General features: G+C 48.6%; 9 protein-coding genes across 9 annotated transcripts; all 9 read left to right on the plus strand.

Annotated features, from left to right (window-relative positions):
• Window positions 1-54,784: 54,784 nt before the first annotated feature.
• Window positions 54,785-58,330, plus strand: LOC146758903 (uncharacterized). Its single transcript, XM_085511920.1, has one exon. The coding sequence runs from the start codon at window positions 54,785-54,787 to the stop codon at window positions 58,328-58,330; it is 3,546 nt and encodes a 1,181-aa protein (XP_085368046.1).
• A 4,814-nt stretch (window positions 58,331-63,144) lies between these two features.
• On the plus strand, window positions 63,145-64,947 carry LOC146758904 (uncharacterized). The gene is given in 7 exon segments (XM_085511921.1): window positions 63,145-63,159; window positions 63,161-63,295; window positions 63,297-63,367; window positions 63,369-63,410; window positions 63,412-63,643; window positions 63,645-64,082; window positions 64,783-64,947. Coding segments are annotated over 7 exon segments (1,098 nt in total).
• Window positions 64,948-65,288: 341 nt separating this feature from the next.
• On the plus strand, window positions 65,289-70,147 carry LOC146758905 (uncharacterized). Its single transcript, XM_085511922.1, has 4 exons — window positions 65,289-68,889; window positions 69,054-69,174; window positions 69,627-69,727; window positions 70,038-70,147. The coding sequence occupies exons 1-4, from the start codon at window positions 65,688-65,690 to the stop codon at window positions 70,145-70,147; spliced, it is 3,534 nt and encodes a 1,177-aa protein (XP_085368048.1). The 5' UTR covers window positions 65,289-65,687.
• Window positions 70,148-76,190: 6,043 nt separating this feature from the next.
• Window positions 76,191-86,750, plus strand: LOC146758906 (uncharacterized). The gene is made up of 9 exons (XM_085511924.1): window positions 76,191-79,791; window positions 79,956-80,076; window positions 80,530-80,632; window positions 81,499-81,558; window positions 84,360-84,508; window positions 84,588-84,680; window positions 84,850-84,937; window positions 85,199-85,885; window positions 86,586-86,750. Exons 1-9 carry the CDS (start codon window positions 76,590-76,592, stop codon window positions 86,748-86,750), a joined length of 4,668 nt encoding a protein of 1,555 aa, XP_085368050.1. The 5' UTR covers window positions 76,191-76,589.
• Window positions 86,751-87,714: 964 nt separating this feature from the next.
• On the plus strand, window positions 87,715-90,552 carry LOC146758907 (uncharacterized). Its single transcript, XM_085511909.1, has 3 exons — window positions 87,715-89,527; window positions 89,792-89,861; window positions 90,026-90,552. Exons 1-3 carry the CDS (start codon window positions 88,028-88,030, stop codon window positions 90,190-90,192), a joined length of 1,737 nt encoding a protein of 578 aa, XP_085368035.1. The 5' UTR covers window positions 87,715-88,027; the 3' UTR covers window positions 90,193-90,552.
• A 3,579-nt stretch (window positions 90,553-94,131) lies between these two features.
• Window positions 94,132-97,398, plus strand: LOC146758908 (uncharacterized). The gene is made up of 3 exons (XM_085511925.1): window positions 94,132-96,330; window positions 96,604-96,673; window positions 96,867-97,398. The coding sequence occupies exons 1-3, from the start codon at window positions 94,132-94,134 to the stop codon at window positions 97,037-97,039; spliced, it is 2,442 nt and encodes an 813-aa protein (XP_085368051.1). The 3' UTR covers window positions 97,040-97,398.
• A 6,608-nt stretch (window positions 97,399-104,006) lies between these two features.
• LOC146758909 (uncharacterized) lies at window positions 104,007-107,467 on the plus strand. The gene has a single exon (XM_085511972.1). It carries the CDS (start codon window positions 104,406-104,408, stop codon window positions 107,118-107,120), a length of 2,715 nt encoding a protein of 904 aa, XP_085368098.1. The 5' UTR covers window positions 104,007-104,405; the 3' UTR covers window positions 107,121-107,467.
• A 3,579-nt stretch (window positions 107,468-111,046) lies between these two features.
• On the plus strand, window positions 111,047-118,514 carry LOC146758910 (uncharacterized). Its single transcript, XM_085511926.1, has 6 exons — window positions 111,047-113,245; window positions 113,519-113,722; window positions 113,782-113,861; window positions 114,361-114,463; window positions 118,190-118,338; window positions 118,418-118,514. Exons 1-6 carry the CDS (start codon window positions 111,047-111,049, stop codon window positions 118,512-118,514), a joined length of 2,832 nt encoding a protein of 943 aa, XP_085368052.1.
• Window positions 118,383-120,580, plus strand: LOC146758911 (uncharacterized). The gene is given in 7 exon segments (XM_085511927.1): window positions 118,383-118,792; window positions 118,794-118,928; window positions 118,930-119,000; window positions 119,002-119,043; window positions 119,045-119,276; window positions 119,278-119,715; window positions 120,416-120,580. Coding segments are annotated over 7 exon segments (1,098 nt in total). The 5' UTR covers window positions 118,383-118,777.
• Window positions 120,581-121,320: the final 740 nt, after the last annotated feature.

The following is a 121,320-nucleotide window of genomic DNA, read 5'->3' on the forward strand; positions in this document are numbered from 1 at the left end:
GCTAAGCATTTTTAATTCCAACCAGATGTATTATTTCCATGCGTTAATATGAACGTTGTAATGTAATATATACATACCTAGCAGTTCAGAAATAATTGTTATTGTCAGCTGTCTCCAGTTATTGCGTGTTTCATCTGCCCCTTGTGTATGTGGGTGGATGGCCATGGCTGTTTGTCACAGCAGATTTAGATACCTGGTGTCTGAAATAATTGCAGCTATCCAGCCCAAAAACATTGTGCCCTTCAAAATGAGGCCATCATTTCCTACCCTAATGCTTTTGTCATTTTGCAGAATTAACTGTAAGTTTTTGCTAGATCCAAATCAACACAATACTTCTTTTCACTTTTAAATATTCCCATGAAAATACCAACAGTAGCATTGATTTATCTTAATTGTTTGGCTCTCTGTGAGATGTGCCACCTTCCCAGAGGGCATCTTGGCATTCTGAAAAGAAGAAAACTTAGGATCTGAGAAGCCTGAAAACAAGAAGTATCATTATCAGTCACAAAAGAATTTTATGGTTCTTTAATTTCAGCCATTTCTGGGGCTGGATAACCATTCCTGAGCCGGGCTGGAAAGTTGTACCAGAAATTTGTTTAATAACCAAATATTGCTGGATCTTAGCAGAGCACACACACACAAAGAATATGTAAAATAATTGAGGAAAAGGAATGTACAAATGCCTTTAAAAATTGTCAGTGGAGGATGCAAGTGGTAAGAATTTTTGAAAATGATAAATAGCAAACATGAACAAGGGATAAGTTAAAAAATATATATAATAAAAGTCTTTGTGTCCATTCACAAAGCAAATATTCTGTGGAAGCAACAATTTTCAAGAACGACCATGATCTTAAAGTAGAAGATCAGCTGGTGGGGATTTCAAGATTTAATAGTTAACCATTTTCCTTGGAGATAATTACTTTAACTCTCTCAGCTTGGAAGGTGAAAGTCGGTGCAGCAGAAGTGGCAGAACTGGCTGGTGGCATGGAACAAATCAGGCAGCTCCCACCTGAAGCAAGAGAAGAGTTCAAGGGGAAGAAAATGAGATTTGCTGAAAGAATGGGACAGACTCACCCAGTATCTCAGTTTCCCATCCAGGATCTCACTACCACTTACTCATTTCTGGGGCTCATCACTGCAGGACCCTGTGCCAGCAGCCCCCTCTTATTTTTGGGCCTTCTTGGGTTGTGGAAATTGAAGGACAAAAGCAGCAGAAGCAGTAGCCATGCTCACAGCCTTCCCCTTTGGATTGCTTGTAGGCCTTGCTGGAGGCAGACCAGATGGAGATACATGCAGGCCTCTTACAGGCTTGCATCTGACAGGAGAGCCACACAGGAGTAGACTTAAGAGATACATGCTCTCTGTGGGGGAAAATATACCTGTCACTAGATTTACTCAGCAGAATGGAGGAAGGGAAACCAGTGAATAACATGAATAACTCTTTGCCTCAATGCGTCATCGTCCTAATGCCACTTCCTGCTGTGGGCACACAGCTAGAACGACTCTTCCTTGGGCCTGGCATTACAGGGATACTGAGACAAGTAAGAACTTAATAAGGGTTTTGCTCAGCACTTTTTGCTCAGGCAAAATCCCACAAACAGCCCACCATGTGCACAATAGAGAGCTAATATATTTATAATAAAATGTGCTTTTTCATTTGGCCGCATTAAGAACAGTCATTCAGAGAAAACTATTGAATTGTATTTGGCTACAACTAACCTGAGAGGAAACACTTCAATATATCAGATCCTCAAAGGGATACCCTCCTCATTCACAGTAAGTCAAAATGTATTGTTAGAGCCAACCTAATAGCAAGATAGATATTTTAGGTGGTTTTGGGGGATTCTTTGCTCAGAAATATTAAAATTATTGAGCATGGGGAATAGAAAGGAAAAATGCTGCACTGTTTTGACCTGACATCTCTGTGTCCTTATGGCCATTATGTTTTTGCAGCTGTCAATTACAGAAAACAGTCTGATCTGAAAACGGTAACAACAAAAGAGGACAGCTCCCCTGCATCCTGTGGTTACTCTATTCACTAGCCATGTATACAGAGTATTTGATGTTTTTTTCTGTATTAGCTTAAATCTCTCAATATAGACAGAGAAAAAAAAAACAACAAAAAACATGTTAATAAAAAAAAAAGACATCAGAGAGCATGTAATCTAGAGAAAAAATGTACTCTGTGGACTAGTAGCAGGCAGAACTGGAGGCATTTTACACGCAATTGAAAGATTGCTTTGTGTCACATATCACCTGTCATACCTCTCTGACACTGTTTACTGAAATGGGAGCAAGATCAGAGCCACTGAATTGACAAAAAATAAACATGAAGGAAGGTGGAAACATAGTTCTGGCAAACATTTGGTTCCCAGCAGTAACTACAAGAGGTGATACTCTTGTAACTCCAACTAAACCTCCTTTTCAATATAGCCACTGCTGTGACGGGAAAGACTGTTAAAAATTACTGTATTTTAAACAATGATCTGATGTGTTAATGAGCCTGTAGAAAACAGATTTCATCGTGACACTTAAAACAAGTAAGAGAAATGACATATTAGTTTCAACCGAAACCTTATATATATGCAAACCATGTACAGAATAATTAAACGGTACTTTTGAAGGGCTAATGCAGCAATTTACCTTGCCTTAAAATTTTAATTTAGATAATTGTACAGAATTTTCTAGCTTACTAAGCTGTCTACAACATTTGCCACAAGTATTTTGTGAGGTTTACTGTGCCCCTGCAATGCTTACCCTAATGTGTAAAATGTCTCCAACTAACATGCAGAAAACAGCCTTATAATGTTGTTATCTCAGTACTGCGTAGTCTCTCAAGTCTGCAGAAAGAGAATTATTGACTTTGGACATTAAATGTCTCTTCAGGTCAATGGAGTGCCTATGCTGTGGCCATTGCTATTAACAGTACCTCAAGTTGTACCAGAATGATCATCTTTCTGATCATAATGGAAAGCAGAAATAATATTTTTCTTTTTTTTTTTCTTTTTCTTTTTTTTTTTCCAAAAGCACTTTGCCATTTTTTATTATGGATATTTTGATGCCTTAGACTGTATGGTTTCTTTTTTGTTTGTTTGTTTTATGTTATTTAAAAAAAAAAAAAAAAAAAAAAAAAAGAAGAAAGAAAAAAAGTGATATTTAGAATGAAACAACAAAGTCTTAAAGCAAAAAGTTTTTCAGTGCTTGATACCAGTATTAACGAGTACCTTCTAGAAATTAGGCACTGTTACTGTAGTATAATGTACTGTTGCTTTTCATTAGCAACTTGGTGCATCCTGATATTTGCCTTGATGTTACTGTACAGAATTTAGAATACCTGACTTACCCTGCTAGGGAGGAAGGTGACAGAGGTCCTACATTGGAGGCTATTATCATACAGTAAGCAAGTGAATGTGTATCTATTTTTAAATTTTTAATTGGATCTGCAAAGTGCGAAAGTTTCCATTAGAGCTCTAGTGCTTTGTTGTAAGTCAAATATCATCATGCCAGCTGGATCTTAAGAATTGAAAGTCACAGACATTCCTGTTTCAACTTTAACATGTGTCCCTGCAATAAAGAAAGGAATACTCCCACTAGAGTCTATGTCTATGTATTAAGCTTTTCATTTCTGCTGCAGGTCCCTCAGATTCCTGTTCTTCGCTTAGCTACTGCCGTAAATGAAACAAAAATGTTTTCCAAAGCCAACCCTTAAGGCACATGAATCAGAATGTATGATCTTTCTTTCTGGTAATACTAATAGACACTCTGAAGCTGGTATAGGCATGCAATAATAATAACCCAAGTGCAAAGGCGAGCAGATGAGAGGACAGTGGGTCACAGTTTGTAAACCACTGCAGTCCTAGCTTAAGCAGCTGATGCTGGTGTTATATTCAGGGTGAAAAAGGAAAATGGGGTACTGTGTTGATGCCCTGAAATCTACAGTAGCCGTTCTAGTCCCTGAGATTAGCCAAGAATGTAAGTAAGAAGCTAGGGATTGTAGATCATGTTACCATTTTGATCAGCTGTCATTTTTTGCCCCATTTACTATATATCTCTGAACAGGCAACAAGAATGTGGAGATGTTGTTTCAGTGGTGAGAGAAATCTTCATATGTTTTCCCATTTATCTTCTACGTGTGTTTCTGTGGCAGGTGAAAAAAGAATGCCAAAACTAAGGACATTAATAGTAGATTAATAATACCTACTGGTAAAACAGTATTCACAGATAACATGGTGTATCTTCTGAAGGAGCTTCTGAAGGATCTTGCTTGGGGGAACTACTAAGGACAAAGAATCTACAGTGCAGGAAATCACAGCGATTGCTGCAGATCCAGGCCCTGTGCTGAAGCATGGGTAAAGTGACAAAAATGGACTGATTACCTTCAGGAATGCCCTTTCATGCCAAAGACAAGGATGTCAGCTCTTGACCCACGTAAAGGTGTCTCAAGATGCTAGGCAGAAAGCAAAGCTTAAGGGAGGAGAGTGCAAGAGCTAGAAAGTTTCAGATACCAGACTTCTGTCTGTCTTGTAATACTTTTCTCTTGCAGATTCTTTGATCATGTAAAAATAACAACTGATTCTTAATTTGAAGGGATCAACTTTGTTACATTTATCCTATTAGAAAAATAAATACATAACTTTTAAAAATATTAAGCATAAAAATATTAACCTGACCTCACTGAGCTGTGATTCTTTTGCTTTTTCTTCTCAATTATCATCTCTATGGTTAGTTATTCCAGTAGCTGCTTTCTACCATGTCACAAATAAAAAGTTATTGTTTTTAGAAATTCGTGTTTATTTTTAACCAGGCATTAGTGCTGGCATCAATGTCATTTGCTGATCTCTAACATTTACATCCTCTTGCCAAACAATCAATTAATTTCCATACGACTAAAGAAATGGAGCAGTTTTATTAATAGCTAAAAACATCACAGGAACACTGAAGAGATGGCATAATATTTATGGATTTATCATTGTAAAGTAATTTAGGTAAGTGATAGTTAGAAAAAAAGAACCAGTTTACAAAGCACACGTTATAAATTAATGATTGATCTTACCTGACATAATCGCCTAAGGAAATTTTTATGTTGGCCCATAAAGAGCCAAGCAAAATAATGGAGCTGTTAAATCTCGATGGAATAAAATATGTCTTACCTATCTTCCTCTTTATTGTCTGTTTTTCTGTTTGTGAGTGGAGGCATAATTAGTTGTTCCAGGTTTTTATTAATTCTCTAAGTTTTTTCAGTGGTATGCACTAAAGTTTATGGGCCTTGTCCTTCTGTCATATTTGTGTGGCAATTAATTCATGATATGTAATACACAGCACTGAGAAGGGCTGGCATTCTTATGGTGTCAAGGTAAAGGACATAATTCACAGCTGTGTTTTGTACAATCACTGACTTCTGAAGCCTTCTAGAATTACAATAGCTGGCAAGTAATATAATTGACCTCATCCCCTTCACAGAAAAATAAGTCCCTGTAAGATCTATGGGCTTAAACCAGTCTGGGATACAACTTCTTCCAGTGGTATTATGGGATAGTTGCAGTACAAGAGCTCAGGTAATCCAGGTGATAATACAGTTTCAATAATCCAGCCTGGGCTCTAGTAAAACAACATTACCTATATGTAAATGTGTTTGTGTTTAGTATGCTAGGACCCAGTCCCTCAGTATATGGCTCTAGTGTTGCTGTGACATAATAACTGAGTAGCTGGCAGTAGTTCTGCAAAGTGTATTTCTAATGAGATTGAGACTGTTATTTTCCCTTATTGATAGCTCAGGCTGGCAGTGGTGAAGTCACTGAAAGAAGCCTGAGGGCTATTAAAAGGGACTTCAGAGGACTAGGGCAGTTAATTGACGATGCAAGAGTACAGGTGGTGGTTTCATCTACCCCTTCAGTGCCAGGGAAGGATACAAGTGGCTAAGAAGCTGATGCTATGGCAGAAATTTTGTCTTTTTCAGCTGTGGGGAAGTTTACTCAGTGCCTGGCCTGATGGCTGACTGCTCATAGAGTTCATTTGGGTCAAAGGGAGGAAAGAATTCTGGCCCAGGAGCTTTCTGGGCACAATGACAGGGTTTTAAACTAGGTTTTAAGGGGCAAGGGAATAACAGTGATCCTGCCCACCACAAGGTGTGGGATAGCATAATTAAGTTAAAGGGACAAGGTGCTAGCGAGTGACCTCAACCTGCTTCATATTATGATGGCAACAGGGAGACTAAAGGTAAACACTTCAAAGGAATTAAGGGGAAGTCCTCCAAGAAGGTTACAAGATCAACTGCAGGGCTGAAGTGACTCTACATGAACACACACAGCTTGGGAAACAGGAGTTGAAAGCCACTGTGCTACTGGGAGACTCAGAGATGTCATCACAGAAACCTGGTGGAATGATTCCTGTGGCTGGAATGTGGCTACTGAAGCTACAAGCTGTTCAGAAGGGACAGTTGTGGAAGGAGGGGAGAACTACCGACCCGTTAGCCTCACCTCTGTGCTGGGGAAGATCATGGAGCAGATGATCCTGGAAGCTATGCTAAGGTACATGGAAGACAGGGATGTGATACAGGACAACCAGAATGGCTTTGCTAAGGGCCAGCCCTGCCTGATTTACCCTCTGCATTAGAGGACAAGAGAAGAGCCACTAATGCCATTTATCTGGACTGCAATAAGGCCTTTATTAAACTCCCACATAAAATCCTTCTCTCCAAATCAGACTGATATGGATGGGTGGGCTATTCAATGTGTGAGAAACTGGTAGTGAGAGTGTACCTAGAAAGTGGTGGTTGATGGCTCGGTGTCTGGGTAAAGATCAATGATGAGTGGTATTCCTCAGTGGTCACTACTGGGACTGGTGCTATTTAACATCTTCATCAATGACCTCGACAGTGGAGTACATCTTCAGTAAGTTTGTGAATGACATCAAACTCTATGGCAGGCAACATGATCAAGGAATGGGATGCCATTCAGAGAGACCTATACAGGCTGAGCGGTGGATGCAGGTGAACCTCACAAGGTTCAGTAAATCCAACTGAAAGGTCTTGATCCTGGGTCAAGTCACCTCCCTCTATCAGTATGAGCTGTGGAATGTAAAGATGGAGCACAGCTGCACCAAAAAGGACCTGGATGTACTGGTGGATGGCAGCTGGATGTGAGGCAGCAATGTGCTCTTGCAGTCCAGAAAGCCAACCATATCCTGAGCTGCACCAAAAAAGTGTGGTCAGAGGGCCAAGGGAAATGATCTTGCCCATCTGCTCTGCACTGGTGAGGTCTCAGCTGGAGTAGAGTCCTCAGTACAAGAAAGATGTGGACTTCTTAGTGCTTGCCCAGAAGAGGACCACAGATATGTTCCAAGGGGTGGATTAGTGTTACGTTTTGTTTTTGTGTGACAGATGGCAGCAGAGGGGCAGTCTGACAGAATGGCTTCTGAAATGGAAGTGCATAAGAAACAAAGATGTAAAAGTGAAAAAAATGGTGCCCATTGGCATTCATCAACACTTGTGAATGTTTATGGTGACCAAACAGTGGATATGAGCACAGTGAGGTCGCGGGTGCTGCATTTCAGCAGGGATGACGGTGACAGTGTGTCACCCCCATAGGAACAGATTTTTACGAGAGCAGCATGCAGGCTCTTGCTGATAGCTGAAAAAAAAAAAGCATGGCTAATGCTGGTAACTGAGTTGAAAAATAGTATTTTGTAGCTGAGAACAGTATTACTGTGCTCCTTGTGTCTATGGTAGTTTCCATGGAAATAAATAGGAGGCATTACTTTCAGAGTGATCTGCATATTTAATTATTTCTTTTCCTGTACTTGGGGTACATTGTTAATCTTTATTCCTGGAGTCTATCTTGCTGACAGAAGCTGATGAATTTCAGCCTGAGCTCTGGCTTGCTCTGTGGCTGTACTGCTCCACACAGCCATGCAGTTCAAGGCTGCCTGCAAAGCATACATAAGGAGCTGAATTAATGAAAAAGCCACTAGCCTGTACTGAGCTGCTGGCAGCTGTGGTGGCGCTGCTATCTATCACTGCCATACCTAGCTGAAAGGGAGCAGGAACATGTCTGTATGCACTACAGCAGCTACCTCTCCAATGCAGGCCAATATTGCACATTGCAAAGTTATTTTTGGAGTGATCTGAGTTGGTGAACAACTGTTAAGGGAAACAAAGAAGTGAAGAAACAAAACAAATGGATGTGATGCAAAAAGATTTTCCTTTAGGGATGTGTTCAGTGATCTTCACCTGTAAAAACTTGTGTCTGCCACACTGACTTGCTAAGGGACATTTACTGTGGCACTGCCAGGCAAAGGCACCTATGCTAAAAACAGCTCCTGGCTTCCTATCCTGCTCATAGCCACACATTGATGAACATACCAGAAAGCAGACTTTTCAGTTTGTCATGCAGACAATATGTATGACAGTGCACATTGTTAGCAACTTCTGTGCTATATCCAGAGAGGTGGTATCTATTTGACAAGATCACCAAACACATGGCTGAATGGAGGAAAACTGTAGTTGGAAAGTGCCTGGTCAGCACATGCAGGGAATGGGTTCTGATTAACCTTTACAGTAGGAATGAACTTAGGAACATTTCTGAATACAGAGAAAGGAAAGTTGTATTCCTGAGGTGTCCTTCTCTTTACTACTTTATTTGCACTTCTTAATTGCTTGTGACCTTAACACTGTAATATATGAAACTGACAGCCAGTAATTCTGAGATAAAAATATCTGTAAGCTCTGAGATTAGAAGGATCCCCTTCTAGACCTTGCTACATGTCCTAGATCCATGTTTTCTCTGCTGACAAGAAAGCACATTCCTCTCTAATCCCATGTTCTCCCTTTAAGCAGTAGCAAAATTCTTGTCAGGTGTCTCCTTAGGGAATCTGCTGGCTTTCCTGTCTTTCCATGTCTTTATCCATTGCTTTTATGCAGCACATTACCCGCAAAGATTTTTTTCTTATAGAACTATCTGCAAAACCAGTATCAGCATGTCATATATGTCAGAGGTTCATTTTGCAACACTACCATAGGGCTTATTTACATGCACAAAATTGTTTTAATGGGGCTATAGTGATACAGTGGCATCACAATATCAATACATATTCCTACGTAGGCACTATTTTCCACAGATTTTTTTTCAATTTGCTGAGAAACAGCACAAGTAGTATCAGAAAATAAGTCTTAGAGATGCACTTGATGGGAAATTTTACTAGCACAGCTAAACCTGTGTAGCTTCACTTCAGCAGCTAATAAGATTTTGCTGTCTCTCAGTACCCATTCTCCAATTATGAAGTGTAGATAACACCCTGATATGCACAGTGTAAGGGTATAGTCAATTGATTTTGGGAAATCCTGTGCAGCAAGAATGGTTGCTGTGTGAGGGAAGGGGAGATGAGGACAAGCATCTGAGCTTAATAGCAGGCTGCAGAGGAAGTTTTCCGTGAGAATTTACTCAGAAACACATCGAAACTTACCCCAGTGACTGTAGCAGCAAGAAAATCATTGAAAATCTTTGATCTTTTGGTGATGATGGAAAAGATGCGGCAGGATATATATTTGTCCCTGTGGGAAACGCTGACAAATTGTAGTGGAAATATCAACTATTTTCTCTTTGGGCCTTTTCCCATAATAGCTCACCCTTTAAGTGTGTCCTCTGTTTTATTTATTCTCATCTCTTGGCTGCTGCTCATCTGAGTATGTTAATCAGAGAGGAGAGCTGGGGATGTGTGTGAACTCACACCAGAAAACACAGAGCAAAGGAGGGGGGAGCTGGGGGTGAGGGAGTGCTTTGCCCAGCAGTGAATTGCAAGCTGCCTCTGCCTGGAGCTACCCTGATGATGCAGAACTGTTGTGAATCCAACATGTTCAGCCTGCTTGATGCACATCTGGCATGATCCAAGACAAAGAAAGCAGAAGCACAATTGAAACTTACCCTAAAAGCTAGAATTATCTGATACTAGTCTCTTCCTAACAGCTGGGTAAGGTCTTCCAGTAGTATACTGGGTTTGTGTGTGCATCTGAATGCCTCCATGCAAGAAACCAAGCACCTTCTCAGAGAAATGTCAAGGTCAATTGAAAAACACAGAATGGCAATATTTCATATTGAGAGGTGTGAATGTCATGATTGTTTTGAAATCTTACAGTGATTATCATGGTTCTGGGAGGAGAGGAATTAGGGAAATCAGACTTGAAAATCCATTTCATCTAAACCTACCAAACAAAATCTGAGTTATGGTAATTTGGAGTTGGGGGAAGGAGGCATTAAATTCTTGTTTGCGTTTCTCACTACTCTTTAACACTTAAGTCTCCTTTGGTGACCCATAAGGATTTGTTTAGGAAGCCTATTTCCTCTCCTCTCCTCTCCTCTCCTCTCCTCTCCTCTCCTCTCCTCTCCTCTCCTCTCCTCTCCTCTCCTCTCCTCTCCTCTCCTCTCCTCTCCTCTCCTCTCCTCTCCTCTCCTCTCCTCTCCTCTCCTCTCCTCTCCTCTCCTCTCCTCTCCTCTCCTCTCCTCTCCTCTCCTCTCCTCTCCTCTCCTCTCCTCTCCTCTCCTCTCCTCTCCTCTCCTCTCCTCTCCTCTCCCCTCCTCTCCCCTCCTCTCCCCTCCTCTCCCCTCCCCTCCCCTCCTCTCCCCTCCTCTCCCCTCCCCTCCACTCCCCTCCCCTCCCCTCCCCTCCCCTCCCCTCCCCTCCCCTCCCCTCCCCTCCCCTCTGCTCTCCTCTCCTCTTTTATGTCATGGAAATGTCCAGTTTATCTCCCCAAGTCTTCCTGCCACTGTGCCATGACTCCTTTGCAACCAGTCTCATGATGAGCCCATAAGGGATCTCAAGCTCCCATAGCCATTTTAACTCAATTGCTCATTTCCTGGCATGTTATGCTGTAACTGTGCTAGAGTCTGCATAGTGCCTCCCAAAGTCAGCTGGTAGAACTGAGCTAGCTGAAGAAACTTGCCAGGCTTTTTGGTGTTATATCTTGGCTCATTTGAGTGAAGTGATATAATTGGGTGTCTAGTCATGACTCCCTACCCTCTATCTCTATCCACTCTATCTACCTACCCTCTTTCTCTATCAAGGCATTTCTTGCATGGAATCAGGCAGCACATCTTATCCTTCCAGATTAAAAAAAATAATAATGTCCAATAGAAAAGTACAGCATTTAGAAAGGAAGTTTCAGTTCATAATTGAACTTCTAAATTGCACTTCTTTTTGTGACTTTTGGTTTGTTTGTTAGTTTTTCCAGCATGATTTTGTACATGCTTGTCTGCAACAAATAGGCTGGTAATTTAAAAATACTTCACGGTGTAATTGTCTAATGCTGTAGTACAGTACAGAACAGCTATGCATAACATCAATTAAGTTGCACTACAGATGAAATAAACATGTTTTCTAACTCATTCTGAAGGGCTTATGAAAAACAAAGCTGTTTTCGTTCATAGAAAGGACTCCAGAAAATTCATGGTATTTCTTTTACTGTGAAAACACTATGTTTAAAAGGATCCTAAATGTCAGTTTAAAACCCACATAGAATATAAATTCCTGCTTCTTCATGATCCCAGAAGATGTATTTTGATGTTTGCTTGATGGAGGACTGAAGAGCTAGCTGGGTTCTCAGCTGCACGTATTTGAAAGCATTTTTAGGCTGGAGGCAAGATGTAGATGAAAGGTATTACTGTTGCCTGAATGTTACAGTTGAGGGTTTGTGCTCTGTCCATGCACAAAACAACTACATGAAAGCTCATCTTCTAAATGTCTGTTTTTCTTGCTCAGCATGTCCTATCATAGTCGGATTGTTCTGGCTTGCATTGCCTTGTTAACTGGTACTTTTGAGGTGTTTTATATCCCTAAAATCTCAAATCAAATTTTTTGCATCAGAAGACATGAAGTCACTGCTTTTTCAAAATGTGACACCAGAGCTGACTGCAAAACCCTCCCTGCCTCTGAGACTTATGTTTCTTTCAGAAGAAATAGTATTAAAGTGAATACTGGATGTCCTTCCTACTGACCAACACTTTCAAGAAAGAGTCCTTCCTAATGTTAAGCTCTTTCATTGTAGTTAATTTATTAATTTAATCTATGCATGAAGTATGTATTATCAGTTGAGAGTATAGTTTATCTTGTGAAGAACTAGAGAGAGATGAGATTCATGGCTGGTGCTTAACTATGGCCTGTAAACCATTCAGAAAGAGAAGGACCTTGACAATTGGAGCATCTGTCTAAGACTAAAGAAGAAATTTCAGAAAATGAACAGCTGTAATTTAAGACAGGAATAAAATTAAGCAAGATTATTTTACTTATTTTTTAATGACAAAGAGCAAGTCAGACCTCAAACACTGGCTCAGATTAGTGAAAGAAACAATCATAGAATCATAGAACAGTAGAATCAGACAATGGCTTGGGATGAAAGGGTCTTAAAGATTGCCTGCTTCCTACCACGGCCATGGAGAGAGGTACCAACCACTAAATCATGATCACAAAGGCCCCACAGAACTTGGCCTTGAATGTTTCCAGGGATGGGGCATCCACAACTGGCAGCCTGTTTCAATGCCTCAGCAATCTCTGAGTGAAAAAATTTCCCCTAAAATCTAATCTAAATCTCTCATCTTTTAGTTTAAAGCAATTACTACTTGTCTTATCACCATCTGCCCATGTAATAAATTGACCTCCCTCCTGCTTACCAGCTCCTTCTGAAGTACTGGAAGGCCCTAATGAGATCTTCTTGTCACCTTTACTTCTTCAGGCAGAATAATGAAATGAAATCTATGAAAAGGCAGAATAAGCCCAGCTTTCTCAGCCTGCTTTCATGAGGGATTTGCTCCAGCCCTCTGAACATCTTCATGGTCCTCCTCTGGACCTATTCCATCAGCTCCATACTCCATATCCTTTTTGTGCTGAAGAGATCCAGGCCTGGATGCAGTACTGCAGACTGGGCCTCATAAAGCCAGAGTAGAGGGGAACAACCACTTCCATCTCCTTCCTGCCACCCCTCTTTTGATGCAACCCAGGATACAGTTGGCCTTCCAGGCTGCAAGAACACACTGATGGCTTATATTATTTTTTTCATCCATCAGGGTCTCTAAGTCCTCCTCCACAGGGCTACTCTCAATAAGTTCTTCACCCAGTCTGTACACATACCTGGGACTACTCTAACCAAAATTCAATACCTTGCACTTTGCCCTGTTGGACATCATTAGTTTCTCATGGGCCAACTTTTCAAGCTCATTCAGGCCCCTGTGGATAACAATCCCTTCCTTCAATTGCACCACTCAACTTAGTGCCATCTGCTAACTTGCTAAGGGTATAATTGTTCCCACTGTCTAAGTCATTGATAAAGTTAAATGTTTAAGACCACTGATCCCAAGACGTACCCCTAGGGGCACTGCTCATCAGTGGCCTATATCTCATCATAGAGCTGCTGACCACAACCCTCTCGCTCCAACCATCCAACCAATTCTTTTTCCATCAAATAGTATGCCCTTCAAATACATACATCACCAATTTAGAGATAATGATGTGGTGTGGGAACATGTCAGCAGTCTTGAAAGTCCAGGTAGGTGAAATCAGTTGACCTACTTTTGTCCATTGATGTCATCACTCTATTGTAGAAGGCTACCAGATTGATGAAGTATGATCTGCCCTTGATGAAGACACGCTGGCTATCTTGAATCACCTCTTCTTCTTGCAGGTGACTTCACATACCTTTCAGAAGGATCTGCTCCATGATTTTCCCTGGCACACTGTTGACACTCATTGGTCTGCAGTTCCCTGGGTGTTCCTAGCTCCCTTTCTTGAAAATGAGAGTGATATTTCCCTTTTCCCAGCCACCAGGGACTTTGCCTGACAGCCATGTCTTTTCAAATATGATGGAGTGTGTCTTGGAAACTACATCAGCCAGTTCCTTCAAAGCACTGAGATCCATGTCTCCCACAAGGACAGGCTGAGAGAGCTGGGGCTATACTTCCCAAAGAAGAGAAGGCTCCAAGGTGATCTGATAGCAGCCTTTCAATATTTTAAGAGAAGATACAGAAAATAAGGGTTTCTTTATCAGGGTCTGTGATGATAGAACAAAGAGAAATAGTTTCAAGTTTAGATAGAGTAGATTTATGTTGGATATAAGGAAAAGGTCTATTACAGTGAGGGTGGTGAGGCCCTGGAACAAGCTGCCTGGTATTGTAGTTGATGCCCCATCCCTGGAAACATTCAAGGATAGGCTGGATCAGGCTCTGGGCAACCTGATCTAGCTGAGGATGTCCATGTTCATTGCAGGGGAGTTTGACTAGTTGACTATTAAAGATTCCTTCCAGCTCTAAGGATTCTACAATTCTGTGACCCTATGTCATCTGACTTGTATGTATTCAATCTTGTGAGGTTGTCTTGATCTTGTTTTTCTCTTACAGATGTAGGGACTCTGCTTCTCCAAAGCCCATCCAAATTTTCAGGTACATGAGAGATGTAGAAAGCCTGACTGACAGTAAAGACTGAGGCAAAGAGCTGTCTGAGTACTTGAACCTGCTCAGTGTCAGTTGCAGCTTTGTGCAACTTCTACAATGCTTTTATAACTTTTAGAAAATCAATATTGAAGCCAAAATGTTATGTTTATCCACTTTGGGAAATAATTTCTAACCTTTTCATTCTGCTTCTGTTCTAAATTGGAGATATCAAAGCATACCATGTTGCTGATTTTAGACTGCTGGCCTTTTGGGATTGCAGATGGCTAAAGTAGGTATGAGAAAGAAGCAGTGTATTGCATTTCCTCAGTGGAAGGAGAGAAGGGGAATAGTTGTTTAGCTGAACAAGAGAAGACCTTTCATTGGAAATGGGCTGAATCCTTTACCGAGTATACTCAGTGTTAACTACAGTGAATTTGGGGGAACACAGCAGAAATTTCAAATCTATTACAAATGGCAAGTTGGGATGGCTCTGACGGATTTAGAAAATTTGATGGTCATATTTTAAGGTGTAGAACATTAAAAAAAAATGAGTTTTTTGATGTCAGTTTTTTTGTTTGTTTTTCTTTTTTCATTTTTCCCCTGCCTTGCTTGAAGTAGATTTATTTTATTAAAGAAAATCTCAGTACACCTGTGGATTAATGTAAGATATAAAAAATATATATATAAATTAACACCCCAACCAAGTATGTGCATTTATCTCCCAGCTAGAAAAGACACTGCACTTGTAAACACGGGGGTAGCAATGCCTCTGAAGGACCCTGTCAGTAACACTGCACAATGGGTTCTTGAATATACCTCTATAGGAAAAGCTTTGTGCCTAAAATACTTTGACCCAGTCTTCTTCAAAATACCTACTGATGTCCTAGGAGTGTCCACTTAAAACATAGGATATTGAAATGAAAAAATCACAGATAGAAATGTACTGCATTTCATAATAATATGCTTCTCTATTATGGCTTGTTGTTTTGTTTGTCAGTGAGCTGATACTGTGTATTTTAATTAAAACACACAAAATAAAGAAAGAGAAGGAATTATTTATTGTGATTTGCCATAGATCCTTCCTGTGTATAGCATTAGTAACACATGATTAATATCCTTGGCAAAGGTCATCAAAATGATCCTACAGGGCACAAGCAGAAGCATCAGGATACTGTGTGAATAACTATAAGCATTTGTTAATTGGGTTTGTGGTGATGGAGTTTTTTTATTCCTTTCATAGAAGATTCACAGCTAACAGGTTTTTGCAACTCGTGAGTTGTTCAAAAGCAATGCTCTGCCAGTATCTTGCAAACATCAGCAAATTACTTGCTACATTTGGGGACTGAAAGGATGTGATAATCCTCAATTAACGAGGGAAACGGGCTTTAGAAGCTGCAGGTTAGTGCTGGAATGTCTTTTTTTGGCTGTATTTAATGAAACTGGGCTGACTTTATCTGAAATATAACTCTGTTATACTAATTAAGTTGATGGAATAAGTTTCCATTTAGATGTCAAAGCTCAGTAAGCAATTTGTATGGCCCAGTCAACTATTTCTATTTTTATTTATTATCCCCCATGGAGAATGTAGAAGGTATTTATTCCTGTCTTGTGCAGTTCAATCCTTCTGTGATAAGATCCTGCTTGAATGGATAGTATTAAATCAGAGGAAGTACAGAAAGAAGCTAAACAATAGCATAGGTAACACTCCAGAGAAAAAGAGGTTCAAAGGACTTACTATTTGAAATGGAGCTATCTGTCTGGTCATGTCTGGGATAGAATGCCTTATTCATCCCAAGGTTACTCTTGGGGAAAAATAAGGAAGATGCTAAACTATCAGTTTTCTGCACTTGAAGTGAGAGGGAATTCACTGGGAAGTGGATGCCTATGCATTAGCACAGGGTACTGAGTGAAACTGAAAACTTGCATTAAAAAATCCCTAAAAAACTGCCTGCTTTGCATGATGTGAATATGCATCCAGCTGGCCTCAACTGAGATGTGTCTAGAGACATAAAAGGTTAGGTCAAAAATGTATTTCTTAGCATTTATTGATTTTTACCCTTTGTGCTTGTGTGCATACATGCTCTGCAATAGTATATGGGAAAATAAATCTTTTAAGGTGGTATTTGTTATATTTTAATTAGCTTAATATTTAGATATCTCTAACCTACCAGGGCAGACAGATTTTTGCTTTCATAAGAAAAGGAAGAAGAATGATTTGAGAAAATACAGACCAGACAGCTTTACCTCAGTTTCTGGGAAAAACATAGAACAACAGCTTCACAAAATACTGCCAAGCCCACGAAAAACAATTCAGGTTTGGCAAGAATCAGAGTGAATTTTCCAGGGAAAATCACACCCATCTGACATGACTGCTTTCTGTGAGAGGCCTGGCTGTGTAGGCAAGAAGAGGGCAATGACTGTTGTTTATCTTAGCTTTAGTAAAGTCTTTTGTATGAAATTCTACGGCATGGATGAATGGTGAGATATGGGCTGCATAAGTAGAGGGCTGAGTAGGTCTAAAACTGCCTCAGTTTTTGGGCTTGAAGGGTAGTAGTAGAAATCTCAGCTGGCAGCCTGGTATTAATGGCATCCCCTGAGAAATGACAGCAGTGACAATTCAACTTAACATCTTTCTTAATTTGGATGATGGGGGAAAGTGTACTCTGAGCAAGTCTGTGGGCAGTACCAGGCTGGGGGAAATGGCTGGTGCCTTGTATGGCAAATGCTGGCATTCAGAGGGGCCTCAGCAGGCCTAAGACACGAGTTACCAAAGGCCTCATGATGTTCAAATAAACCAAATGTGAAGTCCTGCCCCTGAAACTGAACAGCTATGCAGCCTGGGTACTAACTGGCTGGAAGGCAACTGCAGGAGACCTGAGTCCTAGTGGACAAGAAACTGGGTACCCTTACAGTGTACATGATCAGCCCCAGAGTGAATTGTGTTGGTGTAGCCAAAGCGATGCTTCTACTCGCCTCTTCTATGATCATAACAGGAGTACTCTGACAAGGTTTGGTTATTTCAGTATAGGAGGATATAAACACAAGTCTAGCAGAAGCCAAGGTTTTCAGAGGCTGGAGCACAGAACAAAGATACTGGGAGAGATGGAAATGATTAGCCTGAAGAAGTCTCATGAAGGACTTGATTGCTGCTCAGAGCTGCCTAATGAAGGTACACAGTGGAGTCAGACTCTTCTTGAAGGTATACAGAGGTTGGATGAAAGACACCAGATATAAGCCAGAACAGAGAAAATTCTACTTATTTGAATATATAAGAGTAGAACTTTACCAAGAGGTGCTCAAACACTGTTGTAAGTTTCTCAGAAAGGCTATGAATTTTAGAATCATAGAATCAACAGGGTTGGAAAAGACCTCCACTATCATCTATCCTAACTGTCCACCTACCACCAATATTTCTGCACTAAACCATGTCCCTTAGCATCACATTTAAATGTTTCTTGAACACCTCCAGGCACAGCAATTCCACTACATCCCTGGGCAGCCCGTTCCCATGCCTGACCATGAACATGAAATCTTCGGACATATACAAAATATTACCAACATGACTCCAAGTAAATTGTGGCAAATGTACCTTCTTTGAGCAGAAGGATGGACAAGAGGCTTTAGTATGCTTCCTTCCACTTTCATAATTCTAGGTCTATCCCTATGATGATATATTTAGTTAAAGTTTCTTTACAGTAGAATGGGGTAAATCACCTTTTGAAAACGGTTCAACAGTGTGTTTGTTTTATACAGCTAAATATGTATCATGTTTGTCACTGTATTGAAACACAGAAAGTAGTACACACTGATGTGTTAATTGGAAAAAGAAGAAAATATTTTTGAAGTTTGCAAAATAGCTGCATAAGGGACATAAGTAGGCTAAGTAGTGATGTGTCTCAGGGCACTTGCTGCCTTTAACTTCACAGTGACTGATTCACAATCTACCCTACTAAACACTTTATTACAGAACGTTGATTTCTAAAGAAAATAAAGTCAACATGAGTTTATTACCCTGAGATAATGGTTTTACTGTTGCATTCTTCTGACTAACCTTACTATCATAACACAGTGTTTAAAAAATACTGCACTGTATTGCAGCAGCTAGCATACCTAATGTGTGAGAGACTTCACATATAAGCTTCACTAAAAAACAGTTAAAGAATCCAAAATTGAAAAACAGTTTGAAAATGTGAACATCCTTTACTCTTGCCTGCAGATAAATAACAGAGAAATAGCTATTAGAATAGCTGGAAGAGAGCTTCCTAGAGACTAAAAGGGAAAACAGCCCAAATCCAGAAATATTTACTTCTTCCACTGTAGTAATCTCTTTTCTATTGCCACAATTCACTAATTCTTGACTAAAATCTATTGCTGTCCTTGTGACTGAATGTAGAGACCATTTCTAGTATCGCAAGATATCTTTACTACAAGAAAGTTGTATTTGTAGTGGTCATACTAAAGCTCTTTTGCACAGTTTATCTTGAAACATGGAAGAAATACGCATCTGAACATGACAGCAAACAGATACAAATAAATAAGCGGTGGGACAGGCTCTTCCATTAACCTTGCCTTAAGATCAAAAGCAACAATACTTGGATCAGCTCAGAGTGAACCTTTTCCCAGACTACTTTCAAATGTCAGTAGCCTCTGCTGCAAACACAGGCAGGTTCAGATAAATTATGTAGGCACTTACTTATATATTTTTGTTGGTGTAGTTCTGAGCCACACTTTAGAAACATTCTGTTCAGTTATTCCTTACTGTGCAGACGCGGAAGCTGGCGTGGAATAAGTACCAAAATATCCCAAAGCAATCCCATGCAAAATTAAAAATTAACATATATTGCTAGCTAATCTGCTGGTCAAAATAAAAATGACTGTTGAAAACAGCATGTTTTATTCATAGCGGGGTATTTAAAAGTATATTGTTGAAGATCTTTTAGAAAATATTCCTATAAAAGACAAACACAACACTTGAGCATTCTGCATATGTGATCACCTCACTAACAAATACAGACCAGAGTCAAAATAAGAAGCAGGAATCCACTCAGTCCAACCCTATGTTGAGAATTTGCATTGGCTCTTCAGCTTTACGGGTGTCAAGGTTCAAAACAAACATTTCCTCCCAACATTTTTTTTTCCTTTTTAGTTAGCAGCATTGGTATGACGTGCCAGTCTTAACAAGTGTTTTCCTAGGACAGATTTGGCATGGAAAATCCTGGTGACAGAACTAACAACTAAAACATTGAAGGTAATATTATAGATCAATTCATGCCCACTCAGTGCCCTGCCATAAAACAATTAAGAATAGTTTTCATGATTAATAAATCTTTTTGCTACTCAGTGCTTTTCTTTTGCAATTGTAGAATTAGTGTAAGAATTTGTAACTGTTACCTAAAAGAATTTTCTGTTCCTGGTTTCCGTTCTTTGCATGAATTTATTCTTGCATGGCATCTGTAATTGTTCCTGTCAGGAAAATGGAAACCCTGCACATATTCAATAACGTGCCTTGGAGAGCATGTAACCTTGGAGATATGTGTGATGTGCCTTTGGATAATGAAAATTTGGTAGGTAGCTCCTAAAATACTTCTTTCTTTCTCAGGAAAGCTGAATTCTTTCCAGAGGTAATGTTTGCCCTTGGCAAAACAAATTTTGATACAGTAATGCTTATTACAACAAAGAAACTTTGATAAGTACCCAAGCAAATGAAGTAAAATGTGTTCTTTTATTGTTTATATTTGCATATGGAAATTGATGTCTTTTTCTGGAATTGCAATGTCTCATCTCATTCTGCACCTTTCAGATTTGTAATGAAAGAAAATGCACTTCTTGTAACAAACCTAAAGAGAAAATTTTCCATGTCAGAGCATTTCCAAAGGCTGCACCAATTTGAGGTCAAATCAAGTAAAGTATATTTTTATTAAAGTCGGTGCAGATTCATTTTCCTCCTTATATCTTCCTAAACACGTGTTTAAAACTGCAGCTTCCATGAACTCAGAACTACCTGGAATAGCAAACACCATTCATGTAACTTTCAAGAAATCTCTCATCATTCACAAAAACTTTGTGTGCAACTTAATTTTGTTGACCACATCAATTTTCTCATTCTTTTTTTTTTTTTTTTTTTTCTTCCTGTAATAGATTTAATTATTGTGGGGTTTTATGTTTTTGCGTTTTTTGTTTTTTTGTTTTTTGGGTTTTTTTTTTGCTTAGTCCCTAATCAGTAATTGTTTATTTGAATGGGTAGTTTCCTGATTACATTATCAGTATCTACTTATGAATTAACAAGGTAAGCTGGATTCCTAATAGTTACTTAAATAATTGTTTTTAATTTTCAGAAGTAAAATCATTTGAAAATATTTCTTAATATCTTAGGTGGCAACCTTAAGAAACAGTGTGTTACATGGGGATAAATGAGGAATTTCATGAGGGCAGCACTAAGCTGTGCTTTCAGTTGACAGCCACAGGGCTCAAGGGAACGGCATGGAGTTGCCTCATGGGAGGGTCAGGTGGGAGTTAGGGAAAGGATCAGTACTGGAGGGTGATGGGCATGCAGCCTTCACATCAGTCCAATCGAGTGTTAATATATTGTTTTCAAGATGACAAGTATTAAAGCTTTGCTTTCAGAAGTGAAGTAATATCAGTGAACATGGCTGTTGTAGTTTGTTCACAGTTTGGAATCTGCTCTCTCTGCCAGTATATAAGAATTCATCTCTGATGCACATACCGTTATTTAGCATTTCATGGATCTGCTGAAGAAAACAAGCAAGCACAATTTTTGGCCCAAAATCTTTGGTTACACCACATCCTTAAAAAGCATGCCACAGCATCCAGTGCCTGTCTTGCTGAGCAGCTCAGGTGCTAAATCAGCTGCTACCACCTCCATTTAGGGATGCATTCATTCACTTGTTGAAGCTTATGAGAAGAGTTAGAGAACAGGGATTTATCTGCTTATCCTCCATTTCTTTCAGTAGATTCACCAAAATGAAGCCCTATTCGAAAACATTTTGATTAGCATCTCATGTTCTCAGACAGCTCGATTCAGCTGATACACTCACAGTTACCTATTAATGTCTGAGGTTACCTAATGTGTACATTTGAAAGCAAGCTATTTGACAGTAGACTGAAAAAGTGTGCAGTAATGCTCAGAGCTGGCACATACTGAATTTGGGAAGGGAAGAGAAGAGGAAATAGAAGTTTTACAATGAGGCAATGAATGCAAGATTGGCCTAAGCATCATTTCTAACCATCTGGCTTAAATAAACTCCTCCTCAGGTGTAGAGTATCTTATGGTGGCTCTAAGTATCTACTAGTCGTGTAACCTGACAGTCTCTCTCTGTTTGAAGCCTTGGATTGTCTGCCAGCACTCTCGTTTTTGCTTCTCTGAAAAGTGTCTGCTTCCTGGTTGGGAAAAGCCTGATAACCACATGGCTGTTGGATATGCAAGAACTAAATCTACACCACCATCAAAGGGACTGTAGCAAGTATGATCAACCGTGCTTTGTAACAGCTTGAAATAGTTGAGGGGATGAGTTCTGTTTGTTAATTAGCTGCATGCTGCAGACTGTGGTCATCTGTGATGAAAATTCTGCAAAAGAATGCACCTTCTCCCCCCCAGGCTTGTCATTCTAGTAAGATAAAGCAGATTCTGAAAATTATGTGCAGCCAGGCCCAAATGTCCTCTTTTTTCCATGTTACCAGGCTTTAATGAATTTCATTATTCTTTTTTAATTTACACACTTTTGCAGAATAAAGGTCCCCAAATCATTAACTAATTTGATATGTCTGAACTACCAATTCAATTCTCTGGTCTCTCGAGAATCTTAGCCATCTTGTTCAAACACCTCTTAACTTAGTTTCATAATTAGATACACCTTGATTGATGTTTTTTTGTATAGCACTTGCAGAGTGAAGGAAATCAACTTAATTGTTATCACAATTTAGCTAGTTTAAGAATAAAATTTAACTAAATCACTGTTTTTCAGGAAACAAAGCTTTGCTGTGATGTAGGGCAAGGTGAGGAAGGTCTTCCAGGGAACGACTTCAATAATGAATTACTTCGTGAGGAAGCGGTTGATTTAGCAATTACTAAGAAATTTATTTTCATGCCACCTGAATAAATATAAATTGTAACCATATTTATACAAAAAGGGTGTTTTTACTTCTTATTATTAATAACTAAAATAGGGAAAATAAATATTGGGGGAAAAAAAATCAGAACTGGAAGAAAAGAAAGTACATGAGTTTTCTAAAATAAATTCTTTCTTTTTAGAAAATCTACTACCTGATCTCCTTTTAAAAAGTCAGTTTGGAAGCCACGTTGGATCCAAGACTTTCATATCTGCTCACATGACTGAGCTATCCTTACTTGTTAGAGCACGAAGCATGGTCAGACTCAAGGTTAGGTACTATGGTTAGGCTGTGGTTGGACTTGATGATCTTTGAGATATTTTCAAACCTGAGTAATTCTATGATTCTGTGATTTTTTTGTGCTTGCTGCTGAGGAAGTACTCAAGGCTTTGTATTATAATGCATTTAAACAAAACTTGGGCAGATTTGTTTTCTGATACTATTTTATTACTATTTATATGTGTTATGAACTCAGTGTACAGATGTGAGTCACAGCGTGTTTAGGCACATAGCCATGATTATGGCTGTGGAAAAGCAGAGGGATTTGAATTTACAAGTTGCTGAAATGGGTATTAGGAAATAATTTTCTTTTGGTTTGAGGGGTTTGAGAATAAATGTATCTTGATCATTAAATCAGCTAGAAAAGTTATATTCTACATATTTCTTCACCTTTTCCTCTGTGTGAGAGTCTTAATGTTTAAGAATTATTCAAGGTATTAAAAGTATCAGTGTTTATATTTATACTATGTGTGGATACTACTGAAGAAACTGAATTATGAATCATTTGTTTGCAGCAATATTTTTCTTCTCTTTCTTCTGTAACTTCAAAAAATTCTATTAACTTTTTGATTAGTAGTAACTAGTAATAGTTGTCTGTAGTTAGCTGCCTACCCTTTTTTTCTCAGGAAGTGAGGTTGTGATGGAAACCAGTTGACATCATCATAGTCATAGACTCCTTGGAAGCTTCCATCTAATAGCTGTAGAGTGGCAATCTGGCAGTTGCTTCCTATAAATGGTTATTTGCTTTTGTTTGTCTTAGGTTTTTCACTTTAACATAACATAATTTGACTTTGCAGAATGCTTAGAACAAATTTCATTCTGTAGTATCTATAGATGTCTCATGCCAGTTATAGACATGTCTCAAGCAGAATCCAAATGGCTAGTGGGTTACTAGCCATTCTGGGATTTTGCTATAATGATGGGGAGAAGGAAGGAAAATCTGTAGGATTATGAGACTTTGGACCCAGATAAATGCTTTAACTTTCATAGATACATAAATCTGAAATCTCGGTTTTCATAAGTCAGTATTTCCAGACAGTCTATTAATAGATAATAAGCAAGTTGTTTACATGGAAACCCACATTTGCTTTGGTAGTTAACTGTCTCTGAATGCTCATAATATAGTGATTGACAACAGTTCTAAAGCTGATAAGGTTTGTCATCAGCTAATAAAGCAAAGTAGGGGAAATCCCTAGGAGAAATCAAGAAGCTATAAACTGAAGTAGATCGACCTTTACGGCTGTATTAATTTGAGCATTAATTTCTACAGAATGGTTATTTGCTGAGTAGGAAAGCCAGTGGATGATAGAATAAGAACCATAGAGAGATGTTTATCATCTCTCCAGAAAGAGATCATATTTCACTGTCGCTGATGGTTTGTATAAGTATAGTTTATAGACTATATAAAGTCTATAGTCTATATATATATAGATTATATATATATATAGTTCTCAGTAAGAGCTGAAGTGGAAACATCTTGTCAAGGTCCTAATTCCTACAGTGACTGAGTACTAAAAAGCAAACAGTCTCTGTGTGGAAGACCCATACAAATGACAAAAGCAGAGACTGACGAATTGAGTAGAAATGTTAAATATAGCTCTCCAATATGTTATCTGGACACACTGAAAGCTGGACCATTAATGTTTTTCAAACAGCAACCTCTAAAAAAGAATACTTTTTGCAACAAAACAAATTATGTGTTCTCACCATCTCTAGTTCTTCTTGTTGGTTTTTTTGTTGTTGTTGTTTTGTTTTTGTCTCTTGTGTACTAAAACTCTGCAAAATAACAACAACAACAACAACAACAATAACAACAACAACAACTTGACAGAATCCAGAGCTCAAACACATATTTTGTATCCTGTTAGGTTTTTTGGCATATATCCTAATGCTTTGAAATACAACTTTCAAACTATGTAAAATGATGCTATGTGATTTCCATGTGTCATATCATGAATTAACATAAACTCCTTAATAATAAGACACAATGAGCAGCCTTTAAGAATGTTCCTGCCATGGCAAACAACAGTAAACACACCCAATCCATTACGCACTGGAAATTCTAATGCATGGTCCAAATAGACATAAAATCTCATTTGTTTTTGAATGTCTATTAACATACTTATTTTTGTCTGGCAATGATGCATGTGTGATACCTCTCACTTATCATAGTGTCACAGATTTACAAATATATGTTATAGTTAAGAATTAGAAATGCCACAGAGAACATTCTGTAACAGTTTTATTATATGCCTCTCATACTCATCTCCAGCCTGGACAAAATTAATTTCTATTAATAAAATACAGCCTGTTTTTATTAATGAGGTCTGTCGAGGGCGTATGTCTAAACCATTGGAGTGTGACTCAGATAATTTCCTACTTTCTTCTGTGACCTTGGCAAGTAGTTCAATTTCTCTGTCTGGCATTTTATAAGAGTCCTAGGATTTAAGAAGGATGGGGAAGATTCTTCCCTTCTCCAAGCTGAACAACCCCAGCTCCCTTAGCCTGTCTTCATGAAAAAGGTGCTTCCAGCCCTCTGATCACCTTTGTGGCCCTCTTCCAGACCTGCTCCAACAGGTCCAGTACTCCAGGTGGGGCCTCACAAGGGCAGAATAGGAGGGGGGCAATGACCTCCCCCTCCCTGCTGTCCACCCCTCTTCTTATGTACCCAGAGCACCATAGGCCTTCTGTGCTGCAAGAGCACGCTGCAGGCTCATGTAGATGTTTTTCACCCAGTCTGTACACATACCTGGGAGATGAAAAGTCGCATGTTTCTGCCTTTGTCTTTTTATATTAATTCTGGGAAATTTTTGAAGCAAATATTTGACCTGTATAAAAATTAGAGTATAATTAGAATTCTTTGATTCTTCCTAGAACAAGCAATTTGAATGAACTCCTGAGCTTCAACTTCGAATTTCACTGCTTCCTGAATTTAAGAACTATTTTTTAAGAGGTATTTACAATTAGAGATGACTAAATAAAAATATTTTACCTTATTATTGATTATTCTGTTTGTTTTTTTTTAAAGTTTTTAATGGCAGTGACTGTGATAGTATGCACATCTACTGCATTTTTAAAACAGGTTTTATATTTTATGGGCTTTCAAGGCATTTGTGTAATACAACTAAATTTATAGAATAATTTTGTCTCATGCTTATGCCGTCCTTGTGTGTTAGGTGAAAAAGGAAGGAGGTGAGGACGAAATGATTTGCTGTCAGATAAACTTACAAATAAATACATAATGAAATGAATTTATTTTATAATCTCAAGTTAAGTTGAATAAGACATTAGAAAAACTGGTAGCTTATTTGACCTAAGCAGGAATAAAAGAACCAAGAAGTGCAGATCATGAACTACAAAGCTCTTCAGTTGCAGTGACTGAGGCCTGTGGCTCCCGGAATGCCACTACCATTCATCAGCACACACAGCATGGATGATCTGAGGATTCAGGATACAACCAGGGTGAGATTTTCACACTGTGAATTCAAATTTAATGCTTGTCTTATATATTTTGAATAACAAAAAGGGCAAGAGGGAAGAACCAGAAAACTACATTCAGTCTCACCAACATCCTTAAAAAGGTGATAGAACAACTTATTCTTTATGCCATCTCCAAGCAACTGGAAGAAAATTATGTTGTGTAGTCAACATGGATTCACCAAGAGGAAATCATGCTTGACCAATGCTGTAGCCTTCCATGATATAATCACTTTCTGGGTAGGTGAGGGTGGAGCAATAGAATTTTTTTATCTTGACTTCAGCAAAGCTTTTGACAACATCTCTCATAACATCCATGTGAGAAAGCTCAGGAGGTGTGGAATAGGTGAGTGTCAATCCACTGATGTGGATTGACAATTGGCTGACTAGCAGAGCTGGTTATGATCAACAGCAAAGAGTGTAATTGGAGGCCTGTAACTAGTGGTATTCCTCAGGGTCTGGTACATGGTCTGGTCTTGTTCAACATCTTCATCAGTGACCTGGATGAAGGGATAGATTCTACCTTCAGCAAGTTTGCTGATGATACAAAGCTGGAAAGAGCGGCTGGCACACCAGAATTCTGCCATTCTAAAAGATCTGGACAGGCTGGACAGTTGAGATGAGAAGAACCTGACAAACTTCAACAAGGGCAAGTGTAAAATCCTACACCTGGGGAGGAATAATTGTGTGTACAGGTTAGGGGCTGATTTGCTGGAGAGGAGCTCTGCAGAGAAAGACCTATGTGTCCTGACAGACAACAGGTCAGCCATGGGGCAGCAATGGGCCCTTGTGGGTCAAGGAAGGTGATCCTGCCATTCTATTCTGCCCTTGTGAGGCCACATCTGGAGTACTGTGTCCAGTTCTGGGTCCTTCAGTTCAAGAAAGACAGGGAACAGGTGGGGAGAGTCTAGAAGAGGGCTACAAAGATGAGTAGGAACCCTAGGAAAGGGTAAGAGACCTGGGTGTCATGGTTTTGTGTTCAAGGAGAGTTTGGACAATAGTCTGTGATACAGGACTTTAATTTTAGATGGTTCTGTGTAGAGCTAGGATTTGAACATGATGATCCTTTAGAGTACTTTGCAGCTCAGGATACTCTATGACTCTGCTGATTCTCTTTTCACACCTGAAAAATAATTCTCCGGATCTACCAAAATCAGTTAAAAACAGATGCCCCCCATCTTACATTCATTTCCTTTTTTTGTGGAAACTCCATGAGATATAAGGAAAGAAAACTCTGAGGGACATATCTCTGATAGAAGAATATGCTATCCTTTTTAGCATGATCTCTGTTGGGAAAACTGTTGCTGATTAGATTCCTCCACTGAGACAAAGAGGATGCTTTTCAGACATCTGTTTTCTTGCTTTTTAACTGGTTCCAGGCTCTGTTGATTAACATACTTGAATTTTCAAAACATTGTGTGTTTTATAATCATGAATGTATGTTGTCTTTATCAACTGGCAAGATTTTTTCTATGTAATCTATCTTTTGTGGTTACTTTTGTATCTTTCCATGTATTGCTGTTGCTGTTGCTGTTCACGACAAATATTTGTTTGGTTGTTTTTGAATTGTATAAATATGGATCATTTGCGAGCACAGAACTTGGTGAAAATGATTATATACCCCATTTATTTTCTTGCTATATCTACTAGATGGAAAGTCAGTTTCGCAGGGATGAATGGAATCTTTCAGAGCCAAACTCAGAGTTCATAAGGAAACAGATCTTAACTTTCCAGACCTCCTCAAAATACATTAAGAGTTTTGACTTAACTTACTAAATTTTCTCTAAAGAGAAGATTATGTTGTCTTTTATCATTCAGAATCCAGCTTCCAACTACAGCGGATATTGTGAAGGTAATTAAATAAATAGCACTACTCCTTTGGCCCACTGCAACAATTTCCTTCCTTCCCTCCTTTCTTTTCCTTCCCCTTTCCTTCCCTTTCCTTCCCTTCCCCTTCCCTTCCCCTTCCCCTTCCCTTCCCCTTCCCCTTCCCCTCCCCTTCCCCTTCCCTTCCCTCCCCTTCCCTTCCCTCCCCTTCCCCTCCCCTCCCCTTCCCTCCCCTTCCCCTTCCCTCCCCTTCCCCTTCCCCCTTCCCTCCCTTCCCCTTCCCCTTCCCTTCCTCCCTTTCCCCTTCCCCTTCCCCTTCCCCTTCCTCCTTCCCCTTCCCTCCCCTTCCCCTTCCCTCCCCTTCCCCTTCCCTCCCCTTCCCCTTCCCCTTCCCTTCCCCTTCCCCTTCCCCTTCCCCTTCCCCTTCCCCTTCCCCTTCCCCTTCCCCTTCCCCTTCCCCTTCCCCTTCCCCTTCCCCTTCCCCTTCCCCTTCCCCTTCCCCTTCCCCTTCCCTTCCCTTCCTTCTTTCTTCTTTCTTTCTTTCTTTCTTTCTTTCTTTCTTTCTTTCTTTCTTTCTCTTTCTTTCTTTCTTTCTTTCTTTCTTTCTTTCTTTCTTTCTTTCTTTCTTTCTTTCTTTCTTTCTTTCTTTCTTTCTTTCTTTCTTTCTTTCTTTCTTTCTTTCTTTCTTTCTTTCTTTCTTCTTTCTTTCTTTCTTTCTTCCTTTTAAGATGAAAAAATGACATTGTGGCCTGAGACTGCGGTTGGGGGAGGGGGGGAGGGGGGGGGGTTCCAGCCCCTATGAAATCCATTTTGCTCAATGAAGAACTGCATTTACTAATAATTACTTTCAGCCAAACATGAATGTATCTCCTTGACAAAATTGAAGCTACCCTCAAAACTCAGGACTAGACAATCAGCATGCAAGCAATGACAAGAGGCATTGCAAGATGGTCAATAAAATGATTTTGCAGGGGTTTCCCATGGACAGTGGTTTACTTTTTGCTAGTGGAAAATCAACACAAATGTCTGAAACGGCCAGTAAGAAATATTTAAACAGCACATGCAGTTAATAAATCACTTCACGTTTGCAGCAAGGGTGAAATACGGTAGAGGTCTTTGGTTTGGAAAGTAGCATAAAATTCTCTGGGGAAAATGTAGATTGGTCTTTGTTTTAACCTTTCTACAACTATAGACACGGTTTACAGATAAGTCATGTCAAAGGTCCAATATAACACCTCAACATGTCTTACTATTGTCAGAGAGACTATAAATTGGATTGCACCAATTATCTTGGCTCCAGGGAGAATAATACTGTAGTAAATAAAAGTCTCCAGGGGTTTGTTGCAGGCATGTAGTGGCTCAGTAAATGCCACGGTCATCTGTAAAGATTCGGCTGAACTGGAACACTTTTACGTCAGTAGAAACTGATCTTCAGCTTTCCCAGGAGTTGCTGTTGTTGTAGATCCCAGCCAGCCTTCTGCCTCCTCAGTACTTAGTGTACTGTTGACATAAATTTAGTGGTAACGTAGTTTCCTCCTCTGCTCAAATCACACATTAAACTCTTGTCAGTACATAGCCAGGTAGTGTGCAGGGCTAACACGTATTATGCACGTTACCGGCAGCAGCTTAAAGCCACCTGAGAATACAGCTGTTGAGATTCAATACACAACCAAGGCTATGGTGGCAGTCACAGTCCTCATTTTGTAGTGTTTCTGTAACTAAGCAAGTTTACCGGAAATCAGTAAGGAGATAGAACTTCCTTGCATGTTTCTGTCTATAAAACTCCTATAATGAGGCAGTGATTATGGAAGAAAGTAGTCCCAGCACCCATGGATAGCCAGGGTGATGTGTGCTGGGGTGGGGGTATGGTGATGGCACAATGGTGGCAATTCTTGCCATGATCCACTTGGGGATCACATGGGGTGCCGAAGTTTCGAAATGGCAGAAAACTGCTCTAGAGGCTTCTCATCTGCTTGGGTGTCTGCACTAAAGGGCTCACCAGGGTATTCAAACAGGTCTGACATAATCAAAATTGTCATGGTTTAATAATTTTGTAATTTTGCTATCAGTATTCCACATCATAACATCACATAAAGCATGAATAATTTTACTGAATATGCAACTTATAGAAGAAAACTACATCTCCCAGAGAACATCATGATAGGTCACGGGACCTGGACTCTATATTAACTCGGTCGCAGAACAGACTGAGGTCTTTCGAGTTCTGCCGTTCAGGGGAGTGTATGGGAGCCTTCAGCCGTTTGCCTAGATTTCACAGTAGGCCTCTCGGTTACGGGACTCATTGTCTCTTCTATTTTGCTTGATTTGTTAGCTCAATTTTCAATTATATTGTATTATATTGTGTTATCCTGTATTTTGATATAGTATTTAGTAAATAAGTGTGCCTCCTTAGATCGTTGCCGCTGTTTTCTTTTCCTAATTAATTTTTTTCCTTTCAGCCTAGGGCCCCTGTGGGGCCCACGGCCCCTGTCACGGACGCAGGTGGATTTTTCGTTCAAACCGTGACAAAAATCTAGCTAAAATCTACTCAGGGAACAAGATGACTCTAGGTTGCCCTGTTTATTACAGAGCTAGCCAGCAGAACTTAGACACAAAGTTGTTCACTGAAACTTTTTAAGATGTAAGATTTTAACTTAGAACTTTCAGTCTTCTTCTGAAATAAATATTTCTGTCAGGAGTTGTTCAGAATTTGTAGTCTGTGGGTATAAACACTTCCTGCTCAGATAGTCTTTAAAAATAATCAGGCTTTTTGATTTCTTCTTACTAAAACTGAGATATATGTGGAAGCTAATCAGGGCATTCTTATTTTCTAGCAGCTTACCACTAGGGACTATATCTGCTGTATCTGCTCCTGCACATGGCCTGTATTCTCTTGGAAAATTTGTTCAAGAATGCATAAATGTTTTAAAAGTTGTCATTTAAGAATGACCTTAAAACGTAACAGTTGTGTGGTAATTACAGTGCTAGAAAAAGCCAAAAGAGGCAATGCATTTTTTTTTTTTCCATCATCACAAGCATAGTCAACATGAGAAAAAAAAAACTAGTCACAAATAGGTAACTTGTGCTGCATTTGTTCTGAATTGCTGCTGAGTTACCTAGAGGAAGCAGAAATCTTAAGTAGATCCTTGGACACAAACTACAGGGAGTACATTAGGAATTCTGCCTTATATTCTTCAAAACACTAAAAATCTGATTCTCTTTTGACTTTTGCATCTGTGCGTTTTCCTACATGAAATGCTGGAGTTGGTGGTTTGTTTTTAATTAGCAGCAGTTTTATTCAGTTGCACTCAACATTTTCAGCATGCTATGGAAATCTTTTACAGGGCTTAATATAACAAAGCTTTTTGTTTAGATGTGTGTGGTGGTAAATTAGAAAAAAAAAAATTACATTAAAAAATGCAGCACACGGAAAAAGGTATATTTTGAAAGTCTCCAGGAAATGGGCATGCAGCCTTAGCAAATCTTGGTGTGGATTACAGGCCATGGAGCAACAAATGACCTTGTTGACTTTGCTGTCTTTTTCCTAAACATTCATAACTTCGTTACCTTCTCGTTTTTCCAGCAGCAGTTATTTGTATGTGAACAAGACAGGAAGAAGAATACCAATAGACTTATTTGCATTATGCCATTGCCTGAATGTCACTCTTTAAAAGCAAATCCTATTACCACTTATCACAATTGCAAAATGAAGCACCTTTTTGAAAGATGAAAGTCAAAATAGGTGAGTGGTCTGGATAATGAATTTGCAGTTAGTGTTTCAACTGGCTTTACCTGGTGTATATATATTGGCCTATTCTGGCTTGAATGTTGAACACAAGAAACAATGAAAAACTATTAAGTCCCTTTTTCAGTACTAAGTCTCATCTGGGTTCATTCTGTTCAGAATCACTTTTTAGCAGGGACTGTTGGTGTATGCATCAGTACTGTGTGCTACCTGAGGGACAGGAGCTTCTAACACTCACCAGGTGTCAGCATGTCCAGAGCTTCCAGGGAGTTCTGCACCTACTGCACCTTTGTGCTTTTTTTGTGGTCCTTTGGAAAAATAAATAATGTTTTGGGGATCTGACTGTACAATACATGCACTGTGAGTCCCTTGAGGAAATGTTTTCTGCCCCAAGTCTCTTGCTGAAGCCACATCCAAGATTTTGGGACCTGCAGAGGGCTGGCTGAAGCATCTTATCTGATGTGTGCTTTTTGGTCATGTAACAGTAATAGTAGTTTTTGTAAGGTGTGTGTGAAATCTTGAAGTTATAGCTAGACAAACTTTGCTAATCTGCTAAAATGATTGTGGCTGTTTTCCTTCTTCTAGGATAGAATGGCTTAAAGGAAATCTAACAGCATTTGAATTTGGGGATATTATCACAAATCTAATGCCATACATTTATTTCAGCCAGAAAAAATATCTTACATTTGTATCATGAATGCATCCCACTCTGCAGGCATAGTATAGGCTTTATTACGCTCTGTTAGCCTAACATTTCATAGAATACCGGAGTACCAAGAACAGAAAGGTGTCCAAACAGCCCATTTGAAGTTACTTTCTTAAAATGATAGCATAAAAATAGTCCTCTATGTAGGACATAATCTGAAAGCTTTCTTTTTTATATAAGGTGCTTTTTTCCATATCTGAATAACATGAAAAACTTTATTCTCTGAAAGCCTGCAAAAACGATTGAGGACTTTCCAATTAGAAGACATCAAATATGTGTTTATCCAGCTACTTACTTACTTAAATACTAAGTAGTTACTTTAGCTAATTAATTAAAGAATGCTCTGCTCTTTAAAAAAATGGTGCATACATTTTTAATGTTTTCTATGCTTTCATGTGACAAGAGAATTCAATTGTGTCAGTGACAGTAGCAAAAGGTCCTTGAAATGCGACAACTTTTCTTTTACAAATGAATTTATTTTAACAGTGAGATGACTGCCATAGTGAGGCTGCTGAACATAGAGAACAAATTCCATACATAGTTCAGCACTACTTAACTATGAACAAAATTCACATAGTTAAAAATTCAGTTGAAAAGCTATTGGTAGATGGAAGGCCACTCTGAATACTGGAAAGCAAAGATATAGGCAGATATTCTGCAGTATCTGTGATTTTAGCTGCCAGCAAAAAGTACACGTTTCAGGGACACCCAAATTCTACTTTCAATACTGACATGAAACCATGAATTGTATTCTTAGCTGGCTTTTTGCTGGTCTATAAATCTGTTTGGAGTTATTTTAGTTTGTTTGTTTGTTTGGTCTTATTTTGGTTTTTGTTTGCTTGTTTGTTTTTTGAGAAGAGATAGCATTGTCAGCTTTAAATATATTAAATTGGAATGATTTATGTATTCTGGAAATATAATAATGGTTGAAGTAAGAAACAGTTACTGTGGGAAGCCCTAAATAATAGTATGTACTAATGTTTCAATAAATTATGACAATTCCTGTTTAAAAATCAAACTGTATCTCGATCTCCTTCTGATACCTCTTATCATCTAGATGTAAACTAAATTACAAACAGTCATTGCCTAGGATGTGGATACAGAAACACAGCGGTTTTTAACATTACCAATTATTAACATTGATTGGTCTTTGAAGAAGCTTCAGTCAGACATTGAAAGAGCTGAGTTCTTTCTTCAGAGATCTGGCAGAAATTCTTTCGTGCACTTCCTGCAGGTCAGTGCATATCCAAAGCCTATCTTTATGTCTATCCATCCCTTCATTGCCCTAAAATTCACTAGCTGAGGCCTTAAAAACTTACCTTGAGGATATGGATACCCAGCTCTCATTAATTTTAATTCAATTAATTAATTTGGTTACTCATTTCCCATTAATTTACATTAATTTTAATGGGAATTTGGCATCCAACTCCCATAGGCAGGTTTAAAAATATCAGCCAGAAGATAATGAATATCCAAGGGAAAAGAATTCTAGAGCAAGTTGGAACTTCTCAGCTGTAAAAGTTATCCTGTTAAAGTGCCGTTTTGTTGCTTTGCCTCATCAGCGGTCACAAGCGGTGATCTCTCAGAAAAGCCAAAGCTCTGACAGTTCTTCATAAGCTGGTCAGCAAATGCAACTGTGTCTGAAGGAAGCAAGAAAATACTATGAGCCTAATCTTTCTGCTCAGTGCTAAAATACAGCAGCTTGCTGCATCTAAAGGTCAGAGAACGGTGCTGTACTGGGAGCACTGGCATACAGATAGTATTGCTACGGTATTAGATTACGCTAGTGTCAATGAAAGACACCACCAGCCTACAATGTGGTTGCAGCATCCACACTAGATGGGAATAACAGTATTTTAGAACAGCCTCGATAATCTCAGAGTAAGGCTGGCAGTACGGGGTGCTCCCACTGGTTTCTCTGTGCTCATGGCTTCTGTAGGTGTCTGGAGAACAGCCACGCCACCACCTGGGTTAGGACAGACAGTTGTCCAAGCACGTCCCAAAAAATAGCATGTGTGCCTTCTGCAGACTCTGCCAGCACTCAGCCTGATTGCTCTCATGGTTTTTTTCCCTTGTGTAACATTTGATTATAACTTACGGCTTATCATTTAGAAGTGTTCAGATTTTTATTCTTGTTTCCTTCCTAGACACAAAATTAGGTTAATCCTGTGTACAAAGGTATTTTCCTTTAAAAGGTAGAGGTGAAGTACATTAACCTATGTGTAACTGTCTTCTAGAAGAAAAATTATAAGAAAAATGTTTTTTACCACTTTTCACATAACTTTCATTTTAGTTAATGGTAGTATCAAATGCTGGAAATGTAAATTGTAAATAGTTTTTTCTTTTTTCTGCTGCCGCTTTTGGTGTATTATGGGCAGGATGGTGATGGATTAGTGGTTGGACTTGATGATCTTCTATTATCCTATTTTGTGAATCAAACATATTGAGAAAATATTGTCAAATGTAAATTTGATGGTCAAGTCAGCAAGAGGTTATTATAAATCTTAATGGTCTTTTTTTCCTAATGTTTGTGGGAAGCATCATTCTTTTTCTTTTTGATTAACAGATTGCAGTTTTCTATACAGTAAAACTATACTGGAGAAATTAATTTTTTTCAATTAATTCAAAAAGAAAAGCAGTTAAAACTGCAAAATAAGCAAGTCAAACTTCCTTTAATTAATTTTATTGTAAACTAAAAAAAGAAAAAAAAAAAAAAGGATTTAGCCGCTCAGAAGAAAATACTGCTTAATCATTCTGTGTTTATTTGGAACAAATAATTATAGTGAAATATTAATCACTATGCAGTATAGCCTCATTTAAAATGTAATCAGACTGAAGTGGAGAGAGCTTGTCTGCTGCATTAATTTGAACCATAACCTCACAAAGGTGTATTTCCTATCAGTCTATCATCTAGGTTACTTATTTCTGTACTAAAACCATAAGTAGTTTGAATATAGAATCTCATATAACTGAGCTATTGTGTATGAAAAATGTCAGTGCAGTAGTTTGCAAATGTCCTGGAAGAAACCTAAGAATGGGATTTTCAGGATGATTGGTATACACTGTCAGTATCCATTTTCACAGTTAAGTTCCACGGCCTTTTTTACTGTTGACTTCAGAGTTTCTAAGCAATCACTCTCCAGTACAAAAAAAATAATAAATAAATAAAAATAAAAAGTCTTGATTGCATTGATCAGTTTCTACATAAATCTCTTCTGCTTCTACATTAAAATGAAGATGGATTTGTTGTTCTTCATGACTTAGACATCTATTAATTAATCATACATGCAGATCATATTTAATTATCTCAAGTAAGTACGGCAATTTTCTTGAATTAGAGATGGATGGTTCTATCCAGAATCCAGATACTTCATCAGGCAGTAGAAGCAGGGAGAAGTAACCCAGGAGTTGTATAGTATGCTGCTAGACTGTATATGGATGGGGACAGGAAGGCCAAGGTCCAGCTGGAAATGGACTTGGTAACGAGTGCAAAAAAAGAATAAGAAAAGCATCAAAGGCTGCAGGACTCAACAAATTTTTGACTTCATCTTCACTAGTGACTGCTCCAGACATAGCCCATGTGTGGATGGTTCAAAAGGAAGGGGAGCAATAACCCTCCCACTCAAAGTGAAGACCAGGTTCATGACCACCTGGGGAACCTGAACATCCATAAGTCTATGGATCTGAATGTGGTGCATCCCAAAGTCCTGAGGGAACTGGCTAGTGTAGTTGCCAAACCACTCTTGATAATACTTGAGAAGTCATGCTGGACAGGCGAAGTCCCTGGTGACTGGAAAAATGCAGTATCATGCTCATTTTTGAGAAGGGTAGATGATCTGCAGAACTACTGACCTGTTAGCCTCACCTCTGGGCTGGGGGAGACCATGGAGTGGATGGTCCTGGAAGCAATACTAAGGCACATAGAAGACAGAGATGTGATACAGGACAACCAGAATGGCTTTGCCAAGGGTAGGTTCTGCCTGATTCACCCAGTGGCTTTTTAAGATGGTGTAACTTGTATCAATGTATCACTGTATCAATGGACAAGGTGTCATCTACCTAAACACCTACAGCTACTGGTGTCATCTATCTGGACTTCAGAAAGGCCTTTGACATGGTCCCACATAATATCCTTCTTTCCAGGTTGGAAAGAGATGGATTTGATGAGTGGACTGTTTGATGGATGAGGAACTAGTAGTGAAATTGTACCCGGGGAACGGTGGCTAATGGCTCAGTGTCTGGATGGAGATCAGTGATGAGTGGTGTTTCTCAGGGTTCACTACTGGGACTGGTGCTATCTAAAGCCTTCATCAAGTGACATCAGTAATGAGATTGAGTGCAGCCTCAGCAGTTTGCAGAGGACACCAAATTCTGTAGTGCAGTTAACATGCTCAAGGGACAGGATGTTATCAAGAGAGACTTAGACAGCCTGAGCAGTGGGTTCAGGTGAATCATGAGATTCAATTGATTCAACTGAAAGATCTTGATCCTGGGACATGGCATCTCCATTCTCAGTAGAAGCTGGGGAATATGAGGATGGAGTACAGCCCTACCAAAAAGGACCTGGGTGTACTGGTGGATGGCAGCTGGATGTGAGCCAGCAATGTGCTTTTGCAGTCCAGAAAGCCTATTGTATCCTGGGCGGCATCAAAAAAAGTGTTGTCAGGGGGTGGAGATAAATGATCCTGCACCTCTGCTCTGCACTGGTGAGGCCTCAGCTGGAGTAGAGTCCTCAGTACTGGAGAGATATGGACCTCTTAATGAACATCCACATGGGGGCTACAAAAATGATCTAAGGCCTCGTATGCCTTCCCTAAGAGGACAGACTGAGGGACCTGGGGCTGTTCAGCCTGGAGAAGGGAAAGCTCCAAGGAGATCTGATAGCAGCATTTCAGTATCTAAAGGGAGGCTATAAGAAAGAAAGAAGGGGACAGACTTTAGCAGGGTGTGCAGTGATAGGACAAGGGGAAAAGACTACAAACTAAAAAAGACACATTTAGCCTGGATACTTTTACAATGTGGATGGTGCGGCACTGGAACAAGATGCCCAGAGAGGAGGTGAAAACCCTGTCCTTGAAGATATTCAAGGTCAAGCTGGACCAGGCACTCAGCAACCTTACTGAGCTATAGATGTCCCTGTTAATTATAGGGGAGTTGGACTAGATGACCTTTAAGAGTCCCTTCCAACTGAAAAGATATCATGATTCTACAATTCTTTGTTTGTCAGTTCTCAGCTAGCTTTGCATTACCAGCTATGGTGTAGATATCAGGATGTCCTGAAATAGTTGCAAATCCTACAAGTTTAGGATCCCCTTGTGGAATAGATGTCCTACTTCAGGATGGCCCTTTGAAGTCTGAGGTTGTGGTATCTTTACTAATTTCCAAGCTCTTCTTTGCCTCAGCTCGTGGGCTGTGATTTCAAGGGATTTTTCTTAAATACAAATTCATATTTAATAAAATTAGAAATATTCAAATGCGGTAGGTGCAATGCAAGTGTATATGTTGCGAATAAGGACTACAGACAGGAGACTTTCATCTGTGTGTATCATGTTATCTCCTTTTTATTTTAAGATGTGAGGAAACACAGATGGGAACTGACTGTAAGTATTCATAAACATACCAACATCCCTGTGAACTTATTGGTTTCTTAGCAGTCTTGCACGATTTAACAGCTTTATGAGGCCAGATTCATAGATGATGTTGGCACCTGTCAATCTATCAATGACATCAAAACACTTTTCAAATATTTATGTCAGATGACAGGACAAGGAAACAGCCTCAAGTTGTGGCAGGAGAAGTTTAGGTTGAATATCAGGAAAAATTTCTTTGCAAAAGTTTTGTTAAGCACTGGAAGCGGCTCCCGAGGGAGGTGGTTGAGTCACCATGCCTGAATGTGTATAAAAGCTGATTGGATGTGGTGCTCAGGGACTTAATTTAGTGGAGGGCTGTTAGAGTTAAGGTAGTATGGTTAGGTTGCAGTTGGACTCGATGATCTTTTCCAATGTGAGCAATTCTGTGATTCTGTGTCTTTAACTATGACCATGATAAATTACCAGCTAATACCTGAGTCCAAACTGATATAAACTGCTAACTTGTATCAATAAACTATGCAATAAGCTTCGCTGGTTTGGCACTACGTAAATATATGAAATAAATGAAAATATCATACAGTTTATTTGTATCCAGAAATATGTGTCCTACTTTGTTGGCAAGTTTGGGGCATTTTTTATATACTTACCTCTATGAGATAATGGGAGAAGAGGAGAAAAAGGACCTACTACACAAATTTGCTGTTACACTTGCATAGCACTCCTCATTTGTAAAGCAGTCCGAGGACTGGATATTCCTGTCCTACAGCAGTGCAGTGTAGCAGGACAAATACTGTGCAATATTTCCCCATCACAAAAAACACTTTACAGATACTAGGTTTTTCATGTGGCTCAATATAAATGGTTAGACGAGTGTGTACTATCTCTAATCAGAGCGTGAGGGTTTTGCTCACTTTGCCTCCTGAGCTGTCTTGCTTCTGAATGCTCCAGACAACTCTCAGTATTTTCCTTTTTTTATGAAGAACTCTGACTACATGATTTGGAGGGGAAACTGTCAGTTTGCAGTCAAGATGCGAGCAGAAAAATGTATGTGTATGTGAGGGGGAGGAGTGGTGAGGGGAAAGGGAGAAAGTGAAATAAGCTTTTTCCTGTGAAATCTTTGGAGTTAAGGCTTTTTGTCAGGTGCCTTTGACAGGAGCCAGGACTTGCTGAAAGGATAAGAAAAGATAAGAAAAACAGCAAGACTTAGGCAATTTAAGATACTATCCACTGGATCTTAATGCTTGATATCATTCAAAGGACATGTTTAATTTAAGCTTGTCCTAGCAACAGTTCCATGGAGTGTATTAACCTTTCTACTCTCCCTACCTCCATGCTGAGCAATGACAGTCTTTTCTTTTAAAAATCTCCTACCAGCTCTTCTTCATCCTTTTTAATCTTCTCTCCAAAAGGCGATGTATCCCAGAATTTATCTGATTGGAATCATGCTAATCTGCCTGCTCTGAACCCCAGTAAGAAGGTAAATACAGATTACAAATGGGGATGATTTTAAGAAAGGAGGAAGATGGATGAATGGTAAGAGCAGCAGGAGCTGGCTTGGCTGGCAGGAGAAAGAAGACAAATTATGTATTCAGCAGGCCAAAGTGAATTTGAAGAAACAAGTATGTAAATAGGTCAAACATTCTGCCAGTGTAAAATGCTGCAGGTGTACTGAGTTTAGTAAATCTGTAGCCATTTATTTCAGTAGGAAAGTTATCAACACTTTCTAGCACTAATAATTGTAGCTGGTACCTTAGGTTCTTATACACGTGTAGGATTATGTTTTGTATTCTTTTCTTGCTTGGTCTCTGACCTGACTTTTGGAATGTGTCTTGAAATACTTGCTGGTTTTAGCTCCTGAGTTTGGCATCTGTTGCTTGGACATGACTAAAAAAGACCCTGCTCATTCAGTATTAAGTAACTAAATTTTAATTATGATAAACAGTGCTTTAAAATGATATTACTCTTTTTTTCCCCCCATTTAGCTACCTGCTGGATCTGTTAAAAACAAACAACAACAAAAACTACTCTAAAACCACCACCCTCCACATGCTGAAATCTGATAAACATATGTATTTTTTTGCTATCAGTGTGCTGTTTTGACTTGCAGAGGCACTGTAGTTGTGTTACAACTGTTAAAAATAAAAATTTCATGTGTTTACAGTATTTTGATGAATCTCTACTATATATATTGGTCTTCACAGGTGTCCCTTTTCAATGTTTGAAAACAAAACTAATCCGGAAAAATCGAAGTATGAATAACTGAATCATCATGTTCGAGCTTTGAACATGCCACCCAAATCATTAGTTAATTCATCTAGTTGTCATCAGAGCTCACAGTCTGGAACAGGTAACTTTATCTAATAGATATTAAGAACTAATGCAATATCTTCACATAGGGGTCTGGATAAAAATAATGTGATATTTTTGGAACCCATTACCATTCCTTCTGAATCTATGTAGTAAGTAAGTTCAGACATTTCAATTCGCTAAATGAGGCCAATGAGAATATTTTTAATGGGCTTCACCACTGTGGTTTTGTGTTTTTTTTTAATGACAAATAGGGCTGTGAGACCTCAGCTATATTGCAGAGACACTACGGATGAAAAACACTAACAGCCACTGTCTGAGAAAAGAACAAGCTGTATAATTTACTATGGGTTGCCCATTTTGAGTGCTGGAAAGTTATATCCAAAGCTGCCACATTCATAGATTGAGTGACTTCTTGAGGCAGATAGTTTTGAGGGAAAAAAAAGGAATATATCTCACAATTTATTCATCTATAGACAAATGGTCAGAAGGACATCTGACTGATGCTTGTGAGTACCAACAAGCATGAGACAAAACAGTTCTATGAAGGTTTGTGCAAAAAAAATAAACCAATATTTTGAAAAGACTTTGCATTTTCTTTCTGGGACAGAGTGACTTTGATCTTTAAATACTTACAAATGAATCCAAATAGAGTTTGGGGCTTTCTGACATTTGTGTAAGCAATTTACATTTCAAAAGTCCCTGCAGTAAACACCAATTATGGTCCCAGAAGTCTCTTAAGAGGGTGAATAATTTGAGAAATCCTTTGCTAATAATTAGTCTGTGAAGCTGACTCCTCAGTGAAATTTCGCTGGTGAAGTAAGCAGGGGACACAAAATCCACATATACAGACACTGGATTCTAGAGTTTGAAATCAGTTGGTAGGTTTTACTTTGTTGGTTTTTTTCTTGGCCTTCTTTTTTTTTTTTTTTTTTTTTTTTCTTCTTTTTAAATCACAACTAAATATGTGATGGAACATTAGCAAGTGCTTCTCAGTTTGTAGGAGCTTAAAGAAAAATGAATTCATATAAAGCTTGTCTTGTAAAGATTTACCAAAATGCACTTTGCTTTTTTGTAAGTTCTGAAGAGCAACATGAATCAGTACAATTGTGTATACCATCAACATACAGCGATCATGGTGTTTAAGAACTATGAAACAAAACTGAAACATGTTTCTGTTTGAGATCACAGTCTACAAATAAGGGAAGAAACACCTTAGGCTTGATGTGGCTCAAGTGTGTAAACAACTAACAAAAAAAGCAAAGTAAGATTTACCATCGTCCAGTACAACCTCATTCTTCTGTCCTTTGCAGCTTGCCTTTTCCATGTGGCCAGAGCTCCCATAGTTTGTGAGTTACACAGTTGTGCTCATGGAGTGGGGATTGTTGAATGTCATCTAGACCTCAATTCAAAGTGGTCCAGTTGCTCAAGGTTCCTCAAGGCCTTCTCTGGTCAAGTTAAGGCTTTCTGCAAGGATGGAGATTTCACAGCCTCTCACAGCATCCCTGGGCACTGTTTGATCACCCAGTGGATGGGGGGAAAAGTCCTTCTACGTAGTAAGAATGTCTTGAGTAGCAACTTGAGTGTGCTGACTCTTTTTCTAGCACTATAGACATCTGAAGAGGATCACAGAAGCATAGAACTATAGAGGATGGAAAATACCTTCAAGATCATTAAGCACAACCACCAAACTCACCTACCATGTCCAAGTGTAAAACCATGTCCCTCAGTGCCACATCCACACATCTTAAATATCTCAGAGATAGGGACTATATCACCTCCCCAGGCATCTTGTTCCAATGCCTAACCATCCTCTTCATAAAGAAATTCTTCATGACATTCAATCTAAACCTTCCCTGATACAACTTGAGGCTGTTTCTTCACTTCCTACTACTTGCCACCTGTGAAAAGAGACTGACAGTCTCCTTGATGCAACCTTGCAGGAATTAAGATAATTTCCCGAAGATATTTAGGGAACTGAACAGGTGACAGGACAAGGGGAAATGGCCTCAAGTTGTGCCAGGGTGAGTTTAGGTTGGATGTCAGGAAACACTTCTTTACAGAAAGGGTTGTTAAGCACTGGAATGGGTTCCCCAGGGAGGTGTTTGAGTCACCATCCCTTGGTGTGTTTAAAAACCATTTGGATGTGGTGCTCAGGGACATGACGTAGTGGAAGGCTGTTAGTTAGAGTAGTACAGTTAGGTCATGTTTGGACTCAATGATCTTTAAGGTCTTATCCAACCTGAGTGATTTTATGCTTCAATGATTCTATGTTTTTTCTTATGAAGAAAGACTGGGAGAGCTGTTTTCTCTTATTTTTGCTGTATAAGCTCTGATATTTTAGTACAGGAGCACTAGCAATATGTCTGCTCTGACAGAAGATGATAAATAACTTTTAGAGTCTTAATTAGTGTCACTACAGACTTTTTCTTTTATTATAGGAAAGCCGAAGTTCCAGATTGTAAGGTGAGAATCTATATATGTTTACCAGAAACATTTGAGATACTTCAGAACTAAAGACATCTTTCTGTGGTATTCAAGCAGATGATCTCAGTGTCTCTAGTTTTGTTGGTTTTCTTAGATTAACAGGAATAGTGAATATCAAGTGTGAAAATCTGCTATTTCAAAACTCCTAAGAATGTTCTGTCTTAATTTGAGCTAATGTTTTCTTTCTTTTTTGACAGTTGTCACTTTCATATCACAAAAGATATCAACTATTTACATCGTGTAGTCTATTCTATTTTACTTTCAGGTACTCTTTGAAATCTGAATGCTAATAGAATTATTATGTGTAACTAGTAAATGGCAAAGAAAAAATAAAGAGAATTTATTTTCACATTCAACAACAAAATCCAGGGGGAGGCCCCTCATTTCATTATTCTCCAGTTCATGCCTTTTCATGTTCAGTCTTACCCAACTTATCTGCACTCAACAAGAAGCTGGTGTGTAAGCATTCTCCCCTCTGATTTTTTAATGATGACAAATGTCATCCTTTATCCAATGACAAACTGGATCCTCACACAAAATCATTTGGCATTATTTTTAATAAAAACTCAGCAAAGTACTCTAGAGAGACAAAAGTGATTCGACATAATACACTTGCAAAATAGTATGCAATATACTTTTAAGAAATATAGGTATAATCTGTAGGGAGAGTAAATTTTGAAGACATTCAAATAAAAATGGTGCAACCTGACACATTTCAACAGCAGAATTCTTCAGGGCATAAGAGATTTAAATTGTGTGGATCTATTTAATGGCCATCCAGACTGACTTACAAAGAGCAAATTGTTGTTAATGAACTTCTCTGGCTTCTGGGTCACGTGAGAGTCCATTAAAGTATGGTGGTACAACATGGGTTTCAGATACAACCTGCAGTAAGCAGGACTGGCTTCTGTGAAGATACTCAAAATTTCACATGATATTCATGACAGTTTTGGGGAGGAAGGTTATACACTTAGATGTACTTGAATGTGGACTGGCATATTCCCTAGAGAATATAACTTTGCTTTATATATACTCCTGATAATACATCAAAGTCTCTAGTGGTCAAATAACTTCTGAGGTACATTGTTAAATAGCACAGATCAGGTTAAATATTCTACTGTGGAAGGAAAACCAAGCTTAAAAAGAAGAGCAGATGGCTAACTTAACGGAGCAGAACATATTGCTATACTAAGCAGTAATTAATTCAATTGGAAATTATTGCCTAGGCAATGGCTGGTCTCCAAATGAAATGCACTGATGTACTGACAAGTGGCAATGAGAACTACTTATCTACTGCTTTTCATAAACACTCGTTATTTAAGGTTCACAGAAATAAAAATCCAGATGTACAGAAAGAGTATGCTTGTATAACAATCTCTGAACTCCTTCCAGAGTGGGGAGAGTTAAGTTTTTTTTTTTAAACAAGTGATAGGCAAACTGACATGAACTTTACTTAAGGGAAGAACTCCTGCTCTTATAAAAATTATAAGTAGAGTGAAACAACTGCATGGTACATTCACGTACTAGCTCAAAGGGGAATTAAAAAATGCTGGCATAAAACTTACTCATCTGTTGGGAAGAATACAGGCAAAATAAAGAAACCTATATAGATATGCAAAGTGTATAGGTTCATTCAGAGAGCTTTAAAGTAGGTATGAAGGGGGGTGGGTGCGTAACTGGGGTCACTAATACAGAGCCTGTATGTAATGTCGCTGTGCTTGCAGGAGAGGGATGTACTTTTAAGACCCCACAGTCTTGTCCCTTGGTGAAGGAGGAGGATGACTCACCCCTTTGTAGGAAGAACACAAGGGCTGGTTGGTGGCTGTGGAAACACCTGAGTGTGGTCATGAGGGTATTAGGGCTGCTGCCACTCGCAAGGAGGCCAAGCTCAGGTGCCTTTACACTAATGCAAGCAGCATGGGTAATAAGCAAGAGGAGCTGGAGGCCATTGTGTGTTCAGATAGTTTTGATATAGTTGCCATCACAGAAACATGGTGGAATGACTCCTACATCTGGAGTGCTGTGATTGAGGGCTACTGACTTTCCAAAAGAGACAGGCTAGGTAGGAAAGGCGGTGGTGTAGCTCTCTATATTAAAAAAGACTGTGAATGTGCGGAAATCAATGACAGCAATGATAGGGTTGAAAGCTCATGGGTAAGAATAAAAGCTAAGTCCAACAAGACTGACATTATTACAGGAGTCTGCTACAGACCACCCACACAGGATGAAGAGGTGGGTAAGATGCTTTATAAACAGTTGGGTGAGGTCTCAAGGCCACTCCCCCTTGTTCTGGTGTGGGACTTCCAACTTCCCAGCCATCTGCTGGAATTATAATACAGCAGATAGGGAACAGTCCCAGAGGTTCCTAGAGTGTGTGGGAGATAACTTCCTGACACAGCTGGTGAGGGAGCCAATGAGGGGAAGCAAAATTCTGGACCTGTTGTTTGTTAACAGAGAAGGTCTGGAGGGGGGCGGGATGTAAAGGTTGGAAACTGTCTGGGACAAAGTGATCATGAAATGCAAGATTTTTTTATCCTTGTTGAACCATGGAGGGGAGTCAGTAAAAAACTGCCACCCTGGACTTCTGGAGGGCAGACTTCAACCTCTTTAGGATCATAGTTGAGTGGGTCCCTTGCGAGGCAACTCTGGAGAGTGTGGGAGCCCAGGGAGGTTGGGAATATTGCAACAAAGTTGTTCTAAAGGTGCAGAAGCTGACCATCCGAAAGTCACAAAAGACGAGCCAACGGGCAAGGAGGCTGAGATGGCTGAACGGAGACCTTTGGCTGGATCTCAAGAACAAAAGGAAAGTTTATGGTCTCTGGAAGAGTGGGCAAGCTACTTATGTGGATTATGGTTATGTAGTAAAGCTGTGCAGGGAGAAAATTAGGAAAGCCAAAACACATCTAGAACTGAGCTTGGCCACTAAGGTAAAAATATTTTTATAAACACATCAACAGCAAGAGGAAGGCTAGGGAGAATGTCCATCCCTTATTGGATTCTGAGGGCAGCTTGGTCACTGAGGATCGGGATAAGGCTGAGGTACTTAATGACTTCTTTGACTCAGTATTTAACAGTAAAATTTGTTTCTCCCTGGGAACACAGCCCCCTGCTCTGGTACATAGGGAGGGGGAACAGAATAAGCCCTGCAAGATCCATGATGAGATAGTTTTGGACCTGCTCTGAAAGCTGGATGCTTACAAGTCCATGAGGCCGGATGGATTGCACCCTAGAATGCTGAGGGAGTTGGCAGCTGTGGTTGCCAAACCACGCTCCATCATTTTTCGGCAGTCTTGGCTGACTGGGGATGTCCCAGTGGATTGGAGGCTGGCGAATGTGACGTCCATCTTCAAAAAGGGCCAGAAAGATGACCCTGGCAGCTACAGACCTATCAGTCTCACCTTTGTGTCTGGGAAGATTATGGAACAAATAAGCTTGGGAACCATCATTGACCAATTAAAGGTCAACCAGGGGATCAGGCCTAGTCAGCATGGGTTTATAAATGGCAGACCCTGTCTGAAAAACCTGACAAAACTGACAAGGTGACCCACTTAGTGGATGAGGGAAGGCTGTCGATGTGGTCTGCCTGGACTACAGAAAGGCCTTTGACAATGTCACACACAACATCCTCGTGGAGAAGCTGGCTGCCCATGGTCTGGATGGATGTACGCTCCCCTGGGTAAAACACTGGCTGGATGGCTGAGCCCAAAGTGTTTTGGTCAGTGGAGCTGAATCCAGTTGGCAGCCAGTCATGAGCAGCATCCCCCAGGGCTCATTGCTGGGGCCACTTCTGTTTAACATCTTCATTGATAATCTTGATGAGGGGATTGAGTGCACCCTCAGTAAGTTTGCAGATGACAGCAAGCTGGGAGGGAATGTTGATCTGCCAGAGGGAAGAAGGGCACTGCAGAGGGACCTGGATAGACTGGATCAATGGGCCAAGGCTAACAGTATGAGTTTCAATAGAGCCATGTGTTGGGTCCTGCATTTTGGTCACAACAACCTCAGGCAACCCTACAGACTTGGGGAGGAGTGGCTGGAAAGCTTCCTGATGGAAAGGGACCTTGGTTTGCTGAAGGCTTTACGATCGTTAATGGCTTTACGATCTCTCACCTCCAACTGAAGCAGTAGTTAGACCAATTACCAAGTAACACCAAGGTGGTAGGGTGGTAAAATGGCGATTTATTGAAGCACACACGACCTTATATAACCTACGTCCATTTCGTCTATGCCTACTGTATTACACGTCAGTAAGATTCTTCCAGAATATGGGGGAGGGCCTGTCACGTCACATCCCAATAAGATCCCTGTATTTCGCCTAATACAACAGTGTGCTGTTGGACAGTCGGCTGAATATGAGCCAGCAGTGTGCCCAGGTGGCCAAGAAGGCTAGTGGCATCCTGGATTGTATCAGGAATGGTGTGGTGAGCAGGACTAGGGAAGTCATCCTGCCCCTGTACTTGGCACTGGTGAGGCCTCACCTCAAGTGAGGCCTCAAGTTCAGTTTTGGGCACCTCAGTACAAAAAGAATATGGAAGTACTGGAGCAAGTCCAAAGAAGGGCAACAAGGCTTGTGAAGGGCTTGGAAAATCAGCCTTATGAGAAGGGCTGTTTACTCTGGGGAAAAGGAGGCTGACGGGAGATCGTATTGATCTCTTTCAATATCTGAAAGGTGCTTAGAGTGAGACTGGGGCAAGTCTCTTCTCACTGGTGACAGGTGACAGGACGAGGGGAAATGGCATCAAATTGTGACAAAGTAAGTTTAGTTTGGACATTAAGAAACACTTCTTTAAAAAAGGGTAGTTAAACACTGGAAATGGTTCCTCAGGGAGGTGGTTGAGTCAATGTCCCTGGATGTGTTTAAGAGCCGTTTGGATGTGGTGCTCAGAGATACAATTTAGCAGAGGGCTGTAAACTGCTGACATGCTCAAAATTGAAAACTGCAACTAAGAAACCATACAACAGTTGAGATATCATGAAAATAGTTCTATTGGTGACTAATGTTCTATGTCCAGATGGAGGCCGGTAATGAGTAGGGTTCTCCAGGGGTCTGTCTTGGGACTGCTGCTCCTTAGCACCTTTATCAGTGACATCGATGACAGAATCGAGTGCACCCTTAGCAAGTTTGCTGATGACACCAAGCTGAGTGATGCAGGTGATGAGATATAAGAGAGGGATGCCATTCAGAGGAACCTCAACAGACTAGAAAGGTGGGCCTGAGAATATCTAATGTGGTTCAACACAGCAAAATGCAAGGTTTTACATTTTGGGCCAGAGGAATCTGTTGTAGTAGGCATTAAAAAGGCATCAGGTTGTAATGTGATAGGATCTTCCCTGCTCTGTGATTGACGTGTGACGCATGCTTAACGGGCGTTGACAAAGAGGGATGTGTATTTATGGAGTTGTAGTGCCTTAATAAATTGCCATTTGTTTCTACACCATATTGGTGTCCGTGATGCTACGGCCCTAGCGAATACAGATCACTAGTCCCTGGTAGTGCGGCCTTGGACACAGTGGCTGCCGGATTTAACAGGAATCTCAGGCATACATACAGACCAGAAAGAGCAGGCCTTGAGAATAGCCCTGCACAGGAGGTCCTGATGGATGAAAAACTTAACATGAGCCAGCGGTGTGGTCTTGTAGCTTGGAAAGCAAATGGTATCCTGATCTCCATCAGGAGAGGGGTGGTCAGCAGGGATAGGGAGGTGATTGTCCTTCTCTACTTTGCCCTTGAGAGGCCCCATCTGGAGTACTGTGTCCAGGTCCTCAAAGATGATCAGAGGATGGAGCAACTCCCCTAAGAAGACATGCTGAGGAAGCTGGGTTTGTTCAGCCTGGAGAAAGGAAGGCTATGGGGTGACCCATAGCCTGTTGGACTGGTACACTCTTGGCTGGGTAAGGAGCTGGCTGGAGGGCTGGGCTCAGAGAGTGGTGGTGAATGGAGTTAAATCCAGCTGGTGACTGGTCATGAGTGGTGTTCCCCAGGGACTGGTGCTGGGGTCTGTTCTCTTCAATATCTTTATTGATGACCTGGATGAGGGCATTGAGTGCACCCTCAGTAAGTTTGCAGATGACACCAAATTGGCTGGCAGTGTGGATGTGCCTGGGGGTAGTGAGTCCCTACAGAGAGATCTAGACAGGCTGGAGAGCTGGGCTGAAGCCAATGGGATGAGGTTCAACAAGACCAAATGCCACGTCCTACACTTTGGCTACAACAACCTCGGGCAATGCTACAGGCTTGGGGCGGAGTGGCTGGAAGACTGCGTAGAGGAAATGGACCTGGGGGTACTGATTGATGCTCAGCTGAACAAGAGCCGACAGTGTGCCCGGATAGCCAAGAAGGCCAACAGCATCCTGGCTTGCATCAAGAACAGTGTTGCCAGCAAGAGCAGAGAGGTGATTGTTCCCATGTACTCAGCACTGGTGAGGCCACACCTCAAGTACCGGGTCCAGTTTTGGGCCCCTCACTGCAAGAAAGACATTGCGGCCCTGGAACGTGTTCAAAGGAGGGCAACAAAGCTGGTGAGGGGTCTGGAGCACAGGCCTTATGAGGAGCGGCTGAAGGATCTGGGAATGTTCAGCCTGGAGAAGAGGAGGCTCAGGGGAGACCTTATTGCTCTCCATAACTTCCTGAAGGGAGGTTGTAGTGAGCTGGGGGTTGGCCTCTTCTATTGAGTCATTAGTGACAGGACCAGAGGGAATAGTTTCAAGCTGCGGCAGGAGAGATTCAAAATGAACATTAGGAAGTATTACTTCTCAGAAAGGGTGGTCAGGCAGTGGAATGGACTGCCCAGGATGGTGGTGGAGTCACCGACCCTGGGGGTATTCAAGGAATGACTGGATGTTTTGTTGAGGGACATGGTTTAGTGGGAGCTATTGGTAACAGGTGAATGGCTGGACTGGATGGTCTTTTAGGTCTTTTCCAACCTTGGTGATTCCATGATTCTATGATTCTATGACCTAATTGCAGCCTTTCAGTACCTAAAGGGAACCTATAAACAGGAGGGGAGTCAACTCTTTGAAAGGATAGATAACAGCAGGACAAGGGGAAATGGTTTTAAGTTGAAGGAGGGAAGATTTAGGTTGGATGTGAGGGAAGTTCTTTGCTACTAGAGTGGTGAGGTGCTGGAACAGCTGCTCAGAGAGGCTGCGGATGCCCCATCTCTAGACGTGTACAAGGTGTCTGATGGGGCTCTGGGCAGCCTGGTCTGATATTAAACATGGAGGCTGGTGGCCCTGTCTGTGGTGGGGGAGGTTGGAGATTCATGATCCTTGAGGTCTCTTCCAACCCAAGCCATTCTGTGATTCTGTGTGATTCTGTGAAAATGCAATTGATGTGAGAAGCTGTTTCTCAGTATTTTGACAAAACTTAGCTCACAACCTCTTTATTCAACAGCAGCCTAAATAATTCACATTCCTTTTAGTCCCCAAGTTGATAGCTAATTAGGCAAAGGTCTACTCTAAAACATATCCTGAAATTTATGTGCCTTGGGGCAGCCATGAGATGTTTAAGAAATAAACTGACTGCAGGAACTGGGAAATTAGGTATTGTGGACACATAATGAAGCTTCAACTCTGCAGCTGGTTCATCCTCACCTTGTCCCCAGCTCCAGCATGAAGCCCCTCCTCTGGGATGCACTCCTTCCCAAAGTGATCCCACGAGGACTTCACACAGACTGCAGTTTGTCAAGAATCAACTTAATCTGGATTCAAGCCAAGGAGAAAAGTTGTTCTGGCACAGACTGCTCCATCATGAGTCTCATTATGAGGTGCAGCTCCCACCACAACTCTTGCTCCACAGTGTGCTCATCTCTAGAGAATGAAGCTGCGTCCAGCACTTTGCTCCTGAGGTGGCTCTCCACGGATTGCAGCCTCAGTCCTTCAGGCCACATCCATCTACTCCAGCACAGGCTCCTCCACAGAGCGCGACAGATCCGTGCTCTAAACGGGGCCTGGAGAACTGCAACACGAAGAAAGGGCTGAGGTGCGGACGAGCCGCTGGGGCCGGGGGTACTTGGCCAGGCTGGGCAACGAGACGAGGACAGGGGCCGCTCTGTGCCGGACGCGGCCGCTTCCAGCCGGTTCCATGGCCCCAGCGCAGCCGAGGGCGAGCCCGTCAGAGACAGCGATGGCGCCGCTGGGAAAGGTCTGGTGGCGGCCGTGGAGATGCCTGAGGGGAGCCCCGAATTCAGCTTCTTCCAAGGCTGTCTCCTGTAGATGTAGAAATCTGATTAAACCTTATCCCTTAACCCTAACCTGGCTGAGTGCTGTCTGGTCTGTGCACGTTTGGTCTCTGTGCAGCTACTGGGATCAGAGAATGGAGCAGTGGATCTCCATGTCAGTGATGGCAGCAAGTGCAGAGAGCGTGGGCGTGCAAGGCACGGTGATTTCTCGCTTGCAAAGTGTGAGCTGGCTGAGCTGGTGTGTGTGTGTGAGGTGGCCTGTGATGAAAGGCTTGAGGGCCTCTGAAGCCCTGGTGGGAGAGTGCTGTTGTGTCTGTAACCAGGCACCTGGCTAGAGGAGACCAAGAGTGTCCCAGCTGGATCGGGGCTCCTCAGGTGCCACACTGTGTCGTCTTGGGTATTCCCATAAAGACATCATTCCCCCATATGAGGATGTCATCAGCATAGGGACAAACCTGGACACTGTGGTCCAACGTAACCTTCTCCATCCTCCGTGCCTATGCTCTGAGCGCCAGAGTGGGCGAGTGTTTGTATCCCTGGGGTAATCAGCTGAATGTGCACTGCAGTCCCTCAAGTAAGTGCAAACTGACTGTCCTCTGCCTTCCTCAAGGGGACCATAAGAAACCTGTCTTAGACATCAAGAGCAGCCAGAAAGGCAGAAGCCTGTTCCTGTAGAGCAGCAATCAATTCTGAAACATTTGGGACAGCTGTTGCTGAAGGGGCAGTGTTCGCATCCAGGCACCTGTGAGTCTCCCATTTTCCATTAGGCTTCCACACCTGTCATACAGGAGAGTCATCAGGAGAGTTTGCAGGTGCTATTATCCCTTGATTGTGTAATTCATCTACTATAGGATGGGCTTCATGTCTGTTGTCTTGGACAGAAGTAGGGCTGGGTATATACACAGTAGTCTATGAGCTGGACTAGCCGAATGGGGAACTGGGGGGAGACTCCCTAAACTACACCATCATCCACAACTTAACAGTTCTCATGTGCAAGGGTTAATGAGTATCCATGTGTCCCATCTCCCCCCTTGCTTAACACACACTGGAATGGCAGTTTCCCACTCCAGTCCCTGGATTGAACGTAACTCACGAGGGGAAAGCAGAAGGAGTTAGCTCTGATGAGGTTTTGATGTGTAGGGTCTGCTCCTAGGGAGCAGACGGAGGGAGAGTCTTGCCTGGTTTGCCCTTCCAGTTGTGGAAAAGAATTTCTAAATCCTTGCTGGTTTGGTCACTCATAATGGACCTGGAAATCTCCAGCTCAAGGCCTTTTACTCATGGTTCTTCCTGCCCAATAAGCTGCCCTCTGGGACAGGGGTTGTGGGGCTTGATTGTTCCTGGTGGTTAGGAAGAAACCTTCTGCCTTCTCACTTAACAGTACACAGTTCCCCCCCCAATAGGGAAACTCTACACATATTCTGTCTCCATCTGCTTAGCATTCCTGTTATACTTCTCCAGTGAGTACATTGTTTCCTTGCTTGTAATGGTCAGCTGATGTCCCCTGTGCTCCTCATCACAGTTGTATTCCACCTTAATTTGAGGTCTCACTAGCCTGGAGGGATGAATTTTCTGAGCCTATCCTGAGCCTGTGCTAGTTGGGTGCTGGGATAGAGCTGAGGCAGAAGGCCCCTCCTTTTCCTTCCCCAAGCACTTCATCAGCACTTCCAGTTACTGAGACTGCTGCTGCTCCTCAACCAGCTGCTCTTGTAGTTTTCCTACTGTCTCCTGCAAGGAGGAGGTAATGCTGGCTCCTGAGAATCATTGCTGCCCACGGCACTCCGGAGCTGTGACCAGCACTGCCCCGAGTACTGCACAAACTGATGCTTTCCCTTTTCTTCAGTAATATTTCCATTCTGCCCTTAAGTCTGCTGCCCATTCACATATTGCCTGTGGGTTCTACCAATTATGTCTTGCCCAGTCAAGCCCCAGCAGAGCAAGACAAGAACTGAAGTCCCACAACATTTTCAAAATACGCTCCAGGCTATTAGAATTGCCCATCCCTCCTTCCGTGCTTAGTATCAGCTACTCAGGTTTCATTGCCCCACTCAGGGGAGAGTACCTATGACATGAAAAGGGAGGAACTTTTAATCAACTTTAGTTCAACACAGTACCGGCTACTCATGAGTTCACCCATCTGCTGTGGTTTTGCTGCCCTGCTCAGCAGGAAGTACCACAACACGGAGGAAGTAGGAGGGAGGAACTTTCAATCAGTTCAAGCCTGTGCATTCCTGGGTCCCAGTCTTGTTTCACTTGTCAATTAGCACCTTCTGAATGGGGACCCCATCTGTGACACCAATTAAATGCTGCAAGCTGAAGAGGATTGCATTTCAAGCCAGGGGCATGTTTGACAAGCCAGGAGTTGAAGGAGGGAAGATTTAGGTTGGATGTGAGGGAAGGTCTTTGCTACTAGAGTGGTGAGGTGCTGGAACAGCTGCTCAGAGAGGCTGCGGATGCCCCATCTCTAGACGTGTACAAGGTGTCTGATGGGGCTCTGGGCAGCCTGGTCTGGTATTAAACATGGAGGCTGGTGGCCCTGTCTGTGGTGGGGGAGGTTGGAGATTCATGATCCTTGAGGTCTCTTCCAACCCAAGCCATTCTGTGATTCTGTGTGATTCTGTGAAAATGCAATTGATGTGAGAAGCTGTTTCTCAGTATTTTGACAAAACTTAGCTCATAACCTCTTTATTCAACAGTGGCCTAAATAATTCACATTCCTTTTAAGTCCCCAAGTTGATAGCTAATTAGGCAAAGGTCTACTCCGAAACATATCCTGAAATTTATGTGCCCTGGGGCAGCCATGAGCTGTTTAAGAAATAAACTGACTGCAGGAACTGGGAAATTAGGTATTGTGGACACATAATGAAGCTTCAACTCTGCAGCTGGTTCATTCACCTTGTCCCCAGCTCCAGCATGAAGCCCCTCCTCTGGGATGCACTCCTTCCCAAAGTGATCCTATGAGGACTTCACACAGACTGCAGTTTGTCAAGAATCAATCTGGATTCAAGCCAAGGAGAAAAGTTATTCTGGCACAGACTGCTCCATCATGAGTCTCATTATGAGGTGCAGCTCCCACCACAACTCTTGCTCCACAGTGTGCTCATCTCTAGAGAAATAAGCTGCGTCCAGCACTTTGCTCCTCAGGTGGCTCTCCACGGATTGCAGCCTCAGTCCTTCAGGCCACATCCATCTACTCCAGCACAGGCTCCTCCACAGAGCGCGACAGATCCGTGCTCTAAACGGGTCCTGGAGAACTGCAACACGAAGAAAGGGCTGAGGTGCGGACGAGCCGCTTGGGCCGGGGGTACTTGGCCAGGCTGGGCAACGAGACGAGGACAGGGGCCGCTCCGTGCCGGACGCGGCCGCTTCCAGCCGGTTCCACGGCCCCAGCGCAGCCGAGGGCGAGCCCGTCAGCGACAGCGATGGCGCCGCTGGGAAAGGTCCGGTGGCGGCCGTGGAGATGCCCGAGGGGAGCCCCGCGCCGGGGCTTTGTGACGCGGGCCGGCATCGAACCCGAAGGCCGTTGTGACGCGGGGCTGCCTTGAGGGGTCAGCGTCCCCTGGAGGGAGTGCCGCTCACTCTCAGGACAGCGGCTCCGTGAGGAGGCAGCAGCTCCTGGGTGCTTCCCTGTGCCTCTGTGCGAGGACGCGGAGATGAGCGAGAAGCGCGAGAAGGACGACTCCCAGCCCAACGCAGGGCTGCCACGCGTGCAGGAACGCCGCCAGGTGAGGCAGGCGGAGAGCAGCGGGGCCGGGCTCGGCCGGGCCGCCGGTGGCGACCTGGCCACCTCCATCTCACGCCTCCTTCTCCCCACAGGTGGGCCGCACGGCGCCGCGAGCGGTGCCGCCGGGCAGCCGGAGCCCGGGCTCGTCCCTCCACGGCGTCCATCTGCCGCCGCTGCCCGGCCCGGAGAGCTCGCGGGCCTCCGGGAGCCGCCGCGCACAGGTAGGGAGCCCGAGGGAGGCGAGGCCGAACGTCTTCCCGCGTGGCGCGGGGACCGCCCACATGAGCGCTGCCCTCGGTGCTCCGTGGGGCGGGAGCGGGACGGACCGCGCTCACCTGGTGTTTCTCCTCGGCTTCTCTTGCAGGCGGGCGGGTGGCAGTTCACGCTGTCGGTGACCCGCAGCAGTGCCGGCGGGCAACGGAGACAGCCTCAGCCATCCTTGCTGCCTCACTTAAGGCGGCCAGGGATGCCGGCAGCTGCACCCCGGCGTTCTGGTGCAGCAGCCTGCGCACCTGCTGCGCGAGGCAGAGAATGCACCATCGGCATTAGAAGCGTCAGACTCCCAAGACTTCCCCGAAGACCTCGGCAAACACCACACGTATCCAGTCGCAATACCAGCTGGGCAAACCCTGTGAGTGTGCCCAGGCTTCTCATGCCCCAAGCGGCAGCAGACGGTGCCAGCGCTGCCAGCACTGCTCAGGGAAGACTGGGCATAGGCTCTGTGACAACCAGGGCTGAGGGACAGATTCCTGCCTCTGGTGGTTCCCGAACCAGTGATGCTGGAGTGCAGGTTGAGCTGCAGGAGCTGGAAGAGGCTGCTGAGAAGGAATCCACGGGACAGTCATCTGGCAACCTGTGCAGCGCATCTCTTGCCTCATCTGTTGAGGCAGACGCTGTATGTGCAGCTTCTCTTCTGGCTGCACAGCCTGGGCCTGGAGGACACCTCGAGAGTTTGGCAGTAACCGGTACTGAAGATGGGGAGAACTCAACTTCTTCCAACACTGAATGCTCCTCTGCCTCTGATGATTCCCCAGCCAGGGATGTATTAGTCCAGGATTTGCAGCAAGAACTGGAAGAGAGCGCTGGGAGAGAAATTTCAGGACAGTTATCTGGCACCCTGCAGGCTGCCTCACTTGTCCCTTCTAAGGCACATACTGTGTGTTCACGATCTCCTCTGCGTTTTGGTCCTGGGCTTGCAGAACTCCTTGAGCCTCTGCCTGCATCAGTGCCGGAAGATACAGAAAGCTCATATTCTGAGGTTGCGTTGTCTGCAGTGGACTCCAATGCAACAATATTGTTCTTGTCAGTGTCTCAGAGAGGAGGAAGTGAAGGACTAGCTACTGTCACGCCTAACTCCTCTGCAGAAGCTCTGGGAGAAGCAGAGAGATCGGAAGATCCCAGAGTGATCAACTGGCAGGCCCGTGGGTATCCTATGATCCCAGTACGCTGGAGAATTCTTGACGAGGATGGAAATGAGCACATCATGTCACGCTGGAATATTTCCTGGCCAAAGAGTCTGAGAAGCTGCGGGCAGCAAAGCCTCCAGGCAAGAGATAATGCTTCCAACACTGCTGGTGCTGCTCAGGACGTGCCGGACACGCAGCCCACAACATCATGGGCTGATGGCTGGTTTCTTGACTCTGCTGATTCCCGAATGTGGGCTATTAGATGGCCAGTTGAGCAGGAAGAGTCAAGCAACGACAGCAGCAGTGCTACTGCAGAGAGCAAGCAGGATAGCAGAGACACTGCAGAGACAGATGGGGGTGTGCACCTGCCCTCCTGTCTTTGCCCTTCGACATCAGAGGCTGTGGAGGAAGACTGGGAGTGTGACTCTGATGCTGCATCAGAGGCAGTCAGTGTCACACTCGGCACATCTGATAATTCATCTGCTGAGGTGGAGGACACATCTTCAGCAACATCTGTGGCTGCAGATCCCAGGCCTGAGGAGCAGGTGTCAGCATATGTGGGATCAGATGTGGGCCCTCAGCATGAGGTGAGCAAGGCGTGTGTGGTTGGTACCAGGCATGAAATTGGTGATTTCCAATTGTTGGCTGGTAGACTGCCACTTGTGCAAGAAGACTCCAGCGATGACAGCAGCAGTTCTTCTAGCACTGCTGAGAGCATGCTGAATACCAGAGACACTGCAGAGACAGATGAGGGCATCCACCTGCTCTACCGTCTTTGCACTTCAAAAGTGGATGCTGTGGAGGAAGACTGGGATTATTACTCTGAGGAAGATACTTCATCAGAGGCAGTCAGTTTAACACCCAGCACATCTGATAATTCATCAGTTGATGTGGAGACCACATCTTCAGCATCATCTGTGGCTGCAGATCCCAGGCCTGAGGAGCAGGTGTCAGCATGTGTGGGATCAGATGTGGGCCCTCAGCATGAGGTGAGCAAGGCGTGTGTGGTTGGTACCAGGCATGAAATTGGTGATTTCCAATTGTTGGCTGGTAGACTGCCACTTGTGCAAGAAGACTCCAGCGATGACAGCAGCAGTTCTTCTAGCACTGCTGAGAGCATGCTGAATACCAGAGACACTGCAGAGACAGATGAGGGCATCCACCTGCCCTCCCGTCTTTGCACTTCAAAAGTGGATGCTGTGGAGGAAGACTGGGATTATTACTCTGAGGAAGATACTTCATCAGAGGCAGTCAGTTTAACACCCAGCACATCTGATAATTCATCAGTTGATGTGGAGACCACATCTTCAGCATCATCTGTGGCTGCAGATCCCAGGCCTGAGGAGCAGGTGTCAGCATGTGTGGGAGCAGATGTGGGCCCTCAGGACGAGGTGAGCAAGGCGTGTGTGGTTGGTACCAGGCATGAAATTGAGGCAGAGGCAGGAGAGGTGCCTGCAGCTTGCGCTGTGGCAAGATGCCTGGTGCTGTCTCCTTTCCAGCCAGCTCCACGCATTAGGGTGGAGAACCCTTCTGTTACCCCTGCCTTACCTTCAAGCAAAGGGGCCTGGAAAGGCAATCCGTTCCTTGGGCGCGTGGCACCCACAGCATCACCGGGCAGTGACAGACTGGGTTGTGGTTTTGTTCTCTCCACACAGGTTTCTGCAGAGGCCAGAAAACGTGCACAGAGCTCCGTGTGCTTCAGAGATGCACCGGAGGATGGCCCAGGTACGTCCCCGGGCAGAAAGCCATGCCCACCAAGTGGCACAGAGGCCAGCGGCGTTCTGTGCCCTGCCACATGCAGCGCAGTCCTCCCAGGGAAATTCCATGGTGGTGGGTGGCAGGCAGGGCCGTGCCTCTGCCTCTTGCCTACAGCTCTCTGTCCCCAACAGGTACCACTGACGCACCACACGCAGCGGCTCGCCGCCGGATGCCAGCTGTCATCAGGATGGCGCTTCGGGCTCTGCGCAGAGTTTGCACCTGCAGCTGCATCAGGGGACAGGAAGAGGAAAGGCACGAGGCTGCAAACACCAGGCAGCTCCCAGAGACAACAAACTAAATCACAGAATTGAAGAATGACCTGGATTGCAAGGGACTTCAGGGATCATGAAGTTCCAAACCCCCCTGCCTGGCAGGGCCACCAACCTTCCACAATTACTAGATCAGGTTGCCCAAGGTCCCATCCAACCTGGCCTTGAACACCTCTAAGGACGGGGCATCCACAACCTCCCTGGGCAGCCTGTTCCAGGGCCTCACAACGCTCCTAGTAAAGAACTTCCCCCTAACATCCAACCTAAATTTACCCTCTTTCATCTTAAGTCCATTTCCCCTTGTCCTGTAGTTGTAGAATAGCTCCCAGAGATGAAACACCCAATCCTGTATATGTAGAAATCTGATTAAACCTTATCCCTTAACCCTATCCTGGCTGAGTGCTGTCTGGTCTGTGCACGTTTGGTCTCTGTGCAGCTACTGGGATCAGAGAATGGAGCAGTGGATCCCCGTGTCAGTGATGGCAGCAAGTGCAGAGAGCGTGGGCGTGCAAGGCACGGTGATTTCTCGCTTGCAAAGTGTGAGCTGGCTGAGCTGCTGTGTGTGTGTGAGGTGGCCTGTGATGAAAGGGTTGAAGGTCTCTGAAGCCCTGGCTAGAGGAGACCAAGAGTGTCCCAGCTGGATCGGGGCTCCTCAGGTGCCACACTGTGTAGTCTTGGGTATTCCCACAAAGACATCATTCCCCCATATGAGGATGTCATCAGCATAGGGACAAACCCGGACACCGTGGTCCAACATAACCTTCTCCATCCTCCGTGCCTATGCTCTGAGCGCCAGAGTGGGTGAGTGTTTGTACCCCTGGGGTAATCAGCTGAATGTGCACTGCAGTCCCTCCAAGTAAATGCAAACTGACTGTCCTCCGCCTTCCTCAAGGGGACAATAAGAAACCTGTCTTAGACATCAAGAGCAGCCAGAAAGGCAGGAGCCTGTTTCTGTAGAGCAGCAATCAATTCTGAAACATTTGGGACAGCTGTTGCTGAAGGGGCAGTGTTGGCATCCAGGTGCCTATAAGTCTCCCACTTCCCATTAGGCTTCCACACCAGGAGAAGTCCCTTGACATTTTCAGAATACAGTGCCCGTCCTGTCCCATACCTATGGCCATCTGTCCCCCAGAGGATCCACATCTCACAGAATCACAGAATCACAGAATTGTAGGGGTTGCAAGGGACTTCTAGAGATCATCGAGTCCAATCCCCCTGCCAAAGCAGGCTCCCTACACCACGTTGCACATGTAGGCATCCAGTCGGGTCTTGAATATCTCCAGAGGAGGGTCCACCACCTCCCTGAGCAGCCTGTTCCAGTGCTCTGTCACCCTCACCATAAAGAAGTTCTTCCACACATTCGTGCAGAACTTCCTATGCTGTAGTTTCTTCCCATTACCCCTAGTCCTGTCCCCGCACACTACCGAAAGGGGACCAGCATCGCAACTATGACCCCACATCTCAGGTATTTATAGACCTGGATCAAACCCCCTCTCAGCATTCTTAACTCAAGGCTAAACAGACCCAGTTCACTTAGTCTCTCCTCATAGGGGAGATGCTCTGGGCCCTTCACCATCTCTGTGGCCCTCCGCTGGACTCTTTCCAAGAGATCCCTGTCTTCTTTGTACTGAGCAGCCCAGAACTAGACACAGTATTCCAGATGAGGCCTCACCAGGCAGAGTAGATAAGGAGGATCACCTCCCTCAACCTGCTGGACACGCTCTTTTTAATGCACCCCAGAATGCCATTGGCCTGTTTGGCTACAAGGGCACACTGTTGGCTCATGGCCAACCTGTCGTCCACCAGGACGCCCAGGTCCCTCTCAGCAGAGCTCCTCTCCAGCAGGTCTTCCCCCAGCCTGTATCGGTGCATGCAATTATTTCTCCCTAGGTGCAAGACTCCTCACTTGCATTTGTTAAACCTCATCCGGTTTCTTACTGCCCAGCTCTCCAGCCTGTCCAGGTCTCACTGAATGGCAGCACAGCCTTCAGGCATGTCAGCCAATCCTCCCAGCTTCGTATCACCAGCAAACTTGCTGAGGGTGGTCACTATCCCCTTGTCAAGGTCATTGATGAAGGTGTTGAACAAGACCAGACTCAGCACCAACCCCTAGGGAACACCGCTAGTTACAGGTTTCCAAACAGACTTTGCACCACCAATGACAATCCTCTGAGCTCTGCCATTCGGCCAGCTCTCAAACCACTTCACCGTCCACTCATCTAGCCCACACTTCCTCAGCTTTGTTATAAGGATGCTGTGGGAAAGAGTATCAAATGCCATGCTGAAATCAAGGTAGACTACATCTACTGCCCTCTCCCCACCCAGCCAGTGACAATGTCATAGAAGGCTACCACGTTGGTTGAGCATGACTTCCCCCTGGTGAACCCATGATGGCTACTCCTGATAACCTCCTTTTCTTCCAATTGTTTGGAGATGGCATCCAGCACAACCTGTTCCATCACCTTTCCAGGGACAGAGGTGAGGCTGACTGGCCTATAACTACCTGGATCATCCTTCCTGCCCTTTTTGAAGACTGGAGTGACACTGGCTATCCTCCAGTCTTCAGGGACCTCCCCCATTCTCCAAGACCTCTCTAAGATGATGGAGAGAGCGGTTCAGCAATCACTTCCGCCAGCTCCCTCAGCACCTGTGGATGCAACCCATCAGGCCCCATGGATTTATGGAACTCAGTGTCACCTAGGAGCTCACGGACCACCTCTTCCCTGACTAAAGGGAAGTCTCCCATTCCCCAGACCCTCTCACTAACCTCCAGGGTCTGGGATTCCAGAGGGAGAGCCTTTTCACTGAAGACAGAAGCAAAGGAGGTATTCAGTAACTCTGCCTTCTCAGCATCCCCCTGTTACAAGAACACCCCCCTCACTTAGTAGGGGACCCTCGTTCTCCCTAGTCTTCCTTTTGCTGTTAACTTACTTTAAAAAGCCTTTTTTATTATCCGTTATCACTTTAGGCAGATTCAATTCCAGGTGGCTTTAGCTTTCCTCATCACATCCCTGCAGGCCATGACAACATTCCTATATTATTCCCAAGTGGTCAGACCCTTTTTCCACATTCATGGACCTTCTTCTTCCCTTTGAGTTTGTGCATGAGCTCCTTGCTCATCCACACAGGTCTCCTGCCACCCCTTCCCGATTTCGTAGTCAGATGGATGTACTGATCCTGAGCTTGGAAGTAGCGCTGTTTAAATGCTGACCAGCTCTCAAAGGCCCCCTTACCTTCTAACACCTAGCCCACGGGATAGCGCCAAGCAGGTCCCGGAAGAGACCAGTGTTGGCTCTCCTGAAGTCCAGGGTAGCAATCCTACTTTTTACCTTGCTTCTTCCACTCTGGATCTTGAACTCCACCATCTCGTGGTCACTACAACCCAAGGTGCCCCCAACCTTTACTTCCTTAACATGTCCTTCCTTGTTAGTGAGAATAAATGAGTTTAAGGCTGAGAGCAGGGTACAATAAAACAAGAAACTTAAGAAGGAACTAGAAAAAGACAGAGTGATTTTTTCAGAGCAGAAATGAAGTTAGACTCAAGTCACGTGTTTTCGGTGGTGTAGGTTTTAATTCATCAAAATGTTTTTGGAAATGGTTGATAGCTTTAGCTTGTTTGTTTCTTCACTTGTTCTTGACCTTTCCTCTGTTGCTTATTCTGGAAAAGCAAATCTTCCTTTCCTCCTGTTGATCTGTCTAGACTAAAATTAAGAAGCTGATTTTCTTAACAGTGTCTGGTGTGATGCCATGTTTTGGCTTTAGGAGAAGAATGCCGATAGCGCATCAGAGCTTTGGTTGTTGCTGAGCCATGATGTACAGAGCCAAGGATGTTTCTGTTCCTCAGCTTCTCCTACTGTCCTGCCAGCGAGGGGGCTGGGAGGGGACAAGGAACAGGAAGGGGCACTCACACCATATGACATCATACAAAAGCAAATAAAACTGTGCGGATCTGGCCAGGGAGGGGGCAGACACTGCTCAGGGACAGGCTGCGCGTAACTTGGTGGGGGGGAAGAAATCACTTGTTTTGTAAATATGCATGTATATACACATACATACATACGCATATATATACATATACATGCGTTTTCCAGGATTGTTCAGCCCAGAAAAGGGAAGGCTGCAGGGAGACCTCATTGTGAACTTCCGATATTTCAAGGGAGTTTAGAAACTTCAGGTGAATAAACTTATTGCAAGTGTAGTGATAGGACATGGCGGGAAGCAGGGGGGAGGATATTGTTGTCCAGTAGGAACACATCCTGGCTGCATAGCATGAGCAAGCCAAGGTATGTCCCCAAGTGAAGAGACATCCCAGTGAGGGCCTGCCGACCCCAACCAGCCCAGTGAGCAGCTCTGTGTACAGAGTACTGCTGTGCCAAGGCCACCTCTCCCAGGGGAAAGCTGTGGTGACTGGAGGCAGGTAGGGCCTTGCCTGGTGCTTGCCCTGCCCCTAGCCTACAGGTATCTGCCCCCTGCCTACAACTCTCTGTCCTCCACAGGAGCCACTGCCGCATCACACACTGCAACTTGCTGCTGGTGGCCAGCTGTCATCAGGATGAGGCTGAGCCGCAGCCAGCCAGCTGCCCAGGCATGTGAGCAGAGCTGCCACAGTAGGGCCGTGGGGGCTGCCATATGGGGACCGTCCTCTGCCGGTTTGGCTATGGGGAGCCGGGCAGCAGATGCCCGTGGCTGAGCGTTCTGTGGGGCGTGAGCTGGAAGGACCGCGCTCACTTGGTGTTTCTAACTCGGCTTCTCTTGCAGGCTGGTGGGAGTTCACGCTGTCAGTGACCCGCAGCAGTGCCTGCGGGCAAAGGAGACAGCCTCAGCCATCCTTGCTGCCTCACTTAAGGTGAGCAGGGATGCCGGCAGCTGCACCCCCAGCATGCAGCAGCATCTTCTAATGCCCATAAGCTGCTTGCTCTGCAAGCAGCAACCTGCGCACCTGCTGCAAGAGGCAGAGCACGTGCCATAGGCATTAGAGGCGGCAGACTCCCAGAAGTTTCTCCAGGTCCTTCAGGGAACCTTGCATGTCCAAGACCTGGCAGTGAGATCTGAGAGCAGGGCGCCAGCCCTCAAAGACTCTAACTGTTCTCATGCCTCTGCACGCTAGAGCCAAGCAAGGGTACCCTGTGCGCTGCAGCCAGAAGCCCAAGAGTTGGCGTGCAGCTGGCAGTACCGGGGCATGGTGCATGCACCAGCAGCCTGGGAGCACCAGCAACAACTGCCCAGGTGCAAGCCACTAATGCTGGTAAGATCCCCATGGCTTGGACAGACGCTCGGGAGGGCACCCGAGGCACTGGTGCAGCCTCTACACCACGTTCCCCATCTGCAAAGAAGGGCTCAGAAGGGGAGGCACGTCATGGCAAAGAGCAAACAAGGAGACTCTGTCCCATCTGTGCCTGAAGATGTGGAAAATTCAGCTTCTTCCAAGGCTGCACTTATTCCAAAGAGACAAGATCCCAGAGAAATCACCAGGATGGCCTGTGGATATTCTGCCACGATCCCAGCAATCCGCAGAATTCGTGATGAGGAGAAAAAGGACCAGATGTTGTCCAGATGGAATGTGTCCTGGCCAAACAGCGTGAAAGGGCCAGGGCACTGGAGATCCCAAGCAGCAGATGATGATGCCAACACTTCCGGCACTGCTCAGGGCACGCTTGGCATCTCTACCACAACAGCGAATGCTGAGGGCCAGTTTCTGGTATCTGGTGATTCCCAGACCTCAGACATAAGCGTGCAGGCTGTGCAGCAAGAGCTGGAAGAGCCCACTGAGGGAGAAACTGCAGGACAGTTTCTGGTGATTTGTTGTTGCACAGGTCTTGCCCCATCTGAAGAGGCAGAAACAGCGCGTTCAGCTTCTCTTCTGGACTCAGGCCCAGGGCCTGCAGGGCAACTTGAGTCTGTCTGCCTCAGTCACCAGAGGTGCAAAACACTCAACTTCTCCCAAGACTGCACACTGTCCAGAGGAGGCTAGTGCGCCGACAGCATGTGAGGGAGGGGGAAGAGAACAAACAGCTGTGGCCATGTCTGGGTTCTCCATACAAGCTCTGGGAGAACCACAAACGCTGTGAGATCCCAGAGAGATCTACTGGGAGGCCTATGGATATCTTCCAGTTCACCCAGCAAACTGGGGATCCGTGATGGGGCAAGGAAGGAACAGATGTTGTCCTGCTGGAATGGGTCCAGGGCATACAGAACGAGCAAGCCCAGGCTTCTTAGCCCCAAGCAGCTGATGATGGTGCCAGTGCTGCCAACACTGCTCAGGGCATGCAAGGTATCTCCATCACAACAGCGAGGGCTGATGGCCAGTTTCCTGCCTCTGGTCCTTCCCGTACTCGGTATATTAAGAGTGCACGATGCGCAGGGACAGACCACAGATGACAGACCAAGATGCCAATGCTGCTGGCACAGATCACAGCCAACTGGATGCCAGAGACACTGCACTGACAGCTGCCCTTACCCTGTAGTTTTTACTCTAATAAACTCTATACTTGCAGGCTGTAGAGGAAGAAAGACAATCTCAAGATGCTGCTGAAGCAGTCAGTGTCCCACCAAGCATATCAGATGCTTCATCTGCTGAGGCAAAGACCGTGCCTTCAGCTTCCCCTCTGGTTGCACATCTCAGACCGGAGGAACATTCATCTGCACGCAAAAGAGCGTAAAAGGCCATCAGCACGAGGTGAGAAATATCCATGTGGTCAGTACCAGGTGTGAAATGAAGGCACAGACTCCAGGAGCTACGCTGGAGTGTGCACTGTGAGGAGATGCCTGGTCATATCTACTTTCCATCCAGTTCCATGCACAAAGGTGGACATCCTCTCCATAACACTTGGCTTGCCTTCATGTGAAGGGCATGTCTGACAAGCCAGAAGATAACATGGAACTTGTGGAGTGTTGCTGGCCAGGAACCTACAGAGCTGTGGATTTGCTCTTGCCTCACAGGTTTCTGCAGAGTCCACAGGAGGAGCACAGAACGTCAGGAGATGGCCCAGATATGTCCACAACTGGGTGGAGAGACATCACAGAAAGGAACAACTGAGTTCAACTAGCTGTGGTGGCGGGGAGCATGCAAGGCATTGCCCAGTGCTTGCCCTGTCCCTTGCCTATAGCCATCTGTCCCCGACATGCTGCCACTCACCGCTCGTGGCCCGTCATCAGGACCACGCTGAGTCACAGGCAGCCGGCTGCCAGGCACGTGCGGAGGGCTGTCACAGTGGGCTGTCGTAACCGCCAGGGCTTTGTGACGCGGGCCGGCATCGAACCCGAAGGCCGTTGTGACGCGGGGCTGCCTTGAGGGGTCAGCGTCCCCTGGAGGGAGTGCCGCTCACTCTCAGGACAGCGGCTCCGTGAGGAGGCAGCAGCTCCTGGGTGCTTCCCTGTGCCTCTGTGCGAGGACGCGGAGATGAGCGAGAAGCGCGAGAAGGACGACTCCCAGCCCAACGCAGGGCTGCCACGCGTGCAGGAACGCCGCCAGGTGAGGCAGGCGGAGAGCAGCGGGGCCGGGCTCGGCCGGGCCGCCGGTGGCGACCTGGCCACCTCCATCTCACGCCTCCTTCTCCCCACAGGTGGGCCGCACGGCGCCGCGAGCGGTGCCGCCGGGCAGCCGGAGCCCGGGCTCGTCCCTCCACGGCGTCCATCTGCCGCCGCTGCCCGGCCCGGAGAGCTCGCGGGCCTCCGGGAGCCGCCGCGCACAGGTAGGGAGCCCGAGGGAGGCGAGGCCGAACGTCTTCCCGCGTGGCGCGGGGACCGCCCACATGAGCGCTGCCCTCGGTGCTCCGTGGGGCGGGAGCGGGACGGACCGCGCTCACCTGGTGTTTCTCCTCGGCTTCTCTTGCAGGCGGGCGGGTGGCAGTTCACGCTGTCGGTGACCCGCAGCAGTGCCGGCGGGCAACGGAGACAGCCTCAGCCATCCTTGCTGCCTCACTTAAGGCGGCCAGGGATGCCGGCAGCTGCACCCCGGCGTTCTGGTGCAGCAGCCTGCGCACCTGCTGCGCGAGGCAGAGAATGCACCATCGGCATTAGAAGCGTCAGACTCCCAAGACTTCCCCGAAGACCTCGGCAAACACCACACGTATCCAGTCGCAATACCAGCTGGGCAAACCCTGTGAGTGTGCCCAGGCTTCTCATGCCCCAAGCGGCAGCAGACGGTGCCAGCGCTGCCAGCACTGCTCAGGGAAGACTGGGCATAGGCTCTGTGACAACCAGGGCTGAGGGACAGATTCCTGCCTCTGGTGGTTCCCGAACCAGTGATGCTGGAGTGCAGGTTGAGCTGCAGGAGCTGGAAGAGGCTGCTGAGAAGGAATCCACGGGACAGTCATCTGGCAACCTGTGCAGCGCATCTCTTGCCTCATCTGTTGAGGCAGACACTGTATGTGCAGCTTCTCTTCTGGCTGCACAGCCTGGGCCTGGAGGACACCTCGAGAGTTTGGCAGTAACCGGTACTGAAGATGGGGAGAACTCAACTTCTTCCAACACTGAATGCTCCTCTGCCTCTGATGATTCCCCAGCCAGGGATGTATTAGTCCAGGATTTGCAGCACGAACTGGAAGAGAGCGCTGGGAGAGAAATTTCAGGACAGTTATCTGGCACCCTGCAGGCTGCCTCACTTGTCCCTTCTAAGGCACATACTGTGTGTTCACGATCTCCTCTGCGTTTTGGTCCTGGGCTTGCAGAACTCCTTGAGCCTCTGCCTGCATCAGTGCCGGAAGATACAGAAAGCTCATATTCTGAGGTTGCGTTGTCTGCAGTGGACTCCAATGCAACAATATTGTTCTTGTCAGTGTCTCAGAGAGGAGGAAGTGAAGGACTAGCTACTGTCACGCCTAACTCCTCTGCAGAAGCTCTGGGAGAAGCAGAGAGATCGGAAGATCCCAGAGTGATCAACTGGCAGGCCCGTGGGTATCCTATGATCCCAGTACGCTGGAGAATTCTTGACGAGGATGGAAATGAGCACATCATGTCACGCTGGAATATTTCCTGGCCAAAGAGTCTGAGAAGCTGCGGGCAGCAAAGCCTCCAGGCAAGAGATAATGCTTCCAACACTGCTGGTGCTGCTCAGGACGTGCCGGACACGCAGCCCACAACATCATGGGCTGATGGCTGGTTTCTTGACTCTGCTGATTCCCGAATGTGGGCTATTAGATGGCCAGTTGAGCAGGAAGAGTCAAGCAACGACAGCAGCAGTGCTACTGCAGAGAGCAAGCAGGATAGCAGAGACACTGCAAAGACAGATGGGGGTGTGCACCTGCCCTCCTGTCTTTGCCCTTCGACATCAGAGGCTGTGGAGGAAGACTGGGAGTGTGACTCTGATGCTGCATCAGAGGCAGTCAGTGTCACACTCGGCACATCTGATAATTCATCTGCTGAGGTGGAGGACACATCTTCAGCAACATCTGTGGCTGCAGATCCCAGGCCTGAGGAGCAGGTGTCAGCATATGTGGGATCAGATGTGGGCCCTCAGCATGAGGTGAGCAAGGCGTGTGTGGTTGGTACCAGGCATGAAATTGGTGATTTCCAATTGTTGGCTGGTAGACTGCCACTTGTGCAAGAAGACTCCAGCGATGACAGCAGCAGTTCTTCTAGCACTGCTGAGAGCATGCTGAATACCAGAGACACTGCAGAGACAGATGAGGGCATCCACCTGCTCTACCGTCTTTGCACTTCAAAAGTGGATGCTGTGGAGGAAGACTGGGATTATTACTCTGAGGAAGATACTTCATCAGAGGCAGTCAGTATAACACCCAGCACATCTGATAATTCATCAGTTGATGTGGAGACCACATCTTCAGCATCATCTGTGGCTGCAGATCCCAGGCCTGAGGAGCAGGTGTCAGCATGTGTGGGATCAGATGTGGGCCCTCAGCATGAGGTGAGCAAGGCGTGTATGGTTGGTACCAGGCATGAAATTGGTGATTTCCAATTGTTGGCTGGTAGACTGCCACTTGTGCAAGAAGACTCCAGCGATGACAGCAGCAGTTCTTCTAGCACTGCTGAGAGCATGCTGAATACCAGAGACACTGCAGAGACAGATGAGGGCATCCACCTGCCCTCCCGTCTTTGCACTTCAAAAGTGGATGCTGTGGAGGAAGACTGGGATTATTACTCTGAGGAAGATACTTCATCAGAGGCAGTCAGTTTAACACCCAGCACATCTGATAATTCATCAGTTGATGTGGAGACCACATCTTCAGCATCATCTGTGGCTGCAGATCCCAGGCCTGAGGAGCAGGTGTCAGCATGTGTGGGAGCAGATGTGGGCCCTCAGGACGAGGTGAGCAAGGCGTGTGTGGTTGGTACCAGGCATGAAATTGAGGCAGAGGCAGGAGAGGTGCCTGCAGCTTGCGCTGTGGCAAGATGCCTGGTGCTGTCTCCTTTCCAGCCAGCTCCACGCATTAGGGTGGAGAACCCTTCTGTTACCCCTGCCTTACCTTCAAGCAAAGGGGCCTGGAAAGGCAATCCGTTCCTTGGGCGCGTGGCACCCACAGCATCACCGGGCAGTGACAGACTGGGTTGTGGTTTTGTTCTCTCCACACAGGTTTCTGCAGAGGCCAGAAAACGTGCACAGAGCTCCGTGTGCTTCAGAGATGCACCGGAGGATGGCCCAGGTACGTCCCCGGGCAGAAAGCCATGCCCACCAAGTGGCACGGAGGCCAGCGGCGTTCTGTGCCCTGCCACATGCAGTGCAGTCCTCCCAGGGAAATTCCATGGTGGTGGGTGGCAGGCAGGGCTGTGCCTCTGCCTCTTGCCTACAGCTCTCTGTCCCCAACAGGTACCACTGACGCACCACACGCAGCGGCTCGCCGCCGGATGCCAGCTGTCATCAGGATGGCGCTTCGGGCTCTGCGCAGAGTTTGCACCTGCAGCTGCATCAGGGGACAGGAAGAGGAAAGGCACGAGGCTGCAAACACCAGGCAGCTCCCAGAGACAACAAACTAAATCACAGAATTGAAGAATGACCTGGATTGCAAGGGACTTCAGGGATCATGAAGTTCCAACCCCCCCGCCTGGCAGGGCCACCAACCTTCCACAATTACTAGATCAGGTTGCCCAAGGTCCCATCCAACCTGGCCTTGAACACCTCTAAGGACGGGGCATCCACAACCTCCCTGGGCAGCCTGTTCCAGGGCCTCACAACGCTCCTAGTAAAGAACTTCCCCCTAACATCCAACCTAAATTTACCCTCTTTCATCTTAAGTCCATTTCCCCTTGTCCTGTAGTTGTAGAATAGCTCCCAGAGATGAAACACCCAATCCTGTATATGTAGAAATCTGATTAAACCTTATCCCTTAACCCTATCCTGGCTGAGTGCTGTCTGGTCTGTGCACGTTTGGTCTCTGTGCAGCTACTGGGATCAGAGAATGGAGCAGTGGATCCCCGTGTCAGTGATGGCAGCAAGTGCAGAGAGCGTGGGCGTGCAAGGCACGGTGATTTCTCGCTTGCAAAGTGTGAGCTGGCTGAGCTGCTGTGTGTGTGTGAGGTGGCCTGTGATGAAAGGGTTGAAGGTCTCTGAAGCCCTGGCTAGAGGAGACCAAGAGTGTCCCAGCTGGATCGGGGCTCCTCAGGTGCCACACTGTGTAGTCTTGGGTATTCCCACAAAGACATCATTCCCCCATATGAGGATGTCATCAGCATAGGGACAAACCCGGACACCGTGGTCCAACATAACCTTCTCCATCCTCCGTGCCTATGCTCTGAGCGCCAGAGTGGGTGAGTGTTTGTACCCCTGGGGTAATCAGCTGAATGTGCACTGCAGTCCCTCCAAGTAAATGCAAACTGACTGTCCTCCGCCTTCCTCAAGGGGACAATAAGAAACCTGTCTTAGACATCAAGAGCAGCCAGAAAGGCAGGAGCCTGTTTCTGTAGAGCAGCAATCAATTCTGAAACATTTGGGACAGCTGTTGCTGAAGGGGCAGTGTTGGCATCCAGGTGCCTATAAGTCTCCCACTTCCCATTAGGCTTCCACACCAGGAGAAGTCCCTTGACATTTTCAGAATACAGTGCCCGTCCTGTCCCATACCTATGGCCATCTGTCCCCCAGAGGATCCACATCTCACAGAATCACAGAATCACAGAATTGTAGGGGTTGCAAGGGACTTCTAGAGATCATCGAGTCCAATCCCCCTGCCAAAGCAGGCTCCCTACACCACGTTGCACATGTAGGCATCCAGTCGGGTCTTGAATATCTCCAGAGGAGGGTCCACCACCTCCCTGGGCAGCCTGTTCCAGTGCTCTGTCACCCTCACCATAAAGAAGTTCTTCCACACATTCGTGCAGAACTTCCTATGCTGTAGTTTCTTCCCATTACCCTTAGTCCTGTCCCCGCACACTACCGAAAGGGGACCAGCATCGCAACTATGACCCCACATCTCAGGTATTTATAGACCTGGATCAAACCCCCTCTCAGCATTCTTAACTCAAGGCTAAACAGACCCAGTTCACTTAGTCTCTCCTCATAGGGGAGATGCTCTGGGCCCTTCACCATCTCTGTGGCCCTCTGCTGGACTGTTTCCAAGAGATCCCTGTCTTCTTTGTACTGAGCAGCCCAGAACTAGACACAGTATTCCAGATGAGGCCTCACCAGGCAGAGTAGATAAGGAGGATCACCTCCCTCAACCTGCTGGACATGCTCTTTTTAATGCACCCCAGAATGCCATTGGCCTGTTTGGCTACAAGGGCACACTGTTGGCTCATGGCCAACCTGTCGTCCACCAGGACGCCCAGGTCCCTCTCAGCAGAGCTCCTCTCCAGCAGGTCTTCCCCCAGCCTGTACCGGTGCATGCAATTATTTCTCCCTAGGTGCAAGACTCCTCACTTGCATTTGTTAAACCTCATCCGGTTTCTTACTGCCCAGCTCTCCAGCCTGTCCAGGTCTCACTGAATGGCAGCACAGCCTTCAGGCATGTCAGCCAATCCTCCCAGCTTCGTATCACCAGCAAACTTGCTGAGGGTGGTCACTATCCCCTTGTCAAGGTCATTGATGAAGGTGTTGAACAAGACCAGACTCAGCACCAACCCCTAGGGAACGCCGCTAGTTACAGGTTTCCAAAGAGACTTTGCACCACCAATGACAATCCTCCGAGCTCTGCCATTCGGCCAGCTCTCAAACCACTTCACCGTCCACTCATCTAGCCCACACTTCCTCAGCTTTGTTATAAGGATGCTGTGGGAAAGAGTATCAAATGCCATGCTGAAATCAAGGTAGACTACATCTACCGCCCTCTCCCCACCCAGCCAGTGACAATGTCATAGAAGGCTACCACGTTGGTTGAGCATGACTTCCCCCTGGTGAACCCATGATGGCTACTCCTGATAACCTCCTTTTCTTCCAATTGTTTGGAGATGGCATCCAGCACAACCTGTTCCATCACCTTTCCAGGGACAGAGGTGAGGCTGACTGGCCTATAACTACCTGGATCATCCTTCCTGCCCTTTTTGAAGACTGGAGTGACACTGGCTATCCTCCAGTCTTCAGGGACCTCCCCCATTCTCCAAGACCTCTCTAAGATGATGGAGAGAGCGGTTCAGCAATCACTTCCGCCAGCTCCCTCAGCACCTGTGGATGCAACCCATCAGGCCCCATGGATTTATGGAACTCAGTGTCACCTAGGAGCTCACGGACCACCTCTTCCCTGACTAAAGGGAAGTCTCCCATTCCCCAGACCCTCTCACTAACCTCCAGGGTCTGGGATTCCAGAGGGAGAGCCTTTTCACTGAAGACAGAAGCAAAGGAGGTATTCAGTAACTCTGCCTTCTCAGCATCCCCCTGTTACAAGAACACCCCCCTCACTTAGTAGGGGACCCTTGTTCTCCCTAGTCTTCCTTTTGCTGTTAACTTACTTTAAAAAGCCTTTTTTATTATCCGTTATCACTTTAGGCAGATTCAATTCCAGGTGGCTTTAGCTTTCCTCATCACATCCCTGCAGGCCATGACAACATTCCTATATTATTCCCAAGTGGTCAGACCCTTTTTCCTCATTCATGGACCTTCTTCTTCCCTTTGAGTTTGTGCATGAGCTCCTTGCTCATCCACACAGGTCTCCTGCCACCCCTTCCCGATTTCGTAGTCAGATGGATGTACTGATCCTGAGCTTGGAAGTAGCGCTGTTTAAATGCTGACCAGCTCTCAAAGGCCCCCTTACCTTCTAACACCTAGCCCACGGGATAGCGCCAAGCAGGTCCTGGAAGAGACCAGTGTTGGCTCTCCTGAAGTCCAGGGTAGCAATCCTACTTTTTACCTTGCTTCTTCCACTCTGGATCTTGAACTCCACCATCTCGTGGTCACTACAACCCAAGGTGCCCCCAACCTTTACTTCCTTAACATGTCCTTCCTTGTTAGTGAGAATAAATGAGTTTAAGGCTGAGAGCAGGGTACAATAAAACAAGAAACTTAAGAAGGAACTAGAAAAAGACAGAGTGATTTTTTCAGAGCAGAAATGAAGTTAGACTCAAGTCACGTGTTTTCGGTGGTGTAGGTTTTAATTCATCAAAATGTTTTTGGAAATGGTTGATAGCTTTAGCTTGTTTGTTTCTTCACTTGTTCTTGACCTTTCCTCTGTTGCTTATTCTGGAAAAGCAAATCTTCCTTTCCTCCTGTTGATCTGTCTAGACTAAAATTAAGAAGCTGATTTTCTTAACAGTGTCTGGTGTGATGCCATGTTTTGGCTTTAGGAGAAGAATGCCGATAGCGCATCAGAGCTTTGGTTGTTGCTGAGCCATGATGTACAGAGCCAAGGATGTTTCTGTTCCTCAGCTTCTCCTACTGTCCTGCCAGCGAGGGGGCTGGGAGGGGACAAGGAACAGGAAGGGGCACTCACACCATATGACATCATACAAAAGCATATAAAACTGTGCGGATCTGGCCAGGGAGGGGGCAGACACTGCTCAGGGACAGGCTGCGCGTAACTTGGTGGGGGGGAAGAAATCACTTGTTTTGTAAATATGCATGTATATACACATACATACATACGCATATATATACATACACATGCGTTTTCCAGGATTGTTCAGCCCAGAAAAGGGAAGGCTGCAGGGAGACCTCATTGTGAACTTCCGATATTTCAAGGGAGTTTAGAAACTTCAGGTGAATAAACTTATTGCAAGTGTAGTGATAGGACATGGCGGGAAGCAGGGGGGAGGATATTGTTGTCCAGTAGGAACACATCCTGGCTGCATAGCATGAGCAAGCCAAGGTATGTCCCCAAGTGAAGAGACATCCCAGTGAGGGCCTGCCGACCCCAACCAGCCCAGTGAGCAGCTCTGTGTACAGAGTACTGCTGTGCCAAGGCCACCTCTCCCAGGGGAAAGCTGTGGTGACTGGAGGCAGGTAGGGCCTTGCCTGGTGCTTGCCCTGCCCCTAGCCTACAGGTATCTGCCCCCTGCCTACAGCTCTCTGTCCTCCACAGGAGCCACTGCTGCATCACACACTGCAACTTGCTGCTGGTGGCCAGCTGTCATCAGGATGAGGCTGAGCCGCAGCCAGCCAGCTGCCCAGGCATGTGAGCAGAGCTGCCACAGTAGGGCCGTGGGGGCTGCCATATGGGGACTGTCCTCTGCCGGTTTGGCTATGGGGAGCCGGGCAGCAGATGCCCGTGGCTGAGCGTTCTGTGGGGCGTGAGCTGGAAGGACCGCGCTCACTTGGTGTTTCTAACTCGGCTTCTCTTGCAGGCAGGTGGGAGTTCACGCTGTCAGTGACCCGCAGCAGTGCCTGCGGGCAAAGGAGACAGCCTCAGCCATCCTTGCTGCCTCACTTAAGGTGAGCAGGGATGCCGGCAGCTGCACCCCCAGCATGCAGCAGCATCTTCTAATGCCCATAAGCTGCTTGCTCTGCAAGCAGCAACCTGCGCACCTGCTGCAAGAGGCAGAGCACGTGCCATAGGCATTAGAGGCGGCAGACTCCCAGAAGTTTCTCCAGGTCCTTCAGGGAACCTTGCATGTCCAAGACCTGGCAGTGAGATCTGAGAGCAGGGCGCCAGCCCTCAAAGACTCTAACTGTTCTCATGCCTCTGCACGCTAGAGCCAAGCAAGGGTACCCTGTGCGCTGCAGCCAGAAGCCCAAGAGTTTGCGTGCAGCTGGCAGTACCGGGGCATGGTGCACGCACCAGCAGCCTGGGAGCACCAGCAACAACTGCCCAGGTGCAAGCCACTAATGCTGGTAAGATCCCCATGGCTTGGACAGACGCTCGGGAGGGCACCCGAGGCACTGGTGCAGCCTCTACACCACGTTCCCCATCTGCAAAGAAGGGCTCAGAAGGGGAGGCACGTCATGGCAAAGAGCAAACAAGGAGACTCTGTCCCATCTGTGCCTGAAGATGTGGAAAATTCAGCTTCTTCCAAGGCTGCACTTATTCCAAAGAGACAAGATCCCAGAGAAATCACCAGGATGGCCTGTGGATATTCTGCCACGATCCCAGCAATCCGCAGAATTCGTGATGAGGAGAAAAAGGACCAGATGTTGTCCAGATGGAATGTGTCCTGGCCAAACAGCGTGAAAGGGCCAGGGCACTGGAGATCCCAAGCAGCAGATGATGATGCCAACACTTCCGGCACTGCTCAGGGCACGCTTGGCATCTCTACCACAACAGCGAATGCTGAGGGCCAGTTTCTGGTATCTGGTGATTCCCAGACCTCAGACATAAGCGTGCAGGCTGTGCAGCAAGAGCTGGAAGAGCCCACTGAGGGAGAAACTGCAGGACAGTTTCTGGTGATTTGTTGTTGCACAGGTCTTGCCCCATCTGAAGAGGCAGAAACAGCGCGTTCAGCTTCTCTTCTGGACTCAGGCCCAGGGCCTGCAGGGCAACTTGAGTCTGTCTGCCTCAGTCACCAGAGGTGCAAAACACTCAACTTCTCCCAAGACTGCACACTGTCCAGAGGAGGCTAGTGCGCCGACAGCATGTGAGGGAGGGGGAAGAGAACAAACAGCTGTGGCCATGTCTGGGTTCTCCATACAAGCTCTGGGAGAACCACAAACGCTGTGAGATCCCAGAGAGATCTACTGGGAGGCCTATGGATATCTTCCAGTTCACCCAGCAAACTGGGGATCCGTGATGGGGCAAGGAAGGAACAGATGTTGTCCTGCTGGAATGGGTCCAGGGCATACAGAACGAGCAAGCCCAGGCTTCTTAGCCCCAAGCAGCTGATGATGGTGCCAGTGCTGCCAACACTGCTCAGGGCATGCAAGGTATCTCCATCACAACAGCGAGGGCTGATGGCCAGTTTCCTGCCTCTGGTCCTTCCCGTACTCGGTATATTAAGAGTGCACGATGCGCAGGGACAGACCACAGATGACAGACCAAGATGCCAATGCTGCTGGCACAGATCACAGCCAACTGGATGCCAGAGACACTGCACTGACAGCTGCCCTTACCCTGTAGTTTTTACTCTAATAAACTCTATACTTGCAGGCTGTAGAGGAAGAAAGACAATCTCAAGATGCTGCTGAAGCAGTCAGTGTCCCACCAAGCATATCAGATGCTTCATCTGCTGAGGCAAAGACCGTGCCTTCAGCTTCCCCTCTGGTTGCACATCTCAGACCGGAGGAACATTCATCTGCACGCAAAAGAGCGTAAAAGGCCATCAGCACGAGGTGAGAAATATCCATGTGGTCAGTACCAGGTGTGAAATGAAGGCACAGACTCCAGGAGCTACGCTGGAGTGTGCACTGTGAGGAGATGCCTGGTCATATCTACTTTCCATCCAGTTCCATGCACAAAGGTGGACATCCTCTCCATAACACTTGGCTTGCCTTCATGTGAAGGGCATGTCTGACAAGCCAGAAGATAACATGGAACTTGTGGAGTGTTGCTGGCCAGGAACCTACAGAGCTGTGGATTTGCTCTTGCCTCACAGGTTTCTGCAGAGTCCACAGGAGGAGCACAGAACGTCAGGAGATGGCCCAGATATGTCCACAACTGGGTGGAGAGACATCACAGAAAGGAACAACTGAGTTCAACTAGCTGTGGTGGCGGGGAGCATGCAAGGCATTGCCCAGTGCTTGCCCTGTCCCTTGCCTATAGCCATCTGTCCCCGACATGCTGCCACTCACCGCTCGTGGCCCGTCATCAGGACCACGCTGAGTCACAGGCAGCCGGCTGCCAGGCACGTGCGGAGGGCTGTCACAGTGGGCTGTCGTAACCGCCAGGGCTTTGTGACGCGGGCCGGCATCGAACCCGAAGGCCGTTGTGACGCGGGGCTGCCTTGAGGGGTCAGCGTCCCCTGGAGGGAGTGCCGCTCACTCTCAGGACAGCGGCTCCGTGAGGAGGCAGCAGCTCCTGGGTGCTTCCCTGTGCCTCTGTGCGAGGACGCGGAGATGAGCGAGAAGCGCGAGAAGGACGACTCCCAGCCCAACGCAGGGCTGCCACGCGTGCAGGAACGCCGCCAGGTGAGGCAGGCGGAGAGCAGCGGGGCCGGGCTCGGCCGGGCCGCCGGTGGCGACCTGGCCACCTCCATCTCACGCCTCCTTCTCCCCACAGGTGGGCCGCACGGCGCCGCGAGCGGTGCCGCCGGGCAGCCGGAGCCCGGGCTCGTCCCTCCACGGCGTCCATCTGCCGCCGCTGCCCGGCCCGGAGAGCTCGCGGGCCTCCGGGAGCCGCCGCGCACAGGTAGGGAGCCCGAGGGAGGCGAGGCCGAACGTCTTCCCGCGTGGCGCGGGGACCGCCCACATGAGCGCTGCCCTCGGTGCTCCGTGGGGCGGGAGCGGGACGGACCGCGCTCACCTGGTGTTTCTCCTCGGCTTCTCTTGCAGGCGGGCGGGTGGCAGTTCACGCTGTCGGTGACCCGCAGCAGTGCCGGCGGGCAACGGAGACAGCCTCAGCCATCCTTGCTGCCTCACTTAAGGCGGCCAGGGATGCCGGCAGCTGCACCCCGGCGTTCTGGTGCAGCAGCCTGCGCACCTGCTGCGCGAGGCAGAGAATGCACCATCGGCATTAGAAGCGTCAGACTCCCAAGACTTCCCCGAAGACCTCGGCAAACACCACACGTATCCAGTCGCAATACCAGCTGGGCAAACCCTGTGAGTGTGCCCAGGCTTCTCATGCCCCAAGCGGCAGCAGACGGTGCCAGCGCTGCCAGCACTGCTCAGGGAAGACTGGGCATAGGCTCTGTGACAACCAGGGCTGAGGGACAGATTCCTGCCTCTGGTGGTTCCCGAACCAGTGATGCTGGAGTGCAGGTTGAGCTGCAGGAGCTGGAAGAGGCTGCTGAGAAGGAATCCACGGGACAGTCATCTGGCAACCTGTGCAGCGCATCTCTTGCCTCATCTGTTGAGGCAGACGCTGTATGTGCAGCTTCTCTTCTGGCTGCACAGCCTGGGCCTGGAGGACACCTCGAGAGTTTGGCAGTAACCGGTACTGAAGATGGGGAGAACTCAACTTCTTCCAACACTGAATGCTCCTCTGCCTCTGATGATTCCCCAGCCAGGGATGTATTAGTCCAGGATTTGCAGCAAGAACTGGAAGAGAGCGCTGGGAGAGAAATTTCAGGACAGTTATCTGGCACCCTGCAGGCTGCCTCACTTGTCCCTTCTAAGGCACATACTGTGTGTTCACGATCTCCTCTGCGTTTTGGTCCTGGGCTTGCAGAACTCCTTGAGCCTCTGCCTGCATCAGTGCCGGAAGATACAGAAAGCTCATATTCTGAGGTTGCGTTGTCTGCAGTGGACTCCAATGCAACAATATTGTTCTTGTCAGTGTCTCAGAGAGGAGGAAGTGAAGGACTAGCTACTGTCACGCCTAACTCCTCTGCAGAAGCTCTGGGAGAAGCAGAGAGATCGGAAGATCCCAGAGTGATCAACTGGCAGGCCCGTGGGTATCCTATGATCCCAGTACGCTGGAGAATTCTTGACGAGGATGGAAATGAGCACATCATGTCACGCTGGAATATTTCCTGGCCAAAGAGTCTGAGAAGCTGCGGGCAGCAAAGCCTCCAGGCAAGAGATAATGCTTCCAACACTGCTGGTGCTGCTCAGGACGTGCCGGACACGCAGCCCACAACATCATGGGCTGATGGCTGGTTTCTTGACTCTGCTGATTCCCGAATGTGGGCTATTAGATGGCCAGTTGAGCAGGAAGAGTCAAGCAACGACAGCAGCAGTGCTACTGCAGAGAGCAAGCAGGATAGCAGAGACACTGCAGAGACAGATGGGGGTGTGCACCTGCCCTCCTGTCTTTGCCCTTCGACATCAGAGGCTGTGGAGGAAGACTGGGAGTGTGACTCTGATGCTGCATCAGAGGCAGTCAGTGTCACACTCGGCACATCTGATAATTCATCTGCTGAGGTGGAGGACACATCTTCAGCAACATCTGTGGCTGCAGATCCCAGGCCTGAGGAGCAGGTGTCAGCATATGTGGGATCAGATGTGGGCCCTCAGCATGAGGTGAGCAAGGCGTGTGTGGTTGGTACCAGGCATGAAATTGGTGATTTCCAATTGTTGGCTGGTAGACTGCCACTTGTGCAAGAAGACTCCAGCGATGACAGCAGCAGTTCTTCTAGCACTGCTGAGAGCATGCTGAATACCAGAGACACTGCAGAGACAGATGAGGGCATCCACCTGCTCTACCGTCTTTGCACTTCAAAAGTGGATGCTGTGGAGGAAGACTGGGATTATTACTCTGAGGAAGATACTTCATCAGAGGCAGTCAGTTTAACACCCAGCACATCTGATAATTCATCAGTTGATGTGGAGACCACATCTTCAGCATCATCTGTGGCTGCAGATCCGAGGCCTGAGGAGCAGGTGTCAGCATGTGTGGGATCAGATGTGGGCCCTCAGCATGAGGTGAGCAAGGCGTGTGTGGTTGGTACCAGGCATGAAATTGGTGATTTCCAATTGTTGGCTGGTAGACTGCCACTTGTGCAAGAAGACTCCAGCGATGACAGCAGCAGTTCTTCTAGCACTGCTGAGAGCATGCTGAATACCAGAGACACTGCAGAGACAGATGAGGGCATCCACCTGCCCTCCCGTCTTTGCACTTCAAAAGTGGATGCTGTGGAGGAAGACTGGGATTATTACTCTGAGGAAGATACTTCATCAGAGGCAGTCAGTTTAACACCCAGCACATCTGATAATTCATCAGTTGATGTGGAGACCACATCTTCAGCATCATCTGTGGCTGCAGATCCCAGGCCTGAGGAGCAGGTGTCAGCATGTGTGGGAGCAGATGTGGGCCCTCAGGACGAGGTGAGCAAGGCGTGTGTGGTTGGTACCAGGCATGAAATTGAGGCAGAGGCAGGAGAGGTGCCTGCAGCTTGCGCTGTGGCAAGATGCCTGGTGCTGTCTCCTTTCCAGCCAGCTCCACGCATTAGGGTGGAGAACCCTTCTGTTACCCCTGCCTTACCTTCAAGCAAAGGGGCCTGGAAAGGCAATCCGTTCCTTGGGCGCGTGGCACCCACAGCATCACCGGGCAGTGACAGACTGGGTTGTGGTTTTGTTCTCTCCACACAGGTTTCTGCAGAGGCCAGAAAACGTGCACAGAGCTCCGTGTGCTTCAGAGATGCACCGGAGGATGGCCCAGGTACGTCCCCGGGCAGAAAGCCATGCCCACCAAGTGGCACAGAGGCCAGCGGCGTTCTGTGCCCTGCCACATGCAGCGCAGTCCTCCCAGGGAAATTCCATGGTGGTGGGTGGCAGGCAGGGCCGTGCCTCTGCCTCTTGCCTACAGCTCTCTGTCCCCAACAGGTACCACTGACGCACCACACGCAGCGGCTCGCCGCCGGATGCCAGCTGTCATCAGGATGGCGCTTCGGGCTCTGCGCAGAGTTTGCACCTGCAGCTGCATCAGGGGACAGGAAGAGGAAAGGCACGAGGCTGCAAACACCAGGCAGCTCCCAGAGACAACAAACTAAATCACAGAATTGAAGAATGACCTGGATTGCAAGGGACTTCAGGGATCATGAAGTTCCAAACCCCCCTGCCTGGCAGGGCCACCAACCTTCCACAATTACTAGATCAGGTTGCCCAAGGTCCCATCCAACCTGGCCTTGAACACCTCTAAGGACGGGGCATCCACAACCTCCCTGGGCAGCCTGTTCCAGGGCCTCACAACGCTCCTAGTAAAGAACTTCCCCCTAACATCCAACCTAAATTTACCCTCTTTCATCTTAAGTCCATTTCCCCTTGTCCTGTAGTTGTAGAATAGCTCCCAGAGATGAAACACCCAATCCTGTATATGTAGAAATCTGATTAAACCTTATCCCTTAACCCTATCCTGGCTGAGTGCTGTCTGGTCTGTGCACGTTTGGTCTCTGTGCAGCTACTGGGATCAGAGAATGGAGCAGTGGATCCCCGTGTCAGTGATGGCAGCAAGTGCAGAGAGCGTGGGCGTGCAAGGCACGGTGATTTCTCGCTTGCAAAGTGTGAGCTGGCTGAGCTGCTGTGTGTGTGTGAGGTGGCCTGTGATGAAAGGGTTGAAGGTCTCTGAAGCCCTGGCTAGAGGAGACCAAGAGTGTCCCAGCTGGATCGGGGCTCCTCAGGTGCCACACTGTGTAGTCTTGGGTATTCCCACAAAGACATCATTCCCCCATATGAGGATGTCATCAGCATAGGGACAAACCCGGACACCGTGGTCCAACATAACCTTCTCCATCCTCCGTGCCTATGCTCTGAGCGCCAGAGTGGGTGAGTGTTTGTACCCCTGGGGTAATCAGCTGAATGTGCACTGCAGTCCCTCCAAGTAAATGCAAACTGACTGTCCTCCGCCTTCCTCAAGGGGACAATAAGAAACCTGTCTTAGACATCAAGAGCAGCCAGAAAGGCAGGAGCCTGTTTCTGTAGAGCAGCAATCAATTCTGAAACATTTGGGACAGCTGTTGCTGAAGGGGCAGTGTTGGCATCCAGGTGCCTATAAGTCTCCCACTTCCCATTAGGCTTCCACACCAGGAGAAGTCCCTTGACATTTTCAGAATACAGTGCCCGTCCTGTCCCATACCTATGGCCATCTGTCCCCCAGAGGATCCACATCTCACAGAATCACAGAATCACAGAATTGTAGGGGTTGCAAGGGACTTCTAGAGATCATCGAGTCCAATCCCCCTGCCAAAGCAGGCTCCCTACACCACGTTGCACATGTAGGCATCCAGTCGGGTCTTGAATATCTCCAGAGGAGGGTCCACCACCTCCCTGAGCAGCCTGTTCCAGTGCTCTGTCACCCTCACCATAAAGAAGTTCTTCCACACATTCGTGCAGAACTTCCTATGCTGTAGTTTCTTCCCATTACCCCTAGTCCTGTCCCCGCACACTACCGAAAGGGGACCAGCATCGCAACTATGACCCCACATCTCAGGTATTTATAGACCTGGATCAAACCCCCTCTCAGCATTCTTAACTCAAGGCTAAACAGACCCAGTTCACTTAGTCTCTCCTCATAGGGGAGATGCTCTGGGCCCTTCACCATCTCTGTGGCCCTCTGCTGGACTGTTTCCAAGAGATCCCTGTCTTCTTTGTACTGAGCAGCCCAGAACTAGATACAGTATTCCAGATGAGGCCTCACCAGGCAGAGTAGATGAGGAGGATCACCTCCCTCAACCTGCTGGACACGCTCTTTTTAATGCACCCCAGAATGCCATTGGCCTGTTTGGCTACAAGGGCACACTGCTGGCTCATGGCCAACCTGTCGTCCACCAGGACGCCCAGGTCCCTCTCAGCAGAGCTCCTCTCCAGCAGGTCTTCCCCCAGCCTGTACCGGTGCATGCAATTATTTCCCTAGGTGCAAGACTCCTCACTTGCATTTGTTAAACCTCATCCGGTTTCTTACTGCCCAGCTCTCCAGCCTGTCCAGGTCTCACTGAATGGCAGCACAGCCTTCAGGCATGTCAGCCAATCCTCCCAGCTTCGTATCACCAGCAAACTTGCTGAGGGTGGTCACTATCCCCTTGTCAAGGTCATTGATGAAGGTGTTGAACAAGACCAGACTCAGCACCAACCCCTAGGGAACGCCGCTAGTTACAGGTTTCCAAACAGACTTTGCACCACCAATGACAATCCTCTGAGCTCTGCCATTCGGCCAGCTCTCAAACCACTTCACCGTCCACTCATCTAGCCCACACTTCCTCAGCTTTGTTATAAGGATGCTGTGGGAAAGAGTATCAAATGCCATGCTGAAATCAAGGTAGACTACATGTACCGCCCTCTCCCCACCCAGCCAGTGACAATGTCATAGAAGGCTACCACGTTGGTTGAGCATGACTTCCCCCTGGTGAACCCATGATGGCTACTCCTGATAACCTCCTTTTCTTCCAATTGTTTGGAGATGGCATCCAGCACAACCTGTTCCATCACCTTTCCAGGGACAGAGGTGAGGCTGACTGGCCTATAACTACCTGGATCATCCTTCCTGCCCTTTTTGAAGACTGGAGTGACACTGGCTATCCTCCAGTCTTCAGGGACCTCCCCCATTCTCCAAGACCTCTCTAAGATGATGGAGAGAGCGGTTCAGCAATCACTTCCGCCAGCTCCCTCAGCACCTGTGGATGCAACCCATCAGGCCCCATGGATTTATGGAACTCAGTGTCACCTAGGAGCTCACGGACCACCTCTTCCCTGACTAAAGGGAAGTCTCCCATTCCCCAGACCCTCTCACTAACCTCCAGGGTCTGGGATTCCAGAGGGAGAGCCTTTTCACTGAAGACAGAAGCAAAGGAGGTATTCAGTAACTCTGCCTTCTCAGCATCCCCCTGTTACAAGAACACCCCCCTCACTTAGTAGGGGACCCTCGTTCTCCCTAGTCTTCCTTTTGCTGTTAACTTACTTTAAAAAGCCTTTTTTATTATCCGTTATCACTTTAGGCAGATTCAATTCCAGGTGGCTTTAGCTTTCCTCATCACATCCCTGCAGGCCATGACAACATTCCTATATTATTCCCAAGTGGTCAGACCCTTTTTCCACATTCATGGACCTTCTTCTTCCCTTTGAGTTTGTGCATGAGCTCCTTGCTCATCCACACAGGTCTCCTGCCACCCCTTCCCGATTTCGTAGTCAGATGGATGTACTGATCCTGAGCTTGGAAGTAGCGCTGTTTAAATGCTGACCAGCTCTCAAAGGCCCCCTTACCTTCTAACACCTAGCCCACGGGATAGCGCCAAGCAGGTCCCAGAAGAGACCAGTGTTGGCTCTCCTGAAGTCCAGGGTAGCAATCCTACTTTTTACCTTGCTTCTTCCACTCTGGATCTTGAACTCCACCATCTCGTGGTCACTACAACCCAAGGTGCCCCCAACCTTTACTTCCTTAACATGTCCTTCCTTGTTAGTGAGAATAAATGAGTTTAAGGCTGAGAGCAGGGTACAATAAAACAAGAAACTTAAGAAGGAACTAGAAAAAGACAGAGTGATTTTTTCAGAGCAGAAATGAAGTTAGACTCAAGTCACGTGTTTTCGGTGGTGTAGGTTTTAATTCATCAAAATGTTTTTGGAAATGGTTGATAGCTTTAGCTTGTTTGTTTCTTCACTTGTTCTTGACCTTTCCTCTGTTGCTTATTCTGGAAAAGCAAATCTTCCTTTCCTCCTGTTGATCTGTCTAGACTAAAATTAAGAAGCTGATTTTCTTAACAGTGTCTGGTGTGATGCCATGTTTTGGCTTTAGGAGAAGAATGCCGATAGCGCATCAGAGCTTTGGTTGTTGCTGAGCCATGATGTACAGAGCCAAGGATGTTTCTGTTCCTCAGCTTCTCCTACTGTCCTGCCAGCGAGGGGGCTGGGAGGGGACAAGGAACAGGAAGGGGCACTCACACCATATGACATCATACAAAAGCAAATAAAACCGTGCGGATCTGGCCAGGGAGGGGGCAGACACTGCTCAGGGACAGGCTGCGCGTAACTTGGTGGGGGGGAAGAAATCACTTGTTTTGTAAATATGCATGTATATACACATACATACATACGCATATATATACATATACATGCGTTTTCCAGGATTGTTCAGCCCAGAAAAGGGAAGGCTGCAGGGAGACCTCATTGTGAACTTCCGATATTTCAAGGGAGTTTAGAAACTTCAGGTGAATAAACTTATTGCAAGTGTAGTGATAGGACATGGCGGGAAGCAGGGGGGAGGATATTGTTGTCCAGTAGGAACACATCCTGGCTGCATAGCATGAGCAAGCCAAGGTATGTCCCCAAGTGAAGAGACATCCCAGTGAGGGCCTGCCGACCCCAACCAGCCCAGTGAGCAGCTCTGTGTACAGAGTACTGCTGTGCCAAGGCCACCTCTCCCAGGGGAAAGCTGTGGTGACTGGAGGCAGGTAGGGCCTTGCCTGGTGCTTGCCCTGCCCCTAGCCTACAGGTATCTGCCCCCTGCCTACAGCTCTCTGTCCTCCACAGGAGCCACTGCCGCATCACACACTGCAACTTGCTGCTGGTGGCCAGCTGTCATCAGGATGAGGCTGAGCCGCAGCCAGCCAGCTGCCCAGGCATGTGAGCAGAGCTGCCACAGTAGGGCCGTGGGGGCTGCCATATGGGGACCGTCCTCTGCCGGTTTGGCTATGGGGAGCCGGGCAGCAGATGCCCGTGGCTGAGCGTTCTGTGGGGCGTGAGCTGGAAGGACCGCGCTCACTTGGTGTTTCTAACTCGGCTTCTCTTGCAGGCTGGTGGGAGTTCACGCTGTCAGTGACCCGCAGCAGTGCCTGCGGGCAAAGGAGACAGCCTCAGCCATCCTTGCTGCCTCACTTAAGGTGAGCAGGGATGCCGGCAGCTGCACCCCCAGCATGCAGCAGCATCTTCTAATGCCCATAAGCTGCTTGCTCTGCAAGCAGCAACCTGCGCACCTGCTGCAAGAGGCAGAGCACGTGCCATAGGCATTAGAGGCGGCAGACTCCCAGAAGTTTCTCCAGGTCCTTCAGGGAACCTTGCATGTCCAAGACCTGGCAGTGAGATCTGAGAGCAGGGCGCCAGCCCTCAAAGACTCTAACTGTTCTCATGCCTCTGCACGCTAGAGCCAAGCAAGGGCACCCTGTGCGCTGCAGCCAGAAGCCCAAGAGTTGGCGTGCAGCTGGCAGTACCGGGGCATGGTGCATGCACCAGCAGCCTGGGAGCACCAGCAACAACTGCCCAGGTGCAAGCCACTAATGCTGGTAAGATCCCCATGGCTTGGACAGACGCTCGGGAGGGCACCCGAGGCACTGGTGCAGCCTCTACACCACGTTCCCCATCTGCAAAGAAGGGCTCAGAAGGGGAGGCACGTCATGGCAAAGAGCAAACAAGGAGACTCTGTCCCATCTGTGCCTGAAGATGTGGAAAATTCAGCTTCTTCCAAGGCTGCACTTATTCCAAAGAGACAAGATCCCAGAGAAATCACCAGGATGGCCTGTGGATATTCTGCCACGATCCCAGCAATCCGCAGAATTCGTGATGAGGAGAAAAAGGACCAGATGTTGTCCAGATGGAATGTGTCCTGGCCAAACAGCGTGAAAGGGCCAGGGCACTGGAGATCCCAAGCAGCAGATGATGATGCCAACACTTCCGGCACTGCTCAGGGCACGCTTGGCATCTCTACCACAACAGCGAATGCTGAGGGCCAGTTTCTGGTATCTGGTGATTCCCAGACCTCAGACATAAGCGTGCAGGCTGTGCAGCAAGAGCTGGAAGAGCCCACTGAGGGAGAAACTGCAGGACAGTTTCTGGTGATTTGTTGTTGCACAGGTCTTGCCCCATCTGAAGAGGCAGAAACAGCGCGTTCAGCTTCTCTTCTGGACTCAGGCCCAGGGCCTGCAGGGCAACTTGAGTCTGTCTGCCTCAGTCACCAGAGGTGCAAAACACTCAACTTCTCCCAAGACTGCACACTGTCCAGAGGAGGCTAGTGCGCCGACAGCATGTGAGGGAGGGGGAAGAGAACAAACAGCTGTGGCCATGTCTGGGTTCTCCATACAAGCTCTGGGAGAACCACAAACGCTGTAAGATCCCAGAGAGATCTACTGGGAGGCCTATGGATATCTTCCAGTTCACCCAGCAAACTGGGGATCCGTGATGGGGCAAGGAAGGAACAGATGTTGTCCTGCTGGAATGGGTCCAGGGCATACAGAACGAGCAAGCCCAGGCTTCTTAGCCCCAAGCAGCTGATGATGGTGCCAGTTCTGCCAACACTGCTCAGGGCATGCAAGGTATCTCCATCACAACAGCGAGGGCTGATGGCCAGTTTCCTGCCTCTGGTCCTTCCCGTACTCGGTATATTAAGAGTGCACGATGCGCAGGGACAGACCACAGATGACAGACCAAGATGCCAATGCTGCTGGCACAGATCACAGCCAACTGGATGCCAGAGACACTGCACTGACAGCTGCCCTTACCCTGTAGTTTTTACTCTAATAAACTCTATACTTGCAGGCTGTAGAGGAAGAAAGACAATCTCAAGATGCTGCTGAAGCAGTCAGTGTCCCACCAAGCATATCAGATGCTTCATCTGCTGAGGCAAAGACCGTGCCTTCAGCTTCCCCTCTGGTTGCACATCTCAGACCGGAGGAACATTCATCTGCACGCAAAAGAGCGTAAAAGGCCATCAGCACGAGGTGAGAAATATCCATGTGGTCAGTACCAGGTGTGAAATGAAGGCACAGACTCCAGGAGCTACGCTGGAGTGTGCACTGTGAGGAGATGCCTGGTCATATCTACTTTCCATCCAGTTCCATGCACAAAGGTGGACATCCTCTCCATAACACTTGGCTTGCCTTCATGTGAAGGGCATGTCTGACAAGCCAGAAGATAACATGGAACTTGTGGAGTGTTGCTGGCCAGGAACCTACAGAGCTGTGGATTTGCTCTTGCCTCACAGGTTTCTGCAGAGTCCACAGGAGGAGCACAGAACGTCAGGAGATGGCCCAGATATGTCCACAACTGGGTGGAGAGACATCACAGAAAGGAACAACTGAGTTCAACTAGCTGTGGTGGCGGGGAGCATGCAAGGCATTGCCCAGTGCTTGCCCTGTCCCTTGCCTATAGCCATCTGTCCCCGACATGCTGCCACTCACCGCTCGTGGCCCGTCATCAGGACCACGCTGAGTCACAGGCAGCCGGCTGCCAGGCACGTGCGGAGGGCTGTCACAGTGGGTTGTCGTAACCGCCAGGGCTTTGTGACGCGGGCCGGCATCGAACCCGAAGGCCGTTGTGACGCGGGGCTGCCTTGAGGGGTCAGCGTCCCCTGGAGGGAGTGCCGCTCACTCTCAGGACAGCGGCTCCGTGAGGAGGCAGCAGCTCCTGGGTGCTTCCCTGTGCCTCTGTGCGAGGACGCGGAGATGAGCGAGAAGCGCGAGAAGGACGACTCCCAGCCCAACGCAGGGCTGCCACGCGTGCAGGAACGCCGCCAGGTGAGGCAGGCGGAGAGCAGCGGGGCCGGGCTCGGCCGGGCCGCCGGTGGCGACCTGGCCACCTCCATCTCACGCCTCCTTCTCCCCACAGGTGGGCCGCACGGCGCCGCGAGCGGTGCCGCCGGGCAGCCGGAGCCCGGGCTCGTCCCTCCACGGCGTCCATCTGCCGCCGCTGCCCGGCCCGGAGAGCTCGCGGGCCTCCGGGAGCCGCCGCGCACAGGTAGGGAGCCCGAGGGAGGCGAGGCCGAACGTCTTCCCGCGTGGCGCGGGGACCGCCCACATGAGCGCTGCCCTCGGTGCTCCGTGGGGCGGGAGCGGGACGGACCGCGCTCACCTGGTGTTTCTCCTCGGCTTCTCTTGCAGGCGGGCGGGTGGCAGTTCACGCTGTCGGTGACCCGCAGCAGTGCCGGCGGGCAACGGAGACAGCCTCAGCCATCCTTGCTGCCTCACTTAAGGCGGCCAGGGATGCCGGCAGCTGCACCCCGGCGTTCTGGTGCAGCAGCCTGCGCACCTGCTGCGCGAGGCAGAGAATGCACCATCGGCATTAGAAGCGTCAGACTCCCAACACTTCCCCGAAGACCTCAGGTGTCCAGTCGCAACACCGGCTGGACAAACCCTGTGAGCGTGCCCAGGCTTCTCGTGCCCCGAGCGGCAGCAGACGGTGCCAGCGCTGCCGGCGCTGCTCAGGGAAGACTGGGCGTATGCTCTGTGACATCCAGGGCTGAGGGACAGATTCCTGCCCCTGGTGGTTCCCGAACCAGTGATGCTGGAGTGCAGGTTGAGCTGCAGGAGCTGGAAGAGGCTGCTGAGAAGGAATCCACGGGACAGTCATCTGGCAACCTGTGCAGCGCATCTCTTGCCTTACCTGTTGAGGCAGGCACTGTATGTGCAGCTTCTCTGACTGTAGACCTTGAGCCTGAAGGACACCTCGAGCCCTTGCCAGCAACCAATCCTGAAGATGAGGAGAACTCAACCTCTTCCAACACTGAATGCTCCTCTGCCTCTGATGATTCCCCAGCTAGGGATGTTCTAGTCCAGGATTCGCAGCAAGAACTAGGAGAGAGTGCTGGGATAGAAACGGCAGGAGAGTCATCTGGCACCCTGCAGGTTGCATCTCTTGCCCCATCTGATGAGGCACACGCTGTGTGTTCAGCATCTCTCCTGGAGCCTCTGTCTGCATCACATGTAGATACAGAAGAAGATTCAGAAAGCTCCTATTCTTCTGAGTCTGCATGCTCTGCAGTGGAGGCCAATGCAGCCGCACTCCTCTTGTCAGTGTCTGAGGGAGGAGAAAGAGAAGAACCATCTGTGGCCATGCCTGAAGCTCTGGAAGAAGCAGGGAGTTTCCAGGATCCTGTAGGATCCCACAGGAGGGCCTGTGGGTGCCCTCATATGATCCCAGCACTCCGAAGAATTCTTGATGAGGACAGAAATGAGCGGATGTTGTCACACTGGAATATTTCCTGGCCAAGGAGTGTGATGAGCCCCAGTCAGCTAAGACTACAGGCAAGAGGTGATGCTTTCAACACTGCTAGCGCTACTCAGGGCATGCCAGCCATCCGGCCCACAACATCAAGGGGTCATACCTCATTTCTTGACTCTGGTGATTTCCAATTGTTGGCTGGTAGACTGCCACTTGTGCAAGAAGACTCCAGCGATGACAGCAGCAGTTCTTCTAGCACTGCTGAGAGCATGCTGAATACCAGAGACACTGCAGAGACAGATGAGGGCATCCACCTGCCCTCCCGTCTTTGCACTTCAAAAGTGGATGCTGTGGAGGAAGACTGGGATTATTACTCTGAGGAAGATACTTCATCAGAGGCAGTCAGTTTAACACCCAGCACATCTGATAATTCATCAGTTGATGTGGAGACCACATCTTCAGCATCATCTGTGGCTGCAGATCCCAGGCCTGAGGAGCAGGTGTCAGCATGTGTGGGAGCAGATGTGGGCCCTCAGGACGAGGTGAGCAAGGCGTGTGTGGTTGGTACCAGGCATGAAATTGAGGCAGAGGCAGGAGAGGTGCCTGCAGCTTGCGCTGTGGCAAGATGCCTGGTGCTGTCTCCTTTCCAGCCAGCTCCACGCATTAGGGTGGAGAACCCTTCTGTTACCCCTGCCTTACCTTCAAGCAAAGGGGCCTGGAAAGGCAATCCGTTCCTTGGGCGCGTGGCACCCACAGCATCACCGGGCAGTGACAGACTGGGTTGTGGTTTTGTTCTCTCCACACAGGTTTCTGCAGAGGCCAGAAAACGTGCACAGAGCTCCGTGTGCTTCAGAGATGCACCGGAGGATGGCCCAGGTACGTCCCCGGGCAGAAAGCCATGCCCACCAAGTGGCACGGAGGCCAGCGGCGTTCTGTGCCCTGCCACATGCAGTGCAGTCCTCCCAGGGAAATTCCATGGTGGTGGGTGGCAGGCAGGGCCGTGCCTCTGCCTCTTGCCTACAGCTCTCTGTCCCCAACAGGTACCACTGACGCACCACACGCAGCGGCTCGCCGCCGGATGCCAGCTGTCATCAGGATGGCGCTTCGGGCTCTGCGCAGAGTTTGCACCTGCAGCTGCATCAGGGGACAGGAAGAGGAAAGGCACGAGGCTGCAAACACCAGGCAGCTCCCAGAGACAACAAACTAAATCACAGAATTGAAGAATGACCTGGATTGCAAGGGACTTCAGGGATCATGAAGTTCCAAACCCCCCTGCCTGGCAGGGCCACCAACCTTCCACAATTACTAGATCAGGTTGCCCAAGGTCCCATCCAACCTGGCCTTGAACACCTCTAAGGACGGGGCATCCACAACCTCCCTGGGCAGCCTGTTCCAGGGCCTCACAACGCTCCTAGTAAAGAACTTCCCCCTAACATCCAACCTAAATTTACCCTCTTTCATCTTAAGTCCATTTCCCCTTGTCCTGTAGTTGTAGAATAGCTCCCAGAGATGAAACACCCAATCCTGTATATGTAGAAATCTGATTAAACCTTATCCCTTAACCCTATCCTGGCTGAGTGCTGTCTGGTCTGTGCACGTTTGGTCTCTGTGCAGCTACTGGGATCAGAGAATGGAGCAGTGGATCCCCGTGTCAGTGATGGCAGCAAGTGCAGAGAGCGTGGGCGTGCAAGGCACGGTGATTTCTCGCTTGCAAAGTGTGAGCTGGCTGAGCTGGTGTGTGTGTGTGAGGTGGCCTGTGATGAAAGGCTTGAGGGCCTCTGAAGCCCTGGTGGTAGAGTGCTGTTGTGTCTGTAACCAGGCACCTGGCTAGAGGAGACCAAGAGTGTCCCAGCTGGATCGGGGCTCCTCAGGTGCCACACTGTGTCGTCTTGGGTATTCCCATAAAGACATCATTCCCCCATATGAGGATGTCATCAGCATAGGGACAAACCTGGACACTGTGGTCCAACGTAACCTTCTCCATCCTCCGTGCCTATGCTCTGAGCGCCAGAGTGGGCGAGTGTTTGTATCCCTGGGGTAATCAGCTGAATGTGCACTGCAGTCCCTCAAGTAAGTGCAAACTGACTGTCCTCTGCCTTCCTCAAGGGGACCATAAGAAACCTGTCTTAGACATCAAGAGCAGCCAGAAAGGCAGAAGCCTGTTCCTGTAGAGCAGCAATCAATTCTGAAACATTTGGGACAGCTGTTGCTGAAGGGGCAGTGTTCGCATCCAGGCACCTGTGAGTCTCCCATTTTCCATTAGGCTTCCACACCTGTCATACAGGAGAGTCATCAGGAGAGTTTGCAGGTGCTATTATCCCTTGATTGTGTAATTCATCTACTATAGGATGGGCTTCATGTCTGTTGTCTTGGACAGAAGTAGGGCTGGGTATATACACAGTAGTCTATGAGTTGGACTAGCCGAATGGGGAACTGGGGGGAGACTCCCTAAACTACACCATCATCCACAACTTAACAGTTCTCATGTGCAAGGGTTAATGAGTATCCATGTGTCCCATCTCCCCCCTTGCTTAACACACACTGGAATGGCAGTTTCCCACTCCAGTCCCTGGATTGAACGTAACTCACGAGGGGAAAGCAGAAGGAGTTAGCTCTGATGTGGTTTTGATGTGTAGGGTCTGCTCCTAGGGAGCAGACGGAGGGAGAGTCTTGCCTGGTTTGCCCTTCCAGTTGTGGAAAAGAATTTCTAAATCCTTGCTGGTTTGGTCACTCATAATGGACCTGGAAATCCCCAGCTCAAGGCCTTTTACTCATGGTTCTTCCTGCCCAATAAGCTGCCCTCTGGGACAGGGGTTGTGGGGCTTGATTGTTCCTGGTGGTTAGGAAGAAACCTTCTGCCTTCTCACTTAACAGTACACAGTTCCCCCCCCAATAGGGAAACTCTACACATATTCTGTCTCCATCTGCTTAGCATTCCTGTTATACTTCTCCAGTGAGTACATTGTTTCCTTGCTTGTAATGGTCAGCTGATGTCCCCTGTGCTCCTCATCACAGTTGTATTCCACCTTAATTTGAGGTCTCACTAGCCTGGAGGGATGAATTTTCTGAGCCTATCCTGAGCCTGTGCTAGTTGGGTGCTGGGATAGAGCTGAGGCAGAAGGCCCCTCCTTTTCCTTCCCCAAGCACTTCATCAGCACTTCCAGTTACTGAGACTGCTGCTGCTCCTCAACCAGCTGCTCTTGTAGTTTTCCTACTGTCTCCTGCAAGGAGGAGGTAATGCTGGCTCCTGAGAATCATTGCTGCCCACGGCACTCCGGAGCTGTGACCAGCACTGCCCCGAGTACTGCACAAACTGATGCTTTCCCTTTTCTTCAGTAATATTTCCATTCTGCCCTTAAGTCTGCTGCCCATTCACATATTGCCTGTGGGTTCTACCAATTATGTCTTGCCCAGTCAAGCCCCAGCAGAGCAAGACAAGAACTGAAGTCCCACAACATTTTCAAAATACGCTCCAGGCTATTAGAATTGCCCATCCCTCCTTCCGTGCTTAGTATCAGCTACTCAGGTTTCATTGCCCCACTCAGGGGAGAGTACCTATGACATGAAAAGGGAGGAACTTTTAATCAACTTTAGTTCAACACAGTACCGGCTACTCATGAGTTCACCCATCTGCTGTGGTTTTGCTGCCCTGCTCAGCAGGAAGTACCACAACACGGAGGAAGTAGGAGGGAGGAACTTTCAATCAGTTCAAGCCTGTGCATTCCTGGGTCCCAGTCTTGTTTCACTTGTCAATTAGCACCTTCTGAATGGGGACCCCATCTGTGACACCAATTAAATGCTGCAAGCTGAAGAGGATTGCATTTCAAGCCAGGGGCATGTTTGACAAGCCAGGAGTTGAAGGAGGGAAGATTTAGGTTGGATGTGAGGGAAGGTCTTTGCTACTAGAGTGGTGAGGTGCTGGAACAGCTGCTCAGAGAGGCTGCGGATGCCCCATCTCTAGACGTGTACAAGGTGTCTGATGGGGCTCTGGGCAGCCTGGTCTGGTATTAAACATGGAGGCTGGTGGCCCTGTCTGTGGTGGGGGAGGTTGGAGATTCATGATCCTTGAGGTCTCTTCCAACCCAAGCCATTCTGTGATTCTGTGTGATTCTGTGAAAATGCAATTGATGTGAGAAGCTGTTTCTCAGTATTTTGACAAAACTTAGCTCATAACCTCTTTATTCAACAGTGGCCTAAATAATTCACATTCCTTTTAAGTCCCCAAGTTGATAGCTAATTAGGCAAAGGTCTACTCCGAAACATATCCTGAAATTTATGTGCCCTGGGGCAGCCATGAGCTGTTTAAGAAATAAACTGACTGCAGGAACTGGGAAATTAGGTATTGTGGACACATAATGAAGCTTCAACTCTGCAGCTGGTTCATTCACCTTGTCCCCAGCTCCAGCATGAAGCCCCTCCTCTGGGATGCACTCCTTCCCAAAGTGATCCTATGAGGACTTCACACAGACTGCAGTTTGTCAAGAATCAATCTGGATTCAAGCCAAGGAGAAAAGTTATTCTGGCACAGACTGCTCCATCATGAGTCTCATTATGAGGTGCAGCTCCCACCACAACTCTTGCTCCACAGTGTGCTCATCTCTAGAGAAATAAGCTGCGTCCAGCACTTTGCTCCTCAGGTGGCTCTCCACGGATTGCAGCCTCAGTCCTTCAGGCCACATCCATCTACTCCAGCACAGGCTCCTCCACAGAGCGCGACAGATCCGTGCTCTAAACGGGTCCTGGAGAACTGCAACACGAAGAAAGGGCTGAGGTGCGGACGAGCCGCTTGGGCCGGGGGTACTTGGCCAGGCTGGGCAACGAGACGAGGACAGGGGCCGCTCCGTGCCGGACGCGGCCGCTTCCAGCCGGTTCCACGGCCCCAGCGCAGCCGAGGGCGAGCCCGTCAGCGACAGCGATGGCGCCGCTGGGAAAGGTCCGGTGGCGGCCGTGGAGATGCCCGAGGGGAGCCCCGCGCCGGGGCTTTGTGACGCGGGCCGGCATCGAACCCGAAGGCCGTTGTGACGCGGGGCTGCCTTGAGGGGTCAGCGTCCCCTGGAGGGAGTGCCGCTCACTCTCAGGACAGCGGCTCCGTGAGGAGGCAGCAGCTCCTGGGTGCTTCCCTGTGCCTCTGTGCGAGGACGCGGAGATGAGCGAGAAGCGCGAGAAGGACGACTCCCAGCCCAACGCAGGGCTGCCACGCGTGCAGGAACGCCGCCAGGTGAGGCAGGCGGAGAGCAGCGGGGCCGGGCTCGGCCGGGCCGCCGGTGGCGACCTGGCCACCTCCATCTCACGCCTCCTTCTCCCCACAGGTGGGCCGCACGGCGCCGCGAGCGGTGCCGCCGGGCAGCCGGAGCCCGGGCTCGTCCCTCCACGGCGTCCATCTGCCGCCGCTGCCCGGCCCGGAGAGCTCGCGGGCCTCCGGGAGCCGCCGCGCACAGGTAGGGAGCCCGAGGGAGGCGAGGCCGAACGTCTTCCCGCGTGGCGCGGGGACCGCCCACATGAGCGCTGCCCTCGGTGCTCCGTGGGGCGGGAGCGGGACGGACCGCGCTCACCTGGTGTTTCTCCTCGGCTTCTCTTGCAGGCGGGCGGGTGGCAGTTCACGCTGTCGGTGAGCCGCAGCAGTGCCGGCGGGCAACGGAGACAGCCTCAGCCATCCTTGCTGCCTCACTTAAGGCGGCCAGGGATGCCGGCAGCTGCACCCCGGCGTTCTAATGTCTGTAAGCTGCCTGCTCTGCAAGCAGCAGCCTGCGCACCTGCTGCGCGAGGCAGAGAATGCACCAGCGGCATTAGAAGCGTCAGACTCCCAACACTTCCCCGAAGACCTCAGGTGTCCAGTCGCAACACCGGCTGGACAAACCCTGTGAGCGTGCCCAGGCTTCTCGTGCCCCGAGCGGCAGCAGACGGTGCCAGCGCTGCTGGCTCTGCTCAGGGAAGACTGGGCGTATGCTCTGTGACATCCAGGGCTGAGGGACAGATTCCTGCCCCCAGTGGTTCCCAAACCAGCGATGCTGGAGTGCAGGTTGAGCTGCAGGAGCTGGAAGATGCTGCTCAGAAGGAGTCCACGGGACGGTCATCTGGCAACCTGTGGAGCGCATCTCTTGCCTTATCTGTTGAGGCAGACACTGTATGTGCAGCTTCTCTGGCTGCAGACCTTGAGCCTGAAGGACACCTCGAGCCCTTCCCAGCAACCAATCCTGAAGATGGGGAGAACTCAACTTCTTCCAAGGCTGAATGCTTTCCAGAGGAGAGCAACGTGGCAGAACCCATGCCTGAGTTCTCCAACCAATCTCTGGGAGAAGCACAGAGATTACAAGATTCCAGAGAGGTGTGTGGGAAGGAGTATGGATGTCCTCCAGTTCATCCAGCAATCCGGAGAATCCGGGATGAAGCAAAGAAGGAACAGATGCTGTCCAGTTCGAACGCATTCCAGCCAAACAGCATGACCATGCCCAGGCTGCTGAGGTCTCAAGCAACCGAAGACAGTGCTGATGCCACTGACACTGCCCAGGGAATGCTGAACCTCTGTACCACAACATCGAGGGTGGAGGGCTGGTTTCCTGCCCTGATGTTCCAGTCCTGGGATGCTGGAGTGCGGGATGCACAGCATGATGTGGAAGAGATTGCTGAGACAGAAACTGCAGGACAGTCATGTGGTGACCTGCAGAGTGCGTGTCTTGCCGCATCTGTTGATGCAGAAAAGGTGTGTTCAGCTTCTGTTCTGGATGCAGCTTCTGGGCCTTCAGGATACCTTGAGCCTCTGCATGCATCGGTGCCAGCAGATCTGGATAAGTCAGATTCTTTTGAGACTGAGCACTGTTTAGAGGAGGCCAACACAGAACCACTGCTGTCAGCATGTGAGGAAGAAGAAAAAGAAGCAGCAGCAATGACTGTTCCAGAATCATCCACACAAGCTCTGGGAGGAGCACCAAAATTGCAAGATCCCATAGAGATCAGCATTGAGGCCTATGGGCGTTCTCCAGTACACCCAGCAACCTTGAGAATTTCTGTTGACGTGAGGAAGGAACAGATCTTGTCCACCTGGAACATCTGCTGGCCAAACAGGAGCATGCCCGAAGCAGCACAGGACAGTGCAGAAACAGGGCATTCAGCTTCTGTTCTGGACGCAGGTCATGGGCCTGCAGGACTGCTTGAGCCTTTCCCTGCATCAGTTCCTGAGGACGAAGAGGTGGCCAGTGAAACACCCTTCTTCCTGCCAGAGTGTGAGGGAGAAGTAAGTGTACCACCAAGCATTTCAGGTTCCTCATCTGATGAAGTCAAGACCACGCCTTCAACTTCCCCTGTGGATGCATGCGAAGGACCAGAAACTACAGGCGATGAACAGAAGGTGAGGAAAGTGCACTTGGTCAGCACCAGGTGTGAAATCAGAGCACAGGCAGGAGCTATGCCAGAGTGTACACTGTGGGGCGATGCCTGGTGCTGTCCCCTTTCAAGCCATCTTCTGTGCACAAGGGTGGACATCCCCTCCATAACATCTCCCTCAAGCCAGGGGCATGTTTGACAAGCCAGGAGGGAGGTATCCTTCTTCCATGGGGCCCTGGCATCTGGAATGTTGCTGCGCAGGAGCCTACAGGGCTGTGGTTTTGCTGTCCCCACACAGGTTTCTGCAGAGGGCAGAAGAGATACAGAGAAGTCTGTGTCCTTCAGAGATCCACTGGAGGATGATCCAGGTATGTCCCCGGGCAGAAAGCCATCCCAGGGAGGGGCCTACCGAGCTCAGGTGGCCCACCAAGTGGCACGGAGCCTGGCGGCATTCCGTGCCCTGCCACATGCAGTGCAGTCCTCCCAGGGAAATTCCATGGTGGTGGGTGGCAGGCAGGGCCGTGCCTCTGCCCCTTGCCTACAACTCTCTGTCCCCCACAGGTACCGCTGCCGCACCACACGCAGCGGCTCGCCGACAGATGCCAGCTGTCATCAGGATGGCACTTCGGGCTCTGTGCAGAGTTTGCAGCTGCTGCTGCTGCTGCATCAGGGGACAGCAAGAGGAAAGGCAGGAGGCTGCAAACACCAGGCAGCTCCAGGAGACAAAAAACTAAATCACAGAATCAAAGAATGACCTGGGTTGGAAGGGACCCCAAGGATCATGAAGTTCCAACCCCCCCGCCTGGCAGGGCCACCAACCTTCCACAATTACTAGATCAGGTTGCCCAGGGCCCCATCCAACCTGGCCTTGAACACCTCCAAGGACGGGGCATCCACAACCTCCCTGGGCAGCCTGTTCCAGGGCCTCACAACGCTCCTAGTAAAGAACTTCCCCCTAACATCCAACCTAAATTTACCCTCTTTCATCTTAAGTCCATTTCCCCTTGTCCTGTAGTTGTAGAATAGCTCCCAGAGATGAAACACCCAATCCTGTATATGTAGAAATCTGATTAAACCTTATCCCTTAACCCTATCCTGGCTGAGTGCTGTCTGGTCTGTGCACGTTTGGTCTCTGTGCAGCTACTGGGATCAGAGAATGGAGCAGTGGATCCCCGTGTCAGTGATGGCAGCAAGTGCAGAGAGCGTGGGCGTGCAAGGCACGGTGATTTCTCGCTTGCAAAGTGTGAGCTGGCTGAGCTGCTGTGTGTGTGAGGTGGCCTGTGATGAAAGGGTTGAAGGTCTCTGAAGCCCTGGCTAGAGGACACCAAGAGTGTCCCAGCTGGATCGGGGCTCCTCAGGTGCCACACTGTGTAGTCTTGGGTATTCCCACAAAGACATCATTCCCCCATATGAGGATGTCATCAGCATAGGGACAAACCCGGACACCGTGGTCCAACATAATCTTCTCCATCCTCCGTGCCTATGCTCTGAGCACCAGAGTGGGTGAGTGTTTGTACCCCTGGGGTAATCAGCTGAATGTGCACTGCAGTCCCTCCAAGTAAATGACTGTCCTCCGCCTTCCTCAAGGGGACAATAAGAAACCTGTCTTAGACATCAAGAGCAGCCAGAAAGGCAGGAGCCTGTTTCTGTAGAGCAGCAATCAATTCTGAAACATTTGGGACAGCTGTTGCTGAAGGGGCAGTGTTGGCATCCAGGTGCCTATAAGTCTCCCACTTCCCATTAGGCTTCCACACCAGGAGAAGTCCCTTGACATTTTCAGAATACAGTGCCCGTCCTGTCCCATACCTATGGCCATCTGTCCCCCAGAGGATCCACATCTCACAGAATCACAGAATCACAGAATTGTAGGGGTTGCAAGGGACTTCTAGAGATCATCGAGTCCAATCCCCCTGCCAAAGCAGGCTCCCTACACCACGTTGCACATGTAGGCATCCAGTCGGGTCTTGAATATCTCCAGAGGAGAGTCCACCACCTCCCTGGGCAGCCTGTTCCAGTGCTCTGTCACCCTCACCATAAAGAAGTTCTTCCACACTTCTTCGTTCTTCGTGCAGAACTTCCTATGCTGTAGTTTCTTCCCATTACCCCTAGTCCTGTCCCCGCACACTACCGAAAGGGGACCAGCATCACAACTATGACCCCACATCTCAGGTATTTATAGACCTGGATCAAACCCCCTCTCAGCATTCTTAACTCAAGGCTAAACAGACCCAGTTCACTTAGTCTCTCCTCATAGGGGAGATGCTCTGGGCCCTTCACCATCTCTGTGGCCCTCCGCTGGACTCTTTCCAAGAGATCCCTGTCTTCTTTGTACTGAGCAGCCCAGAACTAGATACAGTATTCCAGATGAGGCCTCACCAGGCAGAGTAGATGAGGAGGATCACCTCCCTCAACCTGCTGGACACGCTCTTTTTAATGCACCCCAGAATGCCATTGGCCTGTTTGGCTACAAGGGCACACTGCTGGCTCATGGCCAACCTGTCGTCCACCAGGACGCCCAGGTCCCTCTCAGCAGAGCTCCTCTCCAGCAGGTCTTCCCCCAGCCTGTACCGGTGCATGCAATTATTTCTCCCTAGGTGCAAGACTCCTCACTTGCATTTGTTAAACCTCATCCGGTTTCTTACTGCCCAGCTCTCCAGCCTGTCCAGGTCTCACTGAATGGCAGCACAGCCTTCAGGCATGTCAGCCAATCCTCCCAGCTTCGTATCACCAGCAAACTTGCTGAGGGTGGTCACTATCCCCTTGTCAAGGTCATTGATGAAGGTGTTGAACAAGACCAGACTCAGCACCAGCCCCAGGGGAACGCCGCTAGTTACAGGTTTCCAAACAGACTTTGCACCACCAATGACAATGCTCTGAGCTCTGCCATCCAGCAAGCTCTCAAACTTCACCGTCCACTCATCTAGCCCACACTTCCTCAGCTTTGTTATAAGGATGCTGTGGGAAAGAGTATCAAATGCCATGCTGAAATCAAGGTAGACTACATCTACCGCCCTCTCCCCACCCAGCCAGTGACAATGTCATAGAAGGCTACCACGTTGGTTGAGCATGACTTCCCCCTGGTGAACCCATGATGGCTACTCCTGATAACCTCCTTTTCTTCCAATTGTTTGGAGATGGCATCCAGCACAACCTGTTCCATCACCTTTCCAGGGACAGAGGTGAGGCTGACTGGCCTATAACTACCTGGATCATCCTTCCTGCCCTTTTTGAAGACTGGAGTGACACTGGCTATCCTCCAGTCTTCAGGGACCTCCCCCATTCTCCAAGACCTCTCTAAGATGATGGAGAGAGCGGTTCAGCAATCACTTCCGCCAGCTCCCTCAGCACCTGTGGATGCAACCCATCAGGCCCCATGGATTTATGGAACTCAGTGTCACCTAGGAGCTCACGGACCACCTCTTCCCTGACTAAAGGGAAGTCTCCCATTCCCCAGACCCTCTCACTAACCTCCAGGGTCTGGGATTCCAGAGGGAGAGCCTTTTCACTGAAGACAGAAGCAAAGGAGGTATTCAGTAACTCTGCCTTCTCAGCATCCCCCTGTTACAAGAACACCCCCCTCACTTAGTAGGGGACCCTTGTTCTCCCTAGTCTTCCTTTTGCTGTTAACTTACTTTAAAAAGCCTTTTTTATTATCCGTTATCACTTTAGGCAGATTCAATTCCAGGTGGCTTTAGCTTTCCTCATCACATCCCTGCAGGCCATGACAACATTCCTATATTATTCCCAAGTGGTCAGACCCTTTTTCCACATTCATGGACCTTCTTCTTCCCTTTGAGTTTGTGCATGAGCTCCTTGCTCATCCACACAGGTCTCCTGCCACCCCTTCCCGATTTCGTAGTCAGATGGATGTACTGATCCTGAGCTTGGAAGTAGCGCTGTTTAAATGCTGACCAGCTCTCAAAGGCCCCCTTACCTTCTAACACCTAGCCCACGGGATAGCGCCAAGCAGGTCCCGGAAGAGACCAGTGTTGGCTCTCCTGAAGTCCAGGGTAGCAATCCTACTTTTTACCTTGCTTCTTCCACTCTGGATCTTGAACTCCACCATCTCGTGGTCACTACAACCCAAGGTGCCCCCAACCTTTACTTCCTTAACATGTCCTTCCTTGTTAGTGAGAATAAATGAGTTTAAGGCTGAGAGCAGGGTACAATAAAACAAGAAACTTAAGAAGGAACTAGAAAAAGACAGAGTGATTTTTTCAGAGCAGAAATGAAGTTAGACTCAAGTCACGTGTTTTCGGTGGTGTAGGTTTTAATTCATCAAAATGTTTTTGGAAATGGTTGATAGCTTTAGCTTGTTTGTTTCTTCACTTGTTCTTGACCTTTCCTCTGTTGCTTATTCTGGAAAAGCAAATCTTCCTTTCCTCCTGTTGATCTGTCTAGACTAAAATTAAGAAGCTGATTTTCTTAACAGTGTCTGGTGTGATGCCATGTTTTGGCTTTAGGAGAAGAATGCCGATAGCGCATCAGAGCTTTGGTTGTTGCTGAGCCATGATGTACAGAGCCAAGGATGTTTCTGTTCCTCAGCTTCTCCTACTGTCCTGCCAGCGAGGGGGCTGGGAGGGGACAAGGAACAGGAAGGGGCACTCACACCATATGACATCATACAAAAGCAAATAAAACCGTGCGGATCTGGCCAGGAAGGGGGCAGACACTGCTCAGGGACAGGCTGCGCGTAACTTGGTGGGGGGGAAGAAATCACTTGTTTTGTAAATATGCATGTATATACACATACATACATACGCATATATATACATATACATGCGTTTTCCAGGATTGTTCAGCCCAGAAAAGGGAAGGCTGCAGGGAGACCTCATTGTGAACTTCCGATATTTCAAGGGAGTTTAGAAACTTCAGGTGAATAAACTTATTGCAAGTGTAGTGATAGGACATGGCGGGAAGCAGGGGGGAGGATATTGTTGTCCAGTAGGAACACATCCTGGCTGCATAGCATGAGCAAGCCAAGGTATGTCCCCAAGTGAAGAGACATCCCAGTGAGGGCCTGCCGACCCCAACCAGCCCAGTGAGCAGCTCTGTGTACAGAGTACTGCTGTGCCAAGGCCACCTCTCCCAGGGGAAAGCTGTGGTGACTGGAGGCAGGTAGGGCCTTGCCTGGTGCTTGCCCTGCCCCTAGCCTACAGGTATCTGCCCCCTGCCTACAGCTCTCTGTCCTCCACAGGAGCCACTGCCGCATCACACACTGCAACTTGCTGCTGGTGGCCAGCTGTCATCAGGATGAGGCTGAGCCGCAGCCAGCCAGCTGCCCAGGCATGTGAGCAGAGCTGCCACAGTAGGGCCGTGGGGGCTGCCATATGGGGACCGTCCTCTGCCGGTTTGGCTATGGGGAGCCGGGCAGCAGATGCCCGTGGCTGAGCGTTCTGTGGGGCGTGAGCTGGAAGGACCGCGCTCACTTGGTGTTTCTAACTCGGCTTCTCTTGCAGGCAGGTGGGAGTTCACGCTGTCAGTGACCCGCAGCAGTGCCTGCGGGCAAAGGAGGCAGCCTCAGCCATCCTTGCTGCCTCACTTAAGGTGAGCAGGGATGCCGGCAGCTGCACCCCCAGCATGCAGCAGCATCTTCTAATGCCCATAAGCTGCTTGCTCTGCAAGCAGCAACCTGCGCACCTGCTGCAAGAGGCAGAGCACGTGCCATAGGCATTAGAGGCGGCAGACTCCCAGAAGTTTCTCCAGGTCCTTCAGGGAACCTTGCATGTCCAAGACCTGGCAGTGAGATCTGAGAGCAGGGCGCCAGCCCTCAAAGACTCTAACTGTTCTCATGCCTCTGCACGCTAGAGCCAAGCAAGGGTACCCTGTGCGCTGCAGCCAGAAGCCCAAGAGTTGGCGTGCAGCTGGCAGTACCGGGGCATGGTGCATGCACCAGCAGCCTGGGAGCACCAGCAACAACTGCCCAGGTGCAAGCCACTAATGCTGGTAAGATCCCCATGGCTTGGACAGACGCTCGGGAGGGCACCCGAGGCACTGGTGCAGCCTCTACACCACATTCCCCATCTGCAAAGAAGGGCTCAGAAGGGGAGGCACGTCATGGCAAAGAGCAAACAAGGAGACTCTGTCCCATCTGTGCCTGAAGATGTGGAAAATTCAGCTTCTTCCAAGGCTGCACTTATTCCAAAGAGACAAGATCCCAGAGAAATCACCAGGATGGCCTGTGGATATTCTGCCACGATCCCAGCAATCCGCAGAATTCGTGATGAGGAGAAAAAGGACCAGATGTTGTCCAGATGGAATGTGTCCTGGCCAAACAGCGTGAAAGGGCCAGGGCACTGGAGATCCCAAGCAGCAGATGATGATGCCAACACTTCCGGCACTGCTCAGGGCACGCTTGGCATCTCTACCACAACAGCGAATGCTGAGGGCCAGTTTCTGGTATCTGGTGATTCCCAGACCTCAGACATAAGCGTGCAGGCTGTGCAGCAAGAGCTGGAAGAGCCCACTGAGGGAGAAACTGCAGGACAGTTTCTGGTGATTTGTTGTTGCACAGGTCTTGCCCCATCTGAAGAGGCAGAAACAGCGCGTTCAGCTTCTCTTCTGGACTCAGGCCCAGGGCCTGCAGGGCAACTTGAGTCTGTCTGCCTCAGTCACCAGAGGTGCAAAACACTCAACTTCTCCCAAGACTGCACACTGTCCAGAGGAGGCTAGTGCGCCGACAGCATGTGAGGGAGGGGGAAGAGAACAAACAGCTGTGGCCATGTCTGGGTTCTCCATACAAGCTCTGGGAGAACCACAAACGCTGTAAGATCCCAGAGAGATCTACTGGGAGGCCTATGGATATCTTCCAGTTCACCCAGCAAACTGGGGATCCGTGATGGGGCAAGGAAGGAACAGATGTTGTCCTGCTGGAATGGGTCCAGGGCATACAGAACGAGCAAGCCCAGGCTTCTTAGCCCCAAGCAGCTGATGATGGTGCCAGTTCTGCCAACACTGCTCAGGGCATGCAAGGTATCTCCATCACAACAGCGAGGGCTGATGGCCAGTTTCCTGCCTCTGGTCCTTCCCGTACTCGGTATATTAAGAGTGCACGATGCGCAGGGACAGACCACAGATGACAGACCAAGATGCCAATGCTGCTGGCACAGATCACAGCCAACTGGATGCCAGAGACACTGCACTGACAGCTGCCCTTACCCTGTAGTTTTTACTCTAATAAACTCTATACTTGCAGGCTGTAGAGGAAGAAAGACAATCTCAAGATGCTGCTGAAGCAGTCAGTGTCCCACCAAGTATATCAGATGCTTCATCTGCTGAGGCAAAGACCGTGCCTTCAGCTTCCCCTCTGGTTGCACATCTCAGACCGGAGGAACATTCATCTGCACGCAAAAGAGCGTAAAAGGCCATCAGCACGAGGTGAGAAATATCCATGTGGTCAGTACCAGGTGTGAAATGAAGGCACAGACTCCAGGAGCTACGCTGGAGTGTGCACTGTGAGGAGATGCCTGGTCATATCTACTTTCCATCCAGTTCCATGCACAAAGGTGGACATCCTCTCCATAACACTTGGCTTGCCTTCATGTGAAGGGCATGTCTGACAAGCCAGAAGATAACATGGAACTTGTGGAGTGTTGCTGGCCAGGAACCTACAGAGCTGTGGATTTGCTCTTGCCTCACAGGTTTCTGCAGAGTCCACAGGAGGAGCACAGAACGTCAGGAGATGGCCCAGATATGTCCACAACTGGGTGGAGAGACATCACAGAAAGGAACAACTGAGTTCAACTAGCTGTGGTGGCGGGGAGCATGCAAGGCATTGCCCAGTGCTTGCCCTGTCCCTTGCCTATAGCCATCTGTCCCCGACATGCTGCCACTCACCGCTCGTGGCCCGTCATCAGGACCACGCTGAGTCACAGGCAGCCGGCTGCCAGGCACGTGCGGAGGGCTGTCACAGTGGGCTGTCGTAACCGCCAGGGCTTTGTGACGCGGGCCGGCATCGAACCCGAAGGCCGTTGTGACGCGGGGCTGCCTTGAGGGGTCAGCGTCCCCTGGAGGGAGTGCCGCTCACTCTCAGGACAGCGGCTCCGTGAGGAGGCAGCAGCTCCTGGGTGCTTCCCTGTGCCTCTGTGCGAGGACGCGGAGATGAGCGAGAAGCGCGAGAAGGACGACTCCCAGCCCAACGCAGGGCTGCCACGCGTGCAGGAACGCCGCCAGGTGAGGCAGGCGGAGAGCAGCGGGGCCGGGCTCGGCCGGGCCGCCGGTGGCGACCTGGCCACCTCCATCTCACGCCTCCTTCTCCCCACAGGTGGGCCGCACGGCGCCGCGAGCGGTGCCGCCGGGCAGCCGGAGCCCGGGCTCGTCCCTCCACGGCGTCCATCTGCCGCCGCTGCCCGGCCCGGAGAGCTCGCGGGCCTCCGGGAGCCGCCGCGCACAGGTAGGGAGCCCGAGGGAGGCGAGGCCGAACGTCTTCCCGCGTGGCGCGGGGACCGCCCACATGAGCGCTGCCCTCGGTGCTCCGTGGGGCGGGAGCGGGACGGACCGCGCTCACCTGGTGTTTCTCCTCGGCTTCTCTTGCAGGCGGGCGGGTGGCAGTTCACGCTGTCGGTGAGCCGCAGCAGTGCCGGCGGGCAACGGAGACAGCCTCAGCCATCCTTGCTGCCTCACTTAAGGCGGCCAGGGATGCCGGCAGCTGCACCCCGGCGTTCTGGTGCAGCAGCCTGCGCACCTGCTGCGCGAGGCAGAGAATGCACCATCGGCATTAGAAGCGTCAGACTCCCAACACTTCCCCGAAGACCTCAGGTGTCCAGTCGCAACACCGGCTGGACAAACCCTGTGAGCGTGCCCAGGCTTCTCGTGCCCCGAGCGGCAGCAGACGGTGCCAGCGCTGCCGGCGCTGCTCAGGGAAGACTGGGCATAGGCTCTGTGACATCCAGGGCTGAGGGACAGATTCCTGCCCCTGGTGGTTCCCGAACCAGTGATGCTGGAGTGCAGGTTGAGCTGCAGGAGCTGGAAGAGGCTGCTGAGAAGGAATCCACGGGACAGTCATCTGGCAACCTGTGCAGCGCATCTCTTGCCTTACCTGTTGAGGCAGGCACTGTATGTGCAGCTTCTCTGACTGTAGACCTTGAGCCTGAAGGACACCTCGAGCCCTTGCCAGCAACCAATCCTGAAGATGAGGAGAACTCAACCTCTTCCAACACTGAATGCTCCTCTGCCTCTGATGATTCCCCAGCTAGGGATGTTCTAGTCCAGGATTCGCAGCAAGAACTAGGAGAGAGTGCTGGGATAGAAACGGCAGGAGAGTCATCTGGCACCCTGCAGGTTGCATCTCTTGCCCCATCTGATGAGGCACACGCTGTGTGTTCAGCATCTCTCCTGGAGCCTCTGTCTGCATCACATGTAGATACAGAAGAAGATTCAGAAAGCTCCTATTCTTCTGAGTCTGCATGCTCTGCAGTGGAGGCCAATGCAGCCGCACTCCTCTTGTCAGTGTCTGAGGGAGGAGAAAGAGAAGAACCATCTGTGGCCATGCCTGAAGCTCTGGAAGAAGCAGGGAGTTTCCAGGATCCTGTAGGATCCCACAGGAGGGCCTGTGGGTGCCCTCATATGATCCCAGCACTCCGAAGAATTCTTGATGAGGACAGAAATGAGCGGATGTTGTCACACTGGAATATTTCCTGGCCAAGGAGTGTGATGAGCCCCAGTCAGCTAAGACTACAGGCAAGAGGTGATGCTTTCAACACTGCTAGCGCTACTCAGGGCATGCCAGCCATCCGGCCCACAACATCAAGGGGTCATACCTCATTTCTTGACTCTGGTGATTTCCAATTGTTGGCTGGTAGACTGCCACTTGTGCAAGAAGACTCCAGCGATGACAGCAGCAGTTCTTCTAGCACTGCTGAGAGCATGCTGAATACCAGAGACACTGCAGAGACAGATGAGGGCATCCACCTGCCCTCCCGTCTTTGCACTTCAAAAGTGGATGCTGTGGAGGAAGACTGGGATTATTACTCTGAGGAAGATACTTCATCAGAGGCAGTCAGTTTAACACCCAGCACATCTGATAATTCATCAGTTGATGTGGAGACCACATCTTCAGCATCATCTGTGGCTGCAGATCCCAGGCCTGAGGAGCAGGTGTCAGCATGTGTGGGAGCAGATGTGGGCCCTCAGGACGAGGTGAGCAAGGCGTGTGTGGTTGGTACCAGGCATGAAATTGAGGCAGAGGCAGGAGAGGTGCCTGCAGCTTGCGCTGTGGCAAGATGCCTGGTGCTGTCTCCTTTCCAGCCAGCTCCACGCATTAGGGTGGAGAACCCTTCTGTTACCCCTGCCTTACCTTCAAGCAAAGGGGCCTGGAAAGGCAATCCGTTCCTTGGGCGCGTGGCACCCACAGCATCACCGGGCAGTGACAGACTGGGTTGTGGTTTTGTTCTCTCCACACAGGTTTCTGCAGAGGCCAGAAAACGTGCACAGAGCTCCGTGTGCTTCAGAGATGCACCGGAGGATGGCCCAGGTACGTCCCCGGGCAGAAAGCCATGCCCACCAAGTGGCACGGAGGCCAGCGGCGTTCTGTGCCCTGCCACATGCAGTGCAGTCCTCCCAGGGAAATTCCATGGTGGTGGGTGGCAGGCAGGGCCGTGCCTCTGCCTCTTGCCTACAGCTCTCTGTCCCCAACAGGTACCACTGACGCACCACACGCAGCGGCTCGCCGCCGGATGCCAGCTGTCATCAGGATGGCGCTTCGGGCTCTGCGCAGAGTTTGCACCTGCAGCTGCATCAGGGGACAGGAAGAGGAAAGGCACGAGGCTGCAAACACCAGGCAGCTCCCAGAGACAACAAACTAAATCACAGAATTGAAGAATGACCTGGATTGCAAGGGACTTCAGGGATCATGAAGTTCCAAACCCCCCTGCCTGGCAGGGCCACCAACCTTCCACAATTACTAGATCAGGTTGCCCAAGGTCCCATCCAACCTGGCCTTGAACACCTCTAAGGACGGGGCATCCACAACCTCCCTGGGCAGCCTGTTCCAGGGCCTCACAACGCTCCTAGTAAAGAACTTCCCCCTAACATCCAACCTAAATTTACCCTCTTTCATCTTAAGTCCATTTCCCCTTGTCCTGTAGTTGTAGAATAGCTCCCAGAGATGAAACACCCAATCCTGTATATGTAGAAATCTGATTAAACCTTATCCCTTAACCCTATCCTGGCTGAGTGCTGTCTGGTCTGTGCACGTTTGGTCTCTGTGCAGCTACTGGGATCAGAGAATGGAGCAGTGGATCCCCGTGTCAGTGATGGCAGCAAGTGCAGAGAGCGTGGGCGTGCAAGGCACGGTGATTTCTCGCTTGCAAAGTGTGAGCTGGCTGAGCTGGTGTGTGTGTGTGAGGTGGCCTGTGATGAAAGGCTTGAGGGCCTCTGAAGCCCTGGTGGGAGAGTGCTGTTGTGTCTGTAACCAGGCACCTGGCTAGAGGAGACCAAGAGTGTCCCAGCTGGATCGGGGCTCCTCAGGTGCCACACTGTGTCGTCTTGGGTATTCCCATAAAGACATCATTCCCCCATATGAGGATGTCATCAGCATAGGGACAAACCTGGACACTGTGGTCCAACGTAACCTTCTCCATCCTCCGTGCCTATGCTCTGAGCGCCAGAGTGGGCGAGTGTTTGTATCCCTGGGGTAATCAGCTGAATGTGCACTGCAGTCCCTCAAGTAAGTGCAAACTGACTGTCCTCTGCCTTCCTCAAGGGGACCATAAGAAACCTGTCTTAGACATCAAGAGCAGCCAGAAAGGCAGAAGCCTGTTCCTGTAGAGCAGCAATCAATTCTGAAACATTTGGGACAGCTGTTGCTGAAGGGGCAGTGTTCGCATCCAGGCACCTGTGAGTCTCCCATTTTCCATTAGGCTTCCACACCTGTCATACAGGAGAGTCATCAGGAGAGTTTGCAGGTGCTATTATCCCTTGATTGTGTAATTCATCTACTATAGGATGGGCTTCATGTCTGTTGTCTTGGACAGAAGTAGGGCTGGGTATATACACAGTAGTCTATGAGTTGGACTAGCCGAATGGGGAACTGGGGGGAGACTCCCTAAACTACACCATCATCCACAACTTAACAGTTCTCATGTGCAAGGGTTAATGAGTATCCATGTGTCCCATCTCCCCCCTTGCTTAACACACACTGGAATGGCAGTTTCCCACTCCAGTCCCTGGATTGAACGTAACTCACGAGGGGAAAGCAGAAGGAGTTAGCTCTGATGTGGTTTTGATGTGTAGGGTCTGCTCCTAGGGAGCAGACGGAGGGAGAGTCTTGCCTGGTTTGCCCTTCCAGTTGTGGAAAAGAATTTCTAAATCCTTGCTGGTTTGGTCACTCATAATGGACCTGGAAATCCCCAGCTCAAGGCCTTTTACTCATGGTTCTTCCTGCCCAATAAGCTGCCCTCTGGGACAGGGGTTGTGGGGCTTGATTGTTCCTGGTGGTTAGGAAGAAACCTTCTGCCTTCTCACTTAACAGTACACAGTTCCCCCCCCAATAGGGAAACTCTACACATATTCTGTCTCCATCTGCTTAGCATTCCTGTTATACTTCTCCAGTGAGTACATTGTTTCCTTGCTTGTAATGGTCAGCTGATGTCCCCTGTGCTCCTCATCACAGTTGTATTCCACCTTAATTTGAGGTCTCACTAGCCTGGAGGGATGAATTTTCTGAGCCTATCCTGAGCCTGTGCTAGTTGGGTGCTGGGATAGAGCTGAGGCAGAAGGCCCCTCCTTTTCCTTCCCCAAGCACTTCATCAGCACTTCCAGTTACTGAGACTGCTGCTGCTCCTCAACCAGCTGCTCTTGTAGTTTTCCTACTGTCTCCTGCAAGGAGGAGGTAATGCTGGCTCCTGAGAATCATTGCTGCCCACGGCACTCCGGAGCTGTGACCAGCACTGCCCCGAGTACTGCACAAACTGATGCTTTCCCTTTTCTTCAGTAATATTTCCATTCTGCCCTTAAGTCTGCTGCCCATTCACATATTGCCTGTGGGTTCTACCAATTATGTCTTGCCCAGTCAAGCCCCAGCAGAGCAAGACAAGAACTGAAGTCCCACAACATTTTCAAAATACGCTCCAGGCTATTAGAATTGCCCATCCCTCCTTCCGTGCTTAGTATCAGCTACTCAGGTTTCATTGCCCCACTCAGGGGAGAGTACCTATGACATGAAAAGGGAGGAACTTTTAATCAACTTTAGTTCAACACAGTACCGGCTACTCATGAGTTCACCCATCTGCTGTGGTTTTGCTGCCCTGCTCAGCAGGAAGTACCACAACACGGAGGAAGTAGGAGGGAGGAACTTTCAATCAGTTCAAGCCTGTGCATTCCTGGGTCCCAGTCTTGTTTCACTTGTCAATTAGCACCTTCTGAATGGGGACCCCATCTGTGACACCAATTAAATGCTGCAAGCTGAAGAGGATTGCATTTCAAGCCAGGGGCATGTTTGACAAGCCAGGAGTTGAAGGAGGGAAGATTTAGGTTGGATGTGAGGGAAGGTCTTTGCTACTAGAGTGGTGAGGTGCTGGAACAGCTGCTCAGAGAGGCTGCGGATGCCCCATCTCTAGACGTGTACAAGGTGTCTGATGGGGCTCTGGGCAGCCTGGTCTGGTATTAAACATGGAGGCTGGTGGCCCTGTCTGTGGTGGGGGAGGTTGGAGATTCATGATCCTTGAGGTCTCTTCCAACCCAAGCCATTCTGTGATTCTGTGTGATTCTGTGAAAATGCAATTGATGTGAGAAGCTGTTTCTCAGTATTTTGACAAAACTTAGCTCATAACCTCTTTATTCAACAGTGGCCTAAATAATTCACATTCCTTTTAAGTCCCCAAGTTGATAGCTAATTAGGCAAAGGTCTACTCCGAAACATATCCTGAAATTTATGTGCCCTGGGGCAGCCATGAGCTGTTTAAGAAATAAACTGACTGCAGGAACTGGGAAATTAGGTATTGTGGACACATAATGAAGCTTCAACTCTGCAGCTGGTTCATTCACCTTGTCCCCAGCTCCAGCATGAAGCCCCTCCTCTGGGATGCACTCCTTCCCAAAGTGATCCTATGAGGACTTCACACAGACTGCAGTTTGTCAAGAATCAATCTGGATTCAAGCCAAGGAGAAAAGTTATTCTGGCACAGACTGCTCCATCATGAGTCTCATTATGAGGTGCAGCTCCCACCACAACTCTTGCTCCACAGTGTGCTCATCTCTAGAGAAATAAGCTGCGTCCAGCACTTTGCTCCTCAGGTGGCTCTCCACGGATTGCAGCCTCAGTCCTTCAGGCCACATCCATCTACTCCAGCACAGGCTCCTCCACAGAGCGCGACAGATCCGTGCTCTAAACGGGTCCTGGAGAACTGCAACACGAAGAAAGGGCTGAGGTGCGGACGAGCCGCTTGGGCCGGGGGTACTTGGCCAGGCTGGGCAACGAGACGAGGACAGGGGCCGCTCCGTGCCGGACGCGGCCGCTTCCAGCCGGTTCCACGGCCCCAGCGCAGCCGAGGGCGAGCCCGTCAGCGACAGCGATGGCGCCGCTGGGAAAGGTCCGGTGGCGGCCGTGGAGATGCCCGAGGGGAGCCCCGCGCCGGGGCTTTGTGACGCGGGCCGGCATCGAACCCGAAGGCCGTTGTGACGCGGGGCTGCCTTGAGGGGTCAGCGTCCCCTGGAGGGAGTGCCGCTCACTCTCAGGACAGCGGCTCCGTGAGGAGGCAGCAGCTCCTGGGTGCTTCCCTGTGCCTCTGTGCGAGGACGCGGAGATGAGCGAGAAGCGCGAGAAGGACGACTCCCAGCCTAACGCAGGGCTGCCACGCGTGCAGGAACGCCGCCAGGTGAGGCAGGCGGAGAGCAGCGGGGCCGGGCTCGGCCGGGCCGCCGGTGGCGACCTGGCCACCTCCATCTCACGCCTCCTTCTCCCCACAGGTGGGCCGCACGGCGCCGCGAGCGGTGCCGCCGGGCAGCCGGAGCCCGGGCTCGTCCCTCCACGGCGTCCATCTGCCGCCGCTGCCCGGCCCGGAGAGCTCGCGGGCCTCCGGGAGCCGCCGCGCACAGGTAGGGAGCCCGAGGGAGGCGAGGCCGAACGTCTTCCCGCGTGGCGCGGGGACCGCCCACATGAGCGCTGCCCTCGGTGCTCCGTGGGGCGGGAGCGGGACGGACCGCGCTCACCTGGTGTTTCTCCTCGGCTTCTCTTGCAGGCGGGCGGGTGGCAGTTCACGCTGTCGGTGAGCCGCAGCAGTGCCGGCGGGCAACGGAGACAGCCTCAGCCATCCTTGCTGCCTCACTTAAGGCGGCCAGGGATGCCGGCAGCTGCACCCCGGCGTTCTAATGTCTGTAAGCTGCCTGCTCTGCAAGCAGCAGCCTGCGCACCTGCTGCGCGAGGCAGAGAATGCACCAGCGGCATTAGAAGCGTCAGACTCCCAACACTTCCCCGAAGACCTCAGGTGTCCAGTCGCAACACCGGCTGGACAAACCCTGTGAGCGTGCCCAGGCTTCTCGTGCCCCGAGCGGCAGCAGACGGTGCCAGCGCTGCTGGCTCTGCTCAGGGAAGACTGGGCGTATGCTCTGTGACATCCAGGGCTGAGGGACAGATTCCTGCCCCCGGTGGTTCCCAAACCAGCGATGCTGGAGTGCAGGTTGAGCTGCAGGAGCTGGAAGATGCTGCTCAGAAGGAGTCCACGGGACGGTCATCTGGCAACCTGTGGAGCGCATCTCTTGCCTTATCTGTTGAGGCAGACACTGTATGTGCAGCTTCTCTGGCTGCAGACCTTGAGCCTGAAGGACACCTCGAGCCCTTCCCAGCAACCAATCCTGAAGATGGGGAGAACTCAACTTCTTCCAAGGCTGAATGCTTTCCAGAGGAGAGCAACGTGGCAGAACCCATGCCTGAGTTCTCCAACCAATCTCTGGGAGAAGCACAGAGATTACAAGATTCCAGAGAGGTGTGTGGGAAGGAGTATGGATGTCCTCCAGTTCATCCAGCAATCCGGAGAATCCGGGATGAAGCAAAGAAGGAACAGATGCTGTCCAGTTCGAACGCATTCCAGCCAAACAGCATGACCATGCCCAGGCTGCTGAGGTCTCAAGCAACCGAAGACAGTGCTGATGCCACTGACACTGCCCAGGGAATGCTGAACCTCTGTACCACAACATCGAGGGTGGAGGGCTGGTTTCCTGCCCTGATGTTCCAGTCCTGGGATGCTGGAGTGCGGGATGCACAGCATGATGTGGAAGAGATTGCTGAGACAGAAACTGCAGGACAGTCATGTGGTGACCTGCAGAGTGCGTGTCTTGCCGCATCTGTTGATGCAGAAAAGGTGTGTTCAGCTTCTGTTCTGGATGCAGCTTCTGGGCCTTCAGGATACCTTGAGCCTCTGCATGCATCGGTGCCAGCAGATCTGGATAAGTCAGATTCTTTTGAGACTGAGCACTGTTTAGAGGAGGCCAACACAGAACCACTGCTGTCAGCATGTGAGGAAGAAGAAAAAGAAGCAGCAGCAATGACTGTTCCAGAATCATCCACACAAGCTCTGGGAGGAGCACCAAAATTGCAAGATCCCATAGAGATCAGCATTGAGGCCTATGGGCGTTCTCCAGTACACCCAGCAACCTTGAGAATTTCTGTTGACGTGAGGAAGGAACAGATCTTGTCCACCTGGAACATCTGCTGGCCAAACAGGAGCATGCCCGAAGCAGCACAGGACAGTGCAGAAACAGGGCATTCAGCTTCTGTTCTGGACGCAGGTCATGGGCCTGCAGGACTGCTTGAGCCTTTCCCTGCATCAGTTCCTGAGGACGAAGAGGTGGCCAGTGAAACACCCTTCTTCCTGCCAGAGTGTGAGGGAGAAGTAAGTGTACCACCAAGCATTTCAGGTTCCTCATCTGATGAAGTCAAGACCACGCCTTCAACTTCCCCTGTGGATGCATGCGAAGGACCAGAAACTACAGGCGATGAACAGAAGGTGAGGAAAGTGCACTTGGTCAGCACCAGGTGTGAAATCAGAGCACAGGCAGGAGCTATGCCAGAGTGTACACTGTGGGGCGATGCCTGGTGCTGTCCCCTTTCAAGCCATCTTCTGTGCACAAGGGTGGACATCCCCTCCATAACATCTCCCTCAAGCCAGGGGCATGTTTGACAAGCCAGGAGGGAGGTATCCTTCTTCCATGGGGCCCTGGCATCTGGAATGTTGCTGCGCAGGAGCCTACAGGGCTGTGGTTTTGCTGTCCCCACACAGGTTTCTGCAGAGGGCAGAAGAGATACAGAGAAGTCTGTGTCCTTCAGAGATCCACTGGAGGATGATCCAGGTATGTCCCCGGGCAGAAAGCCATCCCAGGGAGGGGCCTACCGAGCTCAGGTGGCCCACCAAGTGGCACGGAGCCTGGCGGCATTCCGTGCCCTGCCACATGCAGTGCAGTCCTCCCAGGGAAATTCCATGGTGGTGGGTGGCAGGCAGGGCCGTGCCTCTGCCCCTTGCCTACAACTCTCTGTCCCCCACAGGTACCGCTGCCGCACCACATGCAGCGGCTCGCCGACAGATGCCAGCTGTCATCAGGATGGCACTTCGGGCTCTGTGCAGAGTTTGCAGCTGCTGCTGCTGCTGCATCAGGGGACAGCAAGAGGAAAGGCAGGAGGCTGCAAACACCAGGCAGCTCCAGGAGACAAAAAACTAAATCACAGAATCAAAGAATGACCTGGGTTGGAAGGGACCCCAAGGATCATGAAGTTCCAACCCCCCCGCCTGGCAGGGCCACCAACCTTCCACAATTACTAGATCAGGTTGCCCAGGGCCCCATCCAACCTGGCCTTGAACACCTCCAAGGACGGGGCATCCACAACCTCCCTGGGCAGCCTGTTCCAGGGCCTCACAACGCTCCTAGTAAAGAACTTCCCCCTAACATCCAACCTAAATTTACCCTCTTTCATCTTAAGTCCATTTCCCCTTGTCCTGTAGTTGTAGAATAGCTCCCAGAGATGAAACACCCAATCCTGTATATGTAGAAATCTGATTAAACCTTATCCCTTAACCCTATCCTGGCTGAGTGCTGTCTGGTCTGTGCACGTTTGGTCTCTGTGCAGCTACTGGGATCAGAGAATGGAGCAGTGGATCCCCGTGTCAGTGATGGCAGCAAGTGCAGAGAGCGTGGGCGTGCAAGGCACGGTGATTTCTCGCTTGCAAAGTGTGAGCTGGCTGAGCTGCTGTGTGTGTGAGGTGGCCTGTGATGAAAGGGTTGAAGGTCTCTGAAGCCCTGGCTAGAGGACACCAAGAGTGTCCCAGCTGGATCGGGGCTCCTCAGGTGCCACACTGTGTAGTCTTGGGTATTCCCACAAAGACATCATTCCCCCATATGAGGATGTCATCAGCATAGGGACAAACCCGGACACCGTGGTCCAACATAATCTTCTCCATCCTCCGTGCCTATGCTCTGAGCACCAGAGTGGGTGAGTGTTTGTACCCCTGGGGTAATCAGCTGAATGTGCACTGCAGTCCCTCCAAGTAAATGACTGTCCTCCGCCTTCCTCAAGGGGACAATAAGAAACCTGTCTTAGACATCAAGAGCAGCCAGAAAGGCAGGAGCCTGTTTCTGTAGAGCAGCAATCAATTCTGAAACATTTGGGACAGCTGTTGCTGAAGGGGCAGTGTTGGCATCCAGGTGCCTATAAGTCTCCCACTTCCCATTAGGCTTCCACACCAGGAGAAGTCCCTTGACATTTTCAGAATACAGTGCCCGTCCTGTCCCATACCTATGGCCATCTGTCCCCCAGAGGATCCACATCTCACAGAATCACAGAATCACAGAATTGTAGGGGTTGCAAGGGACTTCTAGAGATCATCGAGTCCAATCCCCCTGCCAAAGCAGGCTCCCTACACCACGTTGCACATGTAGGCATCCAGTCGGGTCTTGAATATCTCCAGAGGAGAGTCCACCACCTCCCTGGGCAGCCTGTTCCAGTGCTCTGTCACCCTCACCATAAAGAAGTTCTTCCACACTTCTTCGTTCTTCGTGCAGAACTTCCTATGCTGTAGTTTCTTCCCATTACCCCTAGTCCTGTCCCCGCACACTACCGAAAGGGGACCAGCATCACAACTATGACCCCACATCTCAGGTATTTATAGACCTGGATCAAACCCCCTCTCAGCATTCTTAACTCAAGGCTAAACAGACCCAGTTCACTTAGTCTCTCCTCATAGGGGAGATGCTCTGGGCCCTTCACCATCTCTGTGGCCCTCCGCTGGACTCTTTCCAAGAGATCCCTGTCTTCTTTGTACTGAGCAGCCCAGAACTAGATACAGTATTCCAGATGAGGCCTCACCAGGCAGAGTAGATGAGGAGGATCACCTCCCTCAACCTGCTGGACACGCTCTTTTTAATGCACCCCAGAATGCCATTGGCCTGTTTGGCTACAAGGGCACACTGCTGGCTCATGGCCAACCTGTCGTCCACCAGGACGCCCAGGTCCCTCTCAGCAGAGCTCCTCTCCAGCAGGTCTTCCCCCAGCCTGTACCGGTGCATGCAATTATTTCTCCCTAGGTGCAAGACTCCTCACTTGCATTTGTTAAACCTCATCCGGTTTCTTACTGCCCAGCTCTCCAGCCTGTCCAGGTCTCACTGAATGGCAGCACAGCCTTCAGGCATGTCAGCCAATCCTCCCAGCTTCGTATCACCAGCAAACTTGCTGAGGGTGGTCACTATCCCCTTGTCAAGGTCATTGATGAAGGTGTTGAACAAGACCAGACTCAGCACCAGCCCCAGGGGAACGCCGCTAGTTACAGGTTTCCAAACAGACTTTGCACCACCAATGACAATGCTCTGAGCTCTGCCATCCAGCAAGCTCTCAAACTTCACCGTCCACTCATCTAGCCCACACTTCCTCAGCTTTGTTATAAGGATGCTGTGGGAAAGAGTATCAAATGCCATGCTGAAATCAAGGTAGACTACATCTACCGCCCTCTCCCCACCCAGCCAGTGACAATGTCATAGAAGGCTACCACGTTGGTTGAGCATGACTTCCCCCTGGTGAACCCATGATGGCTACTCCTGATAACCTCCTTTTCTTCCAATTGTTTGGAGATGGCATCCAGCACAACCTGTTCCATCACCTTTCCAGGGACAGAGGTGAGGCTGACTGGCCTATAACTACCTGGATCATCCTTCCTGCCCTTTTTGAAGACTGGAGTGACACTGGCTATCCTCCAGTCTTCAGGGACCTCCCCCATTCTCCAAGACCTCTCTAAGATGATGGAGAGAGCGGTTCAGCAATCACTTCCGCCAGCTCCCTCAGCACCTGTGGATGCAACCCATCAGGCCCCATGGATTTATGGAACTCAGTGTCACCTAGGAGCTCACGGACCACCTCTTCCCTGACTAAAGGGAAGTCTCCCATTCCCCAGACCCTCTCACTAACCTCCAGGGTCTGGGATTCCAGAGGGAGAGCCTTTTCACTGAAGACAGAAGCAAAGGAGGTATTCAGTAACTCTGCCTTCTCAGCATCCCCCTGTTACAAGAACACCCCCCTCACTTAGTAGGGGACCCTCGTTCTCCCTAGTCTTCCTTTTGCTGTTAACTTACTTTAAAAAGCCTTTTTTATTATCCGTTATCACTTTAGGCAGATTCAATTCCAGGTGGCTTTAGCTTTCCTCATCACATCCCTGCAGGCCATGACAACATTCCTATATTATTCCCAAGTGGTCAGACCCTTTTTCCACATTCATGGACCTTCTTCTTCCCTTTGAGTTTGTGCATGAGCTCCTTGCTCATCCACACAGGTCTCCTGCCACCCCTTCCCGATTTCGTAGTCAGATGGATGTACTGATCCTGAGCTTGGAAGTAGCGCTGTTTAAATGCTGACCAGCTCTCAAAGGCCCCCTTACCTTCTAACACCTAGCCCACGGGATAGCGCCAAGCAGGTCCCGGAAGAGACCAGTGTTGGCTCTCCTGAAGTCCAGGGTAGCAATCCTACTTTTTACCTTGCTTCTTCCACTCTGGATCTTGAACTCCACCATCTCGTGGTCACTACAACCCAAGGTGCCCCCAACCTTTACTTCCTTAACATGTCCTTCCTTGTTAGTGAGAATAAATGAGTTTAAGGCTGAGAGCAGGGTACAATAAAACAAGAAACTTAAGAAGGAACTAGAAAAAGACAGAGTGATTTTTTCAGAGCAGAAATGAAGTTAGACTCAAGTCACGTGTTTTCGGTGGTGTAGGTTTTAATTCATCAAAATGTTTTTGGAAATGGTTGATAGCTTTAGCTTGTTTGTTTCTTCACTTGTTCTTGACCTTTCCTCTGTTGCTTATTCTGGAAAAGCAAATCTTCCTTTCCTCCTGTTGATCTGTCTAGACTAAAATTAAGAAGCTGATTTTCTTAACAGTGTCTGGTGTGATGCCATGTTTTGGCTTTAGGAGAAGAATGCCGATAGCGCATCAGAGCTTTGGTTGTTGCTGAGCCATGATGTACAGAGCCAAGGATGTTTCTGTTCCTCAGCTTCTCCTACTGTCCTGCCAGCGAGGGGGCTGGGAGGGGACAAGGAACAGGAAGGGGCACTCACACCATATGACATCATACAAAAGCAAATAAAACCGTGCGGATCTGGCCAGGAAGGGGGCAGACACTGCTCAGGGACAGGCTGCGCGTAACTTGGTGGGGGGGAAGAAATCACTTGTTTTGTAAATATGCATGTATATACACATACATACATACGCATATATATACATATACATGCGTTTTCCAGGATTGTTCAGCCCAGAAAAGGGAAGGCTGCAGGGAGACCTCATTGTGAACTTCCGATATTTCAAGGGAGTTTAGAAACTTCAGGTGAATAAACTTATTGCAAGTGTAGTGATAGGACATGGCGGGAAGCAGGGGGGAGGATATTGTTGTCCAGTAGGAACACATCCTGGCTGCATAGCATGAGCAAGCCAAGGTATGTCCCCAAGTGAAGAGACATCCCAGTGAGGGCCTGCCGACCCCAACCAGCCCAGTGAGCAGCTCTGTGTACAGAGTACTGCTGTGCCAAGGCCACCTCTCCCAGGGGAAAGCTGTGGTGACTGGAGGCAGGTAGGGCCTTGCCTGGTGCTTGCCCTGCCCCTAGCCTACAGGTATCTGCCCCCTGCCTACAGCTCTCTGTCCTCCACAGGAGCCACTGCCGCATCACACACTGCAACTTGCTGCTGGTGGCCAGCTGTCATCAGGATGAGGCTGAGCCGCAGCCAGCCAGCTGCCCAGGCATGTGAGCAGAGCTGCCACAGTAGGGCCGTGGGGGCTGCCATATGGGGACCGTCCTCTGCCGGTTTGGCTATGGGGAGCCGGGCAGCAGATGCCCGTGGCTGAGCGTTCTGTGGGGCGTGAGCTGGAAGGACCGCGCTCACTTGGTGTTTCTAACTCGGCTTCTCTTGCAGGCAGGTGGGAGTTCACGCTGTCAGTGACCCGCAGCAGTGCCTGCGGGCAAAGGAGACAGCCTCAGCCATCCTTGCTGCCTCACTTAAGGTGAGCAGGGATGCCGGCAGCTGCACCCCCAGCATGCAGCAGCATCTTCTAATGCCCATAAGCTGCTTGCTCTGCAAGCAGCAACCTGCGCACCTGCTGCAAGAGGCAGAGCACGTGCCATAGGCATTAGAGGCGGCAGACTCCCAGAAGTTTCTCCAGGTCCTTCAGGGAACCTTGCATGTCCAAGACCTGGCAGTGAGATCTGAGAGCAGGGCGCCAGCCCTCAAAGACTCTAACTGTTCTCATGCCTCTGCACGCTAGAGCCAAGCAAGGGTACCCTGTGCGCTGCAGCCAGAAGCCCAAGAGTTGGCGTGCAGCTGGCAGTACCGGGGCATGGTGCATGCACCAGCAGCCTGGGAGCACCAGCAACAACTGCCCAGGTGCAAGCCACTAATGCTGGTAAGATCCCCATGGCTTGGACAGACGCTCGGGAGGGCACCCGAGGCACTGGTGCAGCCTCTACACCACGTTCCCCATCTGCAAAGAAGGGCTCAGAAGGGGAGGCACGTCATGGCAAAGAGCAAACAAGGAGACTCTGTCCCATCTGTGCCTGAAGATGTGGAAAATTCAGCTTCTTCCAAGGCTGCACTTATTCCAAAGAGACAAGATCCCAGAGAAATCACCAGGATGGCCTGTGGATATTCTGCCACGATCCCAGCAATCCGCAGAATTCGTGATGAGGAGAAAAAGGACCAGATGTTGTCCAGATGGAATGTGTCCTGGCCAAACAGCGTGAAAGGGCCAGGGCACTGGAGATCCCAAGCAGCAGATGATGATGCCAACACTTCCGGCACTGCTCAGGGCACGCTTGGCATCTCTACCACAACAGCGAATGCTGAGGGCCAGTTTCTGGTATCTGGTGATTCCCAGACCTCAGACATAAGCGTGCAGGCTGTGCAGCAAGAGCTGGAAGAGCCCACTGAGGGAGAAACTGCAGGACAGTTTCTGGTGATTTGTTGTTGCACAGGTCTTGCCCCATCTGAAGAGGCAGAAACAGCGCGTTCAGCTTCTCTTCTGGACTCAGGCCCAGGGCCTGCAGGGCAACTTGAGTCTGTCTGCCTCAGTCACCAGAGGTGCAAAACACTCAACTTCTCCCAAGACTGCACACTGTCCAGAGGAGGCTAGTGCGCCGACAGCATGTGAGGGAGGGGGAAGAGAACAAACAGCTGTGGCCATGTCTGGGTTCTCCATACAAGCTCTGGGAGAACCACAAACGCTGTGAGATCCCAGAGAGATCTACTGGGAGGCCTATGGATATCTTCCAGTTCACCCAGCAAACTGGGGATCCGTGATGGGGCAAGGAAGGAACAGATGTTGTCCTGCTGGAATGGGTCCAGGGCATACAGAACGAGCAAGCCCAGGCTTCTTAGCCCCAAGCAGCTGATGATGGTGCCAGTGCTGCCAACACTGCTCAGGGCATGCAAGGTATCTCCATCACAACAGCGAGGGCTGATGGCCAGTTTCCTGCCTCTGGTCCTTCCCGTACTCGGTATATTAAGAGTGCACGATGCGCAGGGACAGACCACAGATGACAGACCAAGATGCCAATGCTGCTGGCACAGATCACAGCCAACTGGATGCCAGAGACACTGCACTGACAGCTGCCCTTACCCTGTAGTTTTTACTCTAATAAACTCTATACTTGCAGGCTGTAGAGGAAGAAAGACAATCTCAAGATGCTGCTGAAGCAGTCAGTGTCCCACCAAGCATATCAGATGCTTCATCTGCTGAGGCAAAGACCGTGCCTTCAGCTTCCCCTCTGGTTGCACATCTCAGACCGGAGGAACATTCATCTGCACGCAAAAGAGCGTAAAAGGCCATCAGCACGAGGTGAGAAATATCCATGTGGTCAGTACCAGGTGTGAAATGAAGGCACAGACTCCAGGAGCTACGCTGGAGTGTGCACTGTGAGGAGATGCCTGGTCATATCTACTTTCCATCCAGTTCCATGCACAAAGGTGGACATCCTCTCCATAACACTTGGCTTGCCTTCATGTGAAGGGCATGTCTGACAAGCCAGAAGATAACATGGAACTTGTGGAGTGTTGCTGGCCAGGAACCTACAGAGCTGTGGATTTGCTCTTGCCTCACAGGTTTCTGCAGAGTCCACAGGAGGAGCACAGAACGTCAGGAGATGGCCCAGATATGTCCACAACTGGGTGGAGAGACATCACAGAAAGGAACAACTGAGTTCAACTAGCTGTGGTGGCGGGGAGCATGCAAGGCATTGCCCAGTGCTTGCCCTGTCCCTTGCCTATAGCCATCTGTCCCCGACATGCTGCCACTCACCGCTCGTGGCCCGTCATCAGGACCACGCTGAGTCACAGGCAGCCGGCTGCCAGGCACGTGCGGAGGGCTGTCACAGTGGGCTGTCGTAACCGCCAGGGCTTTGTGACGCGGGCCGGCATCGAACCCGAAGGCCGTTGTGACGCGGGGCTGCCTTGAGGGGTCAGCGTCCCCTGGAGGGAGTGCCGCTCACTCTCAGGACAGCGGCTCCGTGAGGAGGCAGCAGCTCCTGGGTGCTTCCCTGTGCCTCTGTGCGAGGACGCGGAG

Source organism: Coturnix japonica, chromosome 11, assembly GCF_054131305.1.
Source record: "Coturnix japonica strain WE chromosome 11, WE-NBRP24, whole genome shotgun sequence".
Classification (NCBI taxonomy): Eukaryota; Metazoa; Chordata; class Aves; order Galliformes; family Phasianidae; genus Coturnix; species Coturnix japonica.

What these genes read in the sequence shown, in the direction of transcription:
- LOC146758908 (XM_085511925.1), top strand. Translation starts at nt 94,132, where the DNA reads ATGAGCGAGAAGCGCGAGAAGGACGACTCCCAGCCCAACGCAGGGCTG. An exon ending in CTACAGGCGATGAACAGAAG is followed by an intron (nt 96,331 to 96,603) that starts GTGAGGAAAGTG and finishes GTCCCCACACAG; the next exon opens with GTTTCTGCAGAGGGCAGAAG. An exon ending in TCCACTGGAGGATGATCCAG is followed by an intron (nt 96,674 to 96,866) that starts GTATGTCCCCGG and finishes TGTCCCCCACAG; the next exon opens with GTACCGCTGCCGCACCACAC.
- LOC146758907 (XM_085511909.1), top strand. Translation starts at nt 88,028, where the DNA reads ATGCCGGCAGCTGCACCCCGGCGTTCTGGTGCAGCAGCCTGCGCACCT. An exon ending in ATGTGGGCCCTCAGGACGAG is followed by an intron (nt 89,528 to 89,791) that starts GTGAGCAAGGCG and finishes CTCTCCACACAG; the next exon opens with GTTTCTGCAGAGGCCAGAAA. An exon ending in TGCACCGGAGGATGGCCCAG is followed by an intron (nt 89,862 to 90,025) that starts GTACGTCCCCGG and finishes TGTCCCCAACAG; the next exon opens with GTACCACTGACGCACCACAC.
- LOC146758906 (XM_085511924.1), top strand. Translation starts at nt 76,590, where the DNA reads ATGAGCGAGAAGCGCGAGAAGGACGACTCCCAGCCCAACGCAGGGCTG. An exon ending in GCTGTGGTGACTGGAGGCAG is followed by an intron (nt 84,509 to 84,587) that starts GTAGGGCCTTGC and finishes TGTCCTCCACAG; the next exon opens with GAGCCACTGCCGCATCACAC. An exon ending in AAACTGCAGGACAGTTTCTG is followed by an intron (nt 85,886 to 86,585) that starts GTGATTTGTTGT and finishes CTATACTTGCAG; the next exon opens with GCTGTAGAGGAAGAAAGACA.
- LOC146758903 (XM_085511920.1), top strand. Translation starts at nt 54,785, where the DNA reads ATGAGCGAGAAGCGCGAGAAGGACGACTCCCAGCCCAACGCAGGGCTG.
- LOC146758909 (XM_085511972.1), top strand. Translation starts at nt 104,406, where the DNA reads ATGAGCGAGAAGCGCGAGAAGGACGACTCCCAGCCCAACGCAGGGCTG.
- LOC146758905 (XM_085511922.1), top strand. Translation starts at nt 65,688, where the DNA reads ATGAGCGAGAAGCGCGAGAAGGACGACTCCCAGCCCAACGCAGGGCTG. An exon ending in TGCACCGGAGGATGGCCCAG is followed by an intron (nt 68,890 to 69,053) that starts GTACGTCCCCGG and finishes TGTCCCCAACAG; the next exon opens with GTACCACTGACGCACCACAC. An exon ending in AGGGGACAGGAAGAGGAAAG is followed by an intron (nt 69,175 to 69,626) that starts GCACGAGGCTGC and finishes GTCTCTGTGCAG; the next exon opens with CTACTGGGATCAGAGAATGG.
- LOC146758910 (XM_085511926.1), top strand. Translation starts at nt 111,047, where the DNA reads ATGAGCGAGAAGCGCGAGAAGGACGACTCCCAGCCTAACGCAGGGCTG. An exon ending in CCCAGGGAAATTCCATGGTG is followed by an intron (nt 113,723 to 113,781) that starts GTGGGTGGCAGG and finishes TGTCCCCCACAG; the next exon opens with GTACCGCTGCCGCACCACAT. An exon ending in TGATTTCTCGCTTGCAAAGT is followed by an intron (nt 114,464 to 118,189) that starts GTGAGCTGGCTG and finishes CTGGCTGCATAG; the next exon opens with CATGAGCAAGCCAAGGTATG.